Genomic DNA, 144,179 nt, shown 5'->3' with positions numbered 1-144,179 from the left:
GACCTGGCAACCAGACCCTGTGTTGTGGGTGGGAACATTTGGATAGCCACAACACCCTATTGGAGGTCCCTCGATCCTGGGTGCAATTGGGCCAGAGGGACGCCAGTCAAAGCGTCCGAGGGACCACTTTTTAACCCGATGCACGTGTCCCTGAGCTTCCTCTTTTGGGCTCAGGGCATCGGAAGACCCGCCCACCTCTTCGTATATTTAGGGCTTGCGCTTGACCTTGCTATGCCTTTGTGTGTCGCCTGTCGTTGGGACAGGGGCACGGCAGGAATTTCCCCCACTTGGCTGATTGGCTGGTGCCACTTGGGTTTCGCCTGCCGCGTAGCAAATCGTCACAACTTGTAAGGTTGCGGATAGGCTCTGGTTCAGGTGATGGGTGGCAGAATGCCTAGCCATCCCTATGCGTTGGGTATTCTGCTAAAGGAACCCACGGACTCATGGTTGGTCTTCCCTGGGAGGGGTTGTGCCCTGAGCCTGAGTCCAGGGAACATCTGGGTGGAGGTCTAGCAAGGCTCCTGCTTGCCACTGTACCAGGTGTTCACCTGAGGCTGACCTATGGTTGGTGCCCAGGGTCAGCGCTACCTGCAAGGGCAGGGCCGTCTTAAGCATAGCTGGCGCCCTGGTGCAAACTATCCCTCCGGCGCCCCCCCTCCCGTTTCCGAGCGCGGCTGCCGCACGGGCAGAGCAGCGCAGTGCCCCCCTGGCGGCCCGGCGGCCTGGCACCTTGCGCCACCCAGCCTTGCCTTAGGGCAGGCCCTGTGCAAGGGTGCAGGGAGCTAGTCGAACCAGAGCCTATGCAACCACTCACTTGATTGTAATCAATAAAGTTGTGGCCTAAATTCTGCCAAAAACCAAACTAAAATTTGAGTCTTGTCTGAATTTATTTCAGGGGGTGGCTAAAAGGTATCCGCACGCAACATTGTTTTGCAAAGGTGCATATATTATTGGTTGCAAAAATGTGTATCAGGATACATTTACACTAAACTGCTGGTGCATTTTCATGAGAACTTTAAAAAATAATAAACAGCTTATTCTGGTCTGCCCTGCGTTGAGGCTCTGTAGACCAATACCAAAACCTAGAATTGGACCCTGCAGCTCACAGGCAGCCTGTGTAGCACGTATAGGACTGGTGTTATGTTCACCCATTTTGTTGCCCTTCTCCACAGCCAGGCAACTGCATTCTGCACCTGCTGCAGTCATATCTGCCAAGTCTCTCGCGAAGAAATCCGGGATCAGCAGCCGCGTGATGCCGGAAGTTGCGTAGATGCAACTGCCGGTGTCGCTTTGTCCATCTATGGGCACCAGAAAATGGCCGGCGCCAGAAGTCTTGTCTACGCATGTCCGGAAGTGCATAGACGCAACTTACGGCGTCGCTTTGCCCATCTATGGGCACTGAAAATGGTCGGCGCTGGCACAGGAAGTCGCGTCTACGCATGTCCGGAAGTGCATAGACGCACTTCTGGTACCGGTGCTGGCCATTTTCAGTGCCCATAGATGGGCAAAGCGACACCAGAAAAATGGCTACCGACAGGAGCCAAAATAAGGGAGATTGACGGGAGAGCAGCTCAATCGGGAGACCAGCGGGAAAGGGTAAGAAAAAATGGGGGTTTCCCGGGAAATACGGGGTACTTGGCAGCTATGGCTGCAGTTTACAGATTCCAAGGGCAACCTTATGCAGAACCCATTGCAGCAATCCAACCCTGAGGTTGCTAGAGACCCATTTAGCTTGTTCCAGGAATGGCCATAGCTGGTGAACCAACCCTAGCTGGGAATTATTGTGTCCCTCTTCACGAATGCTTTATGGCACCCTTGCCTGGGGTTCAAGTCGACATTCTGCTGGTTTGCAAGATACGCCGTCTCCCGCCTGACGTGCTTTCAAGAACTTTTGCCCACCTCTCCTTCTTTCCCCCAGGATATTGAAGGTTATTATTACCTCGATCTCTACAACAATTCAAGGAAAGCTCGAGGCAATGACCTGAAGCTCCCTGGAAAGGATCCCAATATCCCCCCGAATAGAAACCACATGTCAAATATTTGCACCGGAGGGGAACACTCTCTGATGTAATGAAGAACCTAGATTGATCAGCTCCTTATCTCCTGGCCAAGGAAAGACTCATCAGCTCTGCGATTAGGTGAGGGAAGGGAGGGAGGGTAAGGGCAGAGAACGGGTTTGATATATAGATGGTCAAGGCAGGGAGGGAGGGGAGAAGACATTCCTTTCCTCCTACAGAAAATAGCCTCCTTAATTAACTTTTTAAAAGTCAATTTTCAGCAGGATTAAAGTGCCTCTGCCTTTGTGGTAGCTGGGAGCATTTGTTAAGCGGCCAGGCAGCCCTGGAGCCAGCATGATGTCAGCTCGCTATCCTTTAATGGATCCGCGGGGCCTTGTTGGTTCACGCTTGGCCCCATAATAGAAACGAGAAAACGGGAAAGGCGGCCTTTATAGCGACTCAGGGGAGAAAGGAAGGGGTGAAAAAGAGTTTTCTTGCAATTTCCTTTTTCGTCGAGAGGAAAAGCGGGATTTCCCCACCCGCCTGCCCTTTTCCTTATAATTCCTTTGAGGGCGAGCAGTAGGGGGGAAAAGGTTCACAAGATGGGGCACAATCGAGCGAGAAGGGAAAGGGTAGAATTTTGCCAGACCTTCCATTAGGGTGCGTCCAAATCATTGCTATTTTTGAGTGGGAGTCAATTGCATGCTGGTAAATATAGGTGGTGCAGTTATAATTGGTTGGGAGGTACGTATGCCACCTTTGTTCTGGCAAAATACAGCACAGGGCAGCTGTGGTACGTTTTTTTCCTTCATCTGGTGCTGAAGTGACTTCAAAACAATTCATTACATAACCTGTGGCAGCCTAACAGGATTGTCCCTTGGGAATTTCTCTCTCTCTCTCTCTCTCTCTCTCTCTCTCTCTCTCTCTCTCTCTCTCTCTCTCACACACACACACACACACACACACACACACACACACACACACTGAGAATTTGTAAACCTGCCTGTGCTTGGCAACCCAGAGCTTAAATAGCTTTCACACCCCCTTTCAAACGCATGCATTTGGAGAAGAACCTGAACATGGAAGAATGAGAGAGAGGGAGGGAGAGGAGAGGGGGGGAAGAGGGGGAGAGAGGGGGGGAAAGAGAGAGAGAGACAAGCACCACAATCTGAAATGCAGGACAAAAACTGTATCAATACAGGATGTTGCATTTTACATTGAAATATGGGGAAATCCTGTATTATACAGAATAGGTGGCAACCCTGTTGGGAGGTCTTGCACAACAAGCCTGCTTCCCCCCAGATATTGGACTTTTTGCCAGAAGGAAAGTGATGGGGAAAATTCACTCGGAAGTGTGGGAGTGACACTTGCTTAATAATAATAATAATAATAATAATAATAATAATAATAATATACTATTTATACCCTGTCCACCTGGCTGGGTTTCCCCAGCCACTCTGGGCGGCTTCCAGTAAAATACTAAAATACAATAATTTGTCAAATTTTAAAAGCTTCCCTAAAGAGGGCTGCAACATCATCTAAGCTCTCTGGGGATGGGGCCATGTCTCAGTGGTAGAGCATCTGCTTTGCATGCAGAAGGTCCTGGGTTCAATCCCTGGCATCATCAGGTGAGTGTCCCTCATCTGAAACCCTAGAGCAGGCTTCCCCAAACTTGGCCCTCCAGCTGTTTTGGGACTGCAACTCCCATCAACCCTAGTTAACAGGACCAGTGGTCAGGGATGATGGGAATTGTAGTAGTCCCAAAACATCTGTAGGGCCGAGTCTGGGGGTGCCTGCCCTAGAGAGACACCGTGAGTCACTGTAGGCAATGCTGAGTCAACGTTTGACTCAGCACAAGGCAGCTTCCTATGTGCTTTCCTCTTTGCAGACAGGAAATGTTGTCCGACCTCCCTGAACACAAATCAGGATGAATGCTCAATAAACAGATCATCTAGAAGCACCCTTAGTGTATTTCTGGGAAAAGATTTATAATGAATTGAAAAGAGTGTTTAGAAACACGTTTATTAAGAGACCAGAATCCTTTCTATTGGGCATAGTGGGAAAAGAATTACCTTTGAAGGATGTAAATTTGTTTTTGTATGCCACTACTGCTGCTAGAATATTATTAGCAATGTACTGGAAGACGCCAAAGATACCTACAGTGGAAGAATGGCAAATGAAGATCTGACCGGAAGACTACGCAACCGGGGAGAGGAGAAGATGGAAGAGGAATGGAAGAAATTTAGAATTTATTACAAAAAGTATTGTAAAATTGATATTTGAAGAGGAATTTAAGCAATTATGTATGTTGTAGGTTAAGAACTAAGAAATCTAATTTTTTAAAAAATATAGATTAGGAAAATAAGATGGATAGTAAAAATATAAGAAAAAATTGTAATTTTTATATAGGGAGTGAAATTATGATTAGAACCTGCGAAGTTCGATACGCAATGAACCGTTAGAGGGGGGCCTCGAGGAAGTCTATTATAGAAATCCTGAATTATGATGTATGGTTTGGTTTTCTTTTTTTCCTGTTTTTCTTTTTGTCAATTTTTTATTGTTAGTGTTATTGTTCTTTCTATTTTTCTATTTTTTATAAGTTGGATGTTGGAATATGATATGGGAATTTGAAGCTTATTGTTTTTCTTTTTGTTTGAATTTTGAAAATTTCAATAAAAATTATTTTAAAAAAATAATAATAAAAGCACCCTTAGTGTTAGCAAGCTTTTTTCAGTATCATTTCCACCCCACTGTGGGCAAGATTATACTGGAAAGAGTAATAAGGGGACATTTAAACAAACATTGCTGCAGCCTCGAAAGCAAACTCTACAGCTCAGCCTCTAGGAGTTGGTGCTTGGTGCCTCTGACCCCTAGTGTTGGATACACAGACAGGGGTTTAGAAATTGCTGCTGAAAATCTTGTTCTGTCCTGAATGGTATTTGAAGTACCCCCACCCCCCACCCAGCAAACTCCCTTAAAACGCTCATTCTGTTAACATGCCTCCTCCTTGCATTCTGTGTCCATTTTTATGGCTTTCCTTTCAAGTCTCCCATCAAATGGTTTTGAGCACCGCACAGGTTAAGAGGCCTGGCATAAAAAGGACAGTAAAACGAGAAGCGTTTGCAAAGATCCGTTCTGCGCAAATACCTGGGGAAAACCATCTGGGTGGAAACTGCGCAGATCAGAGCTAGTTAAGTCAAACCGAACAGCTGCGAGAAATTGAAGCACAATGAGCCGGAATAATTTATTATTCTTCGTTTGCACAAACAATGCAGGAGAAGAAGAAGCCCGAATCTTCAGTCTCCTCTTTACAATGCAACAGATCTTGGTGCCAAGATCCCCCCTCCCCCTTGCAAAGAATGGCATTGTTCCCAGATGGTGGATATATGTCTGCTTACTCGTTGCTGTGTTCATAAAGAGAGGGGGGGGGATAAAGAGAATGTCTTCCCCATCCTGACTGTTCTTGGTTAAGAACATAAGAACTCTGTTGGATCCATTGTCTCCAGCATCCTGTTTTGTACAATGACTAGTCAAATCCTTCCAAAAAAAAACCCCACAAGCAATGACAATAGCCCAACCCCCTTCTCATTGCGTGTCTCTAGCACAAGAGTGGGGAACCTCTGGTCCCCAGGCCTAATCTGGCCTCCATATTTGGCCCACAAAAGCCAAGTCACAGCCATCTGCTGTCGTGGACTGGCTGGCTGCAAAGAAGTGGTGAGAGGCACCGGCTGGGGAACCCCCCAAGAGAAGAAGGGTCATAGCCCAGGGATTGGTAGTGGGACAATGATGAGTGGTCAGGGGAGAAGAGGGAGAAGACTGAGAGGAGGAGGTGCCAGAAGCTGAAGAGATAACAGGGTTTAGTGAGCCAGAAGAGTCTGTGAAAGACAGCAGTCCAGAACCAGAGCAGAAGAAGAGGCTGGAGAGGAGGGCAGCCAAGAGGCAGAGATGAGTCAGGCTGCAGAAGAAGCCCCTGCTGCTGAGTCCTGCTCCCCTCCCCTCTGGTCTCACAGAATCTGAAGAGGTATGAAGAGGGTGGAGCAAAAGAAGAAAAGGCGATGAAGTCTCAGATTGCTTGAAAAGGGCCCAGGAGATAAGGGGACTTAGGGAATGGTGGGGAGGTGGGGACCTTCAGTCTTCACAACTGCCTCATTGGGGCAAGGTCTACTGAGAAGAGTTCTTGTGCTCACTAAGCTTGGACTCATTTGTGTTTTGTTTCCTTGAATAAAGAGTTAACTTCACTGACACTGTGTGAGTTATTGCTGCCCTGCCCTGTGGGGCGGACAAAGGCAGGACTAGAATGAAAGATGCTTTGCAGTCACCAACAACCTAGTGGTTGCTTTTGCCTGCACAGCTCCTTGAGCAGTAGTGCTTCTTGTCATAGTTCAGGGATTGACCCTGCCCAATCACAGAGGTCTTGCAGGGAGTCACTTTTGGTGACTCATAACCACTGATCATCTTGATCTCCGTGAATTTGTCTTTTAAAGCCATCCAGGTCATCAATTCAATATCTTAATCACCTGATCTAAGGTTAAACACTCACATCAGAGTTAGCAGAAAACACCAGTAGTTAATTATCAACTACGATTCAGGGTTGCCTGTCCTGAATCATCCAACGTTCAGCTTCATTTGGATGACCATGAGTTCCAGTGTTATGAGAGATGGAGACAAAACATTTCTCTATCCATGTTCTTCCTGCCACACATAATTTTATGTCACCTTTTACTCGCCTTTTGTCTAAACTCAAATTTAAAAAAACCCAAACTTGCAGTCTTTCCTTGTAGGGGAATTGCTCCATCCCCTTGATCCCCTCAAGAAACGTGGCTCTTGGGCTTACCCCTGCCTTAGGGACACCTGCGATAACCTGGCGCAAGCCTGATTACTGTTGGACAGGGTCTGGTCCTGGCCTGTCTGTCAGTCTAGATATAATATTCTCTGCAAAGAAGCGCACAGCTCAAACCCAGGACTGAACTAACGTAATTAACGTAATGGAAGTGAGAGCTGGACCATAAAAAAGGCTGATCGCCGAAGAATTGATGCTTTTGAATTATGGTGCTGGAGGAGACTCTTGAGAGTCCCATGGACTGCAAGAAGATCAAACCTGTCCATTCTGAAGGAAATCAGCCCTGAGTGCTCACTGGAAGGACAGATCGTGAAGCTGAGGCTCCAATACTTTGGCCACCTCATGAGAAGAGAAGACTCCCTGGAAAAGACCCTGATGATGGGAAAGATGGAGGGCACAAGGAGAAGGGGACGGAAGAGGACGAGATGGTTGGACAGTGTTCTCGAAGCTACGAACATGAGTTTGACCAAACTGCGGGAGGCAGTGGAAGACAGGAGTGCCTGGCGTGCTCTGGTCCATGGGGTCACAAAGAGTCGGACACGACTAAACGACTAAACAACAACAACAATTGCCGTTGATGTCAGTGGGTGGGTTCGTGTCATAAACAGACTGCACCCTCCCTGGCACCCCTTCTGATTCAAATAAGAATCACATCTGTGGAATGAGAAAAGCGTATGGGACTCCCTGTAATTTTTAACATGCGTAGCCCCTCCCCCCCATTCAAACTTTCCCCAAAGAATTCAATTGACTCCAAACCTCATCTCTCGCTCTGGTTTTTTTTTAAAAGCTATCTCTCAAATATTCACCTTTTTTAAAAAATAAAAAAGGTAATACTTTGTCTTAAAAAAAAAAAACCACCCCAGTCTTGTCAGGGGGCTGCTAATACTAAACAGATCTCCCTCTAATAATAACAGTAATAATGATTTTTTTAAAAATTGCATCTATTCCATCCCTGTGAGGTCAGTCAGATCAAATCCGCACACTGCCATAAAGAGTTTTTTTTTTTAAAGCTATAATGGCTCTACCTGGTAAAAAATTAACTACAGTCAATTAAGCTTATAAAGGACTCCGGGGTGTGGGTAAGTGATGTGATAAGTGCACACACAGGGATCCTCTTCCACAGGAAGGAGGGGGGGGGGAAGCAGAGAGACCCCGAGTCATCTGAGCCGAGCGGTTATTGCATTATGTTAAAAGGACACCGTATATTTCCTAACATTAAAACAAATCAATTTCTTAAATTTATGGGGCAGCTTATTAGCGGTGTTGTAAGTAGCCAGAGTGCAACTCAACAGCTGCAAGCTGAGAGCCGGGTCAGATCTTTTCTGCTTCGCCTGATGTTTTGCAGAGTTCTGGTTCCCCTGGTAACAGGGAGCCACCTTAGAATCACAGAGTCGTAGGCTTGGAAGTCAACCCAGGGGTCATCTAGTCCAACCCCCTGCAATGCGGGAAATCTCAGTTAAAGCACTCATGACAAATGGCCATCCGACCACTGCTTAAAAACCTCGAAGGAAGGAGAGTCCCGAGGGAGACCACCGCTCCACTGTCTAACACAGGCACCCCCAAACTGCGGCCCTCCAGATGTTTTGGCCTACAACTCCCATTATCCCTAGCTAGCAGGACCAGTGATCAGGGAAGATGGGAATTGTAGTCCAAAACATCTGGAGGGCCAAAGTTTGGGGGTGCCTGGTCTAACAGCTACTACCACTAGAAAGTACCCTACTTGTACTCATTGTGTACATATGACTCTATTTCATCTGATCCACCCACTGTAATTGTTAAGTTTGCAGGTGATACTACCACAATGGGTCTAATTACAGAGGGGAGGTTCAAAAAGTATCTACATGGTGCTTAGAGAATAACTTGCACCTAAATATTAGCAAGACAGAGGAGATGGTGTTGGACTTTTGGAGGAAGAGAGGGGAACTAGCCCCATTGTATATCTGGGGGTGTTGTGTGGAGAGAGTCTCTTTCTTTAAATTCCTGGGGGTTTACCTTAATGAAGACCTCACTTGGAAAAACAATATAACTCAGGTGGTTAGGAAGGCCCAACAGAGACTCCATTTTCTCAGGGTCTTGCGAAAGAACAATGTTAAACAACAATTGATGACCTCTTTCTACCAGTCCACAATAGAAAGTGTCCTCTCAGTGTGGTACGTTGGCTTGACAGCCACGGACAGAAAGTCTTTACAGAGGGTGGTGAACACGGCACATGATATCATGGGCTGTCCCTGAGCCCGCTAGATGACATCGCAAAGGATCGTTGCCTTAGGAGAGCGAGAAAAATTCTCAGGGACGATATTCACACCCCGGCCAGCACCTCTTTAATCTTCTACCCTCGGGCAGGAGATATAGAAGTATAATCAGCCGTACCAATAGGCTAAAAAAACAGTTTATATCCGTGGGCTGTTAGGCTGCTGAAAGGAAAATAATATAGTGCAACTGACTTTTGGGGTTGGTGTGTTGTGCGACAAGCACACAGAGTGCAATGAGATTGAGTGTTTGTGAGGGGGGGGAAGCTTGGTTAATTTCATTGTACACAGGTTGTACATTGACAATAAAGGTATTATTATTATTATTAGTTCTTTCTGATGTTTAGTCAGAATCTCCATTCTTGTAATTTGAATCTGTTGGTTTGGCTGCTAGCATTTTGGAAGATTCAGGATTTGAATCTATAACTCCTCGCTTCCAGATGCTGACATGTCTACTCTCTTTCTTCTCTTTGGTGATCTCTTGTAGCCAAGTAAGATTGTCTTCCATGAATATGGTCTTAACAGTGAGTCCATAAGTGACTGTGGGGGCCAATTCTGGATCCTTACATCCTTCCACAGTGGGGCATAGATTTCCGGCCAAGAGTTGATCACGGTGAGGGTTTGCTAAGCATGCCTTCCTCTTAGCACATTTCTCCTTTTCGTCCTGAGTTCGAGCGTCTTCAAAGTCCATCACAAACTCCCTGGGAAAGACCCTGATGTTGGGAAAGATTGAAGGCACAAGGAGAAGGGGACGGCAGAGGATGAGATGGTTGGACAGTGTTCTCGAAGCTACGAACATGAGTCTGACCAAACTGCGGAAAGACAGGAGTGCCTGGCGTGCTCTGGTCCATGGGGTCACAAAGAGTCGGACACAACTAAACGACTAAATAACAACAACTCTAATTTACCAGGGGCATTTAGAAGACTAGCCTAGTGCCCCTAGTCCACTGACTTCACAACAATGGAGCTCATCTTTGAGAAGAAGAAGAAGAGTTTGGATTTGATATCCTGCTTTATCACTACCCGAAGGAGTCTCAAAGTGGCTAACATTCTCCTTTCCCTTCCTCCCCCACAACAGATACCCTGTGAGGTGAGTGGGGCTGAGAGACTTCAGAGAAGTGTGACTAGCCCAAGGTCACCCAGCAGCTGCATGTGGAGGAGCGGAGACGTAAACCCGGTTCTACAGCTCTTAACCACTACACCACACTGGCTCTCCATTGAGGAATGGTGTGTGTGTTTGGTGATCATTGGTTTGAAAACTGCAGGGCTGTTCCAAGAAGGCTTGCTTGCTTGTTTCCATATCAGCATTTCCAAAGGACTGGATATTTAAAATCTCTAAGCGGTGTACAAGGACACAAGGAGTAAAAGAGAGATGCAAACAGGACTCTGGTTGTAGTAACCTCTGGGGCTTCCATCCTCCCCTCTCAGGCAAGATAGTATTCCATGCTATGAGCTAACCCCACCGTCAGTATAACCTCTCTGGTTTCAAGAGTCTTAGCGGGAGAATAAATTCCATCCTCTCCCCCACCGTTAGAGTAACCGGAGCAGGGCTCCCATACATCACGGCACCCTGATGTCTTGACCCCTCAGCTCTCTTCCATGCTGAATGGATTTGTCCTCGTGGCAGAAATCCCGGAGCAGCCAAAGGAAGGTCAGTTTTTCCTGCGAGCTGCACATGTCCGGTTTCAATTGAGCCCAACTAACAATGGATTAGTTAATTAATCTATCTGAAGAAGTGTGCATGCACACGAAAGCTCATACCAAAATAAAAAAACTTAGCTGGTCTTTAAGATGCTGCTGGAAGGAATTTTTTTATTTTGTTTCGACTACCTGAGACCAACACAGCTACCTACAGTGGTACCTCACTTAATGAATGCCCTGCTTAACGAAATTTCTGCTTAACGAAAGGATTTTTCGAGCAGAGGTTGCCTCGCTAGACGAATTCATTTTATGAAAAATTCATCTAGTGAATCACGGTTTCCCATAGGAATGCATTGAAATTCAATTAATGCGTTCCTATGGGCAAATTTTTTTTAAAAAAAATATCAATGCATTCCTATGGGATTCGCTAGACGAATTTTTCGTTATAAGAAAAGACCCGTGGAACGAATTAAATTCGTCTAGCGAGGCACCACTGTACCTGTAATTAGTTAATTAAGTTATACGAGAGCAGGATCTTACCCCACCTCCACCTCCCCCAAGTACCCCAGGATCGGTCGCTTTCAAAATCCACCATCTGCATCGTTTCAAACACAGAAGACAATGCAGGTTATTAGGGATTCAAAGACTTTGGAGTCCCGTTATTGCCTTCCAAAACGTATTGGCCGTGCTGTGTGAATCTCGGCTTCGCATGTTTCTAGTCCATTGTGTGCATTGTGCCTCTAGCTAGAAAAAGCAGCTCACTTTTTTGCAATAATATCTCATTCTTTTTTCTGTATAGAAAATCACATTTGTTAGCCAAGCAAGACGAATGTCCGACGAAGAAAAATGATTGAAAACCGAGACAGCTTGGAAAACCGAGATGGGGCCTTGCTGTCTTCATCTGGGCTGTCCTAGGAAATAAAGATAAATCCCCCCACTTCATATTTTAAAACAGCTTATCCTAATCACCAGTAATGGCAACCAAATGTTGGCTTCCCCACCCTCCCTGCCTTTTTATTCATTACATTTTTTGGGGCCAGGGGGATGGGGTGGGGGTGGGGGTGGCTGGGAAGATTTTGGGGGGTGGGAGGGGGTCTGCGCAGCCTGCTGGGTCCCCCCTCCTCCTTTGGAGGCTCATCTAGGCTCATTTTAAGCCGGTGTCAGGGGGTCGTTTCCTCTCCATGTTGCCAATTTGACGGATGGGTTTTGCTGCCAGAGTTTCCGCGCTCGCTCGGAAGGGCTAGAGGTGGTTCTAGGGGAGAGGAGAGGATGAAATGGCACAAAGCTCGGGGGGGCGGATTTGTAGATCACGACGTTTGCTGAGGGAATTGCGATTGTTCGATTTGCTTTGAAACGGACATAGATATTTAAAGAAAGGGGGCAGAGGAGGCAAGTTTGCTAAGTGAATGTGGAACATAGGTGTCCTAAATCAGGGACGGCATATCAGGCCAAATGCGTCCCACTGTGACTCCTTATTTGGCCCTTGGGATTGGGAACATTCCCAAGCCATGACCTGATCTCCTTACTGGGCCATCTTAAGCATAGTTGGCGCCCTGGCACTGTGGTGCGAACTATCCCTCCGGCGCCCCCTTCCTGTTTCCGAGCGTGGTGCCCCCCTGGCAGCCCAGCGCCCTGGCGCCTTGCACCACCCAACATTGCCTTAGGGGCGGCCCTGTCTCCTTATGTCCTGCTTTGCAGCCTCCTTGTATATTTCTCCCTGGCTTGAACTCTGATAATGCCTTTCTCTTGCCTGGATATGGTATATATTTTGGAAACTGGTTTGGCCAATGTAATAATAATAATTTACTTAGACCCCACCCATCTGGCTGGGTTTCCCCAGCCACACTGGGCGGCTTCCAACAAAATATTAAAATACAATAATTCATCAAATATTAAAAGCTTCCCTAAACAGGGCTGCCTTCGGATGTCTAAAAATCAGATAGTTGTTTATTTCCTTGACATCTGATGGGAGGGCGTTCCACAGGGTGGGTGCAACTACCAAGAAGGCCTTCTGCCTGGTTCCCTGTTACTTCACCTCTCACAGTGAGGGAACCGCCAGAAGGCCCTCGGAGGTGGACCTCAGTGTACGGGCTGAACGATGGGGGTGGAGATGATACTTCAGGTATATAGGGCAGAGGTGATTTATGGCTTTAAAGGTCGGCCACCAACACTTTGAATTGTGCTCGGAAAAGCCAATGTAGGTCTTTCAGGACCAGTGTGGTCTCAGCAGCCGCCCCCAGTTACCAGTCTAGCTGCCACATTCTAGATTAGTTGTAGTTTCTGGGTCACCTTCAAATGTAGCCCCATGTAGAGAGCATGGCAGTGGTCCAAGCAGGAGATAACCAGAGCATGCACCACTCATTAGGTGCACACCTAGGAGTAGCTAAGAATGGGACACAGGTGGCGCTGTGGTCTAAACCACTGAGCCTCTTGGACTTGCCGATCAGAAGGTTGGCAGTTCAAATCTCCGCAATGGGGTGAGCTCCAGTTGCTCTGTCCCAGCTCCTGCCAACCTAGCAGTTCGAAAGCACGCCAGTGCAAGTAGATAAATAGGTATCACTGTGGTGGGAAGGTAAACGGCGTTTCCGTGCGCTCTGGTTTCCGTCATTGTGTCCCATTGCGGCTGAAGCGGTTTAGTCCTGCTGGCCACATGACCTGGAAAGCTGCCTGTGGACAAACGCCGGCTCCCTCAAAGCGAGATGAGTGCCATAGTTGCCTTTGACTGGACTTAACTGTCCAGGGGTCTTTTACCTTTACCTAGTTGAGAGACATAGGACTGGTGGACATGCCTTTTCCTAACTTGTAAGTGTACTTTTGAAAATAAAGAGCTAATTCTTCTCTCTGGACCTTCTTTGCCTGACAGCGCCTTGACATCTAAGTAGTCCATGAAGTGGACTAATTGCCTCTTTAATTCCAATTATCTCTGATAAATACAGAGTCCTTCACCCCATGCATGAACATAGCCTGGGGCCTTCCGAAGACGCCCAGCTTCTCTACAAGAAGTCTTTGGAGAACTTCCAACCTGACTCACAGTTGGATGGTTGGCCTGTTACTCATTCCGCAAGCGGGTATATCCAACCACCTGGAACTGGAACTGCCAAATCAGTGAAAAAAACAAAAAACAAAAAACCGACCCACTCCTAGCTATCCGCCAGACACTTCTGGGCCAGCTTGTCTTCATGAAATATTTCCAAATAACTCATTGTCATTCTTTCTCTCTGCCCCCTCCTCCCGCATCATTCCTTTCCTCCGCTTCTCTTTCCAAGAAATTGATTGGCTAATAAATCTGAGCATCAGTTCTGCACGTCCAGCTCTATGGACATGGACTCGGCATTATTTGCAGCATGTCTGCGTAGATTTCCTGATTCTGCCAGATCTCGAGGTCCATCAGCCTGTGGGATTGCTGTTGTAAATCAGGTGTGCTGAGAACAAGGTACTTCCATGGTCTTGACGATGGTGAAAACTGATCTCTCTCTCTCTCTCTCTCTCTCTCTCTCTCTCTCTCTCTCTCTCTCTCTCTCTCATCTGTCTCATAGAATTGTAGAAACATAGAGTTGGAAGGGATCCCGCCCAAGGGTCATCTGCAATGCAGGAATCACAGCTAAAGCATCCAACCACTTCTTAAAAACCTCCAAGGAAGGAGAGTTCACTACCTTCTACTGTCGAACAGATCTTGCCTTCAGAAGGATCCTCCTGATGTTTAGCCGGAACCTTCTTTATTGTCATTTCAAAGCACTGGTTTGGGTCGGGGACGTGATGAACTTTATTGGCTCTGCGGACCAGCTTCAGAAAATGGGCAGGACATGAATTGACAGCACTGGTGGAGGAACCGGGGTATGGAGGGAGCGCATCGCCCCTGGCAGCATGATCCCGGTGGGGTGCCATCCCGCCTGCCCCCCACCCTGCGCTGGGCGCCACATGCCCAGGATGCATGCCATGCCCCCGGGATGCGTGCCAGCCACGCCCCTGCCTGCTCTCCGTCCCCGTCCCCCCCGGAGCTTGAAGCTCTGCCACTGATTGACAGGTGGGTTGTCCTGCCCACCTGTCAAAATCCCTTTTATGCATGGCTGTCAGGTGAATGAGGATCATTCCCAGAGCCGTGTTTCTGAATCCCGGTCTCTGGGAAAGCACAGAAGGGGAGAGTGCTCTTGTGCTCAAATCTTGCTTGCGGGTTTCCCAAAGGCATCTGGTCGGGGTTGGCCATGGTCCCAATCCAGCAGGCTCTTTTTATGTGTCAGAGGGAAGGAAGATCTGCATTCTGTTGAAGCCATAAGCTTTGGAAAGGCCTCTTTATGTGCTTGACATGCTTTCCTTGGCTAGCGGGGAAGTAGCAGTAGCTCACCGGCGGATGAGTTTACCTTTCAACTGTCCCCCCACTTTGGACTTCAGGGAAGGAAGAAATTATATTTCCTTCTTGTCTGGTCGTGACCTTCCTTGTCCCGGGTGGGATATTTCTGCCAAGCCACGACCAGGACAAAAACAGATCACCAGATGGCCACGGGAAAAGAGAGAGGATCATTCTCTTTCAAAGTCTCCTCTTTCCCTCTCCTTCGCTGCCTTACTTTATGAACTCCTGAAATTTATGGTGAAGTTCTGGCATGCTCTATTCCCTCATCCCACCGCTCTCTGCACCGGTTCGCGCGTTGTTTGTTGTTTTAAGAATCAGAAAGAGATTCCCCGGGAGGAAAAGGCAAGTTAATATTCGGAGCCTTCGCCTATTTCCTTCAGGCCCTGAGCAAATATTCCATTGACTTGAATAGAAGCAGGAGCAAAACCATATATCAGTGTCTGGTTTAAACCAGATTGCATGTGGGTAATGTTGAGTTATGGACCCCGCTGTGCTGCCCTCCAAGGAAAACGAAAATCAAAATGTGTATGTATATATATATATATATATATATATATATATATATATATATATATGAATCCTCAGGCACCTGATATTTATGCAAATGTTTAAATAAATAAGCAAGCATGTGTAATTAATTTTTTCTAATGATTTACGACTCGAGCCAGAGAAATTTGATTACCCCTCCAGCATTCCAAGAGATGAGTTGAGCAGACAGTAATGTAACTTTAAATTATTTCCAACGAGATTAATTGCTCTTATTAGCATTTGTTATGTTAATTTATTAGGCACTATTTTCCCCCGTGAGAGGCGACTCAAAAAAAAACTTACACAATGCCAGGGACTTGGGGAACGCTGACGGGGGTTCACACGGGTAAAGGGAGCCGGGGTTTGACTCGGGAGAGGGGGGCAGTAGTCTTCTGGGCCTTGTGTCAGCCCAAAGGCAAGAATCAGAGGCAGGGGGAGCTTCAGAGATGGGGGGAGAGGAGGAAAAGGCTAGTCAGGTAAAGGAAGGGCTGGCTGCTTACACATCCCACACCACTGTCTCGTAGAACCAGGAGAGAATTGAAGCATGGCCGCTTCCATGCAGATGTAGTCTCTGGCTATGTGGGTGCAGCCCATCGGGGGGAAAGGTGTTAGGATTTGGTAGTAGATTCCGTTCCACCTTAAAAAGGAACAGGCTTGGAAGAGGATGTTGAATGTATCACATGATGTATACTTCCGTTTGTTGTATTGTTGTATTGTATTCACTTGCTTTCGCTTTGCTGATGAAGATAGACACGTTTGGTCTATCTTCCGAGATGCTTTAGAATGAACACTTGTAAATATGCAAGAACTTCTCTCTCTGTATCTTCTTGCTGCTGCTGCTGCCAACCCACGCTAACGCTGGATGAACTCTGCAGATAACGTGTCCAGGTTCCGAGAGCCTGGATTGTGTTCCAGTTGGCAACACCGGAGAACAGAGCTGAGGGGCACGCCAGCCCAGATACCTGTCGTGTTATGCCAACAAAAGGTACATAAACTGATGGAGGAGGAGTGGTCCTCAATTGCTGCTGACCTTGAAAGCCCTCAACAGTCCCGGCCCTGTAGACCTGAAGGAGTATCTCCACCCCCATCGTTCAGCCCGGACACTGAGGTCCAGCTCCGAGGGCCTCCTGGCGGTTCCCTGCCTACGAGAAGTGAGGTTGCAGAAACCAGGCAGAGGGCCTTCTTGGTAGTGGCGCCTGCCCTGTGGAATGCCTTCCCATCAGATATCAAGGAAATAAACAACTAACTGATTTTTAGACATCTGAAGGCAGCCCTGTTTAGGGAAGCTTTTAACGTTTGATGATTTATCGTGTTTTTAATATTCTGTTGGGAACCACCCGGAGTGGCTGGGGAGACCCAGCCAGATGGGCGGGGAATAAATAATAAATTATTATTATTATTAAGCACAGACCGAGGAATAGCCGCCTAGATGCTAGGTCTCTAGAGCTGTAGAAACGACTGTGTTCTCTTTGACAATAAAGAGTCAACTCTCCACCGTGTGCCCGTAGCGTTGGGGGGGGGGGGTCCAGAGAAAAAAGTGGGTGGAGCAACAGATATGAATTTTACAGGAAACTGGTTTCTACTCCCACACAAGCCTCTCTATTCTCCACTAGTGAGGAGTGCCTTCTTGAACGACCTACATTGGCTCCCAGTACGTTTCCGAGCACAATTCAAAGTGTTGGTGCTGACCTTTGAAGCCCTAAAAGGCCTCAGCCCATTTAGACCAGTATATGGGGGTGAAGCATCTCCATCCCCATCGTCCAACTCGGACACTGAGGTCCAGCACCGAGGGCCTTTTGGCAGTTCCCTCACTGTGAGAAGGGAAGTTACAGGGAAGTTACAGGCAGAGGGCCTTCTTGGTAGTGGCACCCGTCCTGTGGAACACCCTCCCATCTGATGCCAAAGAAATAAAGGACTATCTGACTTTTAGAAGACATCTGAAGGCAGCCCTGTTTAGGGAAGCTTTTAATATTTGATGAATTATTGTATTTTAATATTTTGTTGGAAGCCGCCCAGTGTGGCTGGGAAGACCCAGCCAGATGGGCGGGGTACAAATAAATTATTATTATTATTATTATTATTATTATTATTATTATTATTATTATCATCAAGCATTAAGTTCACTCATATAAACGGTTCCTTTGTCTTCATTGTAATACCAAATAAAATCAAAGTGTGGCATACCTCCATGGAGATGGGTGGGGTCTAAGTAAATTATTATTATTATTACATTGGCCAAACCAGTTTCCAAAATATATACCATATCCAGGCAAGAGAAAGGCATTATCAGAGTTCAAGCCAGGGAGAAATATACAAGGAGGCTGCAAAGCAGGACATAAGGAGACAGAGCCGGCCCTAAGGCAATGCTGGGTGGTGCAAGGCGCCAGGGGGGCACCGCGCTGGTCTGCCCGCGCGGCAGCCGCGCTCGGTAACAGGAAGGGGGCGCCGGAGGGATACTTTGATGAATTTGTTGTTGTTGTTGTTGTTTAGTCGTTTAGTCGTGTCCAACTCTTTGTGACCCCATGAACCATAGCACGCCAGGCACTCCTGTCTTGCACTGCCTCCCGCAGTTTGGTCAAACTCATGTTCGTAGCTTCGAGAACACTGTCCAACCATCTCGTCCTCTGTCATCCCCTTCTCCTAGTGCCCTCAATCTTTCCCAACATCAGGGTCTTTTCCAAGGATTCTTCTCTTCTCATGAGGTGGCCAAAGTATTGGAGCCTCAGCTTCACGATCTGTCCTTCCAGGGAGCACTCAGGGCTGATTTCCTTAAGAATGGATAGGTTTGATCTTCTTGCAGTCCATGGGACTCTCAAGAGTCTCCTCCAGCAGAATTATTGTATTTTAATATTTTGCTGGAAGCCGCCCAGAGTGGCTGGGGAGGCCCAGCCAGATGGGTGGGGTATTTATTATTATTATTATTATTATTATTATTATTATTATTATTAGCATTGCTCTGGCACACATTAACACCTTTATATGCTGAATGGGCAAGTATATGTTGCGCCCAGTTCTGGGCAGAGTCTGCTGAGAGTCTTCCACCAGCCTTATCCTCTTATTCACCCCAAGAGCATATAAACAAATCAAGAGGTTGACAGGAATTCGGGAAGGTGGCTCTCCCAGGATAACGGATGGTGTAAACAAGCGCCTTCGCGGTGGCTTAATCCCCTCTAGCACCAGCTATGTTAATCTACTCAGGGGTTGATAAATGGCTTCGCTGCTGAAAATAACACAAGACATGTGAGATCCCGAGCCGGGGTCCTCCTTTTCCTGCTGTTCTCAGCTCTCCTCGCTGTGGAAATGTGAGTGCTACAAAAGATTAGGAGCTGGGCAGCAGGAGGAAATAATAATAATAATAATAATAATAATAATTATTATTATTATTATTATTATTATTATTATTTCCTATCTGCCCTTAAGGGACGCGGGTGCCGCTGTAGGTTATACCACAGAGCCTAGGGCTTGCCGATCAGAAGGTTGGTGGTTCGAATCCCCGCAACGGGGTGAGCTCCCGTTGCTCGGTCCCAGCTCCTGCCAACCTAGCAGTTCGAAAGCACGAAGTGCAAGTAGATAAACAGGTACCACTCCAAGTGGGAAGGTAAACGGCGTTTCGTGCTCTGCTCTGGTTTGCCAGAAGCGGCTTAGTCATGCTGGCCACATGACCCAGAAGCTGTACACTGGCTCCCTCGGCCAGTAAAGGGAGATGAGCGCCGCAACCCCAGAGTCGGTCACGACTGGACCTAACCGTCAGGGGTCCCTTACTTGCCCTTCACCATAAGGTACCAAAGCAGATTTGGATTGGCATTTGTCTGTCTCAAGAGAAAATGGAGTGTGCCTCTGGGGATGAAGTCAAAGCATTGCGTTTGCAGCACTGGAGTGACCTCGCTGGGGCACAAGCCTGGCCGGTGTGTCTGGAGGTCCTGGGCTGCCCTTGGACTCATTGATGTGGTCCAAAGGAAAGCAGAGCAAGATGTTTTGCACCAGCTTGTCTGCAGGAGTTGCCTGAACAAGGCACCATTCAAGGCGCCATGCAGGCCCGGCTCGCCCATTGACTCTAGTGGCGCAATGCACCACGGCGCCTGGGCGATCAGGGGGCGCTGAGGGGCGCCCCAGCAAGTGGGGGAGCTTCGCGGCGGCCTCCCTTTTCCCTCCACCAGCCGCGTCGCAAGAGCAGGGAGGGAAGTGAGCGGAACAGGGGCACTAGGACCCTGTTCCGCTCTGCAGCGCTAGGGTCATCCCTCACCCCGGCGCTGCGTTTCATTGGTAGAGGTGACGCCACATGGCAGCACCTCTACCAATGAAATGCACCGCCCTGTTGGCGGGAAGGAACCCGGCGTGGCCCAGCCTGCCCAGGCACCCCGCTCCGCTGGGAGAAGGGAGGAAGGCCGCGCGGAGAAGCAGCGCCCCCTCCCCCCCCTCAATCCGGCGGCATCGGACAGGCAGGCGGCCTCCGGCACAGCGCGGCCCTGCTGTGAGGTGCGGGGGCCGCCGTGAGGCTCCCGCCACCCGGCACGCCAGGTAAGAGTTTTCCTTTTTTTAAAAGAGTGGGGGGGGGCGCCCGAGGGGTCCCTGTACCAGGGCGCCCGATGACCTTAAGACGGCCCTGGCGCCATGTTGGCTTCCCCACCCTCACCTTTGTCGGAAGGAGGCGTACAAGGCGCCATCCAACTGCCTTAGGGATTCCACTCTGGATTTGTTTAGGGTTCACTCCTGAGCCTTTTCTTCTCCTGAAGATGTCCCACAAGGCAGCGGAGGTTTAGGATCAGAGTTTTCCTTCTCCTAGATCAGACGTCAGCAAACCTTTTCAGCAGGGGGCCGGTCCACTGTCTCTCAGACTTTGTGGGGGGCCAGACTATATTTTGGGGGGGGGGAGAAGAAAAAAGAATGAATTCCTATGCCCCACAAATGACCCAGAGATGCATTTTAAATAAAAGGACACATTCGGCTCATGTAAAAACATGCTGATTCCCAGACTCTCCGTGGGCCGGATTGACAAGGCAATTGGGCCGGATCCAGCCCCCGAGCCTTAGTTTGCCTACCCATTTCCTAGATGGGCAAGCCCCACTTGCCCCTCACTTCCCGCTACAGCACATGCAGAAACTGCCTTCTTGACTGATGGACCACTAATTGTCTCATCCTCTCAATCCGCCAGAGCCTGTCTTCACATGCAGGGGAGGTCCCTAACCCACTGAGGGTTTGAGACCCATTGGGTACCTCACCTGGTCATAGCTGCCAAGTCTTCCGTATTCCCCGGGAAACCCCCGTTTTTCCAGCTGTTCCCAGCCGAAAAAACGGTGCGGCGGACATTTTGGAACTGGGCGGAGCATGCTCAGAAGCGACTTTTGATGCTGCTTTGCCCAGTTCCAAAATGGCTGCAGCACATTCTACTTCCGGTCCAGTCCCTTATTTCTCAGGCCGGAACTTGGCAGGTATGCACCTGGTTTAGCTGGCCAGTTGGAGCCATTCCCAGGATTGTGGCTGCTGTCACATGCTGACAGTTTTTAGGAGCCACAGGTGAGAGCTGAGTGCAGGGTGGGGACTAGGGTGACGACTTTTTTACAACCTCATTTCCCTGTATCAGAGTTTGATGAGCTTTCATTAAAGATTAAATAAAATCTTACTTTCGAAGAGATTTGATTAAAAAAAAAAACCTCACGCACAAAATGATTTAAAAATTTTTATTTATCAGTTTTTTGATCATTTTTGAAGTCACTGTAATAAGCAGATATAAAATTGAACCCAAGCTTTAGAGTCACATATATACAACATTATATAGGGTCATCAAACACACAAGGAAGCTTTTTTTAGCTGCAGTAACAGTATAGACGCCGCTAGAGGACGATGTTTTGCTACCTCTCCTGTAGGTTCTTTTCCCAGCATGCCCGGCAGCGTCTGCTGGCTGAGTTTTGAGGTCCCAAAAAGGGGCTTTTACCTTGCGCAGGTGTGACATTTGTATACCCTGTGTTGCTAAGAACACTCCCCATTGTGGAATGTGGTGTTGTGTCCAAATTTGATACGGAATATATATAGAATTGTTAATACAATTTTATGAAATGGTAAAACGGCATACAAAAAAATTAAAAACGGTTTGTGCGTAACCTTTTTAAATATTTCAATGGAATATACCTCATTTTGTCATTAATAGGCAAAAGTTCATCCATTTTTGCTACAGGAAATAATTTTTGAGAAAAAAAATGAAGAAGTCATCACCCTAGTGGGGACCAAAGGTGGACAAACTACCCCAGAAAGAGCATGATGCGCCCCCCACTAGGAGCTCTTCTGGCTTTTTTATGCTCTACTTTGTCCTTGTGAACTTGTTGCATGTTGTGTAGTCCCCCCCTCCCACCTTGCTTCTCTTCCTTCCACCTCTATTCCTTTTTGGCAAATCATTTTTCCCAGCCTCTTTTTTTTTTTTAAAAAAAAGATAGATTAAAAATAAAATAAACCCAGCTTCATGCCAGGCATCTTAAAACCATTTGGAAACTCACATCCTCTTCTGCAATCCATTATCTGAAATTCCCATGTGCTCTCCATCGTCGGAGACTGCCAGATTGATAATGCGGTATTAGACGGGGGGGCCCCAGATGGGGCCAGAGATTAGAAATAGGATTACGGCATTCCTAATGTCCAGCCGTTTCCCGCCTTCCTTGCAAACCTGGTGAGGGTCAGGGAGACCTGCTAGCGGAGAGAGGATAGATTGAGAAGACAGAGAAAAATCACACTTGGTTCCGGTGTTAAAGAGGTTCACCAACCTGGATGGCTTGAAAAGAGAACTGGGCAAATTTGTGGAGGAAAAGGCTATTGCTGGCCACTAGCCATTATGGCTCGGCTCTGCCTCCACAGATGGAGACAGAAATGCTTCTGAATACCAGTTGCTGGTAAACACAGGAGGGGAGAGTAGCTCTTGTGCTCAAATGGGTTTCCCATTGGGGCACCTGAGTCCTGAATGCTGGACTAGAAGGGCGATTGGCCTGATCCAGCAGGCTATTCTGGTGTTCTTACATCATCCTATGTCTCTATCAAAGGAGGCCCCAATTCTGCATACACCGTAATTCCATACCTGCCAAGTTGCTGTCAGAGAAATAAGGGACCGGGCCAGAAATAGCAGACCGGAAGTAGCACTGCCGCCATCTTGGAACTGGGCGGAGCATGCTCAGAAGTGACTTTTGATGCTGCTTTGCCCAGTTCCAAAATAGCCACCGCGCCAGAAGTCGCACTGCAGCCATTTTGGAACTGTGCAGAGCAGCATCAAAAGTCATTTCTGAGCATGCTCCGCCCAGTTCCAAAATGGATGTCGCACCAGAATAAACCGGGGGAAAACAAAAAAATCTGTTTTTTCACTTAGGAACAGCGGGAAAAACGGGGATTTCCCGGGGAAAACGGGAGACTTGGCAGCTATGTCATTGATTGTCATGGTGCAATGGGGCAGTGCCTTCCGGTTGTTAATCAGAAGGCTGGTGGTTCGAGCCCACCCAGGGGGCAGGATTTTTCCATTGCAAAGGATTGTGCCGGATGACTCTGGGGGTCCCTTCCAACTCTGCTGTTGACTGTTCTTTGCTTCTTTATTCCACAAACTGGCAACATGGCTAAACAACTTTACACACACACACACACACACACACACGAGAAATTGTCACTTTAGGGACTTTAGGGACGCGGGTGGCGCTGTGGTCTAAACCACTGAGCCTCTTGGGCTTGCCGATCGGAAGGTTGGTGGTTCAAATTCCTTTGTCCCAGCTCCTCCCAACCCAGCAGCTCAAAAGCACACCAGCGCAAGTAGATAAATAGGTACCGCTGCGGAGGGAAGGTAAACGGCGTTTCTGTATGCTCTGGTTTCCTTCATTGTGTCCCATTGCGCCAGAAGTGGTTTAGTCTTGCTGGCTACATGGCCCGGGAAACTCTCTGTGGACAAACGCTGGCTCCCTCGTCCTGAAAAGCGAGATGAGCGCTTTTACCATAACAATTTAAACGTATGGTGCAAATGTGACCATTGCTCTACATTGTGTCATTTTTCCATAGAATGCTGAGGTGGTTCCATGTACTTGAGATGGCAGGTAGGTGGGGGAATCCCATGTGGAGGAGTTCTCTTTTAAGTAAAAGCTTCATGCCAGAAAGGAATGGGCTGAGTCATAGTATGTTAGCTTTGGGTTTTGTTTTCATTAGAGAGATATGTGAAAAAAGATATGGCGAACATTTAAAAATGGTGACCCCTCTCTGCCCCCCATGACTGAAGTGGTGGAATCCACTCTACCACCCTAGGATTCTACTACCTCATTTGCCCATTGCATGGGCTGGGGGGGAGTCCTTGGTTCAGAATCTAGATTCGCCCCATCCCCCCCCCCACAAATGAAATATATAGTGGCTGTGATCCTGGTCTTCCATTACCGGAGCAGGTTAGTGCTCTCGCCTGTTGGACGGCCAGACCCTCTCCACGATCAGGCCGCCCTTGGCTACCATGACGATGGAGCCAACAAACATTCGGCCTCGAAACTGGCACGGAACTTAGGAAGAAACCCAAAACCTGGCCTGGAATCCGTAAGTCGTAAACACCCCCTTATGCAGGTCGGCAGGGAGAACATGTGGGACCCCCCCGGCTACGGTTCCTGCTCACTGTCTCGACTCTGACAGCTGGGAAATTGATGCGCCCGACATGAGGCAACCTTCGCCGCTGCCCGTTCTCCAAAGTGAATTATCGAAAGCCCAAATAATTTCCCCAAAGAAGGCTGCTCTCTCATATGCATCCGTTTAGAATCAGTGCTCTGGCAGCAAGGCAGGTAAGCTTGAAAACCCAGTAAGTGGGTGCCAGGTTCCTGCACAATCTCTAGGGCGTCCAAGTTCTTCCTTCCAAGGGATCCAGCATCCTTTGGCATATGGCAAGGTCCACCCACTGCCAACCTCCAGAACCTCAGGACCCCCTTGCTCCTCCGCTGCCTTCTTCTCAATGCCTCTTCACCTTCCTCTTAGAGGAGCGTAAAGGTAAAGGTAATGGGACCCCTGACCATTAGGTCCAGTCGTGGATGACTCTGGGGTTGTGGCCAGGGGCGTCCCTACGTGCAGGCTGGGTGGCGCAGGGAACCACGCCGCCGGCCCGCCAGGAGGGCGCCGCGGGCTGCGCCTGCCTGCTAGCCGGCCAGTCCGCCGGTCCGCCGCGCAGCTGCGCCCACCCGCCCACCGCGCTGGGAAACGGGGCGGGAGGGCACCGGAGAGATCGTGCTGTGCCTGCCCGCCCGCCGCACAGCACGCTGCGCCCACGCGCCCACCGCGCTGGGAAACGGGGCGGGAGGGCACCGGAGAGATCCGGCGCACCACGGCGACAGGGGCGCTTAAGACGGCCCTGGTTGCGCCGCTCATCTCACTTTACTGGCCGAGGGAGCCAGCGTACAGCTTCCAGGTCATGTGGCCAGCATGACAAAGCGGCTTCTGGCGAACCAGAGCGGCACACGGAAACACCGTTTACCTTCCCACTGGAGCGGTACCTATTTATCTATTTGCACTTTGATGTGCTTTCAAACTGCTAGGTTGGCAGGAGCTGGGACCGAGCAATGGGAGCTCACCCCATCGTGGGCATTCAAACCTGCTGACCTTCTGATTGGCAAGCCCTAGGCTCTGTGGTTTAACCCACAGCGCCACCAGCATCCCTTACAGGAGCATAGGAAGCTGTTAGATACAGAGTCAAACCATTGGTCCGTCTAGCTCGGTAGCATTTACACTGACTAGCAAAGGGTCTCAGGCAGGGAGCCCGTCCCAGTCCTACCTGGGAGACACCGGGGATTGAACCTTCTGCATGCAAATCAGGTGCTCTGCCGGTGAGATACAGTCCTCATCCAAGAGTGCGAGCAATATCAGGAGCAAGGAAAAGAAAGAGCAGCCACTCAAATCACACTGCCCAGTTCCTTTGGGAACCGGGCCCAGAACTGGACTCCAGGGTAAGCAAGCAGCAGCAGCAGCAATATCAATGATTCTCAGGCAGCCAGCAGTCCAAGTTCTCCTTCATATCATTGTGTTATGGTCTCTGAAAGAAAAGGGGAAACCTTAAGAACTCTCCTTCCTTGGAGGATTTTAAGCAGAGGTTTTACAGAATATACTGTAGTACGTCACTAGTAATCATAAATGTATTTGGACAATAAAATTATTTATAGATCTATATAATAATGTATGGAAATGTAACTGACTAGCTTCGTTTCTTATTGTATTCTTTCCAATTTTCTCTAATAATAATAATAATAATAATAATAATTTATTTATTCATGCCCCGCCCATCTGGCTGAGTTTCCCCAGCCTCTCTGGGGAGGCTCCCAATTCAATGTTAAAAACAGTACCGCATTAAATATTACAAACTTTCCTAAACAAGGCTGCCTTCAGATGTCTTTTAAAAACAGGATAGCTGCTTATTTGCTTGACATCTGATAGGAGGGCGTTCCACAGGGCGGGCGCCACTACTGAGAAGGCCCTCTGCCTGGTTCCCTGAAACCTCACTTCTTGCAGTGAGGGAACCGCCAGAAGGCCCTCGGCGCTGGATCTCTCCATGTCCGGGCAGAGCGATGGAGGTGGAGACGCTCCTTCAGGTATACAGGCCCGAGGCCGTTTCAGGCTTTAAAGGTCAGCACCAACACTTTGAATTGTGCTCGGAAACGTACTGGAAACATATATCCTCTCCTACTATCTGGAAACGTATATCCTCTCATACTATCTGCAACATTCCCACACAAGGGAGGCGTTCATGATGAGCACCTCTTTTTCTAGAGAAATAGCACTGGTTTAAGAAAAGAGAATTAAACAGCATGATTATGGGTAGATACAATTAAATCTCTCTCTCAAAAAAAAACCCCAACAACAACCCAGCAATAAACTAAAAACACCTCAGCATTTTCCTCCTCCACTGTGTGTCTGCATTCCCATCCTGGCATCAGTTCTGCTGGGTGCCCTCGGCGGCCGCTGCCGCCTTCTGGATTAGTTGTAGTTTCCGGGTCACCTTCAAAGGTAGCCCCACGTAGAGCGCATTGCAGTAGTCCAAGCGGGAGATAAACCCACCTGCACCACTCTGGCGGGACAGTCTGCGGGCTTTCATCATTTTATTTTGTATAGCTGAAATTCTCTTAATTTTTTTTTTAAAGCAGAGCTTGGATGGCCATCTGTCATGGGTGCTTTAGTTTAGATTCCTGGATTAGCCGATCCTTGGGGTCCCTTCCAACTCTCCAATTCTATGATTCTGTAGCCTGAGACTCCCATCTGCTGCAGCAAGAATGGCCAATGGCTAAAGATGATAAGAGCTACAGTTCAGTAACGTGGACGGCCATGGATTCCCCATGCCTGTTGTATACAGGGGAGCTTCCAATGAGAGCTGCAGCACATTGAGATCTTGAACTCGGGTCCTGCTTGCAGGCATCCCAGGAATGCATCTGGTTGGCCACTGTGAGAACAGGATGCTTGGACAGATGGGTCACTGGCCTCATCCTGCAGGGCAGTTCTTACCGGTACGTTCCTACGCATTTGCATCTAAACGACGACTTCTGCTTAGGACTCCCTGGCTTGAGCTGCAGAGCTCCGGGTTGGAAAAGGCCGTCGATTCCTTTGCAACCGCAGATCTGCAGAGTTACAGTCGGTCGGATGGGAAACGATTTCTCCCCAGACAAAGCCAATTTAAATGTATATGAATTGGCAATTTGCAGCAGGATGAGAAATTGCTAAGGCATGGGAACTGGGTCTTTAGGGAAAGAGGAATCTCGGCTAAATGGGTTCCATCCCCACCACTGTAAGCAAAAAAAAAATAAAGCCCCATTTTTTATTTTTTATTTTTGCATTTAAGTGCCCTGTTAAGTCACCGGCTTGACAGATACTAATCGTTTTAATAACTGATGACCTCTTACGCAGCTGCCTGAGCTCTGCCCGAGCTTCAACATGTCACAGGATGCTGAGGGCCCTTGATCTAAGATCCGCTCATTGGGGAAGTCTTTCTGACAGACTAAATATTAGCAGATCTTTCTCGCACCAGCGATGAGCCTCATTCCAGGCTCCCGATGCACTGCTGACCTGTTGGCACAATCTCCTGATTGCAGCCCCAGCTGAAGAGAAGTCACTACATTTGGAAATTATTTGGAGTCAATGATCATCAGTGTGTGTGTGTGTGTGTGTGTGTGTGTGTGTGTGTGTGTGGTCAAAAGGATGTAAAATTAAGTTTGGATGTGTGGTTGAGAAACCACGTCTGACGGATGGGCCCGTTCTTTAGCTCCTCATCCCCCTGCAGGCTGCCCACCTGTCAATCACCAGACATCACAATTACATCAGATGACCCCTTTTTGTGGGGACAGTTTGAAATCAGCTCAGTGGGCAAAGAAGTAGCCTGCAAAGCAGCTCTCTGAGCACGGCAGAAGACCCAACAACTGGCTGACAGTCAGGTCTCCAAACAACTTGTAGGTGGTGGGAGGTCTATCGCCGGTAGTTCTTGAACCTAAAAATAAGACATAAGAAGAGCTCGCTGGATCAGACGAATGGCCAATCTAGTCCAGCATCCTGTTCTCACAGTGGCCAACCCAATGCCCCAATGGGAAGCCTGCAAGCAGGATTCAAGCACAAGAGCAACTCCCCCCTCCTGTGGTTTCCAGATGCCATTCATAGCCCTCTCCTCCCCCATGAATTTGTCCAATCCTCTTTTAAAGCCATCTAGGTTGGTGGGTGATGGGACGCTGGTGGCGCTGTGGTCTAAACCACTGAGCCTCTTGGGCTTGCCGATCAGAAGGTCGGCGGTTCGAATCCCCACGACGGGGTGAGCTCCCGTTACTCGGTCCCTGCTCCTGCCAACCTAGCAGTTTGAAAGCACGTCAAATTGCAAGTAGATAAAGAGGTACCGCTCTGGCTGGAAGGTAAACGGTGTTTCTGTGCACTGCTCTGGTTCGCCAGAAGTGACTTAGTCATGCTGGCCACATGACCCGGAAGCTGTCTGCGGACAAACGCCGGCTCCCTCGGCCTATATAGCGAGATGAGTGCCGCAACCCCAGACATCTGCAACTGGACCTAATGGTCAGGGGTACCTTTACCTTTAGGTTGGTGGGCAATACTTCCTCCTGTGGCAGGGAGTTCCATGAACTAGGCGTTGTTTGAAGAAGTCTCTCCTTTTATCTGTCCTAAACCTTCCAACATTCAGCTGCACTGGATCTCCACAAGTTGATGTTGTTATTATGAGAATGAGAATGAGAATTGATATACTGCCCTCTGCTCGTAGGTCTCGGGGCGGTTCACAAAATAAAGTACAACGTAAAAGGTACACCTGGGGGGACCCAGGTGGCGCTGTGGGTTAAACCACTGAGCCTAGGGCTTGCTGATCAGAAGGTCGGCGGTTCGAATCCCTGTGATGGGGTGAGCTTCCGTTGCTTGGTCCCAGCTCCTGCCAACCTAGCAGTTCGAAAGCACGTCAAAATGCAAGTAGATAAATAAAAGTGGCTTTGTCATGCTGGCCACATGACCTGGAAGCTGTACGCCGGCTCCCTCGGCCAATAACGCGAGATGAGCGCCGCAACCTCAGAGTCCGTCACGACTGGACCTAATTGTCAGGGGTCCCTTTACCATTAAAAGGTAGAAAAGGCATCATAAAAATTAATTAAAACGCTTAACAATAATGTATACAAACCAATAAAAAATACATTCCCCAACAAAGGTCCCCAAACTATACCCCAGCCCATAAAAACAGAAATCCTTCTGGATATCAATTGCAGGACAGCTCAAGAAGTGAGAGTTGCTCCCTCATTGTGAAAAGCGAAGTTACAGGGAACCAGGCAGAGAGCCTTCTCGGTGGTGGCGCCCGCACTGTGGAACGCCCTCCCACCAGACGTCAAAGAGATAAACAACTACCTGACTTTTAGAAGACATCTGAAGGCAGCCCTGTTTAGGGAAGTTTTTAATGTTTGATGTTTTAATGTATTTTTAATCTTTTGTTGGAAGCCGTCATTGGTGCTTTTGAATTATTATTTTCAGATTTAGCTTGCCAGTTTCCCACAGGCATCTGCTTGGCCACTGTGACAACAGGATGTTGGACTAGATGGGCCATTGGCCTGATTCAGCAGGCTGTTTTTATGTTGCTACGTTCTGATGCTGAATTCGGAGTTTGGATATCTGCAGTCAGGCATAAGTTTGGCTTGTCAAAAAGGAGAGTCCTACACCCGACAGCTCCTTTAATGAGCATCCTTGTGACACGAATCAGCACAACAGGCGCACAGCTGCACATCGACACTGCCTCTTGCGCAAGTCTGTGGAGGTGAAGTGGCGTGATGTAAGTATTTCTCCAGACTCTGAGGCTCTCAGGTGTGCATCCCTGGCCAGGAATGTGATGCAGCTGCCGCTTCCGGGATTTCATGACCAACAAGTGGTCTGTTGACATCAAACCAGCTTATGGAAACAGGTGGTGACGAACCACAATTGTGCATTGTTGGGAGCACAACTGCGGCTGTAATCACTTTCTCTCCCCCTCATGAGATACCCGTTTTATTTAGCTGAGAGGATTTGAAATCTACAGCAGCAGCAGCAAGGCGGCCGGTGTAAGAACCAATATCATATAATGGAAGAATTATAATTATCATCATCAGATTTATAATGATTATTATTTAGCCTGGGGAAGAGGAGACTGAGAGGAGATATGATAGCCATCTTCAAATAGCTAAAGGGCTGTGACATGGAAGACGGAGCAAGCTTATTTTCTCCTGCTCTGAAGGGTAGGGTTGGGACCCAGGTGGCGCTGTGGTTAAACCACTGAGCCTAGGGCTTGCTGATCAGAAGGTTGCCGGTTCGAATCCCTGTGACGGGGTGAGCTCCCGTTGCTTGGTCCCAGCTCCTGCCAACCTAGCAATTCGAAAACACGTCAAAATGCAAGTAGATAAATAGGAACCGCTACAGCGGAAAGGTAAACGGTGTTTCCGTGTGCTGCTCTGGTTCACCAGAAGCGGCTTTGTCATGCTGGCCACATGACCTGGAAGCTATACGCTGGCTCCCTCGGCCAATAATGCAAGATAAGCGCGCAACCCCAGAGTCGGTCACGACTGGACCTAATGGTCAGGGGTCCCTTTACCTTTACCTGAAGGGTAGGACTCGAACCAGTGACTTCAAGGGACAAGAAAGGAGTTTCCGACTAAACATCAGGAATGACTTACTTTCTTTTTTCGAAATTTATTCAGTTTTCTTAAACATACATTACGTACAAAAAGCAAAGCAACGGAAAAAACCACAAACTAATCTTACATTGGATATTTCTAGACATAAGATAGTTATTACAGTTATTACTGTATACATAATCAAATTATCAAACCTCTAGAATAAATTTGCATTATATAAAAGAAATAAAGAAATAAAGAGAGAGAGAGAAAAGAAAAAGAAAAAAGAAAAACACGACAAAAAAATAATGAAAATTTACAAGATTAAAGATACCTATCAAACAAAAAGCATTATTTAGTTAATTCAAACCAGGAATAACTTTCTGACAGTTAGAACTGTTTGACAGTGGAATAGACTCCCTTGGCAGGTGGTGGAATCTCCTTCCTTGCAGGTTCTTAAGCAGAGGTTGGATGGCCTTTTGTTAGGGATGCTTCAGCTGAGATTTCTGCATTGCAGGGGATTGGACTAGATGACCCTTGGTGTACCTTCCAACTCTACAGTTCTATGATGCTATGATTTTGTGGGAAATCTCTGAGCGGTGTACTGTACAATACAAAGAACAGTCAATGTCATTCAAACAATACAGGAGGTGATCCTTAAGATAGCCTGATCCCAATCAGTGGATTCTTCCCACTCATGAGGAACATCCAAGAAATTTCAAGGAAGAAAAAAGGAAAAGAAAAAATATAATTTTGAAAGAAAAATAGAGAGAGAGAGATTTGCATCTTCCCAGTTAAAATTGCAGTAGTCATGAAATTAAAATACACCTGCTTCTTGGGAGAAAAGCAATGACAAACCTAGACAGCATCTTAAAAAGCAGAGACATCACCTTGCCGACAAAGGTCCGTATAGTTAAAGGTTTTCCCAGTAGTGATGTATGGAAGTGAGAGCTGGACCATCAAGAAGGCCGATTGCCGAAGAATTGGTGCTTTTGAATTATGGTGCTAGAGGAGACTCTTGAGAATCCCATGGACTGCAAGGGGATCAAACCTATCCATTCTGAAGGAAATCAGCCCTGAGTGCTCACTTGAAGGACAGATCGTGAAGCTGAGGCTCCAATACTTTGGCCACCTCATGAGAAGAGAAGACTCCCTGGAAAAGACCCTGATATTGGGAAAGATGGAGGGCGCAAGGAGAAGGGGACGACAGAGGACGAGATGGTTGGGCAATGTTCTTAAAGCTACCAACATGTTTTCCATGTACCTACAATTGCGGAATGGTGAGTGAAGATGCTGGAATATTTGGAATTGGCGAACCTGACCTGCAGAATCCGTGAACAGGAAGACACGAAATTCAAAGAAGAATGGAGTAAATTTTTGGAGTATGCTAAGGAGAATTATAAATCTTTAAAGACTCTGGCGGGCATAAACTAGATCTTACAAAGTTGATGTAACATAGATATAACTCTGTGATAGAGCTAAAAAATATTTTGGGTAGTGATAAAATTCTAAAATGCGTGAATACAATGAACTATACCATCTACCAAAGGGGGAAGGGAAGTCTGAGCTCAAAAGAGCTCAACAATGTACAAAGATGAAATCAATATGTTGTTGTAAAAATCTGTCTCTTTCTGTGATAATCAATAAAAATTTATTTGTAAAAAAATAAAAAAGCTACCAACATGAGTTTGACCAACCTGTGGGAGGCAGTGGAAGACAGGAGTGCCTGGCGTGCTCTGGTCCATGGGGTCACGAAGAGTCGGACACGACTAAACAACAACAACAAAATGTTATTCGAGTATATAAATGGCTCCTTTCCCTCCCTTTATTGACTTGTGTACATTACACATCATCTGCTGGAACCTCAATGGATGCAACGCCTTCTACATTGGGCTGAGCATCTCCCTGCACACAGCTCATCCCCGTCCTTCTGGGCTGTTTTGATTTGGTCACAAGCCGCACTACATCTTTTTCTAATATTATCCCGGCGGAGGCATTTGTTCCCGGAGCCGGGCCATAATATTGCAAATATTTCGTCTCCAGCTCTTGCCAGGTATGGCTTTATTAGTTTTGCTGCATGTGTCGGATCATGGTTTGGATTATTACACCATCAATTCCTGAACAATAAGACATTCCCATCCATTATTGAGTGTTTCCATATTTCCACCGTCCCCTGCAAATTCCCGAGTCCAATAGCAGAAAAATAAAATAATAATTAGCCGTGGCTCTTTGGCCTGCAGACGTCACCTCTCTGGTGGAAGAATGCCCCCGTAGCATCTGGGATCCAATCTTCCAAGCCAAAATTCAATAATTCGTTGGTTACCTTTGACAATATTTTTTATGGCTGTTTCCTTCAACACCCGTCAATATCTGCATTATAAAGATGGCCAGGCCCTAGCTCCCAGCTTTTGCCTCTTGGAAGCATGCCCTGGACCTAACGGGAAAGCCATCCTTAAGACCGCAAGACCAAATAATTCCCTTTGCTTGTGCAAGGATTTCCTTCCTGGTTTCTTGGCTGGGTTTGTGTCTTCTGGACCGCCCGGATCTTTCATTTAAAATGCCTCTTCTCTTACGAAAGGTTGAGGTTGTGCTGGATAAGTTGGAAGGAGAACCACACAAGTGAAAACCCAGCCATTTGTACTTAAGAGACAAGGAGAGGCATAGCAAAACAAAGGAAAATATTATCCATCTTGCAAGAGAGGGCTGAGAAACTCAGCTGCGGTCACTATGCAGCACCAGAATACGGCAGCGAGACTGGTGACTGGGAGCAGCTGCTGAGACCATATAACACTGGTCCTGAAAGACCTACATTGGGTCCCAGTATGTTTCCGAGCACAATTCAAAGTGTTGGTGCTCACCTTTGAAGCCCTAAACGGCCTCGGCCCAGTATACCTGAAGGAGCGTCTCCACTCCCATCATTCAGCCCGGACACTGAGGTCCAGCTCTGAGGGCCTTCTGGCGGTTCCCTCCCTGCGAGAAGAGAAATTACAGGGAACCAGACAGAGGGCCTTCTCGGTGGTGGCGCCTGCCCTGTGGAACGCCCTCCCATCAGATGTCAAGGAAATAAACAACTATCTGACTTTTAGAATACATCTGAAGGCAGCCCTGTTTAGGGAAGTTTTTTCATAGAATCATAGAATCCATTCTTAAGGAAATCAGCCCTGAGTGCTCCCTGGAAGGACAGATCGTGAAGCTGAGGCTCCAATACTTTGGCCACCTCATGAGAAGAGAAGAATCCTTGGAAAAGACCCTGATGTTGGGAAAGATTGAGGGCACTAGGAGAAGGGGACGACAGAGGACAAGATGGTTGGACAGTGTTCTCGAAGCTACGAACATGAGTTTGACCAAACTGCGGGAGGCAGTGCAAGACAGGAGTGCCTGGCGTGCTCTGGTCCATGGGGTCACGAAGAGTCGGACACGACTAAACGACTAAACAACAACAACAGAATCATAGAGTTGGAAAGGACCACAAGGGCCATCCAGTCCAACCAGCCGCCAAGCAGGAAACACCATCAAAGCATTCTTGACATATGCCTGTCAAGCCTCTGCTTAGAGACCTCCAAAGAAGGAGACTCCACCACACTCCTTGGTAGCAAATTCCACTGCCGAACAGCTCTTACTGTCAGGAAGTTCTTCCTAATGTTTAGGTGGAATCTTCTTTCTTGAAGTTTGAATCCATTGCTCCGCTTCTCTGGAGCAGCAGAAAACAACCTTTCTCCCTCTTCCATATGACATCCTTTCATATATTTGAACATGGCTATCATATCACCCCTTAACCTTCTCTTCTCCAGGCTAAACATACCCAGCTCCCTAAGCCGTTCCTCATAAGGCATCGTTTCCAGGCCTTTGACCATTTTGGTTGCCCTCTTCTGGACACATTCCAGCTTGTCAGTATCCTTCTTGAACTGTGGCGCCCAGAACTGGACACAGTACTCCAGGTGAGGTCTGACCAGAGTGGAATACAGTGGTACTATTACTTCCCTTGATCTAGATGCTATAGATGCAGCCCAGAATTGCATTGGCTTTTTTAGCTGCTGCATCACACTGTTGACTCATGTCAAGTTGGTGGTCTACCAAGACTCCTAGATCCTTTTCACATGTACTGCTCTCAAGCCAGGTGTCTCCCAATATGTCAGTATTGTATGTATAGTATTTTAAGGTTTTTCTTGTTCAATAAAATTTAATAATAATAAAAATGAAAGCAGGAGAGGCAGGCAGCCTCTGCAAAGAGCAGCATGAGGTCTGACCAGAGCAGAATACAGTGGTACTATAACTTCCCTAGATCTAGATGCTATACTCCTATTGATGCAGCCCAGAATTGCATTGGCTTTTTTAGCTGCTGCATCACACTGCTGACTCATGTCAAGTTTGTGGTCTACCAAGACTCCTAGATCCTTTTCACATGTACTTTTTATGTTTGATGTTTTATCGTGTTATTAATATTCTGTTGGTAGCTGCCCAGAGTGGCTGGGGAAGCCCAGCCAGATGGGCGGGTGTATGTATGAATGTATAAACAAAAACAAACAAACAAACAATTATTATTATTATTATTATTATTATTATTATTATTATTATTATTATTATATCATTATTCACCCTGAGTCTCTAAACTTAGGAATTGGTATGATGCTTCCTAATTTGTGGGAGGAGTTAGTGGGAAGGGGTGGAGCCTAGAGGAGAGGCATCTTGCAATCACTGCAAGAATAGACCATATCAAGCCAGATCAGAGGTGGGGAACCTCAGGCCTCCTTGGCCCCTCGAGTCTTGCTAGAGAGCCTGTCTGGCTTGTCTACCTTGCCGGAGATCTGTTTGCCATTGTTTGCCTCTGGCGTTCAATGGCCTTTAGTGGGCCCAGATTGTAAAATCCCCTTTGAGCCTTGCAGGCAGCTGTGAAAATGTGTTCCTGGAGAGATTGACTGTCCCATCTGGAAATGCCTGTGGCATCTTAACGGCGGCAAGGCGGGTTTCAGCCAAACTGAAACTGAACAGCAACTGGGAAATCCCTCTGGACCTGCCAAACTAGGTGCGAAATCTGCCACGCTCATAGTTTGCCTGTCCTGTTGGGATTCTGTCAGCCAGGAGGTTGCATGCTCAGAATTAAGTACCAGGGTGCCTCTGAGCACATGTTGTGCAGTTGCAAGAAGTTATGGTCAGAACCGGAAGCACTAGTCCTTTCACACAAAAACCTGCTCCTGTTATTTCCTCCAAACAACCAAATTTAAGAAGGGGGAAGATTTTTTAGCTAGCATTGTTGCTGGAAAAGCTGGGAATCTGAAACCCTTCATCATCTATTGCCACTCACCTGGTGATGAACTGGGAGATTCCATCTACCTTCTGCTCATGCTTAGTGTGTAGATAATGGAATCCCAGGTGGTGGTGAGGTCAAATTGTTGCATTCACACAACACTGAAGTGACCTCCCTGGAGGTGCAAGCCTGGACTGTGTGCCTGGAGGTCCTGGGCTACCCAGACGACAAAACCCTCCTCTGGGCCTCGCCGATGTGGTCCAAAGGAAAGCAGAGCAAGACATTTGGCACCAGCTTGGCTGCAGGAGCTGCCGGAAGGAGGCGTGCCAGGCGCCATCCAATCATCTTAGGGGTCCCACTGTAATGGTGCTGGTTGCTTCCTCATGAGTAATCTGCTCCAAACTCTGTGGCTCCTGCTATTTATTATATACATACAGTGGTACCTCAGTTTAAGTACACAATTGGTTCCAGAAGTCTGTAGTTAACCTGAAGCGTACTTAACCTGAAGCGAACTTTCCCATTGAAAGTAATGGAAAGTTGATTAATCCGTTCCAGACGGTCTGCGGAGTACTTAAACTGAAGTGTACTTAACCTGAAGTGAACTTTCCCATTGAAAGTAATGGAAAGTGGATTAATCCGTTCCAGACGGTCCGTGGAGTACTCAACCTGAAGCATACTTAACCCGAAGTATGAGTGTAATTGGTTCCGGAAGTCCATACTTAACCTGAAGCGTACTTAACCTGAAGTGAACTTTCCCATTGAAAGTAATGGAAAGTGGATTAATGCATTCCAGACGGGTCCACGGAGTACTTAAACTGAAAGTACTCAAACCGAAGCGTACTTAAACTGAGGTATGACTGTATGTACAAGACAGAGCAACAAAAAGCATGACTGTTCTATCCCGAATCAGAATCCGGAAGCACTGCCCGTCGGGACTTCTGCCAACAGAACACCTAGGCGTTCTGAATCTCCTCCTCTCTGTGCACCTCTTTCCCCCCCCCTCCGCTGTTGGGGTGATGGGGCTGGTGGAGAACCCTCCCCACTGGAACTGCCAAGCTGGGGAGCTGCCCTGTTAGGGAGGCTTTTAATGTTTAATAGATTATTTTATTTCATTTTTCTGTTGGGAGCCGCCCAGAGTGGCTGGGGAAACCCAGCCAGATGGGCGGAGTATAAATATATTATTATTATTATTATTATTATTATTATTATTATTATTATTACAGCAGTGATCTACTGTATCTGCCCAGCCCAGTGAGCAGAAGCAGGATTGTACCCTTACCGATGCTTATGGGTCATTAAGGGCCATTTCCAATGGCAGCCCCGTGTTTAACGCATTGCATTAATCATGGCTAGTTCCGATGTGGTTCAAGGAGAAGAGGAGATTGCTCAATAAAATATCCCTTCCAAGCCTGACAAGACATCACATCCTAAGGAAAAGTTACACTAAGCAGACGCAGCCCATTAAGGAGGGGAACCCGAATATGCACTTACTCCTGTCAGGGCAAATCCTAGTTGAAAACTTTGGTCCTTTAAGGAATAGCCGTGAGAAGCTGTTTGCTCTTTAGCTCTATTACGCTAATCTATTCCCTTGTCAGTCCCAGCGACTCAGGGATGATAAATACGGGATCTCCTCAGCTCAGACTCCTGGCATGTTGCCTATCGTGGGCTGAGGAGCTGCGCAGCTCTCTCATCACAAAAGCCACCTGCTTCCGCATGTCATCGCGGCAGAGCTGCACCGGCAGCAGAGGTGCTCACTAGCTCATCTTTCTCTTCAAGCTCTCTGGCCTGGAAAAGGGAGCATGTCCAGGGTTGGGGGGGGGGAATCTCCTTCCTAAGGGACATAGGAGGCAAGTCTTAGGGGCCAAGGTCCCTTCAGTCCCTCCCATAAAATATTTGAAGGGCTAGGATGGAGGGTGAAGAGATGTGTGGGTGTGGTTTTTGAATGCAGACAACTGTATGAGTCACACATGTTGCTCCACCCACTTTTACTTTTGGCTCCACCCACAACTGGGATGTGGCCCCTGGAATGTTGCCTGCAAGGGAATGTGGCCCTGGCACTCATTCTCCAGTCCTGTCCTGTAGCTTTTGCTGGCCTGGACCTTTGCAGAATGTCTAAGAGAAATACTTGCTGCACACAGAGAAGAAGCATGTCAGGGAGAAGGCGGCTTCTTCCTCTTCTGCGAAAATTCACTTATCCACACGTAGAGGATCATGCCCAAACCTTGCTATACGCTCTGCAGATTCACTTATCCAAACAGCTGACTTCCTTGTTTATTTGTGCTTCACTGGTCTGTGGCAGCCATTTGTGGGCAGAAACCGCGGGGGGGGGGGGGTTAGTGAGATCAAATCTAGACGTTTTGCCCTTAGTCTCTCTCTTTTTGAAATATACTCAGAGTCGAGAGTGAATTTCATGCTCTTTATTCAGCTCTTAGTCATTGGGGAGAAGAAGAGAAGAATGCCCTTTTCCCAAAACCATCTGCTTATATACATTATTTACACAATGGGCTTTGCGTGATTGGCTACTTCAGGGCTACACCTGTGGGCCAATCAGTTTGTGGATTGACTTCTGCCAGCTGCCTGATTGGCTGCTCCTGCAGGCCAATCAGGTTGCGGATTCACTTCCACCTGGAATTGGATTGGGTGGCTCCTGTGGACCAATCAGACTGCTGATTCTGGATCCTATTGTTCTATGATTCAGCTCAGTACATAACACTTTTGCTGATTGGCTGAAGACCTTTCGGGAAGAACCCATGGAGAGAGGGAGGAGAGAAATCAGACAAACCCCGCATTAGAAACAGTTCCATACAAAATGATGGAAATCGTGGACTCGTTATGTGAACGCTCAGCTGGCAAACTATTTCCAGGGAATGCCTTGTGTTTGGTAAGCAGGACTTGCGCACACCAGACAAGTACAAGATCTCAGACTATCGAAAGACTGGAAGGAAATGTAAGATACCAGTGAAGGAGCCTGGTGGGTGAGTGGGTGGGTGGGGAGCCACAACAGAAGCGCCCTCTCCTTTCCCATCATTCTTCAAGTCCTCCTCAGAGGGGGGAACCTGGAGAAGGGTCTCAGGTGATCTAAGAGTTCCAGGAGATCTTGAGATGTAAAGGGCTTTAAAGATCAAAACCAGCATTTTCACTTGGAAGCCTAGAGGCAGCCAGTGTAGCTGGAACAATACTGGTGTTACATGATCTGTTTGCCTCGAACCTGTCAACAGTCAGGCGGCCACATTCTGCACTAATAGAAGCTTCCAAGCCATGTTCAAAGGGAACCCCATGGAAAGAGCATTGAAATGGCCCAGTCTTGAGGTCACCAGGGCATACATTTGCGTATCCCAACTTTCCATCTGACCTGCTCATTTTCTGTGTTGCACAAAACAAGCTCCTCTGTCTGAAAACAGGAATTATAGATATGTTTTTACTAATATCATGTATTTGTATTTTAAAAAGTCATTTATGTTTTTAAAATCGTTGCGTGCACTTACTAGGTCTCCTTGGTTACGATTACGTTCTCAAGCAGCCGGCCAAATTACGTGACCGAAAGCAATGCATAAGCTTGAACGTCGTCTTGGAATTTTGCTTTCCTATAATTAACGGGCTCCAGTTTTTCAATAAATGTGTTTGGTGCACATCCTTCAGTATTTATTGAATTATATAGCAAGTTTTGTCAACTTGCTATATTCCCACATTTTTCTATACCATCGCAAGGTGTCAGCTGGCTTGTCCGTTTTCCATTTTCTTGCTACGACTACTCTACTTCTCTCCCTTCACCTCATCACTTTGCGGTCGGCTGCTGAAAGTATTCCCTTTGCCCGGGTGTAGTGCTTCATCGTGGATTTTTAAGAGTTGGAGGTGACTTCAAGAGTCATCTCTTCCCACCTCCTGCCAATGCAGTGCTTCTCTACTGTTATTGCACCCTTGACAGGTCGCGGGGAGAAGAATCATTGGATCCTACAGGATCCTACAGCTGCCCAGAGGAGGCTGTGAAATCTCTAGATCAGTGTCTGAATGCAGTGGTGAGCTGGGTGAGAGCCAATAAGCTGCGCTTGAATCCTAGGAAGATGGAGAGAGACTCTTTGGGTGTGTGGTTCCCATGTTCAGAAAACTGTTCTGGATGTTCCCATGTTCAGGTTACCTGTTCTGGATGGGGCTGCAGTATCTCTGAAGGAGCAAGTGGATATTTTGGGAGTATTCCTGGCTACGTCTTGAATGCAGAGGAGTGTTGGAAGGGACCAGCTGGGGAACCCCCAAGGAGACCCCCAGAGAAGGACGGCTCAGAGCCAGAGGATTGGTGGTGGGACTGTACCAAAAAAAAAAAGTGAACCCTGTACATAAATAGCCTCCTAATCCTCTCCGCTCACTGGAAGGACAGATCGTGAAGCTGAGGCTCCAATACTTTGGCCACCTCATGAGAAGAGAAGACTCCCTGGAAAAGACCCTGATGTTGGGAAAGATTGAGGGCACTAGGAGAAGGGGACGACCGAGGACGAGATGGTTGGACAGTGTTCTCGAAGCTACGAACATGAGTTTGACCAAACTGTAGTAGGCAGTGCAAGACAGGAGTGCCTAGCGTGCTCTGGTCCATGGGGTCACGAAGAGTCGGACACGACTAAACGACTAAACAACAACAACAATCCTCTCCAGGTTAAAGAAATCCTTCAGTCTTTCCTTGGAGAGCTTGCCCCCAGGTCCTTCACCATCCATGTTGCCCCCCTCCAGTTTTGTCAATAGCCTTGTTAAACCATGGTGCTCAGAACTGGACAAAGGACTCCAGGTGAGGTCTGAGCAAAGCAGGAGAGAGCAGAACCATTTGCTTCTTGTCATCTGGCCACTGTAACTTCTGAGGAGGCAACCTCGAGTTGCGTTGACCTCTTCGGATGCTGCATCGCTTTGCCAAATCACGCTTAGCCTGCAGTCTACCAAACCCCCCGAGATCTATTTCACATGTGCAGCTGTCAAGCCATCTTGCATTTGTGCGTCTGACTTAATGCAGAACTTTCCCTTTATCTCTGTTGAAATGCACTCATTTCTGCCTTGGTTTTTTTGGCCCGGTTCTCCATCCTGTCAAGATAAACTTAGATCTTACGTGTCTGTCTCTGAAGGTATTAACCACCCCTCCGCAGTTGAGTGTCATTTGCAAATCTTTCCTCTACTTCTTTGTCCGAGTCATTTATAAAGATGTTAAGCAAGACTGCACCCCACCTGTCAGTTCTGTCCCATTGACGAGGCAAAGCCGTTGATGAGCCCTCTTTGGGGTATAAGTCCAATCCACCATTTACCAATCCACCGCCGAAGAGTATTATCATCTAGGAAACAATTTTTTTTCCAGCTTGCCAAGAAGAATATCATGGGGGAACCTTGTCAGATGCCTTCAAGATGAATTCAAGATGTTCAACGTCCACATTTAGAAGAGAGCCAGAGCTTGCTGCGCAGATGAAAGGGAGACAACAAGATGCTTTAGAACGGAGATCTCCAGATGCAAAGTGGTGAGAGAGATGTTTCTGCCCCTGCAATCATATGGTTGCTGGCAGACTCTGTGACAACCATCTTTGAGGATCAGAGATAAGTTGCTTAAAAAAGAAAGGCATTCCTTATTTTTGAGGTGGACTTGCAGCAACATAGGCTGACCACTCCCCTGGGAAAAAAAAGAAAAGATGGCCTGTTCTGATATCTCAGCTTGATCACTGAGATAATCTACAGAAGTGTCGTCTGTTGTTCTCGGAGTTGGTGAAGCTCATTTGGCATCAATGCAAAATTGAACTTTCCATTCCAGCCCCCTGGAATGCTCCACCAACAGAGATCCCACAGGTGCCTTCCGTTTCAATCGTTCAATGTCTGCTGAAAACATTTACCTTCTGCCAGGCACTTAAGGATATATCTTTCTGTTATGTACTGAGCTGAATCATAGAACAATAGGATCCAGAATCAGCAGTCTGATTGGTCTGCAGGAGCCACCCAATCCAACTCCAGGTGGAAGTGAATCCGCAACCTGATTGGCCTGCAGGAGCAGCCAATCAGGCGGATGGCAGAAGTGAATCCGCAACCTGATTGGTCTGCAGGAGAAGCCAATCAGGCTGCTGGCAGAAGTCAATCCACAAACTGATTGGCCCACAGGTGTAGCCCTAAAGTAGCCAATCACGCAAAGCCCATTGTGTAAATAATGTATATAAGCAGATGGTTTGGGGGAAAGGGCATTCTTCTCTTCTTCTCCTTGATGACTAAGAGCTGAATAAAGAGCATGAAATTCACTCTCGACTCCGAGTATATTTCACTTTCCATAATAATAATGTTGTTTAGTCGTGTCCGACTCTTTGTGACCCCATGGACCAGAGCACACCAGGCACTCCTGTCTTCCACTGCCTCCCGCAGTTTGGTCAGACTCATGTTGGTAGCTTTGAGAACACCGTCCAACCATCTCGTCCTCTGACGTCCCCTTCTCCTTGTGCCCTCCATCTTTCCCAGCATCAGGGTCTTTGCCAGGGAGTCTTCTCTTCTCATGATGTGGCCAAAGTATTGGAGCCTCAGCTTCAGGATCTCTCCTTCCAGTGAGCATAATAAAAATATTATAATTATTTATTATTTACACCCTGCCCATCTGGCTGGGTTTCCCCAGCCACTCTGGGAGGCTCCCAACAGAATATTTAAAACATGATAAAACATCAAACATTAAAAACTTCCCAGATGCCTTCTGGTCAGATAGTTGTTTATTTCCTTGACATGTGATGGGAGGGCGTTCCACAGGGTGGGTGCCACCACCAAGAAGGCCCTCTGCCTGGTTCCCTGTAACCTCACTTCTCGCAGGGAGGGAACCGGCAAAAGGCCCTCAGAGCTGGACCTGAGTGTCCAGGCCGAACGATGGGGGTGGAGACGCTCCTTCAGGTCTACTGGGCCGAGGCCGTTTAGGGCTTTAAAAGTCAGCACCAACACTTTGAATTGTGCTTGGAAATGTACTGGGAGCCAATGCAGGTCTTTCAGGACTGGTGTTATGTGGTCTCGGCGGCCAGTCCCATAACAATTAGCTGTTGGCCAGGACCAGCCCAAGACATCTTGGTAACTGAGGTGAACCACAACATGGAGCCTCCTCCCCACCAGGGAAGAAGCGGGGACAAGGGTGGAAGAAGAAGCTGCTGTAGAGGTAGCTTCAGGAGTCATGTTGCTGCTGAGAAGATGGTAGGTCCAACATCCAAGGAGCATGCCACAGCTTTCACTGCCACCATGGCAGCAGCAGCAGGTGATTCATTCCTTGGAGGCTGGATCTGCTGCCCCTCACGGACCTTGCCGCCTGAGGTGATAGTCTCACCTTGCTTCATTGCAGGTGGCCTGTGATTTTGCCTTTTTGGGGTCTCTGTTATCATAGAATCATAGAGTTGGAAGAGACCACAAGGGCCATCCAGTCCAACCCCCTGCCAAGCAGGAAACACCATCAAAGCATTCTTGACATATGCCTGTCAAGCCTCTGCTTAAAGACCTCCAAAGAAGGAGACTCCACCACACTCCTTGGTAGCAAATTCCACTGCCAAACAGCTCTTACTGTCAGGAAGTTCTTCCTAATGTTTAGGTGGAATCTTCTTTCTTGTAGCTTGAATCCATTACTCCGTGTCCGCTTCTCTGGAGCAGCAGAAAACCAACCTTTCTCCCTCCTCTATATGATATCCTTTTATATATTTGAACATGGCTATCATATCACCCCTTAACCTTCTCTTCTCCAGGCTAAACATACCCAGCTCCCTAAGCCATTCCTCATAAGGCATCGTTTCCAGGCCCTTGACCATTTTGGTTGCCCTCTTCTGGACACGTTCCAGCTTGTCAGTATCCTTCTTGAACTGAGGTGCCCAGAACTGGACATAGTACTACAGGTGAGGTCTGACCAGAGCAGAATACAGTGGTACTATTACTGTTATATTGTTGTGTGGTGGGGTGGTCAGTCTAGATCAGGCATCCCCAAACTTCGGCCCTCCAGATGTTTGGGACTACAATTCACATCATCCCTGACCACTGGTCCTGTTAGCTAGGGATCATGGGAGTTGTAGGCCAAAACATCTGGAGGGCCGCAGTTTGGGGATGCCTGGTCTAGATGGTGCCCCAAGTCCCTTCCAATTCTCAGGGTCCTGTACCTAGTGAGGGTTGGAATCTAGCAGGGCTTGCTGAACTAGTCAGGCAAGTTTCTTTTTAAGATAATGGCCATAGCTGGCCTCTTAAGTGTCCTCATCAGCATCCCAAAAGATTGAGCTCCATCGCAAGATCTGCAACTAAGAGGTGGTGCGCTCCATGATAAGGGGTGGACCTTTCCTTACCCACCTCCGCTCTCTAACACCTCCAATGGGTTTTCTGCTCACCGGCCAGCATGGAACTCACTCCTCCAGGAGGCTTACCTTCCAAGTCCCGGACTGCAGAATCCGGGACCGGCAGCCCTGTGACACCGGAAGTTGCGCCGACGTAACTTCCGGTGTCGCTTTGCCCTTCTATGGGCCCCCAAAATGGCCGCCACCGGCTTCAAAAGTAGCTTCTACGCCTGACCGGAAGTGCGTCGACACAACTTCCGGTGTCGGCCCGCCCATCCATGGGCACCAAAATGGCCGTCACCGACACCGGAAGTCGCGTCTACGCACTTCCGGTCATGCGTAGATGCGACTTTTGAAGCCGGCGGCGGCCATTTTTGGTGCCCATAGAAGGGCAAATCAGAAAGAAAGAAAAATGGCCGCCGGCAGGAGAAAATAACAGAGAAAAACGGGAGACGAAGTGATACGGGGGACCACCGGGGAAAGGTAAGTAAAAACGGGGGTTTCCCGGGGAAAACGGGGTACTTGGCAGCTATGCCAGGAGGCAGTGATGGTCACCAACTTGGATTGCTTTAAAAGAGGATTTGGCAAATCAATGGAGGAGGGGGCTTGCAATGGCTACTAGCCATTATGGCTCTGTTCTGCCTCCACAGTCAGGGGCAGCAATGCTTCTGAATACCATTTGCTGGAAACCACAGGAGGGGAAAGTCGCTCCTGTGCTCAGATCCGGCTTGCAGGTTTCCCACGGGCATCTGCTTGGCCATCGTCATAACAGGAGGCTGGACTAGATGGGCCACTGGCCTGATCCAACAGGCTCTTCTTTTCTAATCATAATCATAATCATAATTCATTATTTGTACCCCGCCCATCCGGCTGGGTTTCCCCAGCCACTCTGGGTGGCTTCCAACAAAAATACACTAAAATGTCACACATTAAAAACTTCCCTAAACAGGGCTGCCTTCAGATGTTTTCTAAATGACAGGTAGTTGTTTATCACTTCAACATCTTATGGGAGGGCATTCCACAGGGGGGCGCCACTACCGAGAAGGCCCTCTGCCTGGTTCCCTGTAACTTGGCTTCTCGTAGTGAGGGAACTGCCAGAAGGCCCTCGGCACTGGACCTCAGTGTCCAGGCAGAACGATGGGGGTGGAGACGCTCCTTCAGGTATACTGGGCCGAGGCCGTTTAGGGCTTTAAAGGTCAGCACCAACACTTTGAATTGTGCTCGGAAACGTGCTGGGAGCCAATGTAGGTCTTTCAGGACCGGTGTTTTGTGGTATCGACGGCCGCTCCCAGTCACCAGTCTAGCTGCCGCGTTCTGGATTAGTTGTAGTTTCTGGGTCACCTTCAAAGGTAGCCCCACACAGAGCGCATTGCAGTAGTCCAAGCGGGAGATAACTAGAGCATGCACCACTCTGGAGAGACAGTCTGTGGGCAAGGAGGGTCTCAGCCTGCGTACCAGATGGAGCGTACCAGACAGCTGCCCTGGACACAGAGTTGACCTGCGCCTCCATGGACAGTTGTGAGTCCAGAATGACCCCCAGGCTGCGTACCTGGTCCTTCAGGGGCACAGTTACCCCATTCAGGACCAGGGAGTCCTCCACACCAGCCCACCCCCTTTCCCCTGATGTTCTTAATTGATACCCGAGGAAGTGGCCTCAATCCACCCCCACCCCCAAAATCTTTCTGATATCATGCATTTCGTCTGGGTGTCGGTTCTGCAAATATTTTGCTCCTGGTTCACAATCCAAAACCCTGAGCCGCGTTCTCCAGTTCTTCCTTTTCCCCCAAGGACTCGGCAAAGACATGCAACTGAATAAGGCAGGAAATAAACTGTGCGAAGTAGCCTGAGGAGTATGGAAGACTTGAGAGGGATGACGGAAGGGGTGCGTCAAGAGATAAAGGGATGTGCAAGAGATTAAAACCTTTTCTGGTTTTTGTTCTTTCAGCTGACAGTCAGGAAGCTGGAGAGCTCACAGCCTTCTGGAAGATTATCCCATGGGAAGCAACTGGAGACTCCACTGCTTTGAATGTTTCGGAGACAGCTCATCTCGGCTTAAGCATGGAAGAGAATTAACTTGCAAGGTGGGATGGGGACAGAAGCGCTCTATTTTCATACATTTCAAGATCCTTCCAGATGATCTCCCCCACCCCACCCCCAGGCGACTGATGGGGTGACTACATTACAAAAACTTCTCAGCTGTGATTCCAGGAGCAATGATCCTGCAGGCACACCACTGTTGTGTGAACCACATCTTCGCCAATGACACCGGCTATTGCAGTGCACTAAGTCGGGCTAAATTCCGAGCAGAATCAGGCTGATTCAGGCAGATCTGGCCTCTGATGGTGGAGACAGCCTCGGATCGCTCTGGGTTGGAGTGCACCAACCGAAGCAATCCGGGGCTGTTGGAAACCAGGAGAGGAAATCTCTACAATTCATTGAATGTTTGTATGTCATAGAATCATAGAGTTGGAAGAGACCACAAGGGCCATCCAGTCCAACACCCTGCCAAGCAGGAAACACCATCAAAGCATTCCTGACAGATGGCTGTCAAGCCTCTGCTTAAAGACCTCCAAAGAAGGAGACTCCACCACACTCCTTGGCAGCAAATTCTACTGTCGAACAGCTCTTACTGTCAGGAAGTTCTTCCTAATGTTTAGGTGGAATATTCTTTCTTGTAGTTTGAATCCATTGCTCCGTGTCCACTTCTCTGGAGCAGCAGAAAACAACCTTTCTCCCTCCTCCATATGACATTCTTTTATATATTTGAACATGGCTATCATATCACCCCTTAACCTTCTCTTCTCCAGGCTAAACATACCCAGCTCCCTAAGCCGTTCCTCATAAGGCATTGTTTCCAGGCCTTTGACTATTTTGGTTGCCCTCTTCTGGACACGTTCCGGCTTGTCAGTATCCTTCTTGAACTGTGGTGCCCAGAACTGGACACAGTACTCCAGATGAGGTCTGACCAGAGTGGAATACAGTGGTACTATTACTTCCCTTGATCTAGATGCTATAGATGCAGCCCAGAAGTGCATTGGCTTTTTTAGCTGCTGCATCACACTGTTGACTCATGTCAAGTTGGTGGTCTACCAAGACTCCTAGATCCTTTTCACATGTACTGCTCTCAAGCCAGGTGTCTCCCAATATGTCAGTATTGTATGTACAGTATTTTAAGGTTTTTCTTGTTCAATAAAATTTAATAATAATAAAAAGGAAAGCAGGAGAGGCAGGCAGCCTCTGCAAAGAGCAGCATGGGGCTGTTTGCAAAAGGGCTTTTAAACAGCCCTGCACTTTGCTTTGGCTACATGGCAGGAACAGCCAACCTGCTGGCTGCATTGGTCTCCGTCTATGCACTGGCGTAGGAAGCCGCTTGGGCACCCGGAGCGGCAAACATGACATGCACCCGGGGGCATGGTGTCGCCACGTAGCACTCATGCGCAGCATTGCTACGCAGTGTGCATGCACAGCGTCACTACGCACAATGCATGCGCCACTACATAGCGATGCTGCGCATGCACGCTATGTAGTGGGGTGCCGGCAGCGCCGCTCGTGCTGCCCCCCAAAAGACGGAGCTGGGAGCAGGCCGCCCCCTCCGCTCCCCTCCTAGAATCATGGAAGAGACCACAAGGGCCATCCAGTCCAACCCCCTGCCAAGGAGGAAACACCATCAAAGCATTCTTGACATATGTCTGTCAAGCCTCTGCTTAAAGACTTCCAAAGAAGGAGACTCCACCACACTTCTTGGCAGCAAATTCCACTGTCGAACAGCTCTTACTGTCAGGAAGTTCTTCCTAATGTTTAGGTGGAATTTTCTTTCTTGTAGCTTGAATCCATTGCTCCGTGTCCGCTTCTCTGGAGCAGCAGAAAACAACCTTTCTCCCTCCTCTATATGACATCCTTTTATATATTTGAACATGGCTATCATATCACCCCTTGACCTTCTCTTCTCCAGGCTAAACATACCCAGCTCCTTAAGCCGTTCCTCATAAGGCATTGTTTCCAGGCCTTTGACTATTTTGGTTGCCCTCTTCTGGACACGTTCCGGCTTGTCAGTATCCTTCTTGAACTGTGGTGCCCAGAACTGGACACAGTACTCCAGATGAGGTCTGACCAGAGTGGAATACAGTGGTACTATTACTTCCCTTGATCTAGATGCTATAGATGTAGCCCAGAAGTGCATTGGCTTTTTTAGCTGCTGCATCACACTGTTGACTCATGTCAAGTTGGTGGTCTACCAAGACTCCTAGATCCTTTTCACATGTACTGCTCTCAAACCAGGTTTCTCCCAATATGTCAGTATTGTATGTACAGTATTTTAAGTTCCCCAAGCCGTTCCTCATAAGGCATTGTTTCCAGGCCTTTGACCATTTTGGTTGCCCTCCTCTTGCTACGCCCCTGCTTCTATGACATGTTTTACTTTTCGCACCTATATCCCACCTTTTTCTCCAAGGAGATCAAGGTGACGTACATGGTTTTATTCCTCCTCAGCTAATCCACACAACAACGAGGCAGGCCCAAGTGAGTTTCATGGCTGAGTGGGGATTCAGACCCTGGTCTCCCAGGTCCTAGTCTGATACTCTAACCACTACACCACACTGGCTCTCAGGTTTGCTGCAGGATTGAATCCTCCACTCAGCTCACTGAGGGGAATGCACTAGTGAGGGAGACCCCTAGAGTGAGCAAAGGGTTTGGTCCTGCTCAGTGCGGTTCGTTCCACCGCTGAGAAAAAGCCCATGCAGCCAAACAGAACCACGGGGCTGTTTAAGCCTTGTTCAAATAAACCCTGGACCGCCGTATCATAGTATCGTAGAGCTGGAAAGGATCCCAAGGGTCATCTAGTCCAACCCCCCGCAATGCAGGAATTTCAGCCAAAGAATCCCTGAGAGATGGCCATCCAACCTCTGCTAAAAAAAACCTCAAACTCCACTTCCTCAGTGCGACTTACTGCTGGCTTGCTCCTGTCCCATTTGCACACAAAAAATGGAATCACAGCCATTATTGTTATTATTATTATTATTACTACTACTACTACTACTACTACTACTACTACTACTACTACTACTTATATAACATCCTTCATCCACAGGGCAGTTTGCAGTAATTTTGCTCTAGGCAAAAATCCCTTTCTCGTGCTGTTTGCAACATTTTGGGAAGCTATCATCTGTCCCTGGCCTTCCTTGCACGTTCTGTACAGAAGAGGTTGGGGAGGCCATGTCCCAGGCATGCAACCTGCAAGGAGGAGAGAGGGCTGGTTTCTCTTCCCCTGCAGACCAGCCACATGGCTTCAACAGCAAGACACTTTGAGTGGTTCTGCCTTCAGGGGTCTGTTTTCTAGCAGGAAACAAGGCCGATCCCCCCGGGACCCGTTTATCACTTTCCTGACAAAGCCATTGTTAATTGCATTCAGATTGCAGTTTTCCTCGCCCAAACCCTCTTCTCTCTCTCTCTCTCTCATTCCCCAAACTCCCAAATGTGTAGCTCCATGGGAAACAATGTCATTTGCCTTGTCTGTTGCCGGAGGGCGGGGTGTGTGTGTGTGTGTGTGTTGAAGGCACTTTTCTCTTTTGCCTGTGCAACCACACAAACACACACACAGACACACACACCAGAATAAAACCCCACAAAGGGGCAGCTGGGAGTTTTCTCAAATGGATATCATTATTACCACAGATGAGACAAGGCATCCAATGGATATGAAACAGGCTGGAAAGAGGCCAAAGCAAAAGGAAGGGGTTTTTCATAACTTTCTAGGCAATCTTCGGGGGGGGCACATCCCATAGCTGGGCGGAGCCAGAAGCAAAAGTGGGTGGAGCATATCTGCCAAGTCTCCCGTATTCCCCGGGAAACCCCCGTTTTTCCAGCTGTTCCCAGCTGGAAAAACGGATTTTTTTTTGTTTTTTCCAGGTTTATTCTGGCATGGCGGCCATTTTGGAACTGGGCGGAGCATGCTCAGAAAGCAACTTTTGATGCTGCTGTGCCCAGTTCCAAAATGGCTGCAGCGTGACTTCTGGTGCGGCGGCCATTTTGGAACTGGGCACAGCAGCATCAAAAGTCACTTCTGAGCATGCTCCACCCAGTTCCAAAATGGCGGCAGCGCTACTTCCGGTCTCCTACTTCCAGTCCGGTCCCTTATTTCTCAGGCTGGAACTTGGCAGGTATGGGGTGGAGCAATGAGTGAAGCTCACTTACTCTACCATCTCTCGCTCGTCTTCATCCAGGCAGGCAAGAAGCATTATCCGAGTTCAGGGTTACATTCTAGAGGGGCGAAAACATTTGAGGAGATTGAAAAGCAGGGGTGGGGTGGGGTGTGACCTGGGGGGAGTCCAAGGGGCCAGATAAAGAGGGCTGAAGGGCCACATGGAAGCCCCCAGGTTCGAGGTGCCCCATCCCTGCCGTAGCAGGTCATGCGAGATGGTCCGCATCAGCAAACAGTCCTAGAAACTGAAAAGGGAAGTGACAAAGGAAGGAAAGGAAGAAGAGCCTGTGGGTCAGGCCCATGGTCTGCCTGGTCCATCATCCTGCTCACACAGTGGCCAACCAGATGCTCCAAAGGGAAGCCCACGAGCAGGATGCGAGCACAAGAATAGGCTCCCCTCCTGTGGCTTCGAGCAAATGGTATTCGGTAGACTTGCCGCCTCCAGCTGTGGAGGCAGAGAATAGCCATCATGGATAGAAGCCATCTCTAGTCTTCTCCATGCATTTGCCCAATCCTCTTTTAAAGCCATCCAAGTTGGTGGCCCTCACTGCCTCCTGTGGCAGTGAGTTCCATAGTTTAACCTTGCACAGCATGAAGAAGGGCTCTCTTTTAAAACAGCTCCTTATGTCCCTCTGTTGATGTCCTTCATATACAGGCTAGAAGAGGACCTCAATGAATTTCTCTCTAGTGCACCCACCATTATACAGTGGTCCCTCAACTTACGAAGTACTTGACTTACAAAATTTCTAGTTACGAATGGAAAACAAATGGCCGCACGCTTACGTTTTTTCCGATATCTGAAAGGAAAACCGTTGCGGTTTAGATGGGGTTTTTTCGACTTACGAATTTTAGATGCGGTTTACTTGACTTACGAATTTTCCCGTTTCCTATGGGAACCCCCCCCCTTTTTTTACTTACAAACTTTTCGACCTACGAATGTGCATTCAGAACGGATTAAATTTATAAGTCGAGGGACCACTGTATTAGGTTCTTACGCGGTTGGGACCTGAAAGACATACTGGACAACAGTGTTCCAATGTGCAACAGGAGGTTGAGAGCAGGCATTTAAATTTCCCACAATGCCTTGGAGTGACGCTACTTCGCGGATGTGGTAGGAAATTGGCATGGGGACCGTGAGACCTAGCTGCTGGGCATTTCTTGGGGGTAGGGAAATTCAAGCCAGCATCTATGGCATAGCTGTCAACCCTCCCCTTTTTTGCGGGAAACTCCCTTATTCCAAGCCACAGCTGTCAACCTTCCATTTTTTTGCTGTAAATTCCCTTATTCCAGCGCCGTTTCCTGCTATCCTGGATCGTTAGATATGCCGCAGGATGTCCCCGGGACAGGTGAGGCTGCTGATCCCTTATTTTCAAATCCGAAACTTGACAGCTATGATCTATGGTGGATTTCGCCACTGACCTGGGACTCCCAGTATCTACCAGAGAGTGCTTTTCACTGGTGCAGGCGATGATCATGTGACCCTGCTCATGTCTGCATTCCTTTTTTTATTGCGTTTATGTGAGGGGGAAAGAGTACAGAGAGCCCCCCCCCATCCTGAGGAGCAGCTCCTCCACCAGCAGTAACGCCAGCGGGGAGGGGGAAGAGTCCAGTCAGGAAGGAGGAAGGAGGAGACGGGGCTCTGGCAGCAAAGGAGAGCCCCTGCTTCACGTGGGAGAGGGAGAGAGAGGGGGGGAAGAGGGGGAGAAGGAAAACAGGGAAAGGAGACCCTTTTCCCCTCCGGTTCCGGAATTACGCAGGAGGAAACGCGGGAGGAGATTTGGGGTGCCCAGACTCTTATGTTGGAAGAAGACGCGGAGCGCGCCATTCCAGGGTTCTGGGTCAGACTAAGCGGATGTATCCTGTACAGCTCTAGCACTGTAAATAGCCTGCACTTAATAAAAGCATGAAAAGGCAAAGGTCTGGAGAGTCATTGCTCTAGAGTAGTCGCAACGCCACCCCTGTGACAGTTTATATTCAGTCTTTTTTTCCCCTCCAAGGACATGGTTCTCCTCTTCCCGTTTTATTCTCACAACAACCCTGTGAGGTAGGTTAGGCTGAGAGGCAGTGACGGGCCCCAAGGTCACCCAGTGAGCTTCATAGCTGAGTGGGGATTCGAACCCTAGCCTCCCAGCTTCCTGGCGCTCCAGCCACTATGCTACGCTGTCCCGATGGCATCTGAGACTCAAGTTGCCAGCGCCTGCCCAGGAAAAGCATTGCTTCTGGGGAAGCTGGACAGAAAAATCCCCACAGAAACATGGGCTTTGTGGTAAATCTCGCTTGAAAACATTTCAGAGGCTGTGACAAGAGGAAGAGAATAATATTACTAGAACTGTTGGGAAAGATCTGGACTATGTTGAATTAAAATGATTGGAAAGAACTTGGAAACTTTGATTAGAATGGCAGCAATTATCGATATTCAGAACCCTCAGAATTTGAAGCATGGGGAAGCAAATTTTTTATAATTTGGCATAATATTTGGTTTAATAGATATATATTTGTATAATTTGGAATAATTGGTTTGATATGATTGATTTGTAAGTGAAAATTTAATAAAAATAGATTTATTTATTTTTAAAAAAGGAAAAGCATTGCTTCAGGCGAATAAGCATTCTCAAGATTCGTGTGCAATTCCAGCCTTTATTTCATACCATTGTTAAGCTTGCTTATAATATAATATATATATATATATATAATATTTATATATAAAGTAGAATAGAGGGAGGGGAAAGCGTCGGATATATTTTCATAAATATTTCTGTATGTTCCGCATACAAAACAAAATATGTACATCTGCAAAAGATAGTGGTTCTGTGCTGGGATTAATCCTGGCAGGACCGTGCAGCCTGCCCCAGTGTTTTCGGCGAGGTCTGCCAAAAAGGGACAACATCAGTGTCTGAAATTCATGCATATCCCTCTGTGGGGGTCTCAGACTCTTCGTCTGTAGCTAGCATACACACACAAACATGGACACCCCCCTCCAGAACCAACTACAGTGAGACTCAGGGTACCAGCAGATAATATTCTTTAGTTGTGATTCCCGCTTGTCAGGGGGTTGGCCAAGATGACCTATGTCCACACCTTTCCCATCCCTGGCCTAGTAGAACATAGCTGCCAAGTCCTCCGTATTCCCCGGGAAATCCCCGTTTTTCCAGCTGTTCCTAGCTGAAAAAACGGATTTTTTTGTTTTCCCCCGGTTTATTCGGGCGCGGCGGCCATTTTGGAACTGGGCAGAGCATGCTCAGAAGCAACTTTTGATGCTGCTCTTCCCACTTCCAAAATGGCTGCAGTGCGACTTCCGGTCTGCTATTTCCGCCCGGTCGCTTATTTCTCCGACAGCAACTTGGCAGGTATGTAGTAGAACCACCCACAGGCTTGAGCCCAGGTGCCCCCAACACAAACCTTTCTCCTTGTCCTGGTCTGTGGTTGGGTATAAGCAACATTGCATGCCTCCGTTCAGGAGAGGGCAAGGCTGAGACTAATAGATAGTCAGGGGTGAATATTCTTCGCGGTTTCCTGCCAAATTCCCAAGCTCTACCCTTCCTCTCTGGCTCTTCCTTCTTCTCTCCTGCATGAAGCAGCCAGGAGAAACCAGCTCCCACCATTCAGGTTTAAAATCCAAAGCCTTCCTTATAAATCTGAAGAAACTATAAGAACCATTTTTTCCTTTACCAATGAGACTTCTCTGTGTTTTATTTCCTCTTTTAAGCAATGCAAGTGATGTGTGAATGAGACGGACTGAGGGATTGGCTAGATCCAGCTTCCAAGCTTCGAACTCAGCTAAACAGTGGTACCTCGGGAGTCGAACGGAATCCATTCCGGAAGTCCGTTCGACTCCCGAAATAGTTCGAGCAGCCAATCGGAAGCTGCGGAAGTGCTTTTCACTGGGGCATAGCTGCCAAGTCTCCCGTATTCCCCGGGAAATCCCCGTTTTTCCAGCTGTTCCTAGCTGAAAAAACAGATTTTTTTTGTTTTCCCCTGGTTTATTCTGGCGCGGCATTTTGAAACTGGGCGGAGCATGCTCCGAAGTGACTTTTGATGCTGCTCTGCCCAGTTCCAAAATGGCTGCAGTGCGACTTCTGGCGCGACGGCCATTTTGGAACTGGGCAAAGCAGCATCAAAAGTCACTTCGGAGCATGCTCCGCCCAGTTCCAAAATGGCGGCAGCGCTACTTCTGGTCCTGTCCCTTATTTCTCTGACAGCAACTTGGCAGGTATGCACTGGGAACGTTTGGGGCGTGGGGACGTTCGGGTTCCAAAGAACTTTCACAAACTGGAACACTCCCTTCCGGGCTTGCGGCGTCCGTGAGCCAAAACGTTCAACTCCTAAAGCGTTTGGCTCCCAAGGTTCGACTGTATACTGTAACTGTCTTTAAAAAACAAACAAACCACAAGATCTGCCATGTGGTTTTCCTCAACGCACCACTTGCTGTGGTTATTTTAGGTCCCATCTGAACTACACACTCAAAGCAGTGTCATGCCACTATTCTCCGCCTGGGAAAAATAACACCTTAACTTTGGGTGCCAATCCAAGATCGTGCACATTTCCAGCCATATCATGACACCATGAGTGGGACACACGAGATTGTCCTTTGCCGCTGCCGCTCTTCGCTTGCCTCTCTTTCAAAGTGGATCCATGCAAGGGATCAGCAGCTGGCAGGTCTGGGGCCAGGGCACAGGCATGTAAGGGAGAGCCCTGCTGGATTGAAAAGCTCAGCATCCTGATCCCAGTAGTGGTCCACCAGGTGCATCCAAGAATCCCACAAAGACAATGGTTGCCGTCCCTGACCCTGTATTCCCAGCAACTGGTATTTTGAGAAAGACTACTCTTGAAGCTGGAGGCTCCATTGACCTTTCACGGCTGACAGGGGTGAAGCCAGGCCTGGCGTCGGCTCCCAGGATGCTCAGGCAATTGCCAGGGCAACCCCAAAGTCCCCCCTGGTGCCGATGTTGGTTGCTGGCATAGTTTTCTTTTGTTTGGCTTTCATTTGCACGGCAAGTGTGCTGCGATGCCATGGTTGCAGTCGCTCGCCACTTTCAGGACTTAGAAGCATTCCAGAGAAAAGAAGGCAGCGTGCAGCTACAGCCTCAGTGTGCCCACTGTCCTCAGAAAAATATCAAAGCACAAGGGTCTCTTCCCCACTGCCACCTGATAAGCTTCCTTGGGGAGACACCAGGTTGCAATGGGGATCCCCCAGAGGACACCATGCCCAGGGCTCCCAGATGCCAACCCTGGGGGGAGGCTACCCTCCAACTGTCATATCTAAAGCTGAGGGAGGTAGTGGTTGCTGCAAGAGTAGGACTTTGAGCACTTCCAGATGGCCCACTTATTGAGCATGCATCTTGATTTGCCTGCAGGGAGGTCAGGCAACAAGCAAGAGCTCTTCCCCATCCCTTTCCTTCCTGCAAAAGTCCCCATCTTTGGGGGAGAGTGTGTTTGCTGCACAGGACTGCTAGATCAGTTCCAATTGTGCAACCTGTCTTTGCTGGTCTGCATCTGAATCCTACCCACAAAACTAAGACAGCATGGAGGTGCCCCGAGTCTCTCCCGCATTGTTCTTGATGTTTGTGCCCTCCCCCTCTGCCGGTTAAGATGCACGGCTTATCGCTTCCTTCTGGACTTGCACTGCAAGCGCAGGAGACTCTGACCAAGGCACACAAGAAAGAACTCAAGAGAAAGCGAGAAGCACCGTGAAAATCGCGGCAGTGGGAGCTCACTTTTGAGGAACGGGGCTCGATCCTTGCCTACTCCTTTCTGCTGCGTTATCAGCTTCTTAAAGTGACCGTCTGTCAAGAGCAATCGCTCACACCAGGCACAGTCAATCAACCCTAGAAGGATGGGGGGGGGGAATTGGGGCAAAATACTATGGGGATCTTTCCTCCTTTGACGGCACTCCCATCCCAAAAAAGAATGATGTTGTGAAAGGGGAACCAGTGGAGGGAGAGAGAGAGAGAGAGACAGAGAGACAGAGAGACAGAGAGAGAGAGAGAGAACCTCTGCAGTAAAACATTGTAGAATTTCCTTTGTCAGCTATCAAATGTCATGTTACATTACAACAGAGAAACAAAGGCTCTCCTGTATCGACTTTCATGTGTTCTTATCCCATTCCTGGCAACCCGCTTCCCATTCCCTCAGCCCCATAGCACACACAGAAGGCACTCAGTGGCCAGGTATTGAACAATAACAAGAAGACCGGATGTCCACTATATAAGAACCAAGTTTGGTCTTTGCGGTTGTTTTGGCAAGGAAGATCTCATCCAAGCGTCAACACCTGTTTGCCAGTTTCAGCCACGCCGTCCTCCACGGATTGCGAAAGTTCCTTCCCAAAAGGTGACCATTTATGAAACGTCTGATCATTCCAGCATTGCGATGGCTTTCCAACAGTCTTGTTTTTTTAAAAAAAGCAAGCCAAACATTGTCTAGGGTTCAGAAAGCTTTTCTCCTGTCCAAAAAGCGCTGGGAAATGTGGCACGGGTGTCTCAAGTCTGCGGGCCCAGAGAGGAGCTGAGTGACGCGAGGAGGGGCCTCACTTGCACACGTATCTCTCGACAGTCCTCTCGCACTTTTTGCAGGTGACGTAGCAGCACCAGTGGTACTTGCAGTGGCAGCGCTCCACCACCTTGTCCATGTAGGGGTTGTAGCCGCGGCCACAGCACATAAGGTCACAGCTGTCGCTGCCGTTGGAGGTCTTGTTGCACTGCCTGCAAGACAGAAAACATCATGAGCGGGGATGCCAAAGGCTAGAGGGTGGGGAAGGATGGCTGAGGAACTCAGCTGCGAAGCCCATCAGCCTCCTTGTGCGACTGGGAGCTGGAAGGGAACCAAGACATCATCAGGTTGAAAGCAGCCAAAAGCATCTCCGCCTGGGAAGAATCTTCCCTTTCGGGGAAAGGGCTGTAGCTCAGCCGTAGAGCATCTGTTCCGCATGCAGAAGGGCCTTAGCATCTCTCCAAGGAGGGCTGGGAATATCCCCATGATTGGAACCTCGGAAAGCCTCTTCCAAGGAGCACCGATAGTCCAGTTTGGCAGGAAATGACGTCCTACGTTTCTATCCTCGGAGTCAAACACAAGGCATGGTCTCCCCCTGACATTGCAGAGAGAGGAGGCAGGACACAAACAGAGGCCCATCTGCTGAAATTGCAGCCTTTGCACAGGTTACAGCAGGCACCCCCAAACTTCGGCCCTCCAGATGTTTTGGACTACAATTCCCATCTTCCCCGACCACTGGTCCTGTTAGCTAGGGATCATGGGAGTTGCAGGCCAAAACATCTGGAGGGCCGCAGTTTGGGGATGCCTGGGTTACAGCATCCTATTTTTCCGGACACTCTTGTTGCGGGTGTTCATGCCTCCAAACTGGAAGGGGCTGATTTACACTCTCCAATATTTTCTGATGAAAATAGGGACATCCTATTCCATACTCTCCAATATTTTCTGATGAAAATAGAGATGTCCTAAGGAAAAGCAAGACACTCCTGGATCAAATCAGAAACTGGGACAGCGTCTATAAATCTGGGGCTGTCCCTGAAAAATAGGGACACTTGGAGGGTCTGTTGATGGAGTCACCAGAACAAGGATGTCGCTTTGAAAGGAAGGGGGAGGCAGTTAGCACCGTGTTCCTAGAATCTTTCAGGGGACATGTGAAGAGGGGTGAAAACACTTGCCTCCTTTGAACTGCCACATTAAAGGAAGCCATCCCAGCAGGGCACTCCTTGCAGCACAGCTGTGGGAGTTGTTTTTCTTTCTGCTCAAAGGAGTGCCGTGTCTTTTTTTAATATTGGGGTGGAGGGAATCCCCCCTTTTGCTGTGATCACATGAATATAAGAATGTGCTTTATACCAGATCAGACTATTTGTCTATTGAGCTCAGTGATGTCTACTCCAGGGGTGGGAAATGTAATACCCCTGCCCCCATTTTGGGGGACAACTCACATGAGCAACAGCCAGCATTGTCTAGGATCAGGGATGATAATGAGGGTTTTAGTTAGTGATGGGCACATTCTGTCTGTTTTCAGTTTCTCTCAGCTTCTTACTTTGCCTGCCTTAAGTTCAGTTCGCCACACTGCAACATCAGTTCGCCCCCCCCCCTTTAAAAAGTATTCATGCAAATTCATCAGCATTCCTGTGTGAATTTCTCCTATATACAATTTTTTTGTTCGCAAAGCAATTTCCCCATATGCAACGCACCAGCAGCCTCATACAGTGTTTCCTCGGGTTACAGACGCTTCAGGTTACAGACTCCGCTAACCCAGAAATAGTACCTCGGGTTAAGAACTTTGCTTCAGGATGAGAACAGAAATCGTGCGGCGGCAGCGGGAGGCCCCATTAGCTAAAGTGGTACCTCAGATTAAGCACAGTTTCAGGTTAAGAACGTACTTAACCTGAGGTGCCACTGCATCTGGTGCTGCTTGGGGAGTCTAAGGAACCAAAAAATCAGTGCGGTTCTGAAAGGTTCTGCCCGCCATTTTGATTCAAAATGGCACCTAACTGTATTCAAACATAGACAAAAACCTGCTCCCTGACCTCAAGAATCACCATGCAACATTTGGTGGCGATAATGTGGTCTTAGAAATGTGAACACAATCAGAATTCTCTGCAAAAACTGGGTATCGGCTACCCCTGGTCTAGTCTCCCTGACGGTTCCTCGGGGTCTTGGGGACTGAGAGGCGCTTTTACTGCCTTCTGCTTGATCCTTCTAGCTGGAGATGCCAGGGATTGAACCTGGACCTTCTACATGCAAAGCAGATGCTCAAACCACTAATAATAATAATAATAATAATAATAATAATAATAATAATAATAATAATTTATTATTTCGACACCGCCCATCTGGCTGGGTTTCCCCAGCCACTCTGGGCAGCTTCCAACAGAACATTAAAAACAGAATAAAACTTCAAACATTAAAAACTTCCCTTAAAAAACTTCCCTAAAAAAGGGTTCCCTTCAGATGTCTTCTAAAATGATAGTTGTTCCTACAAATTGACTTTAAATGGATGGAATAAAGGAACTGCGAGATAAGAGTTGAAAAGAAAACCAAATGAGGGGAGGGAGGGAAGTCAAGCTCGGCAGAGCACTGGGAATGAGAGAATTGGGAAGAATTGTTAAAAAGATAATTGTGTGTGTGTATTTGTTTTTTGAATGTTTTTTTGTTTATCGTTCTTTGTGTGTTTATTTGGAAAATTCAATAAATTGCTTTATATAAAAAAAAAAAGTCGGATAGCTGTTTATTTCCTTGACATCTGATGGGAGGGTGTTCCACAGGGCAGGAGCCACCACCGAGAAGGCCCTCTGCCTGCTTCCCTGCAACCTCACTTTTCGCAGGGAGGGAACCACCAGAAGGCCCTCGGAGCTGGACCTCAGTGTCCGGGCTGAACGATGGGGGTGGAGATGCTCCTTCAGGTATACTGGGTTAAGGCAAACAAATTTTGGCAAGCCCTAAATCTCATCCCTCCAGCAAACCCCACCACCACCAATACCACACAAGGCCATGCATCCACCGTGATCGAGACTTCACAGCAGCGCCATTCTGGGCTCAGTTTCTGGTTTGCAGCTGCACGATACCAACTGCCAATAAACACAAGGTCCAATGGATGTGGAAAAGCTGTGGGTTTTCTCTCTCTCTCTTTCTCTCTTTACAAATGGCTTCAACGTTGCTTCCAAAACAGCCTGGCGTGCTCCGTCGCTTTGGACATGGCAGTAATTCAACATGAGATCTGGTTGGCGAGAAGCAGGGGAGGGAAACGGAGGTGGTGGGGGAGCTGAGGATTGCTGGACCCTACGCCGTGGACCACTCGGTTAATGGCTGGAAATGAATCCGAAGAGATTTATATGAAATTCCTCATGAGGTAATGCTTATGAGAAGTTATGGGATTAATGAAGTGCTGAGATCTCGTTCTCGGCTTGTCCTTTTATTTATTTCTGACTCAGCCTGGCCTCCTGTTTGTTATTTCAGATTTGAGTTCCTATCCAGGTTTAACTCTCCCTCCCCTTTCCTGGCTCTCTTAAGCCGACCGTTCTCATCACCCACTTCTTCTATTTTTTCCAGGGGTGGGGGTGGGGCTTAGGGGGAGAGAAGAGATGCATGCAAATATTTACAGATCTCATCGCAAAACGTCCCCCTGGGAGCCAAAACCCACAATTTGCGGCCACATGCTGCTTGTTTGTCTAGTGCTGGACCGAAGGCGTCGCTCGAAAGAGACCCCTGCGAGCCAGGATGGCCGCCGGCAGAAAACCTCAGCACAATCCTCCCACACAAATTAGCCAAGAAGACAAATATTTGGAGCAAAGGTTCACAGGCTGAAAACAGGCGCACGGGAGAAACTGGAGGGTTCGGTTCAGGAGGAACGTCCGTGACTATAAACCCTCTGGATTGCCAGAAAATCATCATCAGGGAAGGGTGCGATTTGGAGGGAAGAAGTGTGGGGTAAAAGGTGTGAGAGGATTAGACAAATTCGTGGAGGTCTTCACGACTATGTTTTTCCACTGCTAGAGGCTGTGTGCCTCTGAATACCAATTGTTCAGGAACTCAAATGTTCTTGAGCTCAGGTCCTGCTTGCAAGCATCTGGTTGGCCAACAGGATGCTAGACTAGATGGGCCATTGGCCTGATCCAGCAAGCTTGTCTTCTGTTCTTCTCATGTTTAGACTAGGACCACGGCCCTGGATCTGCTTCCTTTGCAGATGTATGAACACCACACTCTTTCTGCCATAGCCCTCATGCCCTGCATTGGTGGGCTTCCCAGAAGAGGCATCTCTTCTGCAGTGGGAAACAACATGGTGGACCTTTAGCCTGGCTGGCTGATTGTCTCTTCTGATATCTGTATTCCAGATAAGAATCCGTCTCTCCCTTCACCACCCTGCAAACTCTTCTGCTCTGTTCGGAACTTGTTTCCTCCCCCTTTCCTTTCTTGTCTTCGACTTATCCGGGCAGCAAAGATCAGATCATGCCAAAGAACAAAGGAGCATAGATGTATACTGTGTGTTAAATTCAAATGTTCTCCCATTTACACCAGTGTAGTTTATTCTGATTGGCAGGGGGCCCCCAATGGCTGTTTGAGAAGAACTCCCAAGCACCTGCTACCAGAGATTCCTGCTGTTTTGAGTCTGCAAGCATCACACAACCAACTATGCTCTTCTTGGCAATGTCTCTACAGTTTGCCTACTGTCAAAATGCATGGCCGTAGCAGAAAGGGCAGGGGTCAGCAAACTTTTTCAGCAGGGGGCTGGTCCACTGTCCCTCAGACCTAGTGAGGGGCTGGACTATATTTTTTTGCGGGGGGAATGAATGGATTCCTATGTCCCACAAATAACCCAGAGATGCATTTTAAATAAAAGGACACATTCTACTCATGTAAAAACTTGCTGATTCCCAGAGCGTCTGTGGGCCGGATTGAGAAGGCGATTGGGCTGGATCCAGCCCGTGGGCCTTAGTTTGCCTACCCATGAGATAGCGAGATGAATGAAGCAAGTTTTAGTGGAAGCAAAACTGTAGCAGAACAGAAAGTGCAGATTGCGATGGACATAGGACAATATGAAAATCACTACTTCCTTACATCCCTGGCTTTGGCCCTTCCCCATAGCTGTTCCACAAACCAAACCAGAGCTCACTAATCTAAAAGGGATGGGAAAAGATAGGCATTGCATATAAATGCCAATTTCATAGAGCAGGCACGTCCAACAGGTAGATCGTGATCTACCAGTAGATCACTGGATGTCTGCGGTAGATCACTGGTAGATCACTGGCTCTCCCCAAAGAAGCTGAACAACTGTGGCTCCCCTAAAAAAAGCTCAACATTTTACTTCCTCTCTGAAAAAACCTCTAACAACTTTGACTTGAACCCCCCCCCAAAATGGGCCTTCCTCCTTCCTAAAAAAAAGCTCCAACAACTTTGACCTGAACCCCCTAAAAGGGGGTAGATCACTGCCAGTTTTTAACTCGGTGAGTAGATCGCAGTCTCTTGGGAATTGGCCACCCCTGTGACATAGAGAATTGAATCAGCTGTTTGTTTGTTTTTTGGATTTTTTATAATTTTTTTGAAACCCTTTCCAGTGAAGGGCAGAGATATTCCTGCTTTGTCTTTTACTCTTTCCCCTATTCTCCACTCCCCTTTCCATTAACTGCAGCCTAGTCTGGTATCATTTACCGCTTATTTCAAAACTGTTGGCGAGTGTTTTAGGAAGAAGGTGGGAGGCTGGTGTTAGGAAACTTGAAGGGCCTCATTTAGAAGATAAGGTTTTTCCTTCCAGGGTTTTCCTTACAAGGAAGTTCCATCCCAAAGCTGAATAGAAACCATCTTTTTCTCCCCGGTTCAGCACATGCTTGTTACTGACGCTCATAAATTGGTGGAGCTGTTTCACAAACTGGTTCCTGTCAAGATTTATCTTCCTCTCCAGGTTGCTTTTCTTTTGCTTAGCAAGACCATGGCAGAGATAAGGCGGAAGGGAGATCTATCTATGCAATAGCGCTGGCCCGTCAGAAATGTAATTCTCAAGATGCAGAGCCGCGACCCAATTCTGTGCAGTTTAAAAACTATTGGTTCCCATCTAGGCCTTGTGCAATTTGGCCGTTTGCGGAATCTGGGAGGATTCTGGGAGAATCCAAAAGGGCAGGGCGCATTAGCAGGAACACCAGCCTCACATTCAAGCTATGAATCTGCTCCCTAAAGCTTGGGTGTGTTTAGATTTCAGGACTTTGGTTCAGGACCGCTTCCAGTTTCAACATTTTTGTTGCTGTTGAAAAAGAGGAAGGAAAAAGAGCATAAACGAAAACAGGCTTTCTTTTTCCAACATGGCCCCAGGATAGCTAAGAACGAGTCCCAGGTTTCTCATTAAAGCTTTCTAAGCACCACCATCCCCTCATTTGGGTGGGTGGGGTGGGGGTGAGAATTTTGCACAGACCTGTTTCAGTCATTTGACTCCCCCCCCCCCAGGAATTCACCTGTAGGGGAAGGATGCTAATTGGGGAAGACTGTTAGGTCAAAATGGACCCAACCTCTCCAGTTAACCAATGCATCCACCTGCTGGTGTGAAATTGTTCCCTGTGGCACATGATGCAACTATATGCGTAGGCAATGGAACACTCTCCCTAATTATCCCCATCATCCTGTTAAGTGATCAAAACACCATTAACGGGACGCGAGAGAAGTTCCCCACCTTTGCTTCTGCTTCTTTTTCCACATGTTCATCTTCCCCCACCCTCGAGTTCCTCTCTCTTTCCAGTTACAGGTAGGTAGCCGTGTTGGTCTGGGTCGAAGTAAAATAAAAAAAAATTCCTTCAGTAGCACCTTAAAGACCAACTAAGTTTTTATTTTGGTATGAGCTTTCGTGTGCATGCACACTTCTTCAGATACCTATCTGAAGAAGTGTGCATGCACACGAAAGCTCATACCAAAATAAAAACTTAGTTGGTCTTTAAGGTGCTACTGAAGGAATTTTTTTTATTTCTCTCTTTCCAGTTCACCTTTACATAGACCAGTGATGGGCAACTGTAAGAGAGAGGGCTTGCAGAGAGCAGCCCACTCTGCTTACTTCCATCAGATGGGAGAGCAGCAGCAAGTCTGGGAGTTTAAATCAGGAACAGGAAGGGTTAAGACGGGTCCAGGGCTCTGCAGAGTCCTGGTGGTTCAGCTCCAGGCTGGTAGCAGGGAAGCAGGGGAGGAGCTAGCTTCAGCAGGGGCTGGAAAGGAGGTAGACCGGCACCTCAGGAGCCTGGTTTGGGACCACAGAGGACCCATAGAGCAAGGAGGAGGGGCGTTTGGATGCCCAGGCTTAAAAGGGGGGTCAGAGCCCACGAGACGCCATTGTGGGCTTCTGCCCCATGCAGAGCAGACATGATTTGAGACATCTCACCACTGTATATAGCATGCACAATAAAACTATGAAAATCCAGAGGATGTGTGGAGTGCTTACTCGGGAGTAGCCAACACCCCATCTGTGACAGCAACCTTTTAGCTTGGTGTGTCAAAATTCGCCAAAAAACCGAGCGTAACTCGGGTGGTGTGTCACTTTGAGAAAAAAAACCATAATTTCGCGATAGTTATAGTTTAAATAACAAAAATGTATAATTGTAATATATAACTGTATTTAATAAGCCAAAAACTAATTATTTAACCAAACCAAAAAAAAAAACCCCTTATTTATCACAAAGTGCCCAGAGTTGTTGAGCTTTTGGGGGGGAGCTGCTGACCAAAGTTTTGGAGGTTTTTTGGGGGGGGTGCAAAAGTTGCTTTGCTTTTTTTGGGGGGGGGGTGCCCCAAAGCTGCTGCACTTTTTGGGGGGGGGGGGAGAGAACAGAAATAAATGACGAATGATACCTTCGCTGGAACTAATACACAGCACCGACATAGTCTGCCAAAGCGCCAAAACCCCCAGCACAGAACGAGTTAAAAAACGAACGCTGTTACACCCAATCATCGTCTGCCAAAGCGCCAGAAAAAACAGCACAGAAAGGGTTAAAAAACCCAATCTCTGGCTACCAGCAGCAACAACAACAACAAAAAAGGATCCGGGTTTTAACAGCGGAGTTTTAACAGCACAGACAAGCTGTAGCGGGAGAACAAATGGGGGGGAAACAACAACAACAACAACAACAACAACAACAACAACAGCTCGAATGGGCCGATGGGGCGTGTGCCATCAATGAGGGCTCTGTGTGTCACGTCTGACACGCGTGTCATAGGTTCGCCATCACTGACATAGACAATGGATTCAGCAGAGGTCTTAGGTTTCTAAATCACATGAAGGTACCAAGTCAGAGGGTTGTTTCAGATAGCCTTGCCTTGCCCTGCCTTGCCAGGAAATCTCCTTTGAAACATAGGTGCAGCGGACTGACTTTGGAACTCGTAGCATACAAGGTGGGTTATTCATCTGCTATTTATTACAGCGTCTTGTGCACATTTAGCTCATGCAGTTTCAGCCACACACGGTTGACGCCTGGCTGGTTAAAATCCCACAAGTTAGCTCATCTGATTAGAGCGTGGTGCTGATAACTTCGAGGTCGTGGGTTTTATCCCCATACAGGCCACCTAAATATTCCCGCCCGGAAACCATTGTCCCCACTGTGGAAGGACGTGTGGATCCAGAATTGGCCTCCACAGTCACTTACGGACCCATTGTTAAAACCGTGTTTATGGAAGACAATCTTACTCGGATACGAGGGATCGCCAAAGAAGATATTCCTGAGAGCTGGACCATAAAGAAGGCTGATGGTCGAAGAATTGATGCTTTTGAATTCTGGTGCTGGAGCGGACTCTTGAGAGTCCCATGGACTGCAAGAAGATCAAACCGATCCATTCTGAAGGAAATCAGCCCTGAGTGCTCAGATCCTGAAGCCGAGGCTCCAATAATTTGGCCACCTCATGAGAAGAGAAGACTCCCTGGAAAAGACCCTGATGTTGGGAAAGATGGAGGGCACAAGGAGAAGAGGACGACAGAGAACGAGATGGTTGGACAGTGTTCTTGAAACTACTAACATGAGTTTGACCAAACTGCGGGAGACAGGGGAAGACAGGAGTGCCTGGTGTGCTCTGGTCCATGGGGTCGCGAAGAGTCGGACATGACTAAACGACTAAACAACAAGCCCTAGGGGGCAGGCCCAGATATAGGTTTGATGAGCCCCAAGCTACTGAAGGTAATGGGGCCCTTTATATGTCCAGCTGTCCTTTGTCAACAACAAATTGTTGCTGCTTTATGTGTTGAATAGATGCTATATGGTAATTTATGGACCTAATCTCAAGCCATTTGCACATGTCGCCTTGCAACCAGTCCATGCAGAATGGCGCACCCTATATATAGAAAGGAGCAAACCAGTGATATTTTAGGGAGCAGGCTAGAAGGCAGGGCCCATGACTTACATCATAGGAGCCTACACAACACAAAATACTGTTGCTGTATGTAGGTTTTATTTTATTTGTTTTTTATCTTATATTTCAGAAATGTACATCCAGTTGTTTTTTCTTTACCTTTTTTTGGGAGCCCCAAGAGAGTGGGGCCCTAAGCTATAGCTTGTTTAGGTTATACATAAATCTGGCACTCCTCGGGGGACCTTCCATCTAAACAATTTCTATGATTCTATGAAATTCAAGTAAGGCAGAGAGCTTGTTAGAATTCCTGAGGCTTCACTACGCACTCTTCCCCTGTTTTTAGTAATGCTTTATTTTACTTCATAAATTTACATGGAGGGCACCATAATCTTTGCACAGCTTGGGGCCTCTAAAGGCCTTAATCCAGCCCTGGGCAGGGAGCTTAGATGATGATGTCTATTTGTTCTGATGTGTTTGCAGGGACACTAGATGATGTTGCATCAAAATAAGTGCTATCCCACACTCCCCAATTCATTTCCAGCGCACTTTTTTTTGGGGGGGGAAGGTTTGTTGCACAAGACCACCCTATAAAATACAACAGGGCGATTTATCCGGATGTGATGGAATCCCACCCAAAAACAGCGATAGTCTGGAAGCCCCCTTTATGCTCACTAAACGGTACAGACCACGGGCACTTATTTGTTGAGCATCGCTTCCGGAAGTATAAAGCCACTCATTCTGCAAACCGCAAACAGCCGGGCACACCAGAGATTGGAGATGTGGGTTCCTATTTCCATGAGTGAGTGAGGGAAGCTTGAATCTGCTAGTAAAAGCATTGGACAGATAGCTTATCAGCTCTTCCTGCGCATGTTAAGCATCCGAGCTGCTCAGGACAATAAGGTCTGCATTATGCATTCCTGGAAAATCCATCCCAGATATGGAACTCATAACATGGTTCTGGCGAAAACAAAGCTATCTTTTATGGCTCCAAACATTTTTGTTTCTTTTTTAAAGGGGCTTTTAAGAAAGGGACAGAAGTAAGGATAGAATCAACTACCACTGGCTACCTGCAATATTACAAAACATCTAGTTATATGATGCATGCAAGCAAGCTGCCTTAGACCATTGGTCCATCTGGCTCAGTATTGCCCACACAGGCTGGCAGCAGCTTTCCAGGATTTCAGGCAGAGGACACCCCAAGCCCCATCTGAGGACTGAACTGGGCACCTCCTGTGTACAAAGCAGATTTTCCACCGCTGAGCTACAGCAACCATTCTCTTGGATATGTGTTACGTAGAGATTTCAGTTTGGGCAATCAACTTCCAGCCTCCAGGGGTTTCCTGGTTATAAAAGGGGAAGTCATGGAGAAATTCAGAGAAGTTTTCAAATCAGAAGACAGGTGAACTAATACCAGTGTACTGGAAGAAGCAAAGATCACCTGTGTTGAAGCAATGATTCTTCAACATCAACTTCGCTGGACTGGTCATGTTGGGCGGATGCCTGATGATCGTCTTCCAAAGCAACTACTCTATTCCGAACTTAAAAATGGAAACCGTAATGCTAGTGTTCAACAGAAGAGGTTTAAAGACTGTCTCAAGGCAAATCTTTAAAAATGTAGTATAAACACCGACAAATGGGAAACACTGGCTTGCGAGTGCTCCAATTGCAGAACAGCCTTTACCAAAGGTGTTGTGGGCTTTGAAGATGCTCGAACTCAGGACACAAGGGAGAAACATGCTAAGAAGAAGGCACGCTTGGCAAATCCACACCATGATCAACTCCCGCCTGGAAACCAATGTCCCCACTGTGGAAGGACGTGTGGATCTAGAACTGGCCTCCACAGTCACTTGCAGACTCATTGTTAAAAGAGTGTTCATGGAAGACAATATTACTCGGCTACGAGTGAAAGAAGAAGAGGAAGAAGCCTCCAGGTGACTGTAGCAACTACTGTCAGAATTTAGAGCTACAGGTGGCCCACCCTTTCAGCATCACACCTCCTGTTTGCAGTGTTTAGTTTTGCATGACATTAAAGGAATTGATCTGCTGGTTTGAACGAGCGAGTGAGGGGGCTCTGTGTGGGTGCCTGTAACTCCCCATTCTAATGCCACCACAGTCACCCAGAGGCTTCTGAACGCATGGCGGCTGGCTCAAAAGTCTTATGTGTGAACTGGTGGGCAGTTTATGAGCTTCTTTTTTGTTGCTTCCCTTTGTACTTGTAGGTTTCATACAAGCAGGAATTGCGGACAATTGTAGTCATAAAACATTGCACGCATAGTTCTGGGCACACAGCTCCAAGTTCCAATAAATATGGCAGTGCTTCCCTATCATAAGGACAGAGACGGGGAAACTCAGGCTCAATGTGGCCCTTCAATCCTCTCTGTCTGGCCCTCAAGACTCTCCCCAAGCCACACCCTCTCATGCCTCTGCTTTGACTCCTCCCTAAGTATGTTTGCCTGGTTTGTTTAGTGCTGTTTGCTTATCTGGCTGGAGGGCAGAGAGATCAATCTTATTGTACAGAGGTAAAAATTACATTCATGGCTCTGCTCACTTTCGCCACCGGCACGTGGCCCCCAGAAGGCAACGTGGCTTTCATACTAAGAAAAGTTCCCCACCCCTGGCTTAGGTAAAAAAGGTGAAAGGTAAAGGACCCCTGGATGGTTAAAGGGTAAAGGTAAAGGGGCCCCTGACCATCAGGTCCAGTCGTGTCTGACTCTGGGGTTGCGGCGCTCATCTCGCTCTATAGGCCGAGGGAGCCAGCGTTTGTCCACAGACAGCTTCCGGGTCATGTGGCCAGCATGACAAAGCTGCTTCTGGCGAACCAGAGCAGCGCACGGAAACGCCGTTTACCTTCCCACCGGAGCGGTCCCTATTTATCTACTTGCACTTTGATGTGCTTTCGAACTGCTAGGTGGGCAGGAGCTGGGACCGAGCAACGGGAGCTCACCCCATTGCAGGGATTCGAACCGCTGACCTTCTGATCTGCAAGCCCTAGACTCTGTGCTTTAACCCACAGCGCCACCTGGATGGTTAAGTCCAGTCAAAGGCGACTATGGGGTTGTGGCACTCATCTCGCTTTCAGGCCAAGGGAGCTGCCGTTTATCCACAGACAGCTTTCCAGGTCATGTGTCCAGCAGGACTAAACCGCTTCTGGTGCAACGGGACACCGACAGAAGCCAGAGTGCAGGGAAATGCCATTTACCTTCCTGCCAGAGCAGTACCTATTTATCTACTTGCACTGGCATGCTTTCGAACTGCTAGGTTGGCAGGAGCTAGGACAGAGCAATGGGAGCTCACTCCATCACAGGGATTTGAACCACCGACCTTCTGATTGGCAAGCCCAAGAGGCTCTGTGGTTTAGACAACAGCACCACCCGTGTCGCTGGCTTAACCCTTTCCGCACTCACTGCTTCTCCCAGGCAGTCACTTCCTCTGGATCCTTTTCTCTAAGATGGAGCAACATGCTTGGGAATCCAGGGACAGGGAAAGGAGGCTGGGGAGTAGGAGAATCCTCCAGCAGTTGATATGGTGGTAGACTACCCCTGGGTCTGGAGGTTCCATTGGACTACGACTAATAGGCATTGATAGACTTCTGTTGCGCAACCCACACCCCAGATGCAGCTAAGAGAATCCAATTCATAGCCTGAAGTCCATTCTTGAGTACATAAATCCATTAATAGCTCCAGTTAATCCACTAATGTTCACAGAGGAGGGGAAAGTGGGAAGGAGGGGGAAAGAGAGGCTTGTCCTGGCGACATCGCCTTCCCGACACCTCTGGTTTGCTGATCCCTGCTCCAACTTGAAAGGGAAAGTGTCTTTTCTTCTTCCTCTGCCAGTCCAGAGAGAGCGAGTGTGAATGGACGAAATGGGAACGCATTATTGCTGGGGAGGCCGGTGGGCAAGTAGAAGGATGCACACCTTCTGAGAAAGCGCTTTCGGCCAAATGGATCAGTTTTAAAAGGCAGCAGCGGTGGGACCTTCCAAACGTGGAAGCTCAAACAGCGTACAATATTATAGACGCCCCAGGGGCCTTTTAAAGCCATTTGGAAGAGGTCCATATGAACATTACACTCCTTTATGTGTGGGAAGTGTGAGCTATATTTTATATGTTTTCACACACCCACACACAGGCGCACACAGAGAGAGATGCCATAATGCCGTTGGCTCCTGCAAGGAAAGTCTCTGCTCCCTTATATGACCATAGGAAACTGCCTTAAATGGAGTCAGACCTTTGGCCCATTGAGCTCAGTCTTGTCCACACTGACTGGCAGAGGCTCTCCGGGGTTTCAGACTGGGAACATTCCAAGCCCTACCTGGAGATGCCAGTGGAGACTGATCCGGTGACCTTCTGCATGCAAAGCATATGCTCTCGCGCTGAGCTACAGCCCCTGTCTGTCATGGCCGGAGTCAGCCATAGGTGATCCATCTGGGATGCAGACTGAGACCCTACCTGCCCGCGGACTGTCTCGCCAGAGTGGTGCATGCTCTAGTTATCTCCTGCTTGGACTACTGCAATGCACTCTATGTGGGGCTACCTTGAAGGGGACCTGGAAACTACAACTAATCCATAATGTGGCAGCCAGTTTGGTGACTGGGAATGGCCACCAAGACCACATAACACCGGTCCTGTGAGAACTACACTGGCTCTCAGTATGTTTCCGAGCACAATTCAAAGTGTTGGTGCTGAGCTTTAAAGCTCTAAAAGGCCTCGGCCCAGTATACCTGAAGGAGCGTCTCCACCCCCATCGTTCAGCCCAGACACTGAGGTCCAAGAGCAGAGGGCCTTCTGGCGGTTCCCTCACTGCGAGAAGTGAGGTTGCAGGGAACCGGGCAGAGGGCGTTCTCGGTAGTGGCTTCTGCCCTGTGGAACGCCCTCCCATCAGATGTCAAGGAAATAAACAGCTATCTGACTTTTAGAAGACATCTGAAGGCAGCCCTGTTCAGGGAAGTTTTTAATGTTTGATGTTTTATCGTGTTTTTAATATTCTGTTGGTGGCCTCCCAGAATGGCTGGGGAAACCCAGCCAGATGGGCAGGATATAAGTAAGTAAATAAATAATCAACAACGGAACAGTAACTCCCACAAAAATTAAAGGAATATGTTGAGCAAAGATTTTCAGAGCAAAGAGCAGCCACTGTTTAACTGAGCACAGCAATATTCCCTGGCTGACTGAAGGCAGCAATTCAAGACAGCAAGAACAAGGAGGGAGGGAAGGAAGGGGGGGGGGAAAGCAGGCGATTATTAAAAATGTGGTCGTGTCCAACTGGACAATTCTGAAAGGCAGAAATTCAATGCTTTGAGTGGGAATTCAACCAGGATACGGCTTTAAAAACAAATAAACGTGTGCCGAGGGATCTTGGATAACCTCCCTGTACAAATCCAAAGCATTTTGGGTGTCAGTGGTGTTGGGTCATCTCCAGGCCAGTTGGAGGGCTGCCTTTAGGGTTCTCCAATCCCCAAACACAAGCCCTTTTGTTTTGCTATGGACACGGGTCATTTGTCTGACAATGGATCTTCCAGATGGAAAGGAGGATACCAAGACAAGACTGTACAGCTGAGGAACGAGGGCAGTAATGTGGAGAGGGTGGAAACTGTCTTAGATAGAGTCAGATCCTTGGCCTGTCTAGCTTAGCATAAGTCTATCTAGCTACAGTTCCCAGGTTTCTTTGGGGGGAAGCCATGACTGTAAAAGTGGTATAGCAGTCCTTTAAACTGTAAGGTGTGGCCTCAGTCTTGGCCACAGAGCACGATTCAACATGGAAAAATAGGAAACCACCTTACACAATGTCATACTATTTATTCAACTAGCCAAGCATGGTCTACTCTGACTGGCAGTGGCTCCTAGGATCTCAGGTATCATGGCCTTGAGCTCAGAGGAGGAGGAAACAGAGCCTGAGCCAGTGTTACCTGTTCCACACCTGGCCAATAGCTCAGGCAGCATGGCAAGTGGGAGGCCACAGTCAATCGAATAAGTGACTGCCTGAAGGCTAGAACGTTATGTAGTTGTTAAAATCCCTAATATTTAATGGACCTTAGGAAGAAGGGTCTCATAAGGGCCTCAGCTGACCTCCAGCCTTGGTTGGAGCATGTGGCTCACTGGGAGCTCTCCGTGGTGCTGAAACCTGCAGGTACCCGGTGCATAACTTTGGACTGATTCAGCAGGACTCTGCTTGTGTTCTTCTGGACGCACATGCAGACCAGACACTCAATGCCCACACGTTTGGACAGGCAGGTGCCCGTGCTCACTCGCATCTTTTCAGATTCCCACACTTCTGCCCATCAGCAGAGAAGTGAGAGGGGGTACTCCCCATCACAGTGCTGCAATTGGATGGAGGAAGCAGGAGAAGGGAAGACCTCTTCATACTTTTCAAAGCCGTTGCATGAAAGTTTTAGTAAACAGAAAGGAGCCCTTCTTCCAGTTCCCTGAGCTCCAAAACTTTCTTCCAACGGCATAAAAGAAGAAAGGATCCTTTCCAGAAGTAAGAAGAGGCGCCTGCTTTGGGGACTATAGCTGTTTTGGACACCCAAGCATATCCCAAACCACTAACAAGAACCCCATGGATGAAGAACAAGCAGAAAATAGGTTGTTATTATTATTTTAAGAAAACTAAAACTGTTTTTAAAAGAAACACTTGGGGGCTGGATGCCACCTGGAGACTGCGGATTCTAAGGATATGCTCTGCTCCTGGGCCTGGGCCTTTTATAAATACATTTCCAAATGAGCCAGACTCCATTGAGTCCCAGCTTCGAAGCCCAGTGGATTTGCAAAACACAGACCCTCGAATCAACCACTGGACTGCAGGGTTTTCTGGACACTGGCGCCAAGTCTTGTTTCCTGAGTATTTACTGCAGAAAGAAGGTGGTTTTAAGGACTTGGGTTTAGTGGTGAGCTGATTTGGAGGGAACTACTAAGCGAGAGGAGGATAAAGAACAGGTTCCACCTGGAGAGCATTTACCTGTCCTGAGTCCCGTGCGATCCCACTTTCTCGTTCTTCATGCAGAAATCAGGCGAGCTTTGCAAATAAACCAACTCTGTCTCCTTTACTGGGCGGATATCAAGATCCTTGGGGACTAGATGCTTGCGGGTGCCCATAGGCCGATGCACCACCTTTGTAGCTGAAAGGTATTTGTTTTTTAAATCCAGGGCAATGTCTCTCAGTTCCTGAAGCCCCCTCCAGCAGGTCTTGATCGAGCAGGAACCAGATACTCCGTGGCATTTGCATTTCATCTCCAGAGAAGCTTTCAGGGCCTGTAGAAAGAGGAGCACAGGGATTTTGAAGTGACTTTTCCCTTTTGCTCAAATGCTCACCATCAACCACCCACCCACCCACCGCAACTGTTGCCACCCCTCCCAAGGAAACGCTGAAAGGAGTAAATGTCCTCACTGTGTTACAATCAAGGCTGTGCATCTTGGGCACATGAATGAAACTCATTTGTATATAATTTGCATAGGTTAGGGGAAACATTTCGATTCTACCCCCGATAATCTCTCTTTGCCCCTTGACTCCACCTCCCTGCCCCGCTCCGCCCTCCGTCGTTTTGCCCCACTGCTGGAATTTAGATTGTAAGCTCACAGGGGCAAGGACCCACCATTTTTGCTTACACTGCTCTGTTACACCATGAAACAATTCACCCAGCCTTTGCTCATCGTGGGAAAAATTACACAAAAACGCATCTCTGAGTCGAGGTGGAGGATGTGGCACACACAAACCCCTTTATAACTGGAGCTATTTCTTTCTTTTTTAAATTAATAATAATAATAATAATAATAATAATAATAATAATAATATACAGAAATGGAATTCAGTGGCATGAAAAGTCACCCCATCTAGAATCTACCAGCCAAAGAGGCTGCTTCATATCAGAGGATGGCCTCAGTAAGGAGTTGACATGCCCACTCAGGTAAAATGTAAAGGTAAAGGACCCCTGGATGGTTAAATCCAGTCAAAGACAACTATGGGGTTACGACACTCATCTCTGTTTGTCCACAGACAGCTTTCCAGGTCATGTGGCCAGCAGGACTAAACCGCTTCTGGTGCAACGGAACGCCGTGATGGAAACCAGAGCGCACGGAAATGCCATTTACCTTCCCGTTGCAGCGGTACATATTTATCTACTTGCACTGGCGTGCTTTCAAACTGCTGGATTGGCAGAAGCTGGGACAGGGCACCACCGAGATTCAAACTGCCACCTTCTGATCAGCAAGCCCCAGGGGCTCAGTGGTTTAGACCACAGCGCCACCCACGTCCCACTCAACCAATGGGCAAAATCCCTGAAAAGTTGGGTTGGAGTTTTGAATGGGCCTCTGCACTTTTAGAATTCATTTGCAGAAATCCTCTACTTTTTAGATTCACCTCTCCACCTGTTTTTGTCCATGCAGCCACCTCTGAATGTGAGCAGCCAACCACACCAGCTGGTTGCAGAAGGATAGTTAGCTTAGCAAGCAAGCGCTATGCAGCCTCCATTTGTAAGCTGCAAGCCTAAACATCTCCATTCAGGAGTAAAAGTCCTATTGATTTGGGTTAAAGGTAAAGGGACCCCTGACCATTAGGTCCAGTCGTGACCGACTCTGGGGTTGCACGCTCATCTCGCATTATTGGCCGAGGGAGCCGGCGTATAGCTTCCAGGTCATGTGGCCAGCATGACAAAGCCACTTCTGGCAAACCAGAGCAGCACATGGAAACGCCATTTACCTTCCCGCTGTAGCAGTTCCTATTTATCTACTTGCATTTTGACATGCTTTCGAACTGCTAGGTTGCCAGGAGCTGGGACCAAGCAACAGGAGCTCACCCCGTCACAGGGATTCGAACCGCCGACCTTCTGATCAGCAAGCCCTAGGCTCAGTGGTTTAACCACAGCGCCACCTGGGTCCCCTTGATTTGGGTTAGGGAAGGCCAACTCAGCCAGGCATTTTTGCTTGCCGAGCAAGGGAGGTGGGAGCCAGACCAAAACAGAACACTTAGTGGAAACTGGGGGAAAAAGAATGTATGGCAAGCCATAACCTGGATATGCAAGGCAATAACTGAAACATTGATGGCCACGGAGCAGAGAATGGATGGAATCTCCCAGAAAAGCCAAAGGGTTGCAATATTGGGGGGGGGACTCAATGAGACCATCAAACTGACTAGCACTGGCTCTCCAGGGTCTCAAACAGGGGTCTTTACCAGACCGACCTGAAGATCGCAGGGATTGAACCTGGTGCCTGTGCTCAAACACAGGCAGGCAGGGCAAGGATTGGGGAGAGGGCCTTCTTGGTGGCAGCCAGAGAACAGGCCAATATCTCCCTCCAGGTACTCTGCCATGAGTGACCCCAGGAGAAAACGTACTGGTGCAATGGGTCTCCTGCCCAGTTTCCCTTAATGGCACCCACAGTCTGCCAGCTTGAGGATTCCACCTCCATTTGCTTCTCGGCAGGGTGACGCCCAGCCGAAAGCTCTCCCTTTGTACACAGGTCCAGCCCGATTGCTGGTTGAATCCGTTACCGGCTTTCAACCCTTTTCGTTAACCCCGGACGGCGATTGCATAATGAGAACATCTCTTTTCGGAATTGGTTACCTGTCTCCCTACTTCACTGTTGTGCAGATGCATCAGCTTATTGGCTTGTGATCCTGATTTTTTCATCTTCATGGGAGCATCTGAAAATTTGGACCCCATGACAAGACCATAGTTGAGGTTGTCAGCACATCCTCCCCAGCGATACCCAGGTCCAGGTGTCTCACCTGGGATGGGACCGCAGGAGCAGCCAGGGAGGTCCCCGGTGGTGCAGGCTCTGGCGATGGTGTGGCTGATGGCTGCGGCGGAGAGGGCGTACACAAAGGCCGACTCCCTCGTGCCTGCGGAGACAGAAGGGCCGGTAGAAACACATTTCCATTGGATTTTCAGTTGGGTAGAAAACAAATGGGGGAGGGGAACATGGCTCAACTAATAGGAAATCTCAGAAGCTCTCATGCTAATCAGGCTGTCAATCTCTAAAGGTCGTCGCTTCTCGTCTAGCAAAGTACTGCCAGGTGGCAAAAATAGCTGCCAGGAATTACCCCAAACTGCAAAATGTCCAATATTTTTTAAAAAATACCCAATGCAGAAATCACAGGTATCACAGGATGCCAAATGTAGGTATTGAATATTCACTGAAAACCGGGCCAGAATATTCAGTTATTCTTATTTTCTGTATTATTATTATTATTATTATTATTATTATTATTATTATTATTCTGCCCTATACCCGCAAGTCTCAGGGCAGTTTTGGGAAGTCACTGCAGCTCTACAGCGAACTAAATGCAATCATAGAGTTGGAAGGGACCTTGAGGGTCATCTAGTTCAACCCCTTGCAATGCAGGAATATGCAGCTGTCCCGTGTGGAAATGCAACTTGCAACCTTGGCCTTATCAGCACTAAGCTCAGACCAGCGGAGCTATTCATCTAACTAAGACAGGCATCCCCAAACTGCGGCCCTCCAGATGTTTTGGCCTACAACTCCCATGATCCCTAGCTAACAGGACCAGTGGTGAGGGATGATGGGGATTGTAGTCCAAAACATCTGGAAGGCTGAAGTTTGGGGGTGCCTGAACTAAGAGATGAGTGAACCAGCCCTATCATTAGGCAGAGTGAGGTCATTGCCTCAGGTGGCAGACATATGAAGGCAGGCCGGCCCCCAAATGTTCCTCCACCTGTGCCCCCTGGCAATTCCCCTCTGCTGGAAGGCATAGCAAAGTGTGCTATGGGCGTGTTATGCACCCACTAAACCAGCCACCTGTCCACAGATGTCCTTGGGGACTGTATTCTGTTGCCAGTGTGGAAGTAAGATTCAACTGCCAGTCCAGTCCGTTTCTGTACATGGGGGGGGGGGGCACTTGCCATTTAAGAACACAGAGAACTGCTTTATAATGAGTCAGGCCATTGCTCTCCAAAGTTTGAGGCAGGGGACATTCCAAACCCTACCTGGAGATGCAGAGGATTGAATCGGGGAACCTTCTACATACAAAGCAGATGGGGCACCCATAGAGAGGCATCCAGTCTGCGTTCAACAAAATGCCTTGGGGTGGCCCTACATATCAGATACATGAATCTAAGAACATAGGGTGCTGCCTTAAAATGAGCTGGACCATTGGCTCAGTATTGCCTGCACTGACCTGCAGCAGCTCTGGTTCAGGATCATTCCCAGCCCCACCTATAAACACCAGGGATTGAACCGGGGATGTTTTGCATGCAAACCGGGTTCTCTACCGCTGAGCTGCAGCCACCCTAGCATGGCCAGCCTACAGAATTTTTTTTAATCTTTTTTTAAAAATAATTTTATTAGGTTTTACAATGTTGTATTCATCACACTAACATTGTTCACAAAGAAAGAAAAATGCATTTCCTAAACTCCCCCCCCCCGCCTCCCCGACTTCCTCTTCTGGTTTCTTGCATATTAACTTCTCCTGCTTGTTTTATTGTACTTTGATATTACTTTCTTAAAATAAAATGTCATTTTATGTACTTTGCTTTTATTGTACCACAAATACGCATGCCATCCAAATCTATTATCCTGTCCTTCCAGGTCTAACATGTCTGTGTTTTCTCATTTCATCCCATCCCGGAACCAAGTAATACACACGGCCTCATAATATAATATAATATAATATAATATAATAATATAATAATATTTAAAGTCTGCAGAATTGAGGCACTAAATGTGTGTTATGCAAATAGTACCCTTTTACCTCTCTCCAAATCCAGGAGGTAGTTGGGCGCCAGCTCGATGGAGGAGCAATTCCACCGCATGTCGGAGAAGGTCTTGCGGCACGTCTTGATCACCTCCCGTGCTGCCTGGATGATGGTTTGCATCAGCTCCAGGTTGCTGCGGCACAGCTGCACTTGCGAAACCACCAGCCCTTCCAGCTGCTTGCAGTGCTGCGTCTGGTTCAGGGCTAGAACCGAGGGAGTCTTGAACAAGGCTCTGGGAAGGCAAAGAAAGAAGCACACCCGGCCAGCACCATTAGCAATTTTGGCAATCCTCAAAGGTCCCAGAGAAGGAGACTTGGCACTCCCAAAACCCTGACAGGCGTCCCCAATTGACCTGGCTTTAATGAATTTCATAACCAAACGCACGGCATTGCGGTTGACGGAAACCAGTTCCCAGCTCACAGCACACTTCCACGTTTCCCTAATCCCTATCTGAAAACATACTAAGTAGTCTGTGCAGCCATCAGGCTGTGAAGCGTCTCATTCTGTCTCTGTTCTCAGAAGCAGCTCCCCATTGCCAGAAATTTCATGTCCCCAAAGGGCACAGAACAGCTTTGTGCTTTGACTGATTTGCTATCAACATCCTCAAGTCTTATTCCCACTATTTAATCCTATCAACAGAGGTGACCACCATGACTTTCCCAATGGTGTTGTGGCGCTAAGGTAAAGGTAAAAGACCCCTGGATGGTTAAGTCCAATTTGACTATGGGGTGCGGCACTCATCTCCGCTTTCAGGCCAAGGGAGCCGCCATTTGTCCGCAGACAGCTTTTCTGGGTCATGTGGCCAGCAGGACTAAACCGCTTCTGGCACACGGGACACTGTGACAAGTACCAGAGCGCACAGAAACGCCGTTTACCTTCCCATCGCAGCGGTACCTATTTATCTACACACGCTGGTGTGCTTTTGAACTGTTAGGTTGGCAGAAGCTGGGACAGAGCAATGGGAGCTCACCCCGTTGTGCTGATTCGAACTGCTGGCTTTCTGATCGGCAAGCCCAAGAGGCCACAGCACTACCAACATCCCCAAATTGTGACACCATGCCTGATGGGATGGGATGGGATGGTCTTACAGATGCTTATATCTTACTAGTGTCATTGAGCCCGTTAAATAAACGGGCACTAGGACATATGTTGTCAAACATTTGTAAAAACCCTCGCGAGCGGAGCCGTGCGCACGCGCCTGTCGCTTGCTGACTCACGCAGGAGGGCGGGCAGACGCGTGCGTTCCCTTCCCGAAGCCCCGGCACTTCTTTGGCCTCTCTTCACCCCCTCACCGGCTTTTAACACACCCACCACAGCCAACCCACCCCACCCACCCCAACCCGCCCACCAGCGCCGCGGCTTCCCTCCTTCTCACCTCTCCTCAGCGGCAGCAGAGTCCTCGCTCCCACTCAGCAGCTGCCCCCCAGTACATTCCAGAGAGAGCAGGCGAGGCGAACGGGACCCTCCATCCAACACCGACCGACCGACCGGCCAGAGCAGACCGTCCCGTCCTGCTCCGCCGCCGCCAACAAACAACACACGACTCTCAAGCACTGACGGACTGATTGACTGAACTGAGGGAGGGAGGGAGCTGAATGACTCGTGTCTCTGCACTCCAAGTCCCAACGGCTGCCCGTGGGGCACATGCGCAGTAGCGCAAACCCACGGACACAGGGACTGGATGCAGAGACACTTGGACTTTATTATATAGGATGACAATGATGGCCAAACTTGGCCCACCAGCTGTTTTGGGACTACAACTCCCATCATCCATAGCAAATAGGACCAGTGGTCAGGGGTGATGGGAATTGTAGTCCCAAAACAGCTGGGGGGCCAAGTTTGTCCATTACTGCCTTATGAGTAATACTGGCATCAGCCCAAGAAATTTTGCTGCCTGAGGTAAGGTATAGTGATTATAGTGGCACTTGAGAGAGCAGGGTTCGAATCCCCACTTGGCCATGAAGTTCTCTGGGTGACGTAGGGCCAGGCATCACCTCTCAGCCTAACAACCTCACAAGATTGTTGTGGGGATTAGCTGAGGTGGGGCAGAACCACTTATGTCACCTTGAGCTCCTTGGAGAAACAGGTGGGATATAAATGCAATCAAAAAGGAAATGCGTACATCAACAGGGCCATGGAATCATCCCCTGCACCAGTAAAAAGCACCTTCTGGTCGACTGATGGTAGTTGTGAGATTCCACAACAAGCCCTAAACAGCCTCAGCCCAGTATACCTGAAGGAGCGTCTCCACCTCCATCGTTCTGCCTGGACACTGAGGTCTAGCACCAAGGGCCTTCTGGCGGTTCCCTCACTGCAAGAAGCAAAGTTACAGGGAACCAGGCAGAGGGCCTTCTCAGTAGTGGCCCCAGCCCTGTGGAACACACTTCCATCAGATGCCAAGGAAATAAACAACTACCTGGCTTTTAGAAGATATCTGAAGGCTGCCCTGTTTAGGGAAGTTTTTAATGACTGATGTTTTAATGTATTTTTAATCTCCTGTTGGAAGCCACCCAGAGTGGCTGGGGAAATCCAGCCAGATGGGTGGGGTATAAGTAATAAATTATTATTATTATTATTATTATTATTATTATTATTATTATTATCATCAGACTTTTCGCTGCTAACCCACACAGCTGTGTGGAGATTCATTCATTCATTCATTCATTCATTCATTCATTCATTCATTCATTCATACATTACTCTTGAAAGCTGCGTCACTTTCGAGTGAAAGTGGAGGCGGAATGCCTAGACCAGGCACCCCCAAACCTCAGCCCTCCAGATGTTTTGGACTACAATTCCCATCATCCCTGACCACTGGTCCTGTTAGCTAGGGATCATGGGCGTTGTAGGCCAAAACATCTGGAGGGCCGCAGTTTGGGGGTGCCTGGCCTAGGCAATAATAAAAAAGGGTAAAAACTCGCTTCGTGGAGCACAAAAAGCCCACAGTTGACCATGCTGCAGTCGAGAAGACTGTGTTTTGTCTCCATGTTGCAGCTGGAAATCTGAGGAGTAAACAGAAGTGAAGCGGATATTTTGGAAAGGATTCTATCCCAGCCACCCAGCCAGCTACCGGTACTTCCCGTGCAACTTTTATCATCTAGCTGGCATGGCCATAAACCATTCTCCTTTTGTTCATAAAAGGTATTTTACGGCTCACAGCTGGAGAATGACCCTCTTGACAGTTCGGTGATGGCCATGGCTCAGAAGGAATGTCCACCTCTAGCTGCGCAAAAACGACAATTGTGCCTCGCCTTTGGTTTCTCCATGTGCCATCTTGAGACCCTGAGGTGAATGCCCTTTGGTCGCTGTGATTTATTCCCTGCCACCGGCAAATGGGTTCTTGCCGACTCTCTTAAAGACCTGGATTAGAGGCAGGCTTGGAACCTGATGCTTTGATCAGGGGGACCCTTATCCGGAGCGGCCTCTGAGGAGTTTGAACCCGCGCCATGTGAGGCTCTTACCTCAGCAATGGGCTTAGCCATTAGTCACCACCCTGCCCTTCAAAGCCTTCTCCGCCTCTGAACTTCGAAAGTTTGGTTTGGCAAATGGGGCGGCCAAGACTGCCAAATCTGACTGAAATGCAAGGGGAAAGGAAACGCTCCACAATGTTCTGGAAGCACATGTAAGGATGGGAAGGGGACTTGGGACAAAGCTGCTGACGGGATGTAGCCTGGGCCTATCCTTTTCACCTTTTTGGTTTTTGGTTTTTCTGTTTTTAAACTGTTTTGACTGATTACCTGTTTCTAATTTATCTGTAAGCCTCCTTGAGTCCCTGTAGGGGGGGAGCTGGGACATTATAAATGAATGAATGAATAAACAACAACAACAACAACAACAACAACAGAACAACAACAGGCAGTATTTTTAATACCGCTTTTCAATACTAATTTTACAGAGCCGTTTGCAGCATAAGAACATGATAATGTGACTATTTAAGCCAATTAAATAAAATGACAGGAGGGGTTGATTAAAAATTAGGTCCAGTCAGGTAGACGTTTATCAGAAAGCTGCCTCAAAAGCTAGACAAAACAGACCCATTTTTGTCAGCTTTTGGTAAGCACTCAGTGGTGGGGTGAGGAGTAAACCTCGGGGGGTGGGGGGTGGGGAGAGGTTCCACATTTGCATAGCTGCCAAGTCTCCCATTTTCCCTGGGAAATCCCCGTTTTCCCAGGTGTTCCTAGCTGAAAAAATGGATTTTTTTGTTTTTTCCCGGTTTATTCTGGCGCGGTGGCCATTTTGGAACTGGGCGGAGCATGCTCAGAAGTGACTTTTGATGCTGCTCTGTCCAGTTCCAAAATGGCTGCAGTGAGACTTCTGGCGCGGCGGCCATTTTGGAACTGGGCAAAGCAGCATCAAAAGTCACTTCTGAGCATGCTCCGCCCAGTTCCAAAATGGCGGCAGCGCTACTTCCGGTCTGCTATTTCCGGCCCGGTCCCTTATTTCTCTGACAGCAACTTGGCAGGTATGCATTTGGGGTGTGAGTGCTGAGAAGGCCATGCTAGGAAGTGGGTCAGGGTCACCAATGGGGCGCTCGTGGGCTCGCATCCATCTGAAGAGGCCTGGGTTGATGCCAAGAGCGTCGCATCCGAGACTAGACTTTATTTCACCCGGGTCAAAGACTCAGTTTGGCACACACACCCCAACGTACATTTGTGTACACACACAGAGAGACTGGGAATTTCAATGGTGCCCCTCTGAAGGCTTGTCCCGGGGGGTGGGGGGTGGACCGGCTACCCTCCCCATAGCTATGGCCCTGCCCTCTCCCCTTTCCAAAATTAACGTAAGAACATAAGAGTAGCCTGCTGAATCAGGCCAGTCAGTGGCCCATCGAATCAAGCATCCTGTTCTCACAGTGGCCAACCAGTTGCCTCGGTAGAAAACCGACTAGAGGGATCTGAGCACAAGAGCAACTCTCCCCTTTTGTGTCCCTATTTCCCAGGGATGTTCCTGATTTGGAGAAGCCGTCCTGGTTTCTGATTTGATCCACTAATGTCCTGTTTTCATTGGAAAAATGTTGGAGGGTGTGGACTTAACCGACCCCAGAGCCATCTGAAGGCAATCCTGTATAGGGAAGGTTTTCTTTTAATGTTTTATTATTGTTTTATATATGTTGGGAGTGGCTGGGGCAACCCAGTAAGATGTGTGGGGTATAAACAGTAAAAATGTCATTATGGTTACAGGTAGGTAGCCGTGTTGGTCTGGGTCGAAGTAAAATAAAAAAATTCCTTCAGTAGCACCTTAAAGACCAACTAAGTTAAGTTAAAGACTAACTAGTTAAAGTTAACTAAGTTAAGTTAAAGACCAACTAAGTTAAGTCAAAGACTAACTAGTTGGTCTTTAAGGTGCTACTGAAGGAATTTTTTTATTTTAATGTCATTATGGAATGGGATGTCCCTATTTTCATTGGAGAAATGTTGGAGGGTATAGGTTTCCAGCAGCTTTGACCCCCCCAAAGAATCAGCTCAGGTGGGTGGAAAGGTAGATCATTCCATCAGGCTGGCAGAAATGTTCTAGCTCTATGTTGAATTCCTCCCTATATTGTGTGTTTGTGTGCCACATGGACAAACGTACGCTAGACGGTGTCCTGGTCTGGAGAAACAAAAAACGTTTGTGCAGAACAGCATACTAGAAATGGTGGCATTTAACACTCTCAAGCGTTCTGTGAAAGGAGCTTATAAACTGGCAACTGTTTTCATCAACGAAACGCTTTAAAGAGCACTTGGTTAAAACTTTTGTGTGTTGAAACTTTGCACTTCAATAGGACAGAGAATTCTGGTAGACTAGAGTAAGGGAGGATTTGTGAGACGACAGAAAGAGAGGCATCTCAAAATGTGGAATCAAAGAGAAGAATTCGATTAACTCCTAGGCGGGGCTGTTTCTCATAGAGCCAGTCACGCTCTAAAGAGCCGACCGTGACGGATAAATATAGTTTCTGATCGTCTTTCACATTTGAACCTCTCGCTTTAAAGCTTCGTAATTGGAAACATCTCTGTGGGTGAATCGGGAGAGGGGCAGAAAAATTACGCATGTTCTGGCTGGCGTTTCCGAGAGCACAACACGGCGTTTGGGGCAACTCAACTCAACTCAACACAGAAACGGCCGATCTGTCTTACAGTATTGCCTTGGCCTTGCAGCCTGCATATGGTTTTCAACTTCTCCCGCCTCTGAAGTACCCGGTTCTGTCTTCAAGTTGAGCTGACGCATTAGGGAACCCTCCACTCTTATGTTTCTGGTTTTGTGCATCATGGTGGCTAGCAGTCTCAATGGCTGTGTCTTACCTCCAGTGGAAAAGAGGTATGTCTTTGAGCATCAGTTGGTGGGAATCGAACGTGGGGAGAAAGCCGTTGATCAGGCGAATAGCCCATCTAGGCCGGCATCCTGTTCTCACAGAAGCCAACCAGCTGCCCCAATGGGAAGCCAGCAAGCAGGATCCAGCCAGAAGAGGCCTCTCCCCTCCTGTGGCTCCCAGCGCCTCGAACTCAGAAGCATTGCTGCTTCTGACTGTGGAGTCAGAGCATAGCTATTGAGCCATTGAATTTGCCCGATCCTCTTTCCTCCCTTTTTAAAAAATATCATAAATAAATAAGAATAAAAATGTGTGCCCCACCACCCGAGACCATCCCATTGTAGATAACCAACCTCCCAAAATTTCAACACCTCTTGCAGTGAGATGGTTGGACAGTGTTCTCGAAGCTACCAACATGAGTTTGACCAAACTGCGGGAGGCAGTGCAAGACAGGAGTGCCTGGCGTGCTATGGTCCATGGGGTCACGAAGAGTCAGACATGACTAAACGACTAAACAACAAGTAAAGAAAAAAGAAAGAAGTATGTCACGTATATTCCTTATTCTACTGCTGATACAACTCCATAGGAAGCCACATACCATTGGCCCATCTAGCTCAGTATCGACTGCACTGGCTGGCAGCAGCTCTCCAGGGATTCAGATAGGGAATGTTCCCAGCCTTGCCTGGAGATTCCAGGGATTGAACCTGCGATCTTTTGCATGCAAAGCAGATGTTCTACCACTGAGCGATTGCCCTTCCCAAACCCAGAGCTGCAGGCTTGTACCCTCCTATGGCAGGTGGTGATAGGGACGCGGGTGGCTCTGTGGGTTAAACCACTGAGCCTAGAGCTTGCCGATCAGAAGGTCGGCAGTTCGAATCCCCGCAAAAGGGTGAGCTCCCGTTGCTCGGTCCCAGCTCCTGCCAGCCTAGCAGTTCGAAAGCATGTCAAAGTGCAAGTAGATAAGTAGGTACCACTTCGGCGGGAAGGTAAACGGCATTTCCGTGTGCTGCTCTTGTTTGCCAGAAGCGGCTTTGTCATGCTGGCCACATGACCCAGTAAAGCGAGATGAGTGCCGCAACCCCAGAATCGTCCGCGACTGGACCTAATGGTCAGGGGCCCCTTTACCTTTACCCTCCTATTAGGCGAGATTTCCTGAGCTACAGTTCTCCCTGCCTGAGATCTTGAACAGAGCTGTTCTTTTTATTCGTCTCTTTCTAAAAAAAAAAAAGTTTATTACCACACTTCAGCCCTTCCCCTAATAATATAAACAACTGTCAAAACAGATTTATACCGAGTTGATGAGGCTTTCAAATAGTGTTAGGGATAGTGTCAGAAACGCATAAGCCTGATTGCCACAGACTCCCAGTCCAGGCGCATATTGTGGGGTTTGTCAGCTCACGTAATTACATTGGGCAGGCTGAACACATTCACTCAGAAACAGGAATACGGGACAGCAGGTAACATGGTACAAGACCCTCTCCAGCTCTTTGAGTCTCTAATCCTCTGGAGAGAATTTTTCTGATTCTAGAAAACTGGAGGCTCCAGTTGCATATATAAGCACTGAAATACATACTAAGGATTATCATGCAGTGCAGCCTTCCAGGGACCGTGAAGCACCATCACTGGCCAGATCAAAGATTTGTAGGCCCCCCAATGTCTCTAGTCAGGGGGACAGAGTAGCTTCCTGGCTCTAAGCCTGATGCTGACCCTCCAGGGACAGTCCCGGATTTACAGAAGCCGTCCCAGTTTCTGAATTGATCCCAGAATGTCCCACTTTTCCTTAAGATGTCCCTATTTTCATCAGAGAAATAGAATTATATAATCGTAGAGTTGGAAGAGACTACGAGGGCCATCCAGTCCAACCCCCTGCCAAGCAGGAAACACCATCAAAGCATTCCTGACAGATGGCTGTCAAGCCTCCGCTTAAAGACCTCCAAAGAAGGAGACTCCACCACACTCCTTGGCAGCAAATTCCACTGCCGAACAGCTCTTACTGTCATGAAGTTCTTCCTAATGTTTAGGTGGAATCTTCTTTCTTGTAGTTTAAATCTATTGCCCCATGTCCGCTTCTCTGGAGCAGCAAAAAAACAACCTTTCACCCTCTTCTATATGACATCCTCTTATATATTTGAACATGGCTATCATATCACCCCTTAACCTTCTCTTCTCCAGGCTAACATACCCAGCTCCTTAAGCCATTCCTCATAAGGCATCATTTCCAGGCCTTTGACCATTTTGGTTGCCCTCTTCTGGACACGTTCCAGCTTGTCAGTATCCTTCTTGAACTGTGGTGCCCAGAACTGGACACAGTACTCCAGGTGAGGTCTGACCAGAGCAGAATACAGTGGTACTATTACTTCCCTTGATCTAGATGCTATACTCCTATTGATGCAGCCCAGAATTGCATTGGCTTTTTTAGCTGCTACAAGAAATGTTGGAGGGTATGGAGTTATGAGACCCCCGAGCCAAGGAGAACCATTAGAAGACGTCTGAAGGTAGCCCTGTCTAGGGAAGTTGTTTAATGTTTAATGTTTTCTTATGTTTTTATATATGTTGGAAGCTGCCCAGAGTGGCTAGGGCTAGCCTGGTATAAATAAAATAAAATAAAATAAAATAAAATAAAATAAAATAAAATAAAATAAAAGCAGTAGTAGGATATTGTACCTGTCCTTCACCATAAGATCCCAAGGAAGGTTAAAGCAATAGAACAAATGATTATTCGTGGATGTTGTTTTTTAAAAAACAAATTAATTAATTACCATGCTAAAACAGAATGGTATAAATTCAGCCCAAGAGGTGGGCCCCACAAAACCAGGGCAAAGAGCTGCAACTTCAGCACAGGCCAGAAGCTGTACTATAAGGATGCTAGAAAAAGCTCTGTAGGGCGGGAGATCCCACAGTTCAAGGGCTGCCACAGAGAAGCTCCGTCCCAGGCTGCCATTCCCTGCACTTTTGAGAGTGGTGGAACTATCAAGAGAGCTCCTTCTGCAGAGCTTAGCAGACAAGAAGGTTGGTAGGAGTGGAGATGGTCTTTCAGATATTTTGTGCCTAAGTTATTAGAGCTTTAAGAGACTCTAAAAAGCAGAGACATCACCTTGCCTACAAAGGTCCATATAGTTAAAGCTATGGTTTTCCCAGTAGTGATGTATGGAAGTGAGAGCTGGACCATAAAGAAGGCTGATCGTCGAAGAATTGATGCTTTTGAATTATGGTGCTGGAGGAGACTCTTGGAGGAGACTCCCCATGGACTGCAAGAAGATCAAACCTATCCATTCTGAAGGAAATCAGCCCTGAACGCTCCCTGGAAGGACAGATCCTGAAGCTGAGGCTCCAATACTTTGGCCACCTCATGAGAAGAGAAGACTCCCTGGAAAAGACCCTGATGTTCGGAAAGATGGAGGACACAAGGAGAAGGGGACGACAGAGGACGAGATGGTTGGACAGTGCTCTCGAAGCTACAAACATGAGTTTGACCAAACTGCGGGAGGCAGTGGAAGACAGGAGTGCCTGGCGTGCTATGGTCCATGGGGTCATGAAGAGTCGGACACGACTAAACGACTAAACGACAACAACAACAACAACAACAACAACAACAACAACAACAACAACAACAAAGAGAGGTGAGCTGTAAGGCTCAAACAGCCTTTCTAGGAGCACGTTGCTCACTGGGATCTCTCCATGGTGCTGAAATAACCAACCATCCTTGGTCCATGGGATACTGCATGGAAGCAAAGCAGGATGGCTGTGATAATACTCCATCACGTATATAATCATCTTCATCTTCTTCTTCTTTACTCATGCAAAACTAATGCATACCAGCCTAGGAATCCCTCTCATTTTGGATTGATTGAGCTGGATAGAGATTATTTAATTCAATTTCCAAGCATTTTGAAACAAATGCATTGAGGTGCATTTGGTGGTTGAGGGCCTTTTGGTGGTTCCCTCCCTACGAGAAGTGAGGTTGCAGGGAACTAGGCAGAGGGCCTTCTCAGTAGTTGCGCCCGTCCTGTGGAATGCCCTCCCACCAGATGTCAAGGAAATAAACAACTACCTGACTTTTAGAAGACATCTGAAGGCAACCCTGTATAGGGAAGTTTTTCATGTTTGATATTTTATTGTTTTTTTTAATATTCTGTTGGAAGCCCCCCAGAGTGGCTGGGGAAACCCAGCCAGATGGGCAGGGTATAAATAATAATTTATTAATAGTAGTAGTAGTAGGCTGTTTTTGGACTACAACTCCCATCATCCCTAGCTAACAGGACCAGTGGTCAGGGATGATGGGAATTGTAGTCCCAAAACCGCTGGAGACCCAAGCTTGGACCAACTCTGCACTATATCATAGGAACATACAAAGTGTCTGCTGGATAATGCTAATTCCCCATCTAGTCCAGCGTTCTCTTCTCACAGTGGCCAACCAGATACCCATTCTGATGCATTAGGGAGGGTGATGGTAAATGGAAATGGAACCCGCCCCCATCGAAGAAGAAGAAGAAGAAGAAGAAGAAGAAGAAGAAGAAGAAGAAGAAGAAGAAGAAGAAGAAGTTGTTAGTTGTACTAGTTTTTCTAGGTCACCTTCAAAGGTAGCCCCACATAGAGTGCATTGCAGTAGTCCAAACGGGAGATAACTAGAGCATGCACCACTCTGGCGAGACAGTCTGCAGGCAGGTAGGGTCTCGGCCTGCGTACCAGATGGAGCTGATAGACAGCCGTCCTGGACACAGAATTGACCTGCGCCTCCATGGACAGCTGTGAGTCTAAAATGACCCCCAGGCTGCGCACCTGCTCCTTTGGGGGCACAGTTGCCCCATTCAGGACTAGGGAGTCCCCCACACCCACCCGCCCCCTGTCCCCCCAAAACAGTACTTCTGTCTTGTCAGGATTCAACCTCAATCTGTTAGCCGCCATCCATCCTCCAACCGCCTCCAGGCACTCACACAGGACCTTCACCGCCTTCACTGGTTTCGATTTGAAACAGAGGTAGAGCTGGGTATCATCCGCATACTGATGGACACCCAGCCCAAACCCCCTGGCGGTTTTCTGGTTTTTGAACTGGTAGCTACCAGAAAGAGCTGCCAAAACAAACTCTGCTGGCAGTGGCGACGCAAGAAGGGGAGGACACACAGGGAAACAATTGCAAGCTAACAAAACAAATCTAAGTGCGACAACTGAATAATGAAACAAATGTGACTGTAACAAAGATAAACAAAAGAAGGGTTGAAGAACAAAACAAGCGCAGCAGTGAAATTAAAAACTTATTGTTTTGCATCCCTGATGCCTGACATGCTAACTATTCACAGGCAGATTATTTCATTGACTTCCAACATTTCACAGGCCAAATCAGGAACACACACTTGTCGTAGTGCCTTAGATCTTACAACCAAGGGTCATTGCCCAAGCTCTACACACATACACACACAGGGGGGGAATATACATGCACCACAATTCATGTGTCAGTAACCTCATGATTGGACTACAGTGGTACCTTGGTTTGCAACCATTTAATAATAATAATAATAATAATAATAATAATAATAATAATAATAATTTATTTATTTATACCCCGCCCATCTAGCCGGGTTCCCCCAGCCACTCTGGGCGGCTTCCAACAAAACATTAAAATACAGAAATCCATCAAACATTAAAAGCTTCCCTAAACAGGGCTGCCTTAAGATGCCTTCTAAAAGTCTGGTAGTTGTTTTCTCTTTGACATCTGATGGGAGGGCGTTCCACAGGGCGGGCGCCACTACCGAGAAGGCCCTCTGCCTGGTTCCCTGTCACTTAGCTTCTCGTAGCGAGGGAACCGCCAGAAGGCCCTCAGCACTGGACCTCAGTGTCCGGGCAGAACGATGGAGGTGGAGACGCTCCTTCAGGTATACTGGACCAAGGCCGTTTAGGGCTTTAAAGGTCAGCACCAACACTTTGAATTGTGCTCGGAAACGTACTGGGAGCCAATCACGTCAAACCCGGAAGTGTGTGTCCCTTTTTTTGGATTGCAACCCATTTTGGGGAGGGGGGCCCCATTGGCGAAAGTGCGCCTTGTCTTGGTTTACAACCGGACCCCCAGAACAGATTATGGTTGTAAACCAAGGTACCACTGTACTGCAATGTGCTGGTAGTTGAGTAGTACACCTGGTCATGTAGACATCACACTTCTGCTAAGGCAGGGATGTCCAACAGGTCAATCAGGATCGACTGGTTGATCCCCGGGAAGTTCTTGTCGACCGTGGTCAACCGTGGGCTCGTTTTCAATTGGCATAAAAGCATCCGGCCCCGGCCCCTCAACCCGTCCTCCATTTTCTCATGATCGCTGGAACGGGAGTTATCGCTGTGAGGTAGATTGTTTCCTTAGCAATCTTTTGGTGAGCTGGTGAGCGACTTTTCCTCTTTCCCCTTTACTCGTTTTTTGCATATTTCTCTCAACAACGTGACTTTCCTCCCTTACAAAAGCTCAACGTTTGACCCAACCCCCCCAAAAAACAGGACTTTCCTCCCTAAAGAAAGCTCAACAACTTTGATCTGAAACCCCCCTCCCCCAAAAATGGGACTTTCCTCCTTTAAAAAAGGCCCCAAAAGGGGTAGATCACTGCCAATTTTTTATCTCTGTGAGTAGATCGCAGTCTCTTGGGAGTTGGACGTCCCTGTACTAAGGGAACTGCACTGGCAACCAATGAGCTATCAGGCTATGTTCAAGGTTTTGTTGTAACCTATGAGGCTCAGCAGGGACGCGGGTGGCGCTGTGGGTTAAACCACAGAGCCTAGGGCTTGCCGATCAGAAGGTCAGCAGTTCGAATCCCTGCGACAAGGTGAGCTCCCGTTGCTCGGTCCCTGCTCCTGTCAACCTAGCAGTTCGAAAGCACATCAAAGTGCAAGTAGATAAATAGGTACCGCTCCGGCGGGAAGGTAAACGGCGTTTCCGTGAGCTGCTCTGGTTCGCCAGAAGCGGCTTTGTCATGCTGGCCACATGACCCGGAAGCTGTACGCCGGCTCCCTCGGTCAGTAAAGCGAGATGAGCGCTGCAACCCCAGAGTCATCCGCGACAGGACCTAATGATCAGGGGTCCCTTTACCTTTATGAGGCTCAGTACCAGGTTGCCTGCTTTTGAATTATGGTGCTGGAGGAGACTCTTGAGAGTCCCATGGACTGCAAGAAGATCAAACCTATCCATTCTTAAGGAAATCAGCCCTGAGTGCTCCCTGGAAGGACAGATCGTGAAGCTGAGGCTCCAATACTTTGGCCACCTCATGAGAAGAGAAGACTCCCTGGAAAAGACCCTGATGTTGGGAAAGATGGAGGGCACAAGGAGAAGGGGACGACAGAGGACAAGATGGTTGGACAGTGTTCTCGAAGCTACGAACATGAGTTTGACCAAACTGCGGGAGGCAGTGGAAGACAGGAGTGCCTGGCGTGCTCTGGTCCATGGGGTCACGAAGAGTCGGACACGACTAAACGACTAAACAACAAACAACAACAACCAGGTTGCCAGAAGGATCACCTGGATATACCTGGATCATCTGGGGAAATGACACCACACCTTGCAGAGTGTCTCAAGGAGATGACCCCAAAATTGGCCTTTTCCACCATTGCCCCTGCACTCCGAAAAACCATCCCCATTGCCATTTAGGAAGCATCAGCCATCAGCTGCTCCAGATGTTCTGTAAAGTCACTTCCAACGAATGCCTTGCCCTCAAGAGGGAGGCTGCCCATCACCTCTCTGCATGAAGAACTCTTGGCTTTGTACTGGATTGCAGCTTTTGCGGCTTGCCCTGCAGAGGGAGGCTGCCCGGCGCCTCTCTGCGTGAAAACCTCTTAGCGCTGTGCTGTATCGCAGCTTTTGTCTTCTGGGTGCAGCTTTCCCAGGGCAACCATTTAGGGTGGGGGTGGGGGTAGAATTGCCTGGGAATCAATTGCCAGCTCCCCCAGGAGCCCTGCCTTCAGAGAAGCCAAAAGGCTGTGGGTTAGCCAACCCAAACTGAAAATGTGCGAACAAGGTCTGAGTCAACAATATGTGTCGCCCCGCTCTCGCTCTCTCCTTGGCACGCGGCTGAGATTTTTTCAGCAGGGAAATATCAGAAGAGCAGCCAGCCTTTAACAAACAACGGCAATGTTTGTCTGCTGGACGAGAAAGAAAGGAAAGGAGTTGGATGCCCTCGCCTTGTCGACTTGCAAAGGGAACGCACAGAGCAAGACAATGGTCTTTGTGCAACGAGCCAGCACCTCCAGGAGTAAGCTCACCGGAGGGAAGCAGAGCTGGATCGGGAGCGCAGCGACCCAAAGACCACAGGCTAAACAAGTCAAATATAAAATATTAAGTGCCGCCGAATGAGGCTCAGCCAACTGCTCTCTGGGCACTGGCAGGCAATGCTTTGTTGAATCCAAATAGGAAACCCTCCTTGAAGTCCATGCCAGCTGCAAGAGTTAGGCTTGGCGAGCGCACAGGGAGGCCAGCATGTTTGGGGACATTTGTCAGCTTTTGTTCGGTGCGGTCAGCCCCAAAGGCCGTGTGAAGCTGCCTCCCACTGGGTCAGATCATTAGCCCATCTGTGCAACATCCCTCCAAGGTCTCAAAGAGATTTGCTATCTGGGGTCCCTGATTGTTTCGACCCGACCCCCCCCCCCCAATCCAGGGATCCTGTTCAGGGATTTTTTTTTAGTGTTTGATGCTGCGTTGTGTTTTTTGTTGGGAGCTGCCTAGAATGGCTGGAGCAACCCAGTCAGATGGGCAGCATATAAAATTGTTGTTGCTGCTGCTGAATGTGCAAAGTTAGAATCATAGAGTTGGAAGAGACCACAAGGGCCATCCAGTCCAACCCCCTGCCGAGCAGGAAACACCATCAAAGCATTCTTGACATATGCCTGTCAAGCCTCTGCTTAAAGACCTCCAAAGAAGGAGACTCCACCACACCCCTTGGTAGCAAATTCCACTGCCGAACAGCTCTTACTGTCATGAAGTTCTTCCTAATGTTTAGGTGGAATCTTCTTTCTTGAAGTTTGAATCCATTGCTCCGTGTCCGCTTCTCTGGAGCAGCAGAAAACAATCTTTCTCCCTCCTCCATATGGCATCCTTTCATATATTTGAACATGGCTATCATATCACCCCTTAACCTTCTCTTTTCCAGGCAGTGAGAGATTTTACTTTCTTGGGCTCCTTGATCACTGCAGATGGTGACAGCAGCCACGAAATTAAAAGACGCCTGCTTCTTGGGAGAAAAGCAATGACAAACCTAGACAGCATCTTAAAAAGCAGAGACATCACCTTGCCTACAAAGGTCCGTATAGTTAAAGCTATGGTTTTCCCAGTAGTGATGTATGGAAGTGAGAGCTGGACCATAAAGAAGGCTGATAGTCGAAGAATTGGTGCTTTTGAATTATGGTGCTGGAGGAGACTCTTGAGAGTCCCATGGACTGCAAGAAGATCAAACCTATCCATTCCTAAGGAAATCAGCCCTGAGTGCTCACTGGAAGGACAGATCGTGAAGCTGAGGCTCCAATACTTTGGCCACCTCATGAGAAGAGAAGAATCCTTGGAAAAGACCTTGATGTTGGGAAAGATGGAGGGCACAAGGAGAAGGGGACGACAGAGGACGAGATGGTTGGACAGTGTTCTCGAAGCTACGAACATGAGTTTGACCAAACTGCAGGAGGCAGTGGAAGACAGGAGTGCCTGGCGTGCTATGGTCCATGGGGTCACGAAGAGTCGGACACGACTAAACGACTAAACAACAACAACTCCAGGCTAAACATAACCAGCTCCCTATTTTGGTTGCCCTCCTCTGGACACGTTCCAGCTTGTCAGTATCCTTCTTGAACTGTGGTGCCCAGAACTGGACACAGTACTCCAGGTGAGGTCTGACCAGAGCAGAATACAGTGGTACTATTACTTCCCTTGATCTAGATGCTATAGTTGTCCTAAAGTAAGTGAGGTTAGTGGTTCATCTAGGCCAGTTTTTGCTTTCTCAGACTGGCAAATGTTCTCCAAGGCCTCAGGAAGAGCAAGAGGCCTTTCTGAGCAATGCTAGCTAAGATTCCTGGCTGCAGTGTTGTCTCCCAATGGGTGAGATTCCTGTTCCACCCACATATCAAAAGAAGAGTGTGGTGTAGTGGTTAGAGCTTCAGACTAGGACCAGGGAAACCCAGCTTTGCCTTATGAAGCTCACTTGGGCTAGTCTCTGCTTCCAAATCTGACCTACCTCACAGGGTTGTTGTGAGGACAATACATGCAGGCAGAGAACCACGAACACTGCCTTGAACTTACTTGAGGAAAAGATGGCATAGAAAAGCAACAGATCAATAAAAAAATTGCCAGGACACCACTGCCCAAAACACCATGGGCATTACTCTTAAAAATAAGACCATGGCTACAAAAGAAAACTAGTGGTAGGAGATATGTATTATTCACCATTTTTTTCCTTTAAATTTCCCCTTGCTTGGTACCAATTAATGTTTTTATTATCGGGAGTGGGCTTGGACCAATGGTACCAAGTTGTATGGGAAACAGCCCTGCTAGAAAAACTGACCAGTAAGCTGAAACTGACACGGGGACAAACAGAAGAAGACACCTTCACCCCAGTATGGTTCCCCTTCATCACTTATACAACCCAACAGGACAATGACAAAAGCTTACCGGCAGCATACAAATCAATATGGCTAACTTGATCAAAACACCCTCCCCCCCCCCACTCACGCAAGAAATTAAGGATCATCACAGCCAACCATGAATGAACAACCACATTCTAAGACAAATCCTGACCTCTCTCACCAACAAAGAAGCACGAACAAACAACAGAGAACCTGCACAAACGACGCTGACGCCGAACCCCATCACATATCAAGAAAAACAGAAATATCGGCAATTCACCACACCCAACCCCCCTTCCCACCTACCTCTTTCCCCCCTTCCTCATAATGTCTCAACAAGTTATAATCGATGTGTAAAAATGATGCATGAAAAAAAAAGAGTCATTGCACTATCTTTGTAACCTAAGAAAATCTTTAATAAAAATAATTACAAAAAAAAAAAAAGGATACCCTTCGTGTCCGTACTGCCAGCAGCTCCCCCTAGTGGAGATCTTTAAAAAGCAATTTCCCAATTCCTCCTAATCTATTTCTTCCACATACCCGGTGGACGTTACAGAACTGGGGGCCTGATCCTGGGCGTGCAAACCTACAAGCAAGTCAAAATTAGTTCCAGTGGTGTTATTCCCCAAATAAGGCCGTGGAAGGGCTGCAGCTGGAGAGTAAGATCAAATCAGAATATATTCCTTTCATGTTCTCTTATTGGCTCCTCGCCCTAATAGTTTATGCCTACAGTTTGGGCTCCCCTACCAGTTCAACGGGCCCCAGCCCACACTGATTCTTTTTATTCCGCCCCTTGGTAAGCCTGATACTCACTTTGGGAAATATTTGAAATGGAGAGTTAAATTTCCGAGCTGTTAAGAGTTGAACAATGCCACTCTTATAACAAATAATGGCTATTGTTATTATCATGGTTCTTTAGACTGAGAGGAGATGTGATAGCTATCTTCAGATACTTGAAGGGAACAGACACAGAGAATCATAGAACTGTAGAGTTGGAAGGGACCCCCAAGGGCCATCTAGTCCAACCCCTGCAATGCAGGAATCTCAGCTAAAGCATCCAAGAGAGATGGCCATCCAACCTCTGCTTTCAAACCTCCAGGGATCCACCACCTCCCAAGGGAGACCATTCCACTGTCAAACAGCTCTAACTGTCAGAAAGTTCTTCCTGACGTTTAGTCGGAATCTCCTGTGTTGTAACTTGAAGTCATTGGTTCGAGTCCTACCTTCCAGAGTAGGAGAAAACAAGCTTGCTCCCTCTTCCATGTGACAGCCCTTGAGATATTTGACGATGGCTATCCTATCTCCTCTCAGACTCCTCTTTTCCAAGCTAAGCATCCCCAGCTCCTTCAACCGTTCCTCATAAGGCTTGGTTTCCAGACCCTTGATCATCTCAAGACTCCTTCAGAAGGTGATAGACTCGTCTTCCTTGGCAGTTTTCAGACAGAAGTTGGATGGCCATCTGTCATGGGTGCCTTAGTTTAGATGCCTACATTGCAGGGGGTCAGAAGTTGGATCTGTCAGACTAGAAGACCCTTGGGGCCCCTTCAAACTCTACAATCCTGGGATTCAATTTCCTACAAGCTGCTTTGAGGACAAATACAGAGAAACTAGGACTAGGACTCACTGCTGGAGGGGAGAAGAAATGGAAAATCTGGAGTAAGGAAGAGAAATGGAATGGAGCCGCTGGAATCTTGAGCAGCTGCACTCCACATGCCAACATTTTGGCTGCTTACAACACCAAACTGTTAAATCACCATTTGAAGCCCATGACTCCCGTGCCCTGCGAGAATCCTGGGAGCTGTAGTTTAACCTCAGCACCCCTAAGCAAGCTACAGTTCCCAAGATTCATTTGGGAGGGAGTTCTGTTCATTCAATGGCCTCTAAACGCCCGGTGGGCGCACAGGGTGAGCTGAGGAGCCTCACCTGCGGGTGCTACGATGTCTGATCTCACAACGAATTCCGCTCTTTCCATTTTAATGCAGCAGACACTCAGAAAGGCATTCAGCAGCCGTTTCCATCTGGCTAGGGAGCAGGATCCTGGCATGTGGCAGCCATGTGGTGAGAACCATTTCCACGTGCATACGTTACGGGCAAGACGTGCCTCCCCTTTCCAAGCCAAGCCAGTGATTTAACTCTCAGCGATCCCAGGGAAAGGGATGGTCTGAAATATTAGAATTTCAGAGTTGGAAGGGGTCCCGAGGGTCATCTAGTCCAACCCCCTTCAATGCAGGAATCTTTTGCCCAATGTGGGTCTCGAACCCACATCCCTCAGGGTGCAGAGTCTCATGCTCTACCAGCTGAGCTATCCCCACCCACCCAGACTGCTCTACAGCAAATTTGAACACCCTAACACATTTTAAAAAGACATTGGGTGGTGACCCCGCTAAGTCAGGGATGGGAGCTTCCGGCCCAGGGTTCAAGAGCAGCCCTCCCACAGTCCCTGAGACTCCTTCTCAGACCAACTTGAAGCTCCACTTTTCAGTCCAAGTCTGGTTTAGAGATAAAAAAAAAACAGTAGTCAGTGGCACCTGGTCAGTAGATTGAACAGGAACACGGGCCATTTGGTGCCTTCTCCACTAGGGTGAGGTGTGTTGTATTTCTATTTAGTTTATAGTTATTGTGGGATGTAATCCACTGGGAGCAGTCAAGTACAACATTCCTTGTAATGCTAGAGAAGACATGCGAGGCAGCCAGTCGAAACGTGCTGTTCCTCCTGGCTAGAGCATCCTTCCTTTTGCATGTGATAGGTGGGCATGACCTAACCTGTCCAGGTAACAAAAGGACAAGTCACGCAGCACACCTCCCTCTCTTTTTGGCTTCCTTCTTCATTTGACCAGCTTCTAGCTAAGACTGCTCTGCTAGCTCTCAGCTAGCAGAAGCCCTGGGATTATTCCCCCATATGGGGTAGATCCACATGTACATATTTGTAACTAAGTCTGGCTTCAGGAATCCAACCGTGAACTGATGTGAGTAAACTTCTTTTATTGACTTTGAATAAGACCGTGGTGTCTTTATTCTTTTAGGAGGGATTCAAGTGGTCTTACCAGGAAAATATTAGAACACATTTCAATCTGGACAAGACAATTGTCTTAAGAAACTCACATGAGTTTGCAACAGGTTTTCTGCTGTGTAAAAGGGAATGCACTCTGCTACGTAAAGGAACTTGCTAGCGCAAGTTAGGGAGGATATTAATAAACAATATATCCTCTCCTGCCACCCTGAACATTCCCACAGTTATTAATCCTACATTTGTGTCTATATGCATACATTACCATGTGCAAATCTTATGCAAATAGGTGTCCTCTTTTCTGCATAACTCAACACCCTAGGCCAAACTCACAGGTTGATATCACAGGCTAGAGTTGGGTCAGCCAAAATCAGCTATCAGAGGAATCAAGAAACAACTTGGAATGAAATGACACGAACTTTAGGTAAAGCCTAAACTGTTGGGCTGACTTGAGTAATATTTCTCGACGATCCCTGGCAATCAGAAAAGTCCACCTTTCAATGATCTGACCAATTTTCCTTAGCTAAAAGCGGCTGGGAGAGAAAGCTATACATTACACACACACACACACACACCCCATCCATGTTGGTGGTACATTTAAAGAGATTGTGTGCAATAAATATGGGCAAATGGTAGGTTCTGATCTCTTGGCTGGGGAGTGGCTGGGGAGACTCAGCCAGATGGGCAGGGTATAAATTATTATTATTAGGTAAAGGCTAAAGGGACCCCTGACCATTAGGTCCAGTCGTGACCGACTCTGGGGTTGCGCGCTCATCTCGCATTATTGGCCAAGGGAGCCGGCGTACAGCTTCCAGGTCATGTGGCCAGCATGACAAAGCCGCTTCTGGCAAACCAGAGCAGCACATGGAAACGCCGTTTACCTTCCCGCTTGAAGCGGTACCTATTTATCTACTTGCATTTTGACGTGCTTTCGAACTGCTAGGTTGGCAGGAGCTGGGACCAAGCAACGGGAGCTCACCCCGTCACAGGGATTCGAACCTCTGACCTTCTGATCAGCAAGCCCTAGGCTCAGTGGTTTAACCACAGCGCCACCAATAATAATATTATTATTATCTTGGTGATTTGCAGAAGTTCAGCAAGGCGGCTTGACTCCCAATGGTTTAACAACAGCAACAACAAAACAATTCTTTTTCTACCTAAATTGGGGTGAAGAAATGCTATCGAGCCGCAGGTGTCTGTGTTGAAAAGACCATGAATTCAGTTCCGGTACTGTAAATAAATCTATGGGCTTTCATTCTGTCTGCCGTTTGAACCTAACTGTGGGTTGGTAGATCTTGGGGGTTCCAGTAAGAAACCAAGTTAAAATTGCACGCATTCCCCCAACTAAGTTCACTGTTGGGGCAGATACATGAATGAGCAAGGATAATGCTTTTCTCAGGCCTAGCTGGACCTTGGGTTTTATGCCTGCACCCTGACACATGGTTTAAAGTACGTCGCAAAACGGCAAATTGTCACACAATGCCCGGGCAGATTTTTTAAAAAATAAATAAAAATAAAATAATAATTAAAGGCAACACTTACAACCACTTGATTCCGTTGCAGGTCCCATTCTGCAGGACGAAAGCCAGGAAAAAGGCTACCAAAAATTGCCGCGTCATCTTTGCCCGTTTCTACCTCTCTCTTGTAGCCACGAAATCTCCTCGGGAGAAAATAAAAGTCGCTTTTGGGAAAAGAAAAATCCCTCCTTTGTGGGGGGGGGGAGAGGAATTCCTCCAACACCAACCTGAAATTGAGGAAGGGGGAAAGAAAACAAAAATAGGTTAGCACCGTGCCTTTTTACATCTGTACCGATAGAGAAACGCAACGCCTCAAACTGCAAAGGAGTGGTTTGCGAATCACGAACGAAATTCGGATTCCCGCCACCACGGAGTCCCCCTGTTCTTGATAGAATCCATGTAGTCACAGAGACAGGCAGACTGGACGGCTTGAATTACAGCAAAGGCACTCAAGTCCGATTGCATGGTTTTGGTTAACTCTGCCTATGGCCGATTTTCATTCTTTATCCTGCCTTTATCCCTCCCCCTCTCCCCATTTATATATATATATATATATATATGTATGGCTGAGAAGAGGAAAGGGGGGGGAAATGTATGGACATCAAATCTCCACCCTCCCTGGAGGTTTTAATCTTCATCCTTTTTTCATTTGCAAATATATTAAAAGTCGAGTGGAGGGAAAGAGCGCTTTTTTTAAGGAGACGAATTACAGGAACGGATGTGGCCTAATGGATATGCCCCTCTCTCCTCGCAGATGTTGGAGGCTGCCTGGAGTGCTTGCGAGGGATGCTCGGAGCTGCCTCCTGCCTCTTGATTTCCTTCGCACCTCATTGGGTCGAGTATCTCACTTCTCCCACATACTCAAACACCTGGACCCCAAGGAGCAACCGCAGCTGGGAATAAGCACGCAATTGCAAACAGCCTCTCCGCAGGATCATCGCAGGAGGGGTGTGTGTGGAGGGGATAATAATAGTCCAGGATTTAAATGCATTTACCGAATCCTTCTCTTCACTCAATGACCTCAGAAAGAGCACACACATGAAATGCCTCAAGGCAAGGGGGGAATATTGCACCAGTTTTCCCGATTATATCGCTAGCATTTCTGTCCTGCTTCCTAGCATTCCTTTTTCACACCTGCATTATGGAACCGAGGCTTTTGGACCAATATACTGGCATGCCGTGCTAAATGTCATGCACACCAGCGGGTAACAGCAACAGACATTACTGGACAATGTTGCTACTCTCCCCCCCCCCCCACTTTCTACACTTGCACATTTCTGTTCCCAGCTTATTCCTCCATGAAAATGGCGGGTATTAACTGTCTGCTTTTATACTGCTAAAGCGTGTTCAATTTTCAACTTTCAAATTCCAAAAAACAAGGGGTGCTAAAAAAAAAGAGGACTTTCGAACTCAAAAGATATTTTGGTTCAATCAATATAATTTAGTTTTGCTCGGTAAATGAAATGTTGTGTAAAATTGCACAGAAATTGTTAAAAATGATTGCCAAGTACTTGCAGCGATTATTTTATTTTATTTCTATATTGTACCTACTTTTAATGACCTGGCATTTTCAGGAAGCAGAATTAAAATTATTTGGTTCGCTGGAATGGCTCAGAGACACTGAATTTCAGGGTTGTGGGTTCAAGCCCCATCTTGGAGAAAATAATTTCTTCATTGCAGGGGGTTGGACTAGATGACCTTTGGGGTCCCTTCCAACTCTACAATTTTGTGGGTTGTTCAACCCAAGAGCAGTTTGTTTGCTTCTTAATCAAACATGAACTTACCAAGCTAAATGTTGCCCGATCATTTTTTAAGACCCTTCACTGAAGAAATTTTCAAAAGGGTCCCAGGGCAGGTCAAAACACAGTATTAAAAACAACATAACCACAGAGATAAGGCTGGTTCATATATACTGTATAAATTGGTCATTTGCATTATTTCCCATATTGCAGATAGGAATCTTGAGGTCTGCTTAAAGCCACCCAGCATGTTCACAGCAGAGGCAAGCTTTGAAACCAAATATTTGTTGATTTGCTACAGCAATTCCACTCTCTCTTGCTTGCCGTAGTCTGCACTGGCTTTGCGGTTTCATGGTTTTATAGCTTTACTTCGTACGCCTGACGGTTTTAACTTGTAAACCACCCAGGATTTTCTTCTTCTTCAATTGGGTGGCTTAAAAATGCAGCGAATATATACATGGATTGATTCACGGCTCAGTCTCTTTGCTGCTACATCACCCTTTATTTATCACAGTAGATGTGTAAAAGACATCAGTTGTAACAGCAGCTTTATGCCCATGTGGGCTTTGAACCTGGGCCTTCCGGGTCTCCTAGTCCAACACTCTAACCACTACACCAATCACTGCAGACACATAGCAAGGCACGAGCCATTCCTTATCATGCAGGGCCACACTTCACAAGAGCAGAATCACATCATTTAAAGGAGGCGGTGACGGCTCCTGGCATCCTCAGGCAGTTTGGCAGGGCCTGAAGGCTGCCCCTCACCCAGGCAACTGGGCGCAAAGAAATCATAAATAATTGTACCTTCACAGCCTAGCCATATATTTGAGGAAAACTCCCTCTCTTTTCCCCCACCCACCTAATTCTATCTAATGGAAGCAGGGGCTGTAACTTGGTAGCAAAGCAGACCCTGTAAGCAAAAGGTCTCAGGTTCAATCCCAGACGGTGAAGACAACACTGAGCTACCTGGAATCATTGGTCCATCTCAGTGTAACACACCTTGCTACATTCTTTTCCATAGTACAGCCTTAAGATAAGCAGGGGTTTGGACTAGATCAGGCACCCCCAAACTTCGGCCCTCCAGATGTTTTGGACTACAATTCCCATCATCCCTGACCACTGGTCCTGTTAGCTAGGGATCATGGGAGTTGTAGGCCAAAACATCTGGAGGGCCGAAGTTTGGGGGTGCCTGGACTTGATGATCCTTGGGGTCCCTTCCAACTCCACCATTCTATGATTCTAAGATGCACAGCCTGATCCCTCCTGGATCGCTTTCAACGGGAAGGAAATGTTATTTACCACAGTCCAAACTTATTTCTAAGTAAGGCTACAGTCCTATGAATCCTTGCTTGGAGATTATTTATGGTTATTTATGTCTTCCTCCTATGAGAGTGGAGGGCCGTTAAAAACACAGTCAAGTAACCAATTATGCAACCATCAGTTAAAAAACATGTCTCTTCTTCTTTGGCGATCCCTCGTAGCCAAGTAAGATTGTCTTCTATGAACGCAGTTTTAACAGTGAGTCCATAAGTGACTGTAGAGGCCAATTCTGGATGCACACGTCCTTCCTCAGTGGGGACATAGCTTTCTGGGCGGGAGTTGATCACGGTGTGGATTTGCCAAGCGTGCCTTCCTCTTACCGCGTTTCTCCCTTTCGTCCTGAGTTTGAGCATCTTCAAAGCCCATGACACCTTTGGTAAAGGCTGTTCTCCAATTGGAGCACTCGTAGGCCAGTGTTTCCCAGTTGGAAGTCTGTACTTAACCTGAAGCGAACTTAATCTGAAGCGAACTTTCCCATTGAAAGTAATGGAAAGTAGATTAATCCATTCCAGACGGGTCCACGGAGTACTCAACCTGAAGCGTACTTAACCCAAAGTATGAGTGTAATTGGTTCCAGAAGTCCGTACTTAACCTGAAGCGTACTTAACCTGAAGCAAACATTCCCATTGAAAGTAATGGAAAGTGGATTAATCCGTTCCAGATGGGTCCGCGGAGTACTCAACCTGAAGCGTACTTAGCCCGAAGGATGAGTGTAATTGGTTCCGGAAGTCCGTACTTAACCTGAAGCGTACTTAACCTGAAGCGAACTTTCCCATTGAAAGTAATGGAAAGTGGATTAATCCGTCCCAGACGGGTCCGTGGAGTACTTAAACTGAAAGTACTCAAACCGAAGCGTACTTAAACCGAGGTATGACTGTATAGGGACGTCCTATTCCAAATCCTCCAACATTTCTCTGATAAATATAGGGATGTCCTAAGGAAAAGCAAGACATTCTACATCCAGGATCAAAGCAGAAATTGGGACGGCTTCTGTCCCTGGAAAACAGGGACACCTAGCGGGTCTCCTAGCCACAAGGGCTATGTCTGAATGTGCGTCCCTGAGCACTGCAGGTGGGGAGAGTTGCTGTTGCTCTCTGGTCCTGCCTGCAGCTTTCCCATAATAGGCAGTTAGTTGCCCACTGGTAAGCAAAGGAAGCTGGACTAGATGGGTCTTCGGCCTGATCCAGCCAAGCTGCTCTTGTGTTCTTACACACCCTTTATGAGTGCATTTGAACCACCTGGATCCTGGGAGAGTCGGGGGGATCAATCTCTGAGCATGACGCTGGAGGAGAAAGCTGTACTCTGCTGTGTGTGTTTAAAAGTTTTCGTCCAGGGAGTCCCACCAGCCTCGGAATCTACTCTCTCCAAACGACATTCCTGGAAAAGTGCCATTATAAAGAGCAGACTTGTCTTGGCAGACCTCCTCTTCTAACTTCTTTTTTAAAAAAATTTTTAAAAAATCCCCAATCACTGCAAGCAAAGATAAGTCCAGTCCATCGCTGGCCATTTTTATCCCAGCTTCTGCCTCTCCTGCCACTGGAGTGTTTCAAATGCCTTTTATCTCTGCCCCAAAGAAGCCCCACTTCAAAACTTCACTCCTTAAAGTTGAGCATTCACTGCACTGCTTGAAATGGGCTATTTTGGAGCCTCTCTCCTTTATCTCTCTGACGGATTTGGGCTTCTTAACAACACAGGCTCCTGTTGCTGCTGTTTCCTAAAGCAGCAGTTTGCTATATTCCAGAGGTGAAACTCTGAAGCCCAATCTGCAGAGGGCGGATCCTGAGAAATACCAGCCGTCACGTACCAACATTGCACTGTTCTCTCGAAATAATTCAACAAAACGAACAGGATCTGCTGCTATGCATTCCTTCCCAATCATCTCTATCATTAACTGCTGAATGATGGGCCAAGAACAATGAAATCAATTGGCCTTAGTTTAGTCTTTGGGACTAAAATGGGCTGAATTTGTGTTTTCATTCCTGATGGCTCTGCCTGATGACTCATCCAAAGTCTATTCTCCCCTTAAAATCTATTTGTTGTTTAGTCGTATCTAACTCTTCGTGACCCCATGGACCAGAGCACGCCAGGCACTCCTGTCTTCCACTGCCTCCCGCAGTTTGGTCAAACTCATGTTCGTAGCTTCGAGAACACTGTCCAACCATCTCACCCTCTGTCGTCCCCTTCTCCTAGTGCCCTCCATCTTTCCCAACATCAGGGTCTTTTTCAGGGAGTCTTCTCTTCTCATGAGGTGGCCAAAGTATTGGAGCCTCAGCTTCACGATCTGTCCTTCCAGTGAGCACTCAGGGCTGATTTCCTTCAGAATAGATAGGTTTGATCTTCTTGCAGTCCATGGACTCTCAAGAGTCTCCTCCAGCACCAGAATTCAAAAGCATCAATTCTTCGGCGACCAGCCTTCTTTATGGCCCAGCTCTCACTTCCATACATCACTACTGGGAAAATCATAGCTTTAACTAGACGGACCTTTGTCAGCAAGGTGCTGTCTCTGCTTTTTAAGTTGCTGTCTAGTTTTGTCATTGCTTTTCTCCCAAGAAGCAGGCATCTTTTAATTTCGTGGCTGCTGTCACCATCTGCAGTGATCATGGAGCCCAAGAAAGTAAAATCTCTCACTGCCTCCATTTCTTCCTCTTCTATTTGCCAGGAGGTGATGGGACCAGTGGCGCTTAATTTTGGACAGATTGCATTTTAAAGAATTGCACTTGATGAACAAAGACTCCCCCAGTCCACCTAAGAAAGTCTACTATCATGGTCACAATGGCTGTGCTCTGCCTGCAGCGATGCTCCTGAGTACCAGTTGCAGGAAAAGCCAGGACGGTAGAGTGCTCTTGTGCCCAGTGCTCGCTTATTTACTCCCCCCCCCCCAGACAACTGGTTGGCAACTGTGAGAACAGGATGCTGGTCTAAATGGGACTTTGGCTTCATTCAGCATGCCATAAGGAGAGCCTTTTGTATACCAGATGAAGACCTTTTGATTCACACAAGTTTTTAAATAGCTAGTCTGGGGCTCCTGGATTATTATTATTATTATTATTATTATTATTCCATTTCAACTTTGGGAGTGCAATGGGCTTCTTCCACCATTGCAACTTTTGATTCAACTGTTATGTTTTATTTTCTATTTAAATTTCTATTTAAATTGGACTTTTTCTTCTTTATTTATCTGTTGTGGGGGAGGAGGGGAAAGGAGATGGTTAACTGCTTTGAGACTCCTTCAGGTAGTGATAAAGTCGGGTATCAAATCCAAACTCTTCTTCCAAACTCTTCTTATTGTAAGCGACCAGAAAACATTATTTTATGGGGTGGCATATTGTCATTTGTTGCATTTTTTTTAAAGAAAACCAGGATTTCTGCCATAATGGAAATTCTTAGGATCAAAACATCAGCAGGTGGAGGAAAAATGTGTCACATATTTTGCAAGCTCCTTTGCATACCCTGGGGTCACAGGGAGCAAAAGGTGTAACTTGAAGAGGAATTCCTATGGGGAGGAAAGGATGAGGGATGAGGCTGTGAAATCCTTCAGCCATCGGATGTGTTGTTTACAGAGGTGAAAAGTCAGGTCACAAGTCAAGGCAGAAACAAGTGGCTTGTTATCTGCTGCTACTAACCTGACCCTGTTTGTCTTTGCCCTTTTAACACATCTGTGTGAGTTTGTAGAGAAAGATAGCTTCTTCTTTGGCTGCTGTTGGCTTTAAAAAGAGGAAATGGACAGATTTGCGGGCAGTGGCAAATGTTGGTGTGCAGGAAGAAAGAAATGTTGATGCATGGGGGGGGGGGAATACAGGCAGCTGTATTGATCCATTTAATGAAGTCTCCCATCTCCAAGAGCAGAACATACTGTATAGGATCGTAGGAAGCTGCCTTATACAGAATCGAACTATTAGCCCAATAGATTGCACCACCAATCATGGAGAAGAAGTCTAGCAATGGCTGTTAGTAATGAAGGCTCAGTAGAGCTTCCCAGTTCAGAGGCAGTGTACCTCTGAGTTCCAGCTGCTGGGAATGAAGCAAGGCATGCGGAAGAGCTGTTGCCTGCACAGGTAGCCAGAGGGGTGGAGGGGGTGGTCCGCACCAGGCAGGGGGTGCTGGGGGGGGGGAAGCCACGGGGGTCTGTACTGTGGCACAATGGTTTGCTGGAGCGTTTCGGGCACTGCAAAGGGGCAGAGAAACTTCTCATCCCTGAAATTGGTGGCTGCCCTAAGAAAAGTGACTTTGATTCCCCCCCCCAAAAAAACCCACTCAGAACAGAAATCCCTGCTCACTGTCTCTGTTGAGGACAGTGGAAGTTTAACTGCAGGAAGGTCAAGACCAGAATCAAGCGATGAGGTTCATTTGAGAATCCACCACTTACAGGAAAGGATGAGTTGTGGGTTTCAATCCTCTCTTCCACATAGAAAATTTGGGAGAAGGCTGACCTGATCCATTCTCCTTGACATGCTTGTTTTCTGGGTGCGGGGAGTTTATTTTGTGGAGGTGCACGAAATAACTTTCCCCGGTTGTCGTCCTTAGCAGCTGGTATACAGAGGCATATACTGCCTCCGATAGCAGAAGCAGAACACAAACATCTTCTTGTGCTTTGAGTTTCCTTGTCCCTACCTCATTTAATTTGATGTCACTTGTGGGTCCAGGCAACGAAACGTGAGGACGACACCTTCATTCTCCTCACCCTGTTTGAAGCAACTGGATTTCTTTCCAAACGCAGTCTGCTTCTGACAGGGACATCCTAAGCAGCATGGGATTACCACAATAAAGGTAAAGGTAAAGGACCCCTGTATGGTTAAGTCCAGTCAAAGGCGACTATGGGGTTGCGGCGCTCATATCGCTTTCAGGCCGAGGGAGCCGGCGTTTGTCCACAGACAGCTTTCCAGGTCATGTGGCCAGCAGGACTAAACTGCTTCTAGCACAACGGAACACTGTGACGGAAACCAGAGTGCACGGAAACGCCGTTTACCTTCCCGCCACAGCGGTACCTATTTATCTACTTGCACTGGCGTGCTTTCGAACTGCGAGGTTGGCAGGAGCTGGGACGACAGAGCAACGGGACCTCACTCCGTTGCGGGGATTCAAACTGCCAACCTTCCAATCGGCAAGCCCAAGAGGCTCAGTGGTTTAGACCACAGCACCACCCGCGTCCCACAGTACCCAAAGGACAGCCTGAAGAAATCACACCCGAATTTTTGCACGGTGGTTCCGAAGATCAAGCAGCAGCTTTTCACCTATCTTTGGCTACAACTGGGTGCCTTTTTGAATCGAGATGGCAGGCTGGCCCTTTCAAACCTGCCCTGATCATGACCATGGATTTCAAAACTGCACTGATTTCAAAGCTGAACGGATTTTGATCACTGATTTCACAATCGCACTGATTTTTCTCCATTTTGAATTCATGAAAAAAAACGCCAATTACGAGGCTGCTGGCTGCTTATATTTTGGAGGGAAGTTAAAAGCTTTGCTTTTTAATCAGATACTGAAGATATTTTGGCTGCTGTGTTATCTTGCTACTGTTTCCTATTGACTGTTACATCCATGTATCAACTTTTCTTTTCTTTTCTTTTTACAAAAATGTATACTGCTCTGATCTCCTAAGGGAGGAAAAGTGGGATATAAATAATGTTAAACCAATGGATTGGAAAAAACACATTCCTTTAATTAACTCTCATGTCATTCCTCCCTAAATGTTATGTAAGACAAGAGAAGAAAGAGAGAGACAGGGATTATATTTTCAGCCGCAAGATGACATTACTCTTGTTAACATCTAGTTCCAAGTCATTGCTGGAGGGAGCTCTGCTAGGACCAGATGTTTTGGAGTTCAGGAGAAATCCTGTCTGTGGCACTTTGCCTTCGACAAAATGTAGGAATAATTTGAGGCCAATTTACACAATTGGCAACTATATATATATATATATATATATGGTAAAGCATGTCTTGACCTCTACCAATTCAAGCTGCAGAAGGGGGGGCGGGTTGCATGTCTGGCTACCCCCTCCCAATAAAACCGTTTGCTGCACATGAATAAGTAGCTTAGAATAATAGAATCACAGAGTTCAGAATGTGTATCTGAAGAAGTGTGCATGCACACAAAAGCTCATACCAATGACAAACTTAGTTTGTCTCTAAGGTGCTACGGGAAGGATTTTTAAAATTTTTTGTTTAGGGTTAGAAGGGACCCTGAGGATCATCTAGACCAACCCCCTGCAGTGCAGCCATCCTGTACAGGGATCAAACCTGCAACCTTGTCATTATCAGCACCACACTCTAACCGACTGAGCTATTTCCTCAGCTTATCAAGAGAGAAGACGAAACCAAACTTTCCTCCCTGACATGCTATGTTTCCCATCACATAGAGTTGTGCCCCGTCCCTCTCCATAATGGGAAAACAGTCATAAGCACAGCTCAATTTAGATGTGATCATTAACTTCAGTGAGTCTACTCTGAGTAAAAAAGTTAGTTGAAGACCACCCAGAATATATATTGAAGCTGCTTAGGTATGCAGCTACTTTATATAAACCCGTGTATAGAGTTGTTTATAGCCAGGGCCTGCTCTAGGTAAGGTCCCAGTGGCGTGGGGCGCCAGGGCGCCAAGCCAGTAGGCGGGGCGCTGCGTGGCAAAGCCGCGCGGAAGCCATGCTGTGCCCTGCGAGGGCGGGGGCGCCGGAGCAATCTCCGCCCCTCAGCGCCAGGGCGCCCGACCTGCTCGAGACTGCCCTGTTTATAGCACATCTTAGGAACATGGAAACTGCATTATAGCAAATCGAGCCACTCGTTCATTTAGCCCAGGGGTCAGAAAAACTTTTTCAGCAGGGGACCGGTCCACTGTCCCTCAGACCTTGGGGGGGGCAGACTATATTTTGAAAAAAGAAAACGAACGAATTCCTATGCCCCACAAATAACCCAGAGGTGCATTTTAAATAAAAGGACACATTCTACTCATGTACAAACACACTGATTCCCAGACCGTCCACAGGCCAGATTCAGAAGGTGGTTGGGCCAGATCCGGCCCCTGGGCCTTAGTTTGCCTACCCATGAATTAGCCCAGGCATCCCCAAACTGCGGCCCTCCAGATGTTTTGGCCTACAACTCCCATGATCCCTACCTAAGAGGACCAGTGGTCAGGGATGATGGGAATTGTAGTCCAAAACATCTGGAGGGCCGAAGTTTGGGGATGCCTGATTTTGCCCATTATTTTCAACAATGACTGGTAGCAGCTCCCTGGGGTCTTGGGCAGTCTCACCCAGCCCATTAGCAATTGAACCCGGGACGTTCTGCACATGCAGCACTGAGCTACAGCCCTGCCCACTGAAAAACCAATTTTCTTTTTCATGCAACTTAAGAACATCAAATGCCCTTAGGAAGACCCTGGGCACCTAAGAAAGCAACAGCTCACCTGCCTCCCCACACCCAGCACTTACCGTAGTATTCAAAGGCAAAATATATTCGGCCACACCCCGGTTTGAATTCTAGTATAGCCACCCAGGACCAGAAAAGCTTGTTTTGCGAGCCTGATCCTACCTTTGAAAAACCAGCTGACTCTCCTTGAGTACAGTCAGAAAGCAGCTAAAGACCGGCCTCAGGCGCATGGGGCTACCATCTTTCTGAACCCAATAAGCAGGTCTGGATCAGCTCTCTGAGAACCACATGTAGGACGCATACATAAAAGGCAGAATACACATGTAAGGGGGGGAGCCAGAGTCCCAAACCTTGATGAAGATTCATTTGTAGCCTGTTAGACGGAGGGGGTTATTTTTATTTTTTTTGTAGGTTACTATGGAAAAGTGTTTTTGTGTTCTTGCACTGTAAAACACACCCTGTGTTCCTCAGAGGAAGACGGTATGGAAATTTAAAATATCAATAAGTAGAATGTGCTTTTCCCCCTTTGCAAAATTCACAACAGGATAAAGGGACCCGCCTGCCAGCAATTATCCCTGGCTCATCCTGACCACAGTTTTGGATTTGCAAATCCAGACTCCTATGAAATCACACCTGTGGAGTGGTTGTGGGGGGGGAGGGGCAGACGGAGAAAGAAAGCAAACATTTTCCAACACCAAAAAGTCTGCACCCATGACATTTTTGTCTTTACTAGGTGAATTGCCGTCTGCCTGGGACACAGTAAAACAGATCAAGTTGGCGCCCCATAGAAATCCACCCTCCTGCAGTGTCTCCTACCCCCCACACCACCCCAATTCTCAGCACACACCCTTTTTCATCTAAAGGGTCCCCACAACCTTCGAAAGCTTCTTGGCTCAGTCCAACCTCCTGAATTGTGCCTATCATCAGTTTTTAACAGCGGCAACAAAATGAACTTAGGTTTCCAGCTGCTTTAGGGACTAATAACACCTGCTTCTGCTTACGGGTGCAAGAGCCACTGTGTGCTTTCGTAAAAATGCGAGGTATATATTAAACTAATAATAATCATTGATCATTGGCATTTTAAATGATGTTTTCCCCCTGATGCTTTTACTCATTTTGCTATAGTCTCGAATGCTGCGCAGCCCCTTTCTGTACTCATATAAAAGTACGGATTCTAAATGCTTTGGTAAATAAACAAACGAGAGTACTGTTCCAATCCTGAGCATATTTAACGTGGAGGGAGTTCAACCGAGTTCAATGCAGCTTACAAACCAAAAAAAGTATCCCTAGGTGGGTGGGCCCCCACGGTCAGCTATCTAACCAACTGGCAGCCCAAGTCCATGCATGTTTACTCATGAGTAGGACCCATTTTTATTAGCGCTCTCCCCCCCCCCCAATCTTCCAATGAACAGCATCGCAGCTCAACCCTGCATGCGATGGCTCAGAATTAATTCTCACTGAGTTCAAGGGAATATTGCCCAACAAGTGTGTTTAGGGGTTTAAAATCCTATGCACATTTACACCAGAAAGTCGCGTTGGATGCAATGGGGCTTATTTATGGAGTGCTCCAGTTTAAATGTCAGCAAGCTTGCCACCTTGCTGCCTACACCTTCTTTCTTTCCTTCCTTCCTTCCTTCCTTCCTTCCTTCCTTCCTTCCTTCCTTCCTTCCTTCCTTCCTTCCTTCCTTCCTTCCTTCCTTTCTTTCTCTCCCAGAATATTATATCGGAACATTAATGCATGTTCGTTCTGGTTTTACAAGCGTTTTGAAATTCCTCTGAGATAATGGTTTTACGGGAGACTTGGAGGATAGGAAGAGGAGGCAACGTAAGTCTCACTGGATTTAGTGCTTCTATGTTGCCAGGATGTCACAGAAAAGAAACGTAAGGTCGCCAAGATCGCCTAGGGATATCTCGCATTGAGAGCAGGAATTGGGTAGAGCTCTTCAAAGGGTCTTATGTTGCAATAGGCATTCTTGATGGCTTGCGCTCCAAGTTTCTAGACCTCGTGATATCGCGAGGTGGGCGAATCCACTTTAAATGCACCCCCTCGATAGAGTGACGTACATTGTGGTACAAAGACAGAATAAATGTTGGCAGCGTTGTATTAAATGGGGAAGGGGGGGACCTTCTTGAATTCTGGTTCTGTGTTCGGAAATAATAGGAACGTGACTATTCTTCTACAGCAGGGGTGGCCAACTCCCAAGAGACTGAGATCTACTCACAGAGTTAAAAACTGGCGGTGATCTACCCCCTTTTGGGGGGTTCAGGTCAAAGTTGTTGGGCTTTTTTTGAGCTTCTTTTAGAGAGGAGGAAAGCCACATTTTTAGGGGGTGCAGGGCAAAAATGTTGAGCTTTTTTTTAGGGGAGCCAAAGTGATCACAGTGACACAGTGATCTGCCAGTGATCTACCACAGATGTCCAGTGATCTACCGGTAGATCACGATCTACCTGTTGGACATGCCTGTTCTACAGAATATTTTATGTAATCCGGAATCAGAGGTGACACTTGAAAGAAAGGCGCATGTGCTGGCACGCTTGTTTATTAGAGTCACAGGTGTGTGTTACAGCGGGTCGCACACGGACCCCCCCCCTCTCGGTCTGCACGTCCGGATAATCCGCATCTAAAGATAGTTTTCCAGCATATAGATAACGAGAGCAGGGAGTTTCTTTCTCCAGGGAGCAGGCTGGCAAGCCACGGTGCATCTGCTTCCATAACCACACCGCGCCGCATTTCCTGCTCTCTCGAGTCTTTTTTTTACAAAAACGCTGACTTATTTTAAAAATAAGAGCGCTTTACAATCAGGCTCAGCAACCCCGGCCACTTTTAAAAGCGGGGGTTTTGCAACAGCGCAACGCGCCTCTTGGCCGAAGTACCAAACGCTTGCAATTTCTGCTCACGCGCCACCGCTCCAGGTTTGGAAACCCTGACTTTTTGCCATCCCTGTTTTGCAAAATTGGCCAACTGTCGCCAATCAAGGGGTGTGTGAAACACACACACACACACACACACACACACACACACAGAGCTGTGGCTGTTTTAAATAAATAAAAAGTGTGTGTGTGTGTGTGTGTACTGTACACACTTTAAGATAAATACCTTTCAAATACTTGCATTTCCACCCTCCGAAACAACGCAGCGCCGTCTTGTCAATTTCATTGAAACAGACCACACAGCGCCGCTTATGCGTAATTGTATCCGGGCGCATCAACTTTCAATCAATGAATAAATCCCAGACTTTCCGAGCAAGACGGATCTAGTCGATCTCCTCACCCTCTCAGATCATTCCGTCAGGAATTACTAGGACCGTTCCTCTCCCCACCCCAAACCAAGCCTCAAAGGATCGTAGCGTTTACTAGTAAAAAAAAAAAACAGCAACAGGAGGGGGGGGGAGTCCTTCGCTTCTCCTTACCTTTTTGGCAGCGGTGGGGCGGGGGAAATCTCCTTACGTGTCCCTTCTCCAAAATCGTCTTCCAAAAATTGGGGTGGGGAAGAAGGAATGGGATTTGAGGTGGGAGATCGCTTCAAAAGCCCCGCTTCTTCTCTGCAACGAACATCAAATGTTTCCTGGGCAGAGAGGACGCCTGGGTTTTGCAGCTGTTAGCAGTCCAAGATATGGTTCCCAAACACGGTTCCCGAGCGCAGGAAGGTCAGCCGGAGGGAAAATAGATGTTAAACTGAAAAACACACAGCTAGGATGGGCGAGGGATTTGGAAGGAGAGAAAGAGAGAGACGGCTGGGAAGTTGGAGCGGGGGAGCAAATCGGGAAGGGGGAAAAATGATTGCAAAAATAATAATAATGCAAGAGAGGCTCTGGGAAGATGTGCGTGCCTTTCTCTCTCTGTGTGTGTGTGTGGCTCCTGAGTCGCAGGCGATCGCCCCTTCTTCCTAAACCAGCTCTACAGCTGCAAAAGTCCTTTATGGCTCTTCTTCGGCTGGGGGAACCTGCTTTTATGCGCTCCTCGGGGCTTTGATGTGAGTGGTGATGTCAGCCCGTATTAGCATAACAAAAACGCGCGGGATTTACTGCTTGGAGAGAGAGAGAGAGAGAGAGAGAGAGAGAGAGAGAGAGAGAGAGAGAGAGAGAGAGAGAGAGAGAGAGTACAGGACAAATAAAACGTGTTTGATCTGTTCAGCGGGGAGTTAACAAAAAAGAGAGAGCAGGGAGGGGGAGTATATATTGGCCCAGGATCTGCCCCCCCCCACAAACACTGTCCCTCTGCAGGCCCCCCTGCAGCAAAGCTCCTCTCTCGTTTCCCCCTTCCGTGCACAGAAATAAACGCCAGAGGGCAGGCGGGTGAGCGTGGAAAGATGCCGCAGGTTGCTTCCTGCATGCAGGCTTAAGCGCCGCTGCAGACGGGATCGCAGGAGCCTTTCCCCATAAGAACCCAGCTCTCCTGGGTCAAGCCGAAAGGGGTCCATTCTAGTCCACTTTTTTGGCAGCACCGGATTTAGAGTGGTACTGGTGGCTTCCTCCACAGGGAGCCAAGCTGATGACGCACAAAATAGTGTACTTAAGAGCATGTGCAGAATGGAAGGTGAGACAGGGGGCACTTTAACGAACTCTGTTCCCAAAGGATTAATTAATTAATTATACCCTGTCCATCTGACTGGGTTGTTGTTGTTGTTTGGACTTGATATCCCGCTTTATCACTACCTGAAGGAGTCTCAAAGCGGCTAACATTCTCCTTTTCCTTCCTCTCCCACAACAAACACTCTGTGAGGTGAGTGAGGCTGAGAGACTTCAGAGAAGTGTGACTAGCCCAAGGACACCCAGCAGCTGCATGTGGAGGAGCGGAGACGTGAACCCGGTTCCCCAGAGTACGAGTCTACCGCTCTTAACCACTACACCACACTGGCCCAACTCTGGGCAGCTGCCGACATATATAAAATAATTAAACATTAAACATTAATGTTTAATTCCAACAGAAAAATGAAATAAAATAATCTATTAAACATTAAAAGCCTCCCTAAACAGGGCTGCCTTCAGATGTCTTCTAAAAATCTGGTACTGTAGCTGTTTTTCTCTTTGACATCTTCTAAAGGTTACATAGTTACTCATCTCCTTGACATCTGGTGGGAGGGCGTTCCACAAGGAGGGCACCACCACCAAGAAGGCCCTCTGCCTGGTTCCCTGTAACTTCGCTTCTTGCAGTGAGGGAACCGCCAGAAGGCCCTCAGAGGAGGACCTCAGAGTCTGGGCTGAGCGATGGGGGTGGAGACGCTCCTTCAGGTCTACTGGGCCAAGGCCATTTAGGGCTTTAAAGGTCAGCGCCAACACTTTGAATTATGCTCGGAAACGTACTAATGAGACTCTTAAATTCAGGGTAGTGGATTCGAGCCCCATGTTGGGCAAAGGGTTCCTTCATCGCAGGGGGTTGGAGTAGATGACCCCTGTGGTCCCTTCCAGCTCTACAATGCAATGATTGTGAAAATAGGAAATATTGTGGGGGCACCAAATTTTGTCCTCGCTCAGGCCGCCAGGTTACCGAAGTCCACCCCTGCATTAAGGTCTGGCGGTGGATATTCTGATGCCCCAAAGAGAAGGCAAGAAGCAGGAGATGGGTGCAACAACAGCAGCGCTCTCCCCATTTGTGAATTCCTAGTAACTGGGATTCAGATGCAATGTTGTCCCCGACAGTGGAAGTAGCAGGGCCGGCCCACCCATGAGGCTAAGTGAGGTGACTGCCTCAGGCGGCAGGGTCCACAGGGGCAGCAGATCCGGCCTCCAATGAATGCAAAACCTGCTGCTGCCACCATTTACGGTAACCTTACTCTTTGCTTTCAGCCTGCTCAGATTGAAGAGCTTTCCATCTGTTTGCTATATGATTTCTACTCCGGTGGGGAGTTTCCCTTCGACAAAGTGTAGGATCATGGCAATGAAAATAAGGAATAGAGTTGGGGTGATAACACAACCCTGTTTAACACCTGGTCCCACTGTGAACGGTTCACTTTGAGAGCCGTTGTTATCTGTGATTGTTGATGTTATATTATCATGGAGGGGCCGAATGATATTCACAAATTTATCTGGGCAGCCAATTTTCAGAAGGACAACTGGGAAACACTGGCCTGCGAGCGCTTCAGTTGGAGAACAGCCTTTACCAAAAGTGTCATGGGCTTTGAAGACGCTCGATCTCAGGACGCAAGGGAGAAACATGCTAGGAGGAAGGCACGCTTGGCAAATCCACACCATGGTCAACTCCCGCCCGGAAACCAATGTCCTCACTCTGGAAGGATGTGTGGATCCAGAATTGGCCTCCACAGTCACTTACAGGCTCATTGTTAAAACAGTGTTTGTGGAAGACAATCTTACTCGGCTACGAGTGATCGTCAAAGAGAGAAAGAGAACGATTTACAGTGTGGAAAACCGTAGTCAGGTCAATAAACACCATATATACAGGGGTTGGTTTTGCTCTCTGCGTTTTTCTTGAAGCTGTCGAGCGGTGAAAAAAATGTCCACTGCCCCCCTAGAAGGCTGAAAACCATTTTGGGGTTCAGGAAGGGTCACCTCAGATATTGTTAAGGGACGGTTTGCTGAGATCCTTGCAAGAATTTTTCTGGCCGCAGCTCAAAGAGAGATGCCTCGATAGTTTCCACAATCAGTTCTGTCACCTTTTTTTAAAGAGGATGTCTGGATCCAGAATTGGCCTTCACAGTCACTTACGGACTCACTGTTGAAACTATGTTTATGGAAGTAAAATAAAAAAATTCCTTCAGTAGCACCTTAAAGACCAACTAAGTTTTTATTTTGGTATGAGCTTTCGTGTGCATGCACACTTCTTCAGATACACTTCTTCAGATACTTCTTCAGATGTTTATGGAAGACAACCTTACTCGGCTACAAGGGTCGAAGAAGAAGAAGAAGAAGAAGAAGGTTGGCCACTGCGAAATTTGCCATTGGCCTGATCCAGCAGGCATTTCTTACATTCTAAAGTCAAAAGGAAACACAACTTTTAATAACTCACCTTTGGTTCCCTCTTGACAGAACTTGCCCAAAAGCAAACAGATTAACAAATAATAAACAGGTGTGTGCCCTGCACTTACAGCCTCACCAATTAAAATTTGCCTTGCACGATTCCACTGCGGCGCTAGGAAAAAGAAACACTGTGCGTAATAAATTAAACGTTTCTGTTTGCAAAAGCAGCAGCAGGATATAAAATAACAACGCTGCGGCCTGCCCGAGGATTTAAGATGTGTAAACTTTTAAGTGGGTTATTCTCCCTCCCCCATCCCCTTCCCCCAGCAAATGGCTTAGGCACCCATATTTTCTGCTCCATAGGAAATCTTCATGCTAGAATTGTCCTGAACACGATTCCAGGGGATGGCTAATGATTACCAAGAAAAATAAGCAAGTTAACCTTTCAGCCGGAACTCTTTCATGTTACCTTTCCAAAGGCTGGCTGCTATTGACTGATTCCACGGGCTGATTTCATAAGTAAACCCAAGCAATATTAATATTTTATAGGCGGAGTTTTTCCTTTGCTGGATTTATCCTCCATCTGATAAAGAGGATGAAAGGGCAGAGGTAAAAATGCCAGAGGAAGTGTGTGGAAGATTGGAAGCAGGGGTGAGGTGGGGTGCAACACACAAAACCCTGTTATTACAGCTAAACCTTAAGATTATATCAGCCAAATTCATTGGAGGCAAGGACTCCTGTTTCTTTATTGATTGAAGTTGGAAGCACTCCTAGGGCTATAGGAGCAATATTTTGCACCTGCAAGCAAAATATTGCCCTCCAGCCCTATCTGGCTCCTCCTGAGCCATGCCTCTTCTCCCCAGGTCAGCCCCCTCTCTGGCCCTGTTTTGCACCCTTTTGGCCTGGCTAAAATCTATCCTTCATAGACCTGTAAGGGGCTCTGAGGATCATCTAGTCCAACCCCCTTGCAATGCAGGAATATGCAGCTGTCCCATATGGGGATCAAACCTGCAACCTTGGCATTATCAACACCACGCTCTAACCAACTGAGCTATCCAGGCCCTTCAGCTATGGATACTGCCTCTGGCTTGCCTAGATTGAGGATGGAGAGCCAGGTGTGTTTGAAGTGCTCTTGCACTCGGATCCTGCTTGCAAGTCCCCCCCCCCAGGTATCTAGTTGGCCACTGTGAGAACAGGATGCCGGGCTAGATGGGCTATTGGCCTGACCCAGCAGGCTCTCCCTATGTCCTTAGCTGATGATGTGGGCATGGTCCTTGCAACAATCCGGCCAGCCATGTGTCTTCTCGACCCTTGACTCTCTTAGCTCATTAATGCTTGGTCAGGAGGTGTGATCAAATCAAGTTGCTAGTTTTGATGTTTGAAGCCCTATCTGGCATGGGACCAAGATACCCGAAATACCGTCTCTCCCATAGGTGCCAACACCCTGGGAGCACCCACAAAATTCCCCATGAAGGGGCTTGGTACCCACAAATTGTTGGTGCCTGGGCCATGCACACTGCAGAGCACCGAGAGCCCCGGACACCCATGGTCACAGGGCCAAACTGTCACTCTGGGTCTCACCTCTTGTTGTTGTTGTTGTTGTTTAGTCATTTAGTCGTGTCCGACTCTTCGTGACCCCATGGACCATAGCACGCCAGGCACTCCTGTCTTCCACTGCCTCCCGCAGTTTGGTCAAACTCATGTTCGTAGCTTCGAGAACACTGTCCAACCATCTCGTCCTCTGCCGTCCCCTTCTCCTAGTGCCCTCAATCTTTCCCAACATCAAGGTCTTTTCTAGGGAGTCTTCTCTTCTCATGAGGTGGCCAAAGTATTGGAGCCTCAGCTTCAGGATCTGTCCTTCCAGTGAGCACTCAGGGCTGATTTCCTTCAGAATGGATAGGTTTAATCTTCTTGCAGTCCATGGGACTGTCAAGAGTCTCCTCCAGCACCACAATTCAAAAGCATCCATTCTTCGGCGATCAGCCTTCTTTATGGTCCAGCTCTCACTTCCATACATCACTACTGGGAAAACTCACCTCTTACATACCTGATAACTGTGCCCTGCAGGATTATCTCTTGCAGATATCATCCTATCAGAAAGTCCCCTCTGCACAGCACAGAAAGTAGGTCTTTAGCTTGGCAACATCTCTGCCATCTTTTTGGTGCCTGGTGAAGACTTTGCTTTTCCAACAAGACTTTTCAGTGGAGATCTTTCCCTGCCTGCAGAAAGGCAACAAAGAACTGTACGCTTCTCACCTACAATTGCAATTGTGTTTTAAACATTTTATTTTTTTTAAAAAAAGACGGTTTCATTATTTGACAACTTGTCCTTTGCTGCCCTGGGCTCCTTTCGGAGGAAGGGCATGATATAATTGTAAACGTCACATTGGATGACAAAAATCTTGTTAAACAGGAAAATAGTTTCACCTGCACCCTGAGTCCCTATTATCGGAAGGTAGCAAAGTCTCAGAAACAAATCATGCAGCGTGCAGCCTCCTTTGTGGGTTGGGTATATTTTGTGGTTTTTCACAGGCCCATTTTATTTATTCCTCGTGGCACCACTGCGGTTAGCCTTGCAGCAGCACACCATTTGCGAATCAGTGTCTTAAGGCATCAAGATGTTTGGTTTTCCTCAAGCTTACGGAAAACCCTTCTCCCCGTTCTCTCCCCTCCCCTCTTTTCCACGGAAAGGTGCATCTGTATCTTCTTAGTTGGATAATTCAGATGTTTACAGGAAGGACTACACAATCTAATTAAATTTCATTGCAAGTAAACAGAAACACCAGCCCAAACATTCAAATTGAAGTCAGATTGCAAGACAGACTCCAATCCATCTCTCTCTCTCTTTCGGGGAAGGGGGTGAAAAAGTGCTAGAGGGGAAATTTCTTAAAGAGTATGTAAGAACCGAGTGTCCTGTTCTCACAGTGGCTAACCAGGTGCCTGTCAGAAGCCTATAAGCCAGACATTTCCACAACTGCCCTCTCGCCTCCTGCAGTTTTCGGCAGGTGGTATTTAGAAGCACACTGCTTCTGACAGTGGAAGGGGAACATAGCCATAGCGGCGAGTAGCCATCAATAGCTTTCTCATCAATTAATTTGTCTCATCATGTTGTTGTTGTTGTTTAGTCGTTTAGTCATGTCCGACTCTTCGTGACCCCATGGACCATAGCACGCCAGGCACTCCTGTCTTCCACTGCCTCCCGCGGTTTGGTCAAACTCATGTCCGTAGCTTCGAGAACACTGTCCAACCATCTCGTCCTCTGTCGTCCCCTTCTCCTAGTGCCCTCAATATTTCCCAACATCAGGGTCTTTTCCAAGGATTCTTCTCTTCTCATGAGGTGGCCAAAGTATTGGAGCCTCAGCTTCACGATCTGTCCTTCCAGGGAGCACTCAGGGCTGATTTCCTTAAGAATGGATAGGTTTGATCTTCTTGCAGTCCTTGGGACTCTCAAGAGTCTCCTCCAGCACCATATTTTAAAGTAAAAAAGATAAAGGTAAAGGACCCCTGGACGGTTAGGTCCAGTCAAAGGCAACTATGGGGTTGCAGCGCTCATCTTGCTTTCAGGCCGAGAGAGCCAGTGTTTAGTCCACAGACTAACAGCATTAAGAACATGGTCTGTTTGCTTCTAGGAGAATGGTGACTCAATGCCACTTCCTTTTATAAACTGTACACACACACACACACATACACACACACACAGCTATCTGGTCTTCTTGTTGCTCACCTCCTTCCATTGGCCAGTTCACCTCCACATGGAAGGAGACCACCCAGTGCTGACAATCACAGCCGTTGCCCCTGAGTTCTGCCAGGGAAGAGGGAGCGGACCGCCTTTATATCAGCACAGCTGTCGTGTGCTTTTGTGACATCACAGGCAGTCCACAGCCAATGGCAACAGCTGAGGAGGCATCACCATAACCTCATTAGACCTCACAATGTTGGATGCAGCTCAGCAGCCCTTCTCTGTATTGGTAGGTAAAGGTAAAGGACTCCCAGACGGTCAAGTCCAGTCAAAGGCGACTCTGGGGTTGTGGTGCTCATCTCGCTTTCAGGTCAAGGGAACCAGAGTTTGTCCACAGACAGCTTTCTGGGTCATGTGGCCAGCAGGACTAAACCGCTTCTAGTGCAATGGAAACCTGTGACGGAAACCAGAGCGCACGGAAATGCTGTTTACCTTCCCACCAAAGTGGTACCTATTTATCTACTTGCACTGGCGTGCTTTTGAATTGCTAGGTTGGCAGGAGCTGGGACAGAGCAATAGGCACTCATCCACCCTGGCACTGACCCAACTCAGAGCTGCTTGGCTTCAGCAAGATGACGGCCTCCTGTGTGCCTTGAGCCCGCATCCTTTACAAGACAGATGGCAGAGGTGGGAGCTTGGGGGACGGGGGAGTAGGCTGAACTGGGTTCCCTGACAACCCCTCCCTCCTCCACCCCACCTGCACATATGGCAGGAGGATTTCCAGCACATTGCCTCCACTTTGGTATGGTGGGGACCACCGAGCAGAGAAGGAAAGGAGTAGCAGCATTGTGTCTGAGGCATGCGCGAGGCTGCCCCCAGGACCATTTCAGAACATTGTAAATTTCCACTTAGGAAAGAGCCCGAGGTCTATACGCGGGCAGTCGCGGGTGTGTTTCACTGCATAGAGCAGGCTTAGAAAGCTTTTCCACGGTGCACACATAAGACACACACGAGAGAGCCTTTCCATAAATCTCTCTGCATCGAATAATTGTGGGCTATTCGCTTAGGCCATATGACGTGTGTGGCAAAACACACATGCAGCATTCATGGCGCACAGTGCATAGGTCTCCATGCAGATGACACATTACATGTGAAAAGCCACCTTAGAGTACCAGTTTCTGGGAATCGTAGGCGGAACTGTGGCTCGAAACGACAGGAGGGGAGAGTTGCTCTTGTGCTCAGGCCCTGCACCTGGTTGGCCGCTGTGAGAACAGGATGCGGACCTGGATGGGCCATTGGTTTCATCCAGCAGGATAGTCTCATGTTCCAATGCATGTTGGCAGATTCAGGACAGACAACAGGGAAAGCTTCACCATGCGTTGTGACAGACCCTTTAAGTGTCCCTATTTTCCAAGGACGGTCCCGGATTTACATAAGGCATCCTGGTTTCTGATTTGATCCCGGAATGTCCCGCTTTTCCTTAGGATGTCCCTATTTTCATTGGAGAAATGGTGGAAGGTATGGAGTTATCCAACCACCGAGCCATCGGAAGGCAGCTTCGTTTAGCGAAGATGTTTTTTTAAAAAAATTAAAATGTTTTGTTATGTTTTTATATTTGTTGTCCTTTACGTTTACCTTTGTCCATGGGGTTTTCTTGGCAGGGATACTGGAGTGGCTTGCCAGTTCCTTCTCCAGGTGGATCACGTTTAGTCAAAACTCTCCACTATGACCTGTCCATCTTGGGTGGCCCTGCATGGCATAGCTCATAGCTTCTCTGAGTTATTCAAGCCCCTTCGCCACGACAAGGCATTGATCCATAAAGAAGGCTGATCGCCGAAGAATTGATGCTTTTGAATTCTGGTGCTGGAGGAGACTCTTGAGAGTCCCATGGACTGCTAGAAGATCAAACCAATCCATTCTGAAGGAAATCGGCCCTGAGTGCTCACTGGAAGGACAGATCGTGAAGCTGAGGCTCCAATACTTTGGCCACCTCATGAGAAGAGAAGACTCCCTGGAAAAGACCCTGATGTTGGGAAAGATTGAGGGCACTAGGAGAAGGGGACGACAGAGGACGAGATGGTTGGACAGTGTTCTCAAAGCTACGAACATGAGTTTGACCGAACTGCGGGAGGCAGTGGAAGACAGGAGTGCCTGGCGTGCTCTGGTTCATGGAGTCACGAAGAGTCGGACACGACTAAACGACTAAACAACAACAACCTTTACCTTTACCCACAATAAAAGGAAGGTGGGCTACAAATGCAAGGGAGTGAATGAACAGATGTGACTTGCTATCAGCCACACGCGTTGCCTGGCTTGTAGCTCCTCTCCCAAGCTGCCAGCATTGCAACTTCTAAGAGCGGCTGCAAAGCCCTGCTTGTCAGGGGCTGGACTGAGAAGGAATGGTGTGGACCACCCTGCCTCCCGGAACCTTCCCGAGAACAAGAAGACAGTATAGATTTAGAACAGTGGTTTGCAGAAGGGCATAGTTCAAAGACTGCAGAGGGCAGAACCTGCAAAATACTGGAAGAGGAACAGCAGGAAGAAGGAGAAGCACCGGGGGAGAGACAGCTGACAGACTCAGTGTCCTTGGAAAGCATTCCTGACCCCCCCTCCCAGGACCAGACGGGCATTGAGGGTATTAGAACAGAGAGCTCAGAGGCAGAAAGCTCAGATTAACCGCCGCAGGAGTGACGTCGAATAGGGGAGAAGTAGGGGTGGGTGGGACTTTACTTGGAGCAACGCCGTTATTAGGGAAGGCTGCATTCCTTCGGCATTCTCTGTGAATTATTGAATAAATTGCTTGGTAAGAACTTTTATCGTTTCTCTGATTCTGGGCTGCCACCATGGGAGGGAGGGATCTGATTCCCCGAAGCCTGTCTCCGCTGCATCCAACCAAAGGCACATCAAGTCTAGCTAGGGATGGGGAGGAATTTGATGCATTCATTCCCTGTAGCCCCAGCATACCTGGATGGATGGATGGATGTTGGCTAGTTAGAAGTGCAACCTTGCCAATCATAAATGGCAACATCTTCTTGCCCCTGAACATTTTTAGTAGCCCGCTTCGTTGAACAAGGAAGGCTTAGCTCGGAAGCCACGACAGACACTTCAGTTTCCCATTTCTAGCTTCTTAGTGCAGAAATGAACTTGTGGGAGCCTTGACTTGAACCCTTACCGTAACCCTGTAGCTCTCTAGGTGTGTGTGTGTGTGTGTGTGTGTGTGTGTGTGTGTGTGTGTACACCATAGCTGCCAAGTCTCCCGTTTTCCCCGGGAAATCCCCGTTTTTCCAGCTGTTCCTAGCTGAAAAAATGGAATTTTTTTTGTTTATTCTGGTGCTGCGGCCATTTTGGAACTGGGTGGAGCATGCTCAGAAGTGACTTTTGATGCTGCTCTGCCCAGTTCCAAAATGGCTGCAGTGCGACTTCTGGCGCGGCGGCCATTTTGGAACTGGGCAAAGCAGCATCAAAAGTCACTTCTGAGCATGCTCCGCCCAGTTCCAAAATGGCGGCAGCGCTACTTCCGGTCTGCTATTTCCGGCCCGGCCCCTTATTTCTCTGACAGCAACTTGGCAGGTATGGTATACACACACTTTTTTATTGAACAAATTTAACATAATACATTATCTATCACCTAGATGTCCTTGAACCACAGCTCCCACCAGTCCTGACCATTGTTCATACTGGTGGGGGCTGATGGCAGCAGGGGAGATGCCAGGGAGGCCATGGCCCTGGGTGCACAATTTTTGAGCTGGCACAAACCAGGCGCCCTCATGCAGACGCACCTTGTGTAGCCTGGCCCAGTGCTCCTCTCTGCCCAAACAGCCGGGCTGCACCCTGGGCAGGTGGCTCAGCGTAGCCCTCCTTTGCTCCTTTGCTCTGGCGGCATCATCATCATCATCAGCAGCAGCAGCAGAGGTAAGGGCTAGGCTGGTGTCCCCCCACTCGGTGTAGAAGAAGAAGAAGCATGCCTGCCCCGGGTACCAGCAACCAACGCTACGCCACTGGGTGGAAGTTAGATTCCAGCAGTGTCCTTGAGGGCTGCAGGTTCCCTGTTCCTGTCTAATCCTAGCGTTCTCCCAGCAGAAACATATAACAATCATCTTATAAACTATGCATTGTGGATTTAAACAGAAAAGGGAGAAGGCTCGAAATGACTAAGGCATCATCATGTTTGTCAGGGCTACACCCTTGTTTTTGCAGTTAGCAGTGTTTATTTTACCCGCTTTCCATGTGATCTTATTCTCCCAGGTTTGGAAATATGCAATTGTTCTCTTGCACAAATCCACTTTCACTCACTCTGTCTCTCTCTGTCTCTCTTCCGAGGCACCTGGGAGGGGAATAGGGTGTCGATCCAAATCTTTGTCTGAGCGAAAAAGAATTCATTGGAGGCAGGCGCGGGAATGAATGACAAGCCAGACATTCTCAGAGCAACATGTGGGAGAAAGCATGCATCTTTAAAGGAAGTTTGGAGGGGTGTGTGTGTTGGGGGGGGGGAATCAAGCGATTCTTTTTATCGCACTGAGCCAGAAATGCAGATCTGCCAAAGAAGTGATGTGAGAGGAGGAGGAGGAGGAGGAGGAGGAGGAGGAGGAGGAGGAGGAGGAGGAGGAGGAGGAGGAGGAAGAGGAAGCGGCTGAAGTTCTGGAAGAAGGCCACCGCAGCATTTTGCAGTGAAGCCAAGAAGACGTTTGGCCGTAAACGATGCATGATCCATTTTGCGAAAAATGCTTTTTCTCTTGGAGGTTTTGAGATGGAAGGCTTCTCTCTCTCTCTCTCTCTCTCTCTCTCTCTCTCTCTCTCTCTCTCTCTCTCGAAGGGGCTGGAAATTATTTTCATTCTTCGAGAAACAATAAAAATCCTATATTTTCCCTGCCTGGAGTTTTCCGTACACTGTGAAATCCCTTTAAATCCTTGCAGTTGGCTTCCGTTCTGTCCTTTTCTGTATCCATCACAAACTCTTCATCCTTTGAATGTAATGGTTACGTGCCGTAGGCTCACGGAAAAGGAGCTGGAAATTATGTTCGTTCTTTGAGAAACAACAGAAATTCTACATTTTCCTGCCTGGCGTTTTCCATGCACTGCAAAAAATAATTTTTTTAAAAAAACAAAATCCCTGCAATTGGGGTCCATTCTCTCCATTTCCATTTCCATCACAAACTTTTCATCCTTAGAACATAATTCCTAAATTCTGTCCTGGTAGCCAGAGAGATCTTTGGCTGTAGACGTTGCTCTGTCGGTTCTTCCACTCTCGAGCCAAAACCAGACATTTGAGGATTATCCTTGGACTGGGAAAATATGTAGGAATTAGCCTTATATACCAGGTCAAACTCATTTGGCCACCTAACCCAGTATTGTCAGCTCTGACTGGCAGCAGCTCTCAAGAGTCTCTAGCAGAGGTATCTCCCATCGCCTGTTTCCAAATCGTTTTAGCTGGAGGTGCAAATGCACTTCTCCAAGCAAGTAATGTGTACAAAAAGGCATGCACTAGGGCAAATTGTGCCTAAAACTGCGTATGTTGGTGAACATGACATACAAAAGTGTGCACATTCTCCTCTACCCCTCTAAAAAAAAAAACCCACAACCTATCAGCAGATGACTGCAACACACTTCTCTTCTGAGCCAGCTCTGTAGGGAATGGCTGTCATAAAAAATAAAAACCAATCTCCTCTCTCTCTCTCTCTTTCACTGACTCTTTTTGGTATGTAATGGACTCCCCAGAGCACGCTTAAAAGCTTGAAGGGCTTTGCTCAGAAAATGAACATCAGGAGGAGAAAATGAACATCAGGAGGAGAACAGGTCCGGAGCGAAGGCTGCTTGGCAGATTAATGCATCCTTAAGTATTTCAAGAGGGTGAGCGTCTGTCGCCACATTATCTTCAGCATCAGTATAAAACCCGCCCAGTGCCAACCATAAAAAGTGGGGAGTTGCCTGATGGTCCAGACCATTGGTCCACCTGGCTCAGTACCGACTCTTATCTAAAATCATTTTTATTTAAAGATTACAGGGGTCCTCCATCAGCAGGTAGAAATGTATTATAACGAAAAATTATTCAGATCAACCACATCCATTTGAAAGCTGTTGGTGGGGGCTGGCTATGCTCCTGGATATTAACGCAAGTCAGTGTTTTACAAACTTGGGTCTCCAGCTGTTGTTAGACTACAACTACCATCATCCCTGACTGCTGGTCCTACTAGCTAGGGATGGTGGGAGTTGTAGTCCAAAAACAGCTGGAGAACCAAGTTTGAGAAACACTAGCATTAAGTCATAGAATCATAAGACCCTACCTGTCCGCAGACTGTCTCGCCAGAGTGGTGCATGCTCTAGTTCATACATCGGCAACTCCGGCCCATGAAGGCCGTTTATCTGGCCCACGAGCCACCCTGTCACTGAGCCGCCCGCTCAGCAAGTCCCCCACGCGCTGCGCTAAACCGACGCAGCGCGGCTCGGGGACTCACTGAGCGGCGCCAGAAGTTGTGCCTGCGCAGATGCTGGAAATCATGTCTCTGCAGCTGCAGAAGTGGTTTCTGGCGCTGCGGACATAGGCAGAAGCCATTTCCAGCGCCCCAGACATGGGCAGCGCAGCTCCAGAAATAGCTTCTGCACATGTCCGGCCGATGTCCGGGCCACGGACGATAGTCGGTGGGAATCCTCCGGCCCATGGCCAGAAAATGTTGCCGACGCCTGAGTCTAGTTATCTCCCACTTGGACTACTGCAATGCGCTCTATGTGGGGCTACCTTTGAAGGGGACTTGGAAACTACAACTAATCCAGAATGTGGCAGCTAGACTGGTGGCTGGGAATGGCTGCCGAGACCATATAACACTGGTCCTGAAAGACGTACATTGGCTCCCGGTACGTTTCCGAGCACAATTCAAAGTGTCGGTGCTGACCTTGAAAGCCCGAAACAGCCTCGGCCCTGTAGACCTGAAAGAGCGTCTCCACCCCCATCGTTCAGCCCAGACACTGAGATCCAGTGCCGAGGGCCTTCTGGAGGTTCCCTCCCTGCGAGATGTGAGGTTAAAGGGAACCAGGCAAAGGGCCTTTTTGTAGTGGCGCCCACCCTGTGGAACTTTTAGAAGACATCTGAAGGCAGCCCTGTTTAGGAAAGCTTTTAATGTTTGTTGTTTTATTGTGTTTTTAATATTTTGTTGGGAGCTGCCCAGAGTGGCTGGATAAACCCAGCCAGATGGGCGGGGTATAAATAAGTTGTTGATGTTGATGTTGTTGTTGTTGTTAGGGTCAAAGTCCTTCTATGATTCTATAATCTCTTGCTGTTGCAGTCACAATCACAACATCCATTCCCGTGTGAACCCCCTCTGCGCCCAGATTCAGTCAGCACATTGCAAATTGGGGGACATTTATGGTCTCCAAAATGTGTACACACTTAAGTTGGCACCATTGTGTAGCCAGTTGCTACAGCCAATTGTCTCTTCCCTTTGCTGTAGCTACCAGGGAGAAATGAGGCATCTGATACCTGAATCATTTGCCGATATCAGGACATGCTGTACAGCCAACCTGTCAGCGATGGTGGGGTTGCAAAACTCCTGCACCCCAAATCTTGCACTGAGCTGGAGGTTGTTGGAGATGACCTCTAAAGGCCCTCCCAACCCCATGATTCTATAATCTCTTGCTATTGCCATCACCAGTAATGTGCATGCCTGTGCGGACCAGCTCAATGTCTGGATTCAGTCAACACGTTGCCACAAAGGGAGTGTTTATATCCTCCGAGATCTGCACATAATCAAGTTGGCACTGTCGTGCAGCCAGCCACGGCAGACAACAGTCTCTTCACTAGGGATAGGGGGGAAATTCGATTCTGTTTGCATTTAAAGACTTTCCAAAGCAAGGCAAGAAGCAAAATGCAGCCACCCTTCAAAATTCACACTTTTCTGACTTGGGCAACCAGTCAACCAACGTTTGCAAAAATGCATGTGTTAGGGGAAGCTGCGCATAAAAATTAATATATTAGTAAAAATAACATAGAAAGATGTATTTGATTAGGGAAAGTGTGCAAAAATGTGTACATTAATCAAAACGACATACAGAAATGCATTTATTAGGAGAAATTTGCACCAAAATGCTGATGAAAAAAACAATGACACGCTAATTAAATTGCTGCAGAAATCTGGAGAACAATGGGGGGGGGAGAGAGAGATGGAAACTGAGTGAACTGAAACGAGCTAATCCTTCCATTCCTAGTCATTACAGTCGTACCTTGGCTGACAAAAAGACTGCGTTCCGGGAGTCCGTTCGACTCCCAGAACCATTCGACAACCAAGGCGCAGCTTCCAATTGGCTGCAGGAGATTCCTGCACTCAATCGGAAGCCGTGGAAGCCACGCCGGATGTTCAACTTCCGAAAAACATTCGAAACACTCACTTCTGGGAGCCAAAATGTTTGGCAACTAAGCTGTTCGGCAACCAAGGTACGGCTGTATTTCACTGTGATGATGATGGCGAAATGAGGCCTCAGATATCGGAATCTTTCCTCTGATTCTCTGCTAATAATTGGTTGTCTAGTTGTAAAGGCCGGGCTTCCTCTTACTTCAGAAACCATGCCTCCGGGTAATTTGGTGACAAAGTGGGGTTTGCAGAATTTCACAGACTAGTTTGAGGCCAAGAGCTCAGAACAGGAATGCCGTGTCCCTTTCCTCTGAGCTCCGTGAATGAAGCTGGCGCTGTGTTTGTGTGTTTTTCGGAAAAAAGAGTAAAATTCACAGACGACGTGAAGGTAATAGCAAAGCCAGCTCTTTCATGCTCAACAATCACTGCTAAAAGAGTATTGAGGGGACGGTGTTTATGCCTTCCGGTGATATCATTGAAACTTTTGCTCAGTTTACAAATAAAAAGTGAAGGGAATTCATGCGTATGTACCCTTGCTTCTCTCCGAAACTGCCAGTGTCAGGAAATCTCAGAATCCAGATGTCTATCCTCCCCAGTTATACCTTGCAAGAAGTTATTTCCCCTCTTCCTTCTAACTACCCCCCCCCCCGGCCTCATTGCACCAACTCAGCCTGGTCTGCACTGCGACAAACAGAGAGCTTTTGATGAAGTGATACCCAAAACATGTGTTTGTGGGGTGGGGTGGGGAGAACCACAAAAGCCATACAATTTGGATTCAGACAGTTAAAAAAAGAATTTGGCTGGCCCCGGCTTGCTTGAGAACCTAATGGGGAGCTGACAGGCAGACGTGGTTTAGGAAAGTCCCGGTTTCCTTTTACCAGTAATACTGGTAGAGTAGCATTCCCCAAGCTGGCGCCCCTGCCCTAATATGGTTTTTATTTTTATCCAAAAAAAATATTCATTTTGTAACACAATTATATACACCACTCACAAATACACAACCAAACATAAACAAAACAAGTAGTGATATACCACATGACAGAAACAATATATTTTTATATGCGACAACAGAATGTTAATTGCCAAAAATTGGAAAGGAACCCTTGTACCAACAAAAGGAGAATGGATAAACAAATTATGTGAATACCTGGAATTGGCGAAACTTACCGACATAATACGACAAAAACCAAAAGATAGGATTAAAAAACAATGGGAATGTTTAAATGATTATTTAAAGAAAACAGATAAGGGGATTAAAACATGGCTATGCCTGGAATAATCTTGGAAAAGGAAAAACTTGGAAGTTTTTATGTTTTGAGACGAACTTTTTTTGTGTGTGCATGGATCTTAACCTACCTTTACTTGAACTTTTCTCTTTCTTTTCCCCCCCTTATTCTTCCTTTCTTATGTCTTTTTTTCTTTTCTTTATACTGTTCTTTTCTTTTTTCATTCATTTCCTTTTCTTGATGTTTTGTAACTTTGATTATTGATTGCTCTAAGCTAAGTAATGAAATATGTAAAAGGTCTATATGAATGTATTTGGACTGAATTGAAGATGCTTTGTATTGTCTTAATGAATTTTGAAATAAAAGAATTAATTTTAAAAAAATCATAAACAAAACAAACAAACAATACATATAAATTCTTATCATATCATCATTTTCCTTCACCTCTTTGGGTGACTTCCTCAAATCCCCCCTATCTGAATTTCAATTTTATCCATCTTTAGTAGTTACCAATGTTTAAAAAATAAATAAACCATATTGAACATTATATCCTTATCCAAAATTTCTCTCATTTTAAACTTCCTAATATCTTAATACACTAAACAAAATTCCTACTTCTACACTGATAGCCTATATCAACTATATCAAAAGAGTTCCTAAATATCAAATATTACAATATTTTTTTCAAATATAATTTAATTTTCTTCCAATCTTCTTCCACCGTCTCTTCTTTCTGGTCGCGGAGTCTTCCAGTCAGTTCGGCAAGTTCCATAAAGTCTATCATCTTCGTTTGCCATTCTTCTACGGTTGGTATATCTTGAGTCTTCCGGTTCTTGGCAAGTAATAATCTCGCAGCTGTTGTGGCATACAGAAAGAATATAACATCTTTTGGCAGGAATTTCTTCCCCAACTATTCCAAGTAAAAAGGCTTCTGGTTTCTTTATAAAGGTGTCTTTCAACACTTTTTTCAACTCATTATAAATCTTTTCCCATGAGTCCTTCACTTTGGGGCACGTCCACCACATGTGGTAAAAGGTTCCTGAGATGGTTTTTAAGCTACAGCTCCCCTCAATTCCAACTTGCTCAAACAAAGGTTGGAATCCATGTCTCTGGATCCAAGCCACCTCCCCCAGGTATAGCTGCCAAGTACCCCATTTTCCCTGGGAAACCACCATATTTTCTTACCGTTTCCCGCAGGTGTCCCGAATGACAAAATACCCCATATTCCCCCAGATTACGGAGCTCCTGCCGGCAGCCATGTTCTTCTGGTGCCGCACTGGCACCGGAAGTCACTTCTACGCACTTCCAGACATGTGTAGAAGCGACTTCTAAGCATGTCCGGAAGTGCGTAGAAGCGACTTCTGGCGCTGCGAACATTTTGGAAATGGGCACAGCGGCATCGGAAGTCATTTCTACGCAATGGCATCCTAAGGCGAGATCTCTATTACACCACAAAAGCTCTTGTGTTCCTTCACCCATCTTTGTCATCCTTTGTGTCTGCAGAAACATTTATTCCAGAAAAGGAGATAGCTATGAATACAGAGGGAATCTGATTCCTGCATTGCAGGGGGTTGGGGTAGATGACCCTCGAGATCCCTTCCAACTCTGCAATTCTATGATTCTATGAAGAAGGTTGGTTCATGCAGCATGTAGTTAATTGTGGAAGGTTATCAGCTGCAGAATAGGAACCCAGGTGGCGCTGTGGTTAAACCACTGAGCCTAGGGCTTGCTGATCAGAAGGTCGGCGGTTCGAATCCCTGTGACGGGGTGAGCTCCCGTTGCTTGGTCCCAGCTCCTGCCAACCTAGCAGTTCTAAAGCACGTCAAATTGCAAGTAGATAAATAGGAACCGCTACAGCGGGAAGGTAAACAGCGTTTCCATGTGCTGCTCTGGTTTGCCAGAAGCGGCTTTGTCATGCTGGCCACATGACCTGGAAGCTATACGCCGGCTCCCTCGGCCAATAATGCGAGATGAGCGCGCAACCCCAGAGTCGGTCACGACTGGACCTAATGGTCAGGGGTCACTTTACCTTTTACCTATCAGCTGCAGAAGGGCAAAGTCCCATCCCCAGAACCAGTCATTCCCCTGGGTCTCCTTATCCGAAGGACATGTTACGAGTTGAGATGGACTCAAGGCTCAAAGACACAGACCAGCTAGACAGTTAGATTAAGGCAAAACAAACTTTTGCATCAGAGGAGAATAAAACCTTAAGGCACAGATCAAAGGTGAATGAAAACCAGAGTTGTGCAACTACTGAGTAAAGACAGAAGCTATGAAAATAAAGCCAAACATTCCTCACACTTAAAATTATTGGTGATTACAGCGCCGTCTCCTCCCACAGCTCTCCTTTGGATTTATCCTGTATCCTGGTCAGCCTGTTGGAGCCGATCACTTTCAGGCTTAAAGGCTCGGCCTTGGTGACAGCTGGCAGCTCCTCGCTGTTTTTGGCAAATATTCGAGCTGAGTGCGAAATGCTTTGCTGCATGTTTGTTTAGTTTTGTACTCAGGGCCGGTGCTAGGGCTTTTTGCGCCCTAGGCAAAAACAGCTTCTGGCGCCCCCGGGCGCATGCGCCATGATGCATGCATAACACCGCTGATGCCCCTGTGTCCCCTCCATTGGTGGGAGGAGCGCGGGCCAAGGGGGGAGCTCGGCGCCCTCCCGTCTGTGGAGGGGACGCTTTGAGGTCCTCAGCGGCGGCGGCGGCAGCAGCGCCCATAGTTGAAGGCTTCAGCTGCGGGCGCTGCTGCCGCTTGCTCACTGCAGCCGCTCGGGAGCTCACAGCATCCCCTCCGTGGGCAGGAGGGCGCTGAGCTCTCCTTTTGGCTTGCGCTCCTCCCGCCTATGGAGGGGACGCTGTGAGCTCCTCGGCGGGCGGGTGGGCGGGCGGCGGCAGCACCCATAACTGAAGGCTTCGGCTGTGGGCGCTTGCCACCACTACCGCCGCCGCTCGCTCGCCCGCCTCCGCTGAATAGCTGAGAGGAGAGGCGCAGTGAGGTAGCCCCAGGCTCGCACTCCCTGCGCGCCTCAGGGAGGCGGCCCCAGGCAACACTGGGCGGCAGGGGGCGAGCTGGCGGGCGGGGGTCGAGCTGTTCAGCGCCCCCTCCATTCTGGCGCTCTAGGCTAGTTTGCCTTAATGGGTGCACCGGCCCTGTTTGTACTGGAGACTTAAGAGTTAGAAAAGGGCAACCAAAACTGTCAAGGGGGTGGAGCAACCCCCGGTAAGGAAAAGGTTGCAACATTCGGGACTTCTTAGTTTAGAGCAGGCACGTCCAACAGGTAGATCATGATCTACTGGTAGATCACTGGACGTCTGTGGTGGATCACTGGCTCCCTCCACAGAAGCTCAACAACTTTGAGCTGAACGCCCCCAAAATGGGGGTAGATCACTGCCAAATTTTAATTCAGAAAGCCCATTTCCCTCCATAGAGGGTAATGGGGATTGCAGAAGAGCTTCAAGAAATCTGGCTAGACTCGTACATGAAACCTACATCTTACTTAAGTCCAGTTACTTTCGTTTCTAGCCCACTCTCGAATAGCCTTTGAATCTCCCGCCCGCCCACCGCTTTCTATAGGCCTTAGCCTGACATTGCTTTGCCTTTCCAGGGGTTGCCTGTATTCAGGGGCTCAGTAGGAATTTTGCCACTTGGCTGATTGGCTGTTGCCGTTTGGTTTTTGCCTACTGCTTAGCAAATTGTCACAACTTGTTAGGTTGGCCGTTTGTTGTTGTTTAGTCATTTAGTCGTGTCCGACTCTTCATGACCCCACGGACCATAGCACGCCAAGCACTCCTGTCTTCCACTGCCTCCCGCAGTTTGGTCACACTCATGTTTGAAGCTTCGAGGACACTGTCCAACCATCTCGTCCTCTGTCGTCCCCTTCTCCTAGTGCCCTCAATCTTTCCCAACATCAGGGTCTTTTCCAGGGAGTCTTCTCTTCTCATGACGTGGCCAAAGTATTGGAGCCTCAGCTTCACGATCGGTCCTTCCAGTGAGCAATCGGGGCTGATTTCCTTCAGAATGGATAGGTTTGATCTTCTTGCAGTCCATGGGACTCTCAAGAGTCTCCTCCAGCACCATAATTCAAAAGCATCAATTCTTCGGCGATCAGCCTTCTTTATGGTCCAGCTCTCACTTCCATACATCACTACTGGGAAAACCATAGCTTTAACTATACGGACCTTTGTAGGCAAGGTGATGTCTCTGCTTTTTAAGATGCTGTCTAGGTTTGTCATTGCTTTTCTCCCAAGAAGCAGGCGTCTTTTAATTTCATGACTACTGTCACCATCTGCAGTGATCAAGGAGCCCAAGAAAGTAAAATCTCTCACTGCCTCCATTTCTTCCCCTTCCATTTGCCAGAAGGTGATGGGACCAGTGGCCATGATCTTGGTTTTTTTTTAATGTTGAGCTTCAGACCATATTTTGCGCTCTCCTCTTTCACCCTCATTAAAAGGTTCTTTAATTCCTCCTCACTTTCTGCCATCAAGGTTGTGTCATCTGCATATCTGAGGTTGTTGATATTTATTCCGGCAATCTTAATTCCGGTTTGGGATTCAGCTAGTCCAGCCTTTCGCTTGATGAATTCTGCATATAAGTTAAATAAACAGGGAGACAATATACAACCTTGTCGTACTCCTTTCCCAATTTTGAACCACTCAGTTGTTCCATATCCAGTTCTAACTGTAGCTTCTTGTCCCACATAGAGATTTCTCAGGAGACAGATGAGGTGATCAGGCACTCCCATTTCTTTAAGAACTTGCCATAGTTTGCTGTGGTCGACACAGTCAAAGGCTTTTGCATAATCAGAAGTAGACGTTTTTCTGGAACTCTCTAGCTTTCTCCATAATCCAGCGCATGTTTGCTATTTGGTCTCTGGTTCCTCTGCCCCTTCGAAATCCAGCTTGCACTTCTGGGAGTTCTTGGTCCACATACTGCCTAAGCCTGCCTAGTAGAATTTTAAGCATAACCTTGCTAGCGTGTGAAATGAGTGCAATTGTGCGGTAGTTGGAGCATTCTTTGGCACTGCCCTTCTTTGGAATTGGGATGTAGACTGATCTTCTCCAATCCTCTGGCCATTGCTGAGTTTTCCAAACTTGCTGGCATATTGGGTGTAGCACCTTAACAGCATCATCTTTTAAAATTTTAAATAGTTCAGCTGGAATATCATCACTTCCACTGGCCTTGTTATTAGCAGTGCTTTCTAAGGCCCATTTGACTTCACTCTCCAAGATGTCTGGCTCAAGGTCAGCAACCACACTACCTGGGGTGTACGAGACCTCCATATCTTTCTGGTATAATTCCTCTGTGTATTCAACCACCTCTAACGATTGGCCGTTAGACTTTGGTTAATAAATTGGTTATAGGAGGAGCCTGGCTTTAAATTGCCTACCCCCCCTATTTCGCTCCTCATAGAAGTATTCCGTTAAAGGAATCCTGGGGCTCAGGGACCCCGCCAGGCGGGGATGACGGGCCATTACAGAGCCGAGCCTTGGGGAACATTCCGGGGTCGAGGGGAGAGTGTCTGTTGAACAGTACCTCCACTCCCTTGGGGTGTTTACTCGACTTACCTACCCATAGGTAAGTCGGAGCTGGTCCTGACCCAAAGGGGGTCAGATGGAATGGTCCTGACCCAACGTGGGTCAGATGGAAATGGTCCTGTCCCTTAGAGAGGACAGATGGATTAACCAAAGCCTAAGCCAACACTTAGAATAAAATTGATGTTAAATAAAGTTGTGGCCAAAACAATGCCAAAAACCCAAACCTAAAATAATGTGTGAGTTGTGAGTTATTTAGGGGGGATTTCTGGGAGCTTCGTCACGCAAATAGATCACAGCCTCTTAGGAGTTGGCCACCCCTGGTTTAGAGAAAAGGCAAGTAAGGGCAACCAGATCTAGATTCACGTTTTTCCCAATTTAGCACCGAAGAGCAGGTTTTCTGAGAGACAGTGGCAGGGGAAAGGCTAAACTGTTTGAACCCATGCCTAGAAAGCCCTAAGAGATGACATGACAGAATTTTATAAAATTATGCATTGAATGGAGAAAGTGGAGCTCCTGTTCTTCTGTCCCTGCTCCTGCCAACCTAGCAGTTCGAAAGCATGCCAGTGCAAGTAGATAAATAGGTACCGCTGCGGCAGGAAGGTAAATGGCATTTCCTTGCGCTCTGGTTTCCTTCACGGTGTCCCGTTGTGCCAGAAGCGGTTTAGTCATGCTGGCCACATGACCCGGAAAGCTGTCTGTGGACAAACGCCACCTCCCTCGGCCTAAAAAGCGAGATGAACGCCTCATCATATTTTAAAGATGTAGGTTTCATGTATGAGTCTAGCCAGCAACGTGATTTTATGCAGTATTTTAGACTGTTGGGTTTTGTACTGTACTTATTTGTCTTATATGCTTCTTCTCATAGCCGAATAAGATTGTCTTCCTAGAACCCAGTCTAGTCCATAAGTGACTGTGGAGGCCAATTCTGGATCCACACGTCCTTCCACAGTGGGGACATAGGCTTCCGGGCGGGAGTTGATCACGGTGAGGGTTTGCCAAGCGTGCCTTCCTCTTAGCACATTTCTCCCTTTCGTCCTGAGTTCGAGTGTCAGTTCCCAGTTGTCGGACAGGAGTGTTCCCAGTTGTCGGCGTTAACTACATTTTTAAAGATTTGCCTTGAGAGAGTCTTTAAACCTCTCTTGTTGACCACCAGCATTACGCTTTCCATTTTTAAGTTCGGAATAGAGTAGTTGCTTTGGAAGACGATCATCAGGCATCCGCACAACATGACCAGTCCAATGAAGTTGATGTTGAAGAATCATTGCTTCAACACGGGTGATCTCTGCTTCTTCCAGTACACTGAGATTAGTTCGCCTATCTTCCCAAGTGATGTGTAGAACCCCAGAGTCGTCCGTGAATGGACCTAATGGTCAAGGACAGGGGTCAGCAAACTTTTTCAGCAGGGGGCCAGTCCACTGTCCCTCAGACCTTGTGGGGGGCTGGACTATATTTTTTGGGGGGGAATGAACAAATTCCTATGCCCCACAAATACCCTAGAGATGCATTTTAAATAAAAGCACACATTCTACTGATGTAAAAACACCAGGCAGACCCTGGGGTCAGCAAGCTTTTTCAGCCCAGTCCACCTCCCCCCCCCTCAGACCATGTGGGGGGGCTGGACTATATTTTGAAAGGGGGAAAAAATGAACGAATTCCTATGCCCCACAAATAACCCAGAGATGCATTTTAAATAAAAGAACACATTCTGCTCATGTAAAAACACGCTGATTCCTGGACTGTCCACGGGCCGGATTTAGAAGGTGCTTGGGCCGCATCTGGCCCCCGGGCCTTAGTTTGGGGACCCCTGCTTTAGCTTTACCTGAGTGCAAGACCACGCTGTTGAAAAAAGGCAGCGCATTAAAAACGCAAAGCTTCCGCTTCCCCAAGCTCAGCAGAAAAGAGGTGAGGGGGAAATTCTGGCTTCACAGAGGGAGGAAATCCCGTAATTCAGGGGCCATTGCTGGAAAAAACTGCTCCTAGGAACATTCAGGCCACGTTAAAGCAGCGTTTCTGAAACCTGGGACTGTAGATTTGCAACTGGAAAGATGGCCAGCCGATAAATAACCAACGTCTATAACCCTCCCCATGCGTCTCAATGTTTGCACATACAATACAATACGCACACAATAGAACGCTCTGACAGAGGAGTGAAATATTTGGTCCCCGGGGGAACTGGAGCCGCTTGTAAATTACCTGGGACGCCGTCCGATAATATTTTGCTTTGTTATTTCGTCAAGTGCCTTAGGAGCGTTTGCGAGCGACCGCTCTTGGCCTTCCTGCATATTGCCACAGGTGTTAATCATTTGGCCCCCATACTGTTTTCTGGGAGCAATGGCCAAATAAAACGCTAAAACGAGGGAAAGAAAACATGCGAGTTGCTTTCGCTTCCCCCTACGCCCCCGACTCCAGCGCCCCAGGCAAGAAATTTGCCACAGGGGCCCAATTCTGACACAACCATCTCAGTCCAATAAATGATGGTTTATTAGACGGTGGATGGGGCCCATGCTCTTCCTCCTTGACCTTCCTTTCCTCAATTTGGCCACAAACACACCATACATTTAAAGCTGCTATAATGCCATTTTAAGCAGCCCTGGCTCCCCCCCCAAAGAATTCTGGGAGTTGTAGTTTAAAGTGCTGAGAGGAGGCTACAGTTTCCAGAGTGGTTTAACAGTCAACCCCTCTTCGCGGGGAACTCTGGGAACTGTAGTTTTGTGAGGGGAATGAACATGACTCGGTAAATAAGAGTCATGGGTGGTTCTCAACCGTGTTTTCCTCAGAAATTTCCACTGAAATTAAAGGACGAATGATTCAGTGGATCTACTCTGAGTAAAATTTAGTGGAATACCACCTGAAATGAGCAGCTGCGGTTGCTTTTAAATGTTTTTAGATGTTTTAAATAGTTGAACGCCGCCAGTCATGTCTGGTTTGACCCTGAGAACTAGGCCGCCTCGGTTGGGCGACATTATTTATTAATATAGTTATCCTTCGCTTTTTGTTTCCCCCAGGAATTTTTATTAAAGTTTTCATAATAATAATAATAATAATAATAATAATAATAATAATAATAATAATATATTATTTATACCCCGCCCATTTGGCCGGGTTCCCCCAACTACTCTGGGCGGCTTCCAACAAAATATTAAAATACAGAAATCCACCAAACATTAAAAGCTTCCCTAAACAGGGCTGCCTTGAGGTGCCTTCTAAAGGTCTGGTAATTGTTGTTCTCTTTGACCTCTGGTGGGAGGGCATTCCACAGGGTGGGTGCCACTACCGAGAAGGCCCTCTGCCTGGTTCCTTGTAACTTGGCTTCTTGTAATGAGGGAACCGCCAGAATATTCACAATAGAATAACATTATATTTTGAACAAATGAAATAAGGAAGGAAGGAAGGAAGGAAGGAAGGAAGGAAGGAAGGAAGGAAGGAAGGAAGGAAGGAAGGAGAGGCACACACACACACACTCGCGCGCACACAGACCCCTCTATTCTAATTAATTATACCCTAATCTTTGATGACATTATTATATTTATTCTTCGCTTTTTACACGAAAGTCCCTCAGAGCAATTTGCAACGCGAGAACAGAGATAATGAGAAACATGAATTTCAAAAGGAGGGATGCTGATAACTTCTTGGCTGGGGCAGAGTCGCAAGTAGTGGTATTTTTTTTATATACAATATCTAAACCACCCTGTTTTTCGGCTAGAATGTATTTCATTTTATTTCAACAAAAGGGGGTCCTGGCTGTTAGAAACACCTTGCGAATCCCCGCCGTGATATAAAGGAGCTTGAGTTTGAACAAGCCAGACTGTAACCCTGCCCCATAACCCCCAGCGACAATAGACTTCCTGATGCCGAGGAACAGCAAACAGGGATTTGTGTGCAAAGGACGTGTCAACTGCACAATTTAGTTAGCATAGCAAACAGAGTGCTTGGGCCTTTTAAACAGGTGTGGGAGGGCTGCCACATCCTGTCCGCAAAAGCCATAAGTTCCATGTGTGAAAAGCAGGTCTGGAGTCTGAGAATGCGCATCGCCCAGCTTAGGTGCGATTTTTCCCAGACTTCCCGAGAGGAAAGGGCTGTTGTTGTTGTCCCCTCAGCTTTTAAAATGTATCCATAGAAGTTAGAGCTGAAAAGTATTCTAAAACTGGAAGGGGGAAGTCTAGATCCACTGGTAAGATCCCTAGGTGATTTACAGTAGATCACGAAGTGCCATGCAATAGCAGTGACACGATGGATAGATGCAAACCCTCCACCATTTCTCCGATGAAAATAGGGACGTCCCATTCCATAATGATAATGTTGATATTTATTCCCCACACACCTGACTGGGTTGCGCCAGCCACTCTGGGCAGCTTCCAACATATACCTGTATATAAAAAACATAATAAAGCATTAAACATTTTTTGGAGATGAGATTTGAATTCTCTACTTTGGTTTGCACATAATCTATAAATGCTTTCCAATTATTTTTTTACCATCCTTTTTATTCCTTTAATTTCTTCATATTTTATAGCCCAATTGTAATAATTAAATAATTCCTCTTGCCATTCTTCTTTTGTCGGAACGTTAGCGGCCTTCCAATTTTTTTGCAATTAACACGCTTGCGGCGGTTACAGCGTAGCTTATACAGCATCTATCTCTGGGTTTAAGGTTCTGTTTTGAAATTGCAAAGTCTTAATTGTAGTATGGTAAGAATAGATTGAATTAGGGATATTGGTGGATGTGAAGAATGGTATGAAATTATTGTAAATGTTAGAGTAAGGTATGCAGATTATAAAAGAAAAGGAAAAAAAGGGATAAGTTCAGAATAGGTTGAGAAGTCATAGGGAAGGGGAGGGTGGGAGGGGGTTGTTGAGGGAAGGAAATAAGACAACTGTAACACTGTTATGGCTGTAATTTTTGTTTTTATTGTTTGTGATGAATTGTAATCGTTGTGATATATAATAAAGTTTATTTTAATAAAAAAAACATTTTTTTTAAAAAAAACTTTCCCTATACAGTACAGTGGTACCTCAGGTTAAGAACTTAATTCGTTCTGGAGGTCCGTTGTTAACCTGAAACTGTTCTTAACCTGAGGTACCACTTTAGCTAATGGGGCCTCCTGCTACCGCTGCACCGCCAGAGCACGATTTCTCATCCTGAAGCAGAGTTCTTAACCCGAGGTACTATTTCTGGGTTAGCGGAGTCTGTAACCCAAAGTGTTTGTAACCCAAAGCGTTTGTAACCCGAGGTACCACTGTACTGTACAGGATTGCCTTCAGACTGTTTGGGGGTTGGATAACTCCATACCCTCCCAAATTTCTCTGGTGAAAATAGGGGCATGCGAAGGAAAAGCGGGACATTTTGGGATCAAATCAGAAACCGGGACGGCTTCTCTAAATCAGGGACGTCCCTTGAAAATAGGGATACTTGGAGGGTCTGTTTGGCTTTTGGTTTTTGCTTTCTCGAGTATTTTTTGTAAGCTGTGTTATAAAATAGTCAGGGAAGGAGATCCCCCTGCAAATGGCTGGGTGCGCTTGGGTTCCCCAACCACGGCGCCCCAAGAGTACGGCTAAACGGAGTCTCCTGGATGGCATTGCCATCTGTTATGGAAAATTGCCCCTAAAATGCGCAGCCTTTTAGGAAGGACAGACACGGGTCGGAAGCTCCAAAATTTGCACTAAGTTCAGCTCCGCCGGGAAATGACAGAGACCACACGATGCCGTCAGGAAAAACAAACGGATCCTTTTATTACAGAAAAGAAAGAACTACAGCTGTAGGGTCCCTGCCTCAAAGAATGTAGGAAGGAACCCCGGGAAATGGTGAACCTCCCTCTTATACCCTCCTGTCCCCACTAGTCATACCTCGACACCCAAAGGCTTCGACTTCCGAAGTCAAAGCCTCCGGAAGTCCTCCCGGCGTGCGTGCCTGGTGCGCGCGTTGTGCACCTGCACAAAGCGGCGTATTCTTCTGCACGTATTCGTGCTTCGCGCATGCGCCGTAGCGGCGCTTCGACATCTGAAGACTTTGACCTATGAAGACGACAGCAGAACGGATTGTCTTCGTAAGTCAAGAAGGCTACATTTGACCTCTTCTTTCACACATGCTCTCCAAGTGCAGAGAAATCGAGCCTTCACCAAACTGGTGCCCTAAAGATGTTTTCGAGTCCCATCAGCTTCAGCACAGCTGCACAAGGCCGTATAAGACCATCGCTCTTTCTTAAATTGCCTTGGAATTTAAATATTAATCTAATAAGTATAATTTTAAAGCTTCCCTCCCCCCCCTTAAAGTAACAAGCAGGTGATTAACTTCAGATGTACCTGTCATGATGGTTCACAGACACAAAGAGACAAAGGAAGCTGTTAATCCCCTTTCCCATCATAAAAATGCAACAATGAGCATATCTTGCCGAAAGACATAGTCCCCCCCCTCTCTCCTCCATATGTGCTCCAGCCTCTCTTCCTCCCATTTGCAAAAAGCGTGCCTGAGCTTTGCACTCGGAAAGCTAATGCACTTTTAGAGCCAGTGAAACTTTGGCACCTTGTTCAAACAAGTGCTGGGGAAAAAGGGAAAAGTCTGTCGATCTCCTGCAAGTCCTCCTCCTCCTCCCCCCCCTATCCCGCCCCCCCCCCCATGACATTTTCATTTCTTTCAATGTTAGGGGGGTTTAAAAGGAGGTGGGGGAGACAGGCAGATGGAATCTAGCAAAGAAAGTTACATTCCACAGGAACGGCGTAATACCCCCCAGGATTATGCTTTTTATGATTCACCACCTCCGTTTTTTTTGTTTTTTAGCTTTAAAAGAGACAAGTTGCCATCGCCTTAAAGGAGAGAGGAGATCAATAGTGCTTAGGGAACAGGTGAAGGAACTGGGGATGTACGGGGCCCAAAGGGCCCCAATTAAGGTGATAATGTAAATCCCTATAAATCCTGGAATATGCTTATAATAGTGAATTATGGTAATGTTATGTACTGAGCTGAATCCTAGAACAATAGGATTCAGAATCAGCGGGAGCTACCCAATCCAACGCCAGGTGGAAGTGAATCCGCAACCTGATTGGCCTGCTGGAGCAGCCAATCAGGCGGCTGGCAGAAGTGAATTTGCTACCTGATTGGCCTGTAGGAGCAGCCAATCAGGCTGCAGGCAAAAGTCAATCCACAATATAATTGGCCCACAGGTGTAGCCCTGAAGTAGCCAATCACGCAAGGCCCATTGTGTAAATAATGTATATAAGCAGATGGTTTTGGGAAAAGAGCGATTCGTCTTCTCTTCTCCTCCTTAATGACTATGAGCTGAATAAAGAGCATGAAATTCACTCTTGACTCCGAGTATATTTCAGGTAACCTGTTGCTTTAAGAAACTGATGATTTAGCAAGATGCTGTTCTTTTACCAGAACAGAAGGTCAGCTAACACGCAAATCACAAAGATATAATTCAGGCATCCCCAAACTTCGGCCCTCCAGATGTTTTGGACTACAATTCCCATCTTCCCCAACCACTGATCCTGATAGCTAGGGATCATGGGAGTTGTAGGCCAAAACATCTGGAGGGCCAAAGTTTGGGGATGCCTGATATAATTCATAAGCTAGAACACAAATTGTTACATGGTACACGTAACACAGGTTCCCAACACGCATATTATCTCACAATGTAACGTATTATTGAGAATCAAAGGCCTAAGCTAGCAATCCTTGGCCTAGTTAGGTAATGATATACATATTGAATATGAAATGAGATAATGATGAGTATTAAAATATTAAGTGATGTAATGCTTTATGTGATTGGTTAAATAAAAATCCTTTGTCTGAAATGTTATAAATACCCCTGCCCGACCTTTGGGCGGGGTTGCAGTTTTGCGAAAAGATTCGAATGTAACCTTATCGCTTTGCAATAAACAAAATGGACTCCTAACTCCTCTTGTCTCTGCGTTTTATTTGGCTAACTCAGAAGATAAGCCATTTTTTGGCTTACAACAGTACGAAGGGTGTACAAAGTAACCTAGGGACAACCCAGCATCTAAAGTGATGCGTAAAAAGAAATGGCAGCGAAGCGGCTCTAAGCCAGGGGTCAGCAACCTTTTTCAGCCCAGTCCACCTGCCCCACCCCTCAGACCATGTGGTGGGCTGGACTATATTTTGGAAAAAAAATATGAACGAATTCCTATGCCCCACAAATAACCCAGAGATGCATTTTAAATAAAAGGACACATTCTACTCATGTAAAAACACGCTGATTCCCAGACCGTCCGCGGGCTGGATTGAGAAGGCAATTGGGCTGCATCCGGCCCAAGGGACTTAGGTTGCCTACCCCTGCTCTAAGCCCTTCGTTGCTCCTGCAAAATTGGGGGGGGGCAGAACTGAAGATGTTTACAGCCTCCAAAGTACTGCATCTAGGGAGCACCCAATCCTCTTACTTGATCTGGGTCAGGAGAGGCTGTTGTGCAAGCTCTGGACCTGTGTCTTAATGCAGTGGTGGAATGGCCCATAAACTGAGTGTGAATCCTGGGGAGTCAGAGGCTCTGTGGGTAGGTGGCTCCCATGTACACAAGACGGGCCATGGGCTTGTTCTGGAGAGGGTTGCGCTCCTAAAGAAGCAGGTGCATAACCTGCAAACACTTCTTTGATCCATCTTTGTCTCTGGAGGATTCCCAATGGATTCCTGTGGCTAGAAGTTTATTTCTATCAGCTACATCTGGTCTTTCTTCTTCTTTGGCAATCCCTCGTAGACGAGGAAGATTGTCTTCCATAAACACGGTTTTTAAAAGTGAGTCCGTAAGTGACTGATTGTTATTGTTATTGTTTTGTTA

The 144,179-nt window shown here is 47.5% G+C and overlaps 1 protein-coding gene and 1 long non-coding RNA gene across 2 annotated transcripts; one reads left to right on the top strand and one right to left on the bottom strand.

Annotated features, from left to right (window-relative positions):
• Positions 1–53,020: 53,020 nt before the first annotated feature.
• Positions 53,021–113,640, bottom strand: WNT11 (Wnt family member 11). The gene is made up of 6 exons (XM_035116173.3): positions 113,112–113,640; positions 99,309–99,510; positions 77,895–78,130; positions 75,748–76,025; positions 73,149–73,441; positions 53,021–57,101 (listed from the first exon to the last, which is right to left on the bottom strand). The coding sequence occupies exons 2-6, from the start codon at positions 99,383–99,385 to the stop codon at positions 56,927–56,929; spliced, it is 1,059 nt and encodes a 352-aa protein (XP_034972064.1). The 5' UTR covers positions 99,386–99,510; positions 113,112–113,640; the 3' UTR covers positions 53,021–56,926.
• On the top strand, positions 97,539–100,362 carry LOC148686054 (uncharacterized). The gene is made up of 3 exons (XR_015949739.1): positions 97,539–97,725; positions 99,330–99,546; positions 100,038–100,362. It is a non-coding gene; the product is annotated as an uncharacterized LOC148686054 (long non-coding RNA).
• Positions 113,641–144,179: the final 30,539 nt, after the last annotated feature.

Source organism: Zootoca vivipara, chromosome 4, assembly GCF_965207765.1.
Source record: "Zootoca vivipara chromosome 4, rZooViv2.hap1.1, whole genome shotgun sequence".
Taxonomy (NCBI): Eukaryota; Metazoa; Chordata; class Lepidosauria; order Squamata; family Lacertidae; genus Zootoca; species Zootoca vivipara.
Note: the sequence above shows the minus strand (reverse complement) of the source record. Positions and strands in the feature narration are given on the sequence as shown.

Bases quoted from the DNA above. Each gene is read 5' to 3' on its own strand.
- WNT11 (XM_035116173.3), bottom strand. From the start codon at position 99,385: ATGACGCGGCAATTTTTGGTAGCCTTTTTCCTGGCTTTCGTCCTGCAG. The intron at 78,131-99,308 runs GTAAGTGTTGCC...TTGCCTTCCCAG, and splicing joins TGCAACGGAATCAAGTGGTT to AGCCTTGTTCAAGACTCCCT. The intron at 57,102-73,148 runs GTAAATGCTCTC...TCTGTCTTGCAG, and splicing joins TCGCACGGGACTCAGGACAG to GCAGTGCAACAAGACCTCCA.